At 39.5% G+C, this 130814-nt stretch overlaps 1 protein-coding gene across 1 annotated transcript; it reads left to right on the forward strand.

The window, feature by feature from the left end:
* The first annotated feature begins 23402 nt into the window (after positions 1–23402).
* Positions 23403–102067, forward strand: Cds (CDP-diacylglycerol synthase). Its single transcript, XM_071671346.1, has 9 exons — positions 23403–23593; positions 56021–56160; positions 69071–69167; positions 79432–79611; positions 88697–89056; positions 91788–91940; positions 93347–93478; positions 97931–98065; positions 100319–102067. Exons 1-9 carry the CDS (start codon positions 23528–23530, stop codon positions 100403–100405), a joined length of 1350 nt encoding a protein of 449 aa, XP_071527447.1. The 5' UTR covers positions 23403–23527; the 3' UTR covers positions 100406–102067.
* Positions 102068–130814: the final 28747 nt, after the last annotated feature.

Consider the following 130814-nt stretch of genomic DNA (forward strand, 5'->3'; position numbering starts at 1 on the left):
TAACAGGATTCTTTAGACACCATCTAATATGACACAGGAAATAACCAGCATCTTCCTTTGAAGACACATCAAGTGAAGCTTCCGTTGTTACCCTGCGAGTGTTCAGTACATGAGAGTGAAACCTATCCAATGATGAACCCTAGCTGGTGGCCATGTTTGGTACGACGATATCACCTAGGGATGGAAGAAACGAGATAGTAAAATGTGCATTCACAATAATGATTCTATTTCATTATGATCTGCAGTGTATAATGATAAGGAAAATAATCTATGTTTGAAGCCTGATTAAAGACAAGCGAGTAATATCAAGAAAGGTTGTTCGCCTCCAGGATAAACAGACTTCCCCACCTCAGCGCTCGGATTTAACCCCGAGGTGAGAGCCTAGATTAAACACCCGGGTTGTTTGGTTGCTTAGCTGGGTTTTTAGCTCCATCAGCTGCCAGAATCATTAAGGCCTTCAGGTTTTAAGTAACATCCACTAACCCTAAAAGCATGAATTCATGAATCTCCACGTGTTCAAAATATTTCTCAGACCCTACACTTTCATAGCTGCATATATATATATATATATATATATATATATATATATATATATATATATATATATATATATATATATATATATATATATATATATATTTTATACCTGTTCACCGTTCCCCGCGCCAACGAGGGGCGTAAGGTACTTACGACATCGATTTCTAGCTGTCATGCATAATGCACCCTTGTCCACAGTCAGGCCCCACACACCTTTCTGTGGTTTCCCCCGTCTGCTTTCTATTCCCTAGTTCAATCCATTGATTGCATGTCGCCCCCTGTATACAACATCGCTCTGATTCATTCTCTCTTGTGTATCCTGCATATTGAAACATCGAGCACTCAAGATATCTTTCACTTCCTCCTCCCACCTCCACTTTGATCCCCTCCACTTATGATACATATATCATCTGTGTCAACCACTCCTCACTCCTCTCTGTATGTCCAAACCATTTCATCACTTATAGCACTAGTCCCACAGGTTGGTTGGTTTATTATTTGGTCGTTAACGCTATGGACTGCCTGGGGGTCATTAAAACTGTCAACGTTGTTATAACGGTACGCCGTCCTTTCGGTGTTCAAGGTGATTCTAAGACTGCATACGCTGTCTTTATCGTTAGTTTGAGGTAAGATTATTTGTCCCAAGGGACAAACTGGAAGTTATAAAAAAAGAGATAAACAAAATGAAACATTATAATGAGAAAACACATGGTAAATAAAAACAAAAGGAATGTCCAACTAACAAAGACGACCTTAATTTAAAATAAGTCTATTTTTGTGTGTGTAAATGTCCCTTGACGCCTGTGAGTTCCCCTTTAACTACATCGCTGTTAACTTCTCTCGGTAATTGGATTCGTTCCACGCCACCCATCCCTCCCCAGTCTTTCAATGAGGTTAAACTTTCTACTTTTGGTCATTACGCTCTTATGATGACTGTGAAAATTATATAAGATAAGTTACTAAAGTGGAGAAATACTTTCAAACTGTCTGACTAATCATATAATAATATTGAGCACCGTCATCACAAATCTGAGACATTGTTTACGGATTGTTTTGAATAACAAAAAAATCCTCTCTCTCTCTCTCTCTCTCTCTCTCTCTCTCTCTCTCTCTCTCTCTCTCTCTCTCTCTCTCTAGATTATTATACTTAGTTGGTGTCTCCCGCGTCAGCGAGGTAGCGCAAGGAAACAGACGAGAGAATAGCCCAACCCACCCACATACACATGTATATACATAAACGCCCACGCATGCACATATACACATCTATACATTTCAACGTATACATACATATACGTACACAGATATTCATACATGCTGCCTTCATCCATTCTCCTCGCCACCCCGCCACACATGAAATGGCACGCCCTCCCCCCGCGAGCGCACGAGTTAGCGCTACGAAGACAAAGGCCACGTTCGTTCACACTCAGTCTCTAGCAGCCATGTGTAATGCACCGAAACCACAGATCCCTTTCTACATCCAGGCAACACAAAACTTTCCATGATTTACTGCAGACGCTTCACATTCCCTGGTTCAATCCATTGACAGCATGTCGACCACGGTATACCACATCGTTCCAATTCACTCTATTCCTTGCACGCCTTTCACCCTCCTGTATGTTCAGGCCCCGACAGCTCAAGATCTTTTTCACTCCATCCTTCCACCTCTCCTCGTGCCTCCACCTCTGACACATATATCCTCTGTCAATCTTTACCCGTTCATTCTCTCCATGTTATCAAACCATTTCTATACACCCTCCTCTGCTCTTTCAACCACACTCTTTTTATTACCACACATCTCTCTTACCCTTTCATTACCTACTCGATCAAACCGCCTCACACCACATGTTGTCCTCAAACATTTCATTTCCAACACATCCACGCCTCGCAACCATAGAGCATTGTTGGAACCACTATTCCTTCAAACAAACCCATTTTTGCTCTCCGTGATAACGTTCTCGCCTTCCACACATTCTTCATCGCTCCCAGAACTTTCACCCCCTCCCCCACCCTGTAACTCACTTCCGCTTCCATGGTTCCATCAGTTGCTAAATCCACTCCCAGATATCTAAAACACTTCACTTCCTCCAGTTTTTCTCCATTAAAACTTACCTCCCAATTTGCTTGTCCCTCAACCCTACTGAACCTAATAACCTTACTCTTATTCACATTTACTCTCAGCTTTCTTCTTTCACACACTTTACCAAACTCAGTCACCAACTTTTGCAGTTTCTCACCCGAATCATCCACCAGCGCTGTATCATCAGCGAATAACAACTGACTCACTTCCAAGACCCTCTCATCTACAGCACACTGCATACTTTGCCCCCTCTCCAAAACTCTTGCATTCACTTCCCTAACAACCCCATCCATAAACAAATCAAACAATCATGGAGACATCACGCACCCCTGCCGCAAACCGACATTCACTGGGAACCAATCACTTCCTCTCTTCCTGCTCGCACACACGCCTTACATCTTTAATGAAAACTTTTCACTGCTTCTAGCAACTTACCTCCCACACCATATATTCAAAGTACCTTCCACAGAGCATTGTCAACTCTATCATATGCCTTCTCCAGATCCATAAATGCTACATACAAATCCATTTGTTTTTCTAAGTATTTCTCACATTCTTCAAAGCAAACACCTGATCCACACATCCTCTACCACTTCTGAAACGACATTGCTCTTCCCCAGTCTGATGCTCTGTACATATATCTATATCTATATATATATATATATATATATATATATATATATATATATATATATATATATATATATGTGTGTGTGTGTGTGTGTGTGTGTGTGTGTGTGGTCTGTAGTTTATCAGTTTAACTGGAAGAAAATCTGTCTTTAGCAAATGTATTTATCTGATAGGTGTAATGGGTTCTGACTGAACGAATATTTTGTAATAAACATTAGTAAAATCTAATATCTTTTCAAACCTAACTGCTGTTCCTACCTCAATGAGGTAGCGTTCAGACAAATGAACAACTGCTTCATTAGCTCACATCCAGTCTCTGGCTGTCTTGAATTACTGAAACCAAAGCCTAAACCCCAATGTTTGCATGTTTACCTTGCCCACTTTATGTGCCTTGCTTCAGCCCATGGCTGCAAGTCGCCCCATGTATTGAAAGGTCCAGTACATCCTATCCAATGCACGCCTCTCACCCCCCTGAATGTTCAGGACCGCCCTGATACCCTTACGTGCAAACTGAAGATGTCGTATATAGAAAACTCGAGCAAGGTATTTGATGACATATTGATGAGCAATTCGGTCGTGCGGCTAGCCTTGTGCCCCATCGCTCCTCCCACTCGTCCGTTAGAGTTTATTCCCGGGAGCAGCAGCATTACTCATTTGCTGTGTCAGACCAGAGCTGTTGACAGTAACAGGTAAGACAATGGGGTTGTGTGCACTGCGGAGTCGCTGATCTATTACAAATTTAAACCAGGTGTGTTTATGTCGTCCGCTGTAAACTTTTGTTTCATTAAACCTCGGCGTCTTTGTGATACAAAGTTTGTATGGCGACTTTCCTCTTGTTTCCTGTTGTAATGTTTATTATGTCTTTCTGTTGTCTTTGGGATTTACATTTTATCATTATATAAGTTACTTTGTCACTAATATATGTTCTGTCATTATAAAAACTTAGGTTAGTCATCAGTATGCGTACTTTTCTATAACAACTTACTGAACTTATGTTTCGTTGTGACAACTACGACTTACTTGTGACTGAGATTTAAGATTTACGAAATCTGATCTTTTTTATTCATACAGTAATTAGATATTTCTCGAAACTTTTTTTTCCCTATTATCATAGAAGACTTGTTTCTCAAATGTCATTTTCAGAATAGAATTGATCTTCATTGGATGTGTGTGTGTGTGTGTGTGTGTGTGTGTGTGTGTGTGTAAGAGAAGGGAGTTTTACACACGTAGAACCCCATCCCTCGAACAGTTTCTATCATAGTTCGTAGAATTAGATATGGTGCGTGTGTGTGTGTGTGTATGATTTCCTATTTGTTTTCTCCTGTTTGTACTATACGAGGATGGGTTTTACACTCGTGTGTGTGTGTGTGTGTGTGATTCAAAGGAAAATGTCACAGAAAGCAAGAGAAAGAAGAGGCCATTGAGCAGAAGAAATAAAGTTGAGAATTATAACGGAGGGAAAGGAAAGAAAAAAATTAATGGAGATAAAAGAAATAGTAGGTGAATGAAAGGACTGAAGATACATAGAGTTACGGGAGTGGGACGTAAAACAAATGAGAGACGAAAGAGCACATGATGGTTAACTGGAGAAATTAAATACAAACCGAATATGGCGAAATTTTCTTATGAGAATCAATAGGAAACAGAATCGACCTCCATGCTAAAATAGCAAAATATGACACACTTGTTAATCTTTCCCATGTGTAAGATAACACTGTAATCTTTCTCATGTGTAAGATAACATCGTCAGTCTTTCCCATTTGTAAAATAACAAGATGAATCCCGCATTGCTTCACAGCTCAGTTGGCGGGCAGCCTCGCATTGATCCGCTCTTGGAGGTGTGTGAAGGGCAACTTTAGAAGCTTTGCTATGCAATGCTGTCTGTGGAAATACATCAGATTCACCATCCTCCCAGGGAAAGGAGAGACTATGAAAGCAAACAATGGTGACGAGACGATTTTATGCACACCAGAGGTGTGACTGACTCCTTCCTCCACATCATGACGTCACGGCGTAGAAAGATCGTTTGTTATTTATAAGTCCTTAAAGATGAGGTATATACGTCGCCAACACCAGCACCAATGATGTTTGCCGCCTGAGATTACAGAGCAATATTTTTCATACCTTTGTTACACCTAAGAGGAAATAAAATGAAAATACAAAACCCGCCGAGGTGAATCAGGTGATTTTACTGACGTCAAAGACAATAGAAAATCATGTTTGGTTGAGAGATGGTAGATACACCAGTCTAAACCAACGAGTGAATCATATATATATATATATATATATATATATATATATATATATATATATATATATATATATATGCAGAACCTTCACAGTGAATAGATATTGGCACAATCACCACTGGAAAGGAAATATTTATTCTTTCCAGTGGTGATTGTGCATATATATATATATATATATATATATATATATATATATATATATATATATATATATATATATATATATGTGTGTGTGTGTGTGTGTGTGTGTGTGTGTGTGTGGCCACCAAGTAACATAAGAAATTGAAACCGGTACTTTCATATGAACTTAGCATTCATCATTTCACTGCTTTGATTTTCCCCCCTTGATTTCCAAGGGCGGAGGTAAAATCGATACTTCATTAACGCAACAAAATGGTCGACCACGGACCAACAGGAGGTGCCAGTTAGTTTTATAAACACGGTAAAGGTGTGAGACATACGCCTGCTGACATGGGGTCCCTTTTTTTTTCGAAACGTGATTATAAGTTAAGTCTGCCTCTGTGAAAATGGATGTCCTGTTTAGATCTCGAAACTTCTCTTTTGAACAGTTGCTCCTTGTATACAAGGGATTAATTCATCCTTGTATGGAGTACTGGTTCTAGCTCTGCATCCTTACTTGACTGAGTCGAAAGCGATCTGCCTTATGAACCGTCCCAAGCTAACTTCCAAACTTGACCCCTTTGCCCTACGCAGCAATGTTGGTTCACTTTCCCTCTTCTATAGGTATTACTTTGGTATTTGCTCCCGAGAGCTGACTGCTTGTGTTCCCTCATCACTAGCTAGACCACTCGATACTCGTTAAGCTGCTGCGTCATATGATTATTGCGTGGCCATCAGCAACTCAAGGGTAGGCCGTTTTGAGACTTCCTTCTTTCCCTATACGTCGAAGCTCTGGAACTCTCTACCCTCTCATGTCGTACCCAATAACTATGACCTGGCACATTTCAAGACAGGTTTTTCACTTTTTCAAAAATTCGAAAATACTTTCCCTTGTCTTTTCTTTTTTTTTTTTCCGTTTCATAATTCTCTACATTTCAATTAAGGCCCGGCCTTGATGTTGACTTTTATCCGTGACTGGAACCTTCAGCATAAAGAAAAAAATGTAATCAGTTCATTTTTAGGTCGAAAAAGAGTCTACTTTTCTTTTTGTTTATTTGCGTGTGTTGATGGGAATAACGGTTTTCAACGGTGGAAGGTTATTAAAGACAAATTGTAATGTCAGTCAAGCATTAAAGTATGCAAATTTGATCTGAAACGTATTGTTGGTTTGATATTTCCATCCTTTTACGGGAGACGCGCAGAGAATTACGGGTATTTTTCATTATTCTTATATACAGTATAATAAATTTCATTTCATTGGCTCTACTTATAAACACATTCCTGGTTAATTAGTCTATATTTCTTTTTTTATGTATCATAGTGCAGTAGTCAGCATTGCGACCTATCAAGGCGATGGGGTTGGGTTCGACTACAGCCAACCCGGGTGTTCATCGTTTCCCTTAGCCATGCAACCCTAGGACCCCCTTTTATGGGGCTTCCGCTGCTTCGCGGCTGTGTTCCTCTCAGGCTTCTCTGGGGTGGGAAGGTCCTCGACGAGATTATTATTCTTTACCGGCTACTGGCGATGTCCAATCCTTGTTGAAGGTGACTTGTCATTTGCAGTGTAGTTGCCTCTTGCAGACCGTGCTCATATGTCTCTCTCTCTCTCTCTCTCTCTCTCTCTCTCTCTCTCTCTCTCTCTCTCTCTCTCTCTCTCTCTTTCTCTCTACCTACCTACCTACCTACCTATCTTTTTTTTTTTTTTTTTTTTTATACTTTGTCGCTGTCTCCCGCGTTATATCTATCTATCTCTAAGATGCAGAGTTGTGCGATAAGTTAAGTCTGAAAATATACGACTAAAACGACCGTAGGGTCGATGTGCATTAAACCCGACTGGATTTTCAAGAGCCGTGTCGGCATTTACAGATGTTGATATCAAGCCACGGGGGCGGAGCCACCTGTAGCCTATGTCCGTTGTTGACATTTAGCGTCAGGTACATGATTGATGAAACATTGATTATCTCTAAGTCTAGCGTGCAGGTGTCCCTTTGTGGAATGTTAGTATGATTACTGCACACAGGTGGCATTACTGGAGCATAGTGATGATGTGTGCAGCTGTCTGATCTGATGATGATCACCAATATCTGAACGTGTTTGATATTAAGCCAGGCGCCCATTTTCTTGTTGTGACGTAAGGAGTTTTACAGACAGGGAAGGTTGAGTGAAAGGTCAGTGGAGAAACGTCTAAGAAGAGACATTATGAAGGGGATATGACAGGATTATATGAATGTCTGTGCCACAGTGGAAAATATTTCTGTCTCAGAGAAAAGCTGGACTGTATCCTGACAGTAACCACGTGAGTGAACATCTGATCTCTCAACTGGTCTGCATGTTTATGACCATATAAATATCTTCCGGGTGCATACATCAAGAGGAGGGTTTTACTATTGTAGATCACGTTCATGAGTGATGTAAACTCATACATTTGCAGCCAAATATTTATCCGTCGGGCTACTGTTAATGTAATAACATCTGGGTATCACCTCTTATACAATATATTTCATTTAATGATCCATCGAGGAGCTAGTTTAATTGTTGGTGGTGGGTGGCTCCCGGGGACCATCGCGTCACTGGCTGGTGCTTGCTGGGAAACCGCCATTGTCAACAGCTCCTCTATCTCGGGGAACCTCCACTTTTGTCACCAGCTTCTGTATCCCGCGGAACCATCATTATTCTCAACAGCACCTGCATGCCAGGGAACCGCTATTGTTGCCATCAGTTCTTACAACCCGAGGAAGCGAGTGTTGTCACCAGCTCCTACATCCTGGGGAACCGCCACTGTTGTCGTCAGCTCGTGCACGTCTCCTGCGTGTCACGGCCATGAGCATGACGTAGTTATTGACGAGACGGTCTCACCCAGGCAAGGGCGCCAGGCCGGGAGGTTCATATTAATTGCAAACGATAACGTCTGTCTGTCTAGAGGGAGATGGAAGGGAGACGGGTTTGTCTCCTCTCCCAATAGGAGGTTCTCCACCAGGGAGCAGCGTTACTATTATTACCAATGTAATCATTAATTTTTTCTTAAGTACACGACTGATATTCGGTTGGAAATCCGATAGATTTATTCCTGGTCAACTTTTCTTTGATGGTACAAAGAATATCTTTATTCTAATTTGATTTCCCAAACCAACTTGTATTTGTCTTTTGGGTAAAATGTTTGGTTGGTAGACTTCCACCTCCGTTATTAAAGAGTTGGTGGACGAGGAGTAGAGAGCGTCCGAATAAGGTGAGAGTGAGGCAGATGTGAGGGAAGAGCTGGTTGCCTGTCACCAAGAGGATGTGACGAGGTTAAAAGAGTAATAGAGCGAGAGGGGGAGACTCCCTGCGTGCCTCAGGTGGTGCTGGACTACAGCTGCTGTTGCCAACGTGGTCTTCCTCTTGGTCTTCGCACACCCTTCTAAACCTGGTGGTTGTGGTTAACAGCGTTACAACTGTCATGCAAAATGTACAACGTAGTTGTTTACGTCATTTGCTCATTCATGTGTGCATAACGTAATTGATACTTCAATGAAAAACGTTTATTTTCTTTCCCTTCACACTGGCCGCACACGCAGCCCACTATGGCCATCGACCACCACCCTCAGAGTTGCACACTATCTTCATGATTTCTCGCTCGTAATTTCCTTTCATCGTCTTCCACACTTCACCTCCTTCGTCTCAGTGCATTCCTTTCGAGATCTGGTTATATGTAGGTCATGTGATTAGGATGTACCCAGTTTCTGCTCAGTTCTGTGGTTTGGTTTTCATAGCTGTGTTCTGGATATTGTATAGCTAAGCCGTGTTGAGTATTCAAGTACAAGGACTGTTATATAAGAGGGCTGTGTTCTGAATGTTGTATAGTCTAGCGTTGGCGGGTATTTCAGTATGGGGTATGAGTGTAGCTTAATTTGCCAGCATAGCTTCCAGAAGCTCTTGATTTTTGAGAGATTTTCCACGCCCGTGTGCGCTCTGTCTTTTAAGTGTGTCCATCTCCTTCCTGACTATTCAAAACCTTTCCTTCATTTGAATACCCGGTGTTTTAATCGGCTGTATTTATTGGTAAGATTGTGCATATGGCGATGGAAATAATATTAATCATTCACATTTCATGATATTTTACATTTCATTTTCAGATCGTTTGATAACTGTTCCACGGGCTGTTCCTCCGAGCTTTGATTGGGGGTTTTCCTTCGGTATTGCACGTTCTTGGTGATGCCTGCGTACATAACGTAAGTGGGTCTAGCGTGACGTTCAAGAAGGTCGACTGTGTAGATGGTATACAGCGTAGGAGGACAGATACACTCCTTCAGGAGTTCTACACTGTTTGAATTTATTTGGTCTCCTGTGATATTTTCACCTGTTTTCACTATTCTGTCTTCTGTTAAGTTACATACGTAAATGGATGTGGGAGATGTAGTTGCATTTTAGCCCCAGTACTGTATTTTCTTGAAAGCTTTATCTACGTTACGTAGTTTCTAGATGGTTCGATACGTGTACCTCACGGTTCTTGATACGATCCTCATATATAGCCGCTGTTGCTATGGTTCCGTTCTGGTCCCGCTGGAAGTATATGTTATTAGTGTCGAGATAATTTCTAAGTTTGACATAGTTTGAAAATCTCCCCGGAAATGTACCTCTTGCGTGTTTCAAGCAAGGAGACTGTCTGTATTGGACTATAATTTTCAACTGTTTTACCTGATTTGGGGATTATTTGTTAATAGCCGATTTAAAGGAATCTACGAATATTTGATTACGCTGTTTACTCACCTGCGTTGATTATAGTAATGGTCATTAATGTATGATGATATCAGTACCAAATATTGCAGTCAACTATTATATATCAACTCTGCAAGACTGTTTGCTCGAGTGTCCTTTCCTTAAACCGCAAGCAAATCTATTACTAGAACTGCCAGTTGGCAGAATAATGATCATGCTGGTTTTACTAGCAGTAAAGTGTGGAAACAATTTCAACATCAAATTTCTTTTGGAAAGGTCATGGTTTGTTGCATCATGTTTGGCTATAAATTGCTTGAAATGTTTGTTTCTTCCATTACTACAAAACTTTTTCTCGGAACATGGAAAAACAGAAATATATCCTTGGAACTGTACTATATTTCATCCCGTAATCAGCTGCAGCACTTTAAATAAACAGTGACAATAAAGATGACTAACGATGCGGCAAGAGATATGAGGCGAAAGCTGTCTTGCAACTCGCACGCTCTAACTCCCATTGTTATTGTCAATACTGAGATACCGAGCCTTTATCCAGAGGGCTCCACTCTCTCTCTCTCTCTCTCTCTCTCTCTCTCTCTCTCTCTCTCTCTCTCTCTGAAACGTACTCCATTTTCAACAAACAAGGGCCAGACAGAGGTCTTCCAATCATCAAGACGCTAGCTGTCCCGTACCATATTTAGCCACATCTAAGGGGGTAATATGACTAGGCAACCGTTCACTGCCGTCTGAATGTGATTGTATAAGTCTCGCCTTTCAGTAATAATGGAAAAATGAAAAACAGACGGACGTGTTTACGAAAACAGAGTTCTGGTGTTGTTATTACATGTATAAAAATAGTTCCCTTGGAGCTGGCTCGTTCGAACCCAGGGTGTTGCTCAGCTGATGGCAGATTTAAACTCCTCGTAGTACATTAAAGATCAGACTATAGCAATAACAATATATCTCTTGTGTAACGATATATCTTATAAATATAGCCCTTCAGAGCAGCTCTAGTACGAATTCTGCCACTGCCAATGTAAACTTTTAAAGTGCCCGAACAAGATCGAACGTTCTAGAAACGTAAACATTGGTATTGCCATTTAATGATGATAAACTTAAGATAGTAATGCTTAAGTTGGCGTAAAAGTAAAAATAAAAAGCTGTTAGAATTATCCATGAGCATGATATGATTCACATATTACAGGTTTCATATTTCAAGGACAAATCTATTTACACGATAGATATCCGTTATGGTTATATATGTTTGTACTTCAATTTCAATATCAGTATATATCATTCTTCATTAGAAAATAGTCCTTTATATAAACAATAATCAAAATTATCATTTATGCAAAATGCATAGAAAGCAGCGACCACAGCAAGTTGGCAGGCAACGTGCCATGCCAATGTATTGTAAGCTGGGTCCGTAAACGCTGACCCCGGCGAGGTACGCTCTCGTCAGACGGTGTGTTAGTACTGAATTCTGAATTTAGCCTGTGCCTTAAGTGGACTCTTGCAAGGAATATCGAAATGCGTCACGGACTACGTGTGATTTACGACTCAATGTGTTCCCTATTTTACTGTGTCGCCTGCTTACCTCGGTCGACACAAATTCGAGAAAGCTTTGTCGGGAGTCGCATTTTAAACCTGCAGCATAACTTTGCTCATAACTTAAAAAGCTAAAATTAATACTAAATTTTATATAATGTTTCCCAGCATATACGAATTAAGTGGCGAGACCTATAAACTCTAGTTTAGGTGTTGACAAAGTTTTGCTCCATGTTTCATTGTTTATCCATAAACTTTACATTCGTTCTTGAAATTTTCAGTTATGACCGTACAACTTACAAACATTATATATATATATATATATATATATATATATATATATATATATATATATATATATATATTTTTTTTTTTTTTTATTATTTTTTATTATACTTTGTCGCTGTCTCCCGCGTTTGCGAGGTAGCGCAAGGAAACAGACGAAAGAAATGGCCCAACCCCCCCCCCATACACATGTATATACATACATCCACACACGCAAATATACATACCTACACAGCTTTCCATGGTTTACCCCAGACGCTTCACATGCCTTGATTGGTTCTCAGTGAATGTAGGTTTGCGGCAGGGGTGTGTGATGTCTCCATGGTTGTTTAATTTGTTTATGGATGGGTTTGTTAGGGAGGTGAATGCAAGAGTTTTGGAAAGAGGGGCAAGTATGAAGTCTGTTGTGGATGAGAGAGCTCGGGAAGTGAGTCAGTTGTTGTTCGCTGATGATACAGCGCTGGTGGCTGATTCATGTGAGAAACTGCAGAAGCTGGTGACTGAGTTTGGTAAAGTGTGTGAAACAAGAAAATTAAGAGTAAATGTGAATAAGAGCAAGGTTATTAGGTACAGTAGGGTTGAGGGTCAAGTCAATTAGGAGGTAAGTTTGAATGGAGAAAAACTGGAGGAAGTAAAGTGTTTTAGATATCTGGGAGTGGATCTGGCAGCGGATGGAACCATGGAAGCGGAAGTGGATCATAGGGTGGGGAAGGGGGCGAAAATCCTGGGAGCCTTGAAGAATGTGTGGAAGTCGAGAACATTATCTCGGAAAGCAAAAATGGGTATGTTTGAAGGAATAGTGGTTCCAACAATTTTGTATGGTTGCGAGGCGTGGGCTATGGATAGAGTTGTGCGCAGGAGGGTGAATGTGCTGGAAATGAGATGTTTGAGGACAATGTGTGGTGTGAGGTGGTTTGATCGAGTAAGTAACGTAAGGGTAAGAGAGATGTGTGGAAATAAAAAGAGCGTGGTTGAGAGAGCAGAAGAGGGTGTTTTGAAATGGTTTGGGCACATGGAGAGAATGAGTGAGGAAAGATTGACTAAGAGGATATATGTGTCGGAGGTGGAGGGAACGAGGAGAAGTGGGAGACCAAATTGGAGGTGGAAAGATGGAGTGAAAAATATTTTGTGTGATCGGGGCCTGAACATGCAGGAGGGTGAAAGGAGGGCAAGGAATAGAGTGAATTGGATCGATGTGGTATACCGGGGTTGACGTGCTGTCAGTGGATTGAATCAGGGCATGTGAAGCGTCTGGGGTAAACCATGGAAAGCTGTGTAGGTATGTATATTTGCGTGTGTGGACGTGTGTATGTACATGTGTATGGGGGGGGGGGGTTGGGCCATTTCTTTCGTCTGTTTCCTTGCGCTACCTCGCAAACGCGGGAGACAGCGACAAAGTAAAAAAAAAAAAAAAAAAAAAAAAAATATGTATAATGTTTGGGGATAGGGGATTAAGAATACTTCCCACGTATTCCCTGCGTGTCTTAGAAGGCGACTAAAAGGGGAGGGAGCGGGAGGCTGGAAATCCTCCCCTCTCGTTTTTTTTTTTAATTTTCCAAAAGAAGGAACAGGGGGGTCAGGTGAGGATATTCCACAAAGGCCTAGTCCTCTGTTCTTAACGCTACCTCGCTAATGCGGGAAATGGCGAATAGTTTAAAAAAAAAAGATATATATATATATATATATATATATATATATATATATATATATATATATATATATATATATATATTCCTAAGAGTCCACGGGGAAAATAATGAAACACGATAAGTTCCCAAGTGCACTTTCGTGTAATAATCACATCATCAGGGGAGAGACACGATTGTCCAAGACCTAGCTACGTCTCTTCGTTGTATATCAACTGACTGTTATATTTATCTCTTGTGTCTCCCCTGATGATGTAATTATTACACGAAAGTGCACTTGGGAACTTATCGTGTTTCATTTTCTCCGTGGACTCTTATGAATATATATATATATATATATATATATATATATATATATATATATATATATATATATATATAGATAGATAGATAGATAGATAGATAGATAGATAGATCAGATAGATAGATAGATAGATATTTCCTACTTTCATTTCACTTCCAGTAACCACGGTGCTCCGCATTCTAAACTGTTCCATGGGAAACACCGTGGGCCTCCAAGTTCTTAAACTCTGTGTTTTATTTCTAACTTTACATTTACAAACACTAAACCTACCATTTCGTTTGGCGAGCATTAGTAACCGTGGATAGTAACGCGGTCCTATCCCCCCCCCCCCCCCGAGCCTAGCTATCTTCATTTCTGCCGTTATCACCGGTGCTCAGTAGGAGAGGAATTCTACTACAGACTGGAAAACATCAGGTATCATCCCATTCGAAAACTGAAGGAAAATGAATATGATACCTTACAATTAAGACACCAACAGGTATCTGAGTCATGACTTTGCTGAAGGCTTGGCATAGCGTTAGGTTGAGTATCATGGACATTGTTCCCCCGTCTTATGAAAAGTATTATGGTGAAGCCCAAACCAAAGATAGAATTGGCCTCAGTCTGACGGAAGTTAAGTGAAGAATTTGGGGCCTCGTCCAAACTACCTAGCTTGAGTTTCTTTTTGTTTACAAATAAAACGCCCCCACGAGTACATTCCCCCAGAATAGATAAAAAAAAAAAAGAAGCCAGGAACGTAAGCACAGTATCTTGGTTGATATAGATTTCGTAAAGGAATTATTACCTTTGATTGATCAAGATGAATAGGTTTACATTCTTTGATAACTTGACACCAAGAGGTATAAAGCCTATCTTTATCCGCCACGGGTTATAACGATGGGCGTCGCTTAAGAAACTCTTGTAAGTAATAGGGAACATTAAAAACAAAATTGCCCTATTTGTGAAGCGTAAGGAGCTAATGAAACATTGCTCATATACATACATAAGGAAGAACGACGGCTTTCGTGCAAATCACGCGCCTTTATCTCGATGTCTTGGCTACTTCCCAACATCAAGAGGATACCCCCATATTTTTTCATCAATCCTTATCCCTGAGACAAGCGGGTCGACTCAACACCAGGCCTTCTCACGATTCATCTGGTTGCGCGTACACCTTACCCTCGTAACGTTACCTCAAGTATTCTCACAGCTCTGTTAGACTTGATCGGAGGAGGAACCATGTGTTGGTGGGGCGCAGAGTTTCGTGTTACAGGGGTGCCTGTTTGCTGTTTAGATTACCCTGTACTTTTCTGGGTATTATTCTGCAATAGAGGAGTGCTGTCTCATGGCTTCAAGGGCATCTGTCCACGTTAAGAATCAGAGCATAAGAATTTTTTTTATTGATTTTCAGTCATATGATAGTGAGTCATTTTTTGTTTTCGACATTTTTTGTCATAAAAGCTCATTGCCTTTATTTCGAAAAGTTTTAGCCTAAATGACCGGTGGAAAGTGATTAATCTTTTGACATACGGACTGCAAATTCACATTTCATTGTGCACGTTTTTCTACTTCCTTGTTGTTGCCGAATCAAAAAAAAAAAAAACGCATTACAAACACGCATAGGATAAGAGCAGAACTTAGAAAAATAAAGACAAGATTCGTGGAGCGGTATCCAATAAATATCCTCTCAGCTCTTACTGAGTCAGCGTGGAATATTTCTACTCTCGGAGCAACTTGCCGTGTAGCTAATTGAGCTGTTCTATTCACCTCTATGTAGATTTTTTTATAATTATTATTCACAAGCACGCTTGGTAGGTATGAGTGTCGAGGGAGGATATTTCATAAAATGCGTTTATCGTGGCTTCTTGAGAAGCCACTGTCACATACACGAAGTAGCAACCTTTAGGTCTGATGACCTGGCCATTTTGTTAAACCATAAGGGGGAAAAAAGCCGTGCCTTCAGATCCACCATATCGTGTTCAAGGACCGTAAATTCGTGCTTAAGAAGCTTACACTGGGCTTAGCAAAACCCCGAGTGGGTATAACCTCACTTTATATTGACTTTCGACTCATACTTGCCAAGGCAGCTGAAGCCAAGTGGTTTAAGAGTTCAGGTCTTTGCAAAGTGCACCTTATAGAAATTTAGAGAACACAGCAGACTAATCTCAAGAAAATTATCGACTACAGTCTTTCTTCCCCTTTAAAGTACTATACATGACTTTTTTTTGCTCGTCTACTTTGCGCTCCTACTAGGTTCGAGTGAGTAATGCGCCGATGTGTGACGTGCTCACTAAATAACAATAATAATAATGATAATAATGATAATAATATGAAATTCTAACGCGGAACAACCATAAATATTCAGCAATCAAACGCACTAAACAAACAGTTACCGAGTCCTTGAGGAGAGGTGCTGGCTGGCGCTTGCTCGCATCACCCACACCAGCAGTTGCCACACGGAGGTACATGACTATGGTATTCGTAGCTCCTCCTGCCTCTCCTTGCACTTTAGTGACACATGGATTCCGCCTTGCTACACTGTTACCGTTGATGAATAGTTTCGAAATCCTAATTCTCTCAGATACATAGCTCTCTCAAACATCAGATATGTGACATTATTCACGAAATCAGTGAACTGTTTTGTTCGAACATTAATGAACAATACTCATAGAAACACACTAGCTACTAGAGGTTTCCAATTTCATATCAATCCTTTGAAAAGAGGATTGACTAATCAAGATATCGCCTACAGCACTAAATCTTCTAAACAATTGTCATCGACGTCATCTTTAGACCATCAATCATTTTTTGCCCCGTTAGGTGCAGCTCTCGGCATAACTAAGCGAACTACAGTTAAGCTCAGGTGTTATTCGAATTGTTTAGAGGATTTCTATCATAAAAAAATCTGGTTGTATCATGAATGATACCGTCCCTAGCTACATAGTACCTGTTTCCCAATTTCTGTCAGTCTTAACAAAAGACATTCTCGAAGTGCTACTGTCAGGGCACCTAAAACACACGATTTGCAGGCGTTTACCGCTGCAGTTTCCAGCGAAATATCAAACACACATGAATTTTCAGTTTGTGTTGTTATGGTGTTACATTTTCGAAATAAGTCTGCTTGGTGATCGATTGTATGGGCCTCTGAAAATGAAGATTATGTCAGACACTAAAGCATTATAGCAACGCATTCCCTGCTTCCCTACAAAGCCCTTCTTGCTCACAGTCATAGTTCACGTACGGCTCTCCATATGGCAGGAACACTTAATGTTTGCAGCTAAAGGTCACCACCCAAGATGACGTGAATGAACTTACTGCCCTGAGCAACCTTGGAGCGAAGATGCTCCCAGTGTTGCTCCACAGCCCTTCTTGCCCGCACTTATAATTCACATCCCAAATGGCGTGAATGACCCCGGTGCCTTGCGCAACCTCGGGGTATTGTAGCGGGCCTTACAAGCCGCGCACCGTATCATGTCGCCGTTCAATTGGGCTACGGACATCAGGGCGTACACCTCAGCTTGAAAACGTCTCGAGCCATCTTGTGGCCTCAGCAACGCAACCTTGCTGCAGGAGCACTAAAGGGCCCCGACAACGCCTATTCCTGCCTGCAGCACAACCGAGGGACCTCGGAAACGCATTCTCCCTCCAGCAGGGCGAATCCTCCGGCCTACCTCCAGCGTTACCACAGGACTTCGGTAACGCCTCCTCCTACTCCAACAGCATTACGGAACATCTGCCTCACTCCTGTCTCCCCTCCTGCACCAGCTATATTTCTGTCCCGGCAGCTACACGCCAGCAAATATCAATGGAGTACTGCCATGTTACCCGTGTTTCATCACCCCTTTCTTAGTTCTCATATTCCAAAAGAAATTAGACAAACACCCACACCACCAGATTTCTATAGATGCCACATTTTGTCGATATATATATATATATATATATATATATATATATATATATATATATATATATATATATATATATATATATATATACACTTGATCATATGAGTGCATAATTTGCCCTATGATCTCATGACTTGCATTCGTCTTTCTGCATGTGTTTGAGTTATAACGAAAGAATTCTATGAGATTTGGGTCAGTTTAAACATTTGTGTCCCACCAACGGCGTGAATGTAAAAAAAAAAAAAATACGAAAAAAGGGGAAAATCGACAACTTTAACAATTGGCTTTATATATTTCCTTCTATATTCCTTTGTTATTTTGACATTTACATATTGTTATATCATCTGTAACTTATACTGCACCATCTTCACTGGTTCATTTCCTGACAAAAGTCTTTTGGACATCTTTTTTTAAATAGAAAACTGCAATTACTCTTAATTGTGGGAACCCTACTCTTCTACGTACGAATTGAATTTTTTGCTGTAAGCGTACATGAAAATTAAATTTCTCAGTGTGATAGCTCTACCCTTTAAGCATTAGTTACAGTGATAACTTTAGTTACACTGAATATTGCTTGAGCAGTTTCGGGAGCTTCTGGGCGTTCTGTTCAACAACCTGGAGCACAATATGGTAGTGTTCTCTCCCGGCTGATGAAAGATATTCTGAACCGAGTTTGACCCCACGCTCAGCATAATCATTGATGACATTTCGTGCTTTCAGGTTAATTGCAGATGTCTGGTACGCAGTAGACAATCGCCAGTCTTCAACATCCATATAAGCAATTTCGGGTAGAGCTGAAGAGCATGAAACGTGAACCAGTAGTCGCAACCTACCAAGTCAGGAAGTGTTGTTGAGAGAGTGACTGTCGATGGAAATTTAGTCTTCCAAAATCCCATTTCATAGAGAGACTACAGATGGAATTCTAGGCTTCCATAATCCCATTTTCTTAGAGTGACTATAGATGGAAATTTAAGCTACCAAAATTCCATACCATAACGTACTCGTGGTTTGGATAATTCAGTCTGGTTTTATTGCTAGGAGACTATTGGCAAGTGTACAACGTTCCACTGCCGGCTCCTTGTTGCTGTAAAGTGCAAGAGGCACCATCTCAGCAGTCAGATACCAGAGATGCCGTTGAATTGCACGTATTGCACGCTTGGAGGTTAACGGGTTTACACTCTTACTTACTCCAGCAGACGTTGGACCAACTTAAAAACTCGTGTCATGGAGCATCACGGAAGCCCTGCAGGTCATCCAGCAAGAACTATAGATTAGGGCGGCAATGAATGACAGAGTCCCTTTCGTTTGACACTTGCTTCCTTGTGGAGATTATGCCAGGTAGTAGCTACTAAATTTCTCTCAAGCATACAGTAACTTTGACATCATTCTGGCCTTGTGCAGTACACCTGGTCGTTTGAAGGTAATTTGTTGATGTGCCACTTCGCAATCGAGAAACACTGTACGTAGTTCAATACGCTTTCGATAATTATAAGTTTGAAATGAGAGCTCTAGACAGGCAGGTTGTAAAACAGTGGCTTTACAGTCTTCTAAAAGATTCAGTGCCGCTTCACTCAACACAGTTGCATCACACCGCGAAAGTGACTCATCCTATACATGTGACAGTCATTCAAAGTTCTTGCGAAAATAGGAGAAGAGAGTAATGTCCGGTGACTTGGAATTTTCAACCTGTAGGTCATCAAACAAATCTTTGCCGACATGATGACGACACGCCGTCCACAGAAGTGCCCGGTTTAGACGTTGTTGGAATGATACACATGCAGTGATATGTTCCGTGTTTGATGCTGTAGTATATCATATGGCATGCTGACAATAGCATTCACACACTTCCAGGACTTCAACAGCTCAAACGTCGGTTCACCCATAATATCATCAGAATTCTAATTTGTGTTGTTCTAATACATACATTGGAACACCAAGGAGCTTCATGTCGTGCACATTTGCGACAACAGCTGGAAGACATTCCTTATGACGACATAAGTTTCGTTCTCCAGTGTAGAGTGGCAAGCTCATGTGCAGTACATTTTTTGTCCAAGTGGCGCCTTGCTCTATCTACCGTGCAGCATGATTTTGAAATTTGTCATTAATAATCTTTTAATTATATATATATATATATATATATATATATATATATATATATATATATATATATATATATATATATATATGCTAATTATTGATGGGGTTTTAAGGAAGGTAAACGCAAGAGTCTTGAAGGGAGGGGCAGTATGTCGTCTGTTGGGGATGAGAAGGCCTGGGAAGTGAATCAGTTGTTCGGCCGATGTTACAGCATTGGTGGCTGATTCGAGTGAGAAACTGCACAAGTTGGTAAATTACTTTGAAAGTGTGAAAAGAGGAAGTTGGGAGTACATGTTAATAAAAGCAAGGTTATTAGGTTCAGCAGGGTTGATGGACAAGTTAGTTGGGATGTGAGTTTTAATGGAGAAGAAGAGAAAGTGAAATATTTTAGATATCTATGAGTGGACTTGGCGACGAATGGCCAAGGAAGCGAAAGTGAGTCATAGGGTGGGGGAGGAGGTGAAGGTTCTGGGAGCGATGAAGAAAGTGTGGAAAGAGAGAACGGTATCTCGGAAAGCAAAAATAGGTGTTTGAAGGGATAGTAGTCTCAACAATATTGTATGACTGCGAGGCATGGGCTATAGACAGGGTTGTGCGGAGGAAGGTGGATGTGATGGAAATTAAATGTTTAAGGACAATATATGGCGTGAGGTGGTTTGATCGAGTAAGTAATGAAAGAGTTAGAGAGACGTGTGGATATGAAAAGAGTGTAACTGAGAGAGCAGAAGAGAGTGTGTTGAAATGGCTTGGACATATGGAGAAAATGAGTGAAATAAGGTCGACAAAGAAAATACATGTGTCAGAAGTGGATTTTTTCCCTCAGTTTATTACGATTAAAGAGCGACAGATCCAGTATATGAAAACTTGTCTATAATACGAGTCACTCGTGACTCGCAGGACGCGCCTTCTCGGACATAAATCTGTACACCGTAAACTTACTACTCCCAAAGTCTAAGTCTAAGCGATTGTCCCTTAGCAAGTACTCACAAACGTCTATTACGGGATCTCTTTGTGACAACAGGTCTGTAACAGTGGGACAATCGAGGCAGTAATGTTGAAGATTGTTGGCACTGAGTGTGTGGCACAGTTTTACAGGAGGAGTATTGAGGCACATCTGCCTCAGCCACTTACCACATTGGTCTGAATCCTGAGACGGGCAGACACCAAGTTTTGTCTGCGAAGTGGAGGGACCAAGGAGAACCGAGAGACCAAATTGGAGATGGAAGGATGGAGTGAAAAAGATTTTTTAGCGATCGGGACCTGAACATGCATGAGGGTGAAAGGCGTGCACGAAATAGAGTGAATTGAAACAATGTGGTATACTAAGCTCAACGTGCTGTCAGTGGACTGAACCAGGGTGCGTGAAATGTGCGGGGAAACCCATGGAAAGGTCTGTAGGGCCTAGATGTGGATAAGGAACTGTGGTTTTGGTGACAGCTAGAGAATAAGTGTGAGCGGAAGTGGCCGTTCTTCGTTTGTTTCCTGGCGCTACTTCGTTGACGCAGGGTGCAACGATCGGTTGGTAGGGGAAGAGAAGAGAATGTATATGTTATGTTATTTTTCTTCTCTTTTATGCTAAGCTATACGTATATGTTTATATATCTGTATGTAAGTAGATGTGACTTTCTTCGTCTGTTTTCTGGCGCTGCCTTGCTAACGCGGGAAACAAGTCCTGTACCACATGATTTACTTACATGTTACTAAAAACCTGTAACAAATGCACATATTTAGCACATAAACAATTGAAAAAAATAAAATATGTAGATCATCCGGCCAACTGGGCATATTCAGAAGTATGAGAGTACATACTTTTCATGTTCATACCGGATCCTTTGTAAATAACCTTCCTCAAGCCGATTGCAACACCAATACTTGGAACAGAACAGTTAGCATACCCGGGTAATTTTTGCATTTGGACGCATCGCAGTAGCAATGCACTTGCAAAACAGCTCAGAGAATGCGGTAATATCTGCCCACCATGCGGTGTTTAGAATGATTTATACTATTGACTCACTGAGTTCCGTTTTCAAGAGTGTTTTTTGGATTCTCGCTGCTTTTACTGGATTCTGCTATGATCTGATCTCAACCACCCCGCTTAAAGATCAGTATGATATCATTTATGATTTGCGCGGGAAACAATGATATTGAAGTATATGTATGACACCCAAAAATGGACAATTAAAGCATGATATGTATGACACCCAAAAATGGACTTCTACCTAAGAGGGGCACATTGACGGACTTGGAACGCGCAAATTATCTTAAAGATTATCTAATCATATCTCACTCAAACCTACTATGATATAAACGTAGGTTATTTAGGCTCTACTAAGTAGAAAAACAAATTCAGAGTAATGATCACTCCAATCCAATTCTTAGAAAAACAATTAGAAAACTACCACTCTGCAGGTAACAAAAGCAAAATATAACTAAATCTATGTAGTTAAAAAATAGCACGTCTGATGAGAGAGTACTCTGATTTAAGTTTAGTATGGCCACTATCTTGAGATGAATTCCAAGTTTTGATATAATATGGATGTCAAGAAAGGCACAGAAGGATGAATAAATGAATGAAATGAAGACCAAAAACACAACTAAGATCAAGATGTTTCGATATATATATATATATATATATATATATATGGGAACTACAAATCCCGCACAACAATTACAGATAGATAAGATGTGAAAAGTTCAAAGATCAAGGCGAAAGATTTTATATTACCTCATTCGTCAGGCTTTATTGATAAGATTACTTATAGATATATCACAGAATGTGAACTTTGCTATTGTATTTATTCCTTCACAATTAGAAACATTAATAATGCTCTACATTTTGGGTGATAATCTTTGTTAGTGCATCGCTTAGTTTTAATGATGACACATGTGTTAGAAATCAAGCTGGTTTGTGAATAATGTAGTCATAATCCACCTAATACTGGTTAAAGGAATGGTAAATGTCTTGTGCAGTGTCACACAAATATTCCTTTACAAGTGTGTATTACTTGAATCTGAAAATATGCCGACGTAAATTCTGTTTTACATGAGTTACAGTTAACTTTATTACTTCCGTTTTCTTTTGGTCAGGTTTCTCCACATCGGGAATTGATGTTGCCGAAAATTTAGCTTCTGGAAATAATAAAAAATCTTGATAGAGTATTTTTTCTTCAAATACATATTATTTTGATATATCATATGCATTTAGATACTTAATAAACTATATAAAGATGCAAAATACCTTAGTTATTCCGAAATATCTTAGATTATTTCGAGTGCAGCATAACTCCTGAATATGTAATAGGTACTGAGGTGTGAGCAGTGCGCAGGTTTCATGATCAGTAGTAGAGGTGTCTGAACCGTTGGAGGAGGTCAGTACGGTGACACGCTGGTGCCACTTGTCACGGAGAGATAAAGAAGAGGCTTTTCCATTGGCCATTTCATCGCTTCCTGACTGAAAAATGAGTGCCGAGGGAGATAGTGAAGTGAGAAAGCGCTTGACAGAAGCGGAAGAAAAACCTGAGCAGGTATTTGATTGAAGTGCCATCAATTTCAACCGCTTTCTTGTCAAAAGAGTGTCATAAGCAGTGGCTGGGTCACCTGCTCAGACGAACATTTGTTAATTGGTTTATGATTACCGTGCTATTGGCATATGGATATTTATAGAGTATTTTGATGTATGTTAAGTCCTGAATCCTTAAATTCTATTTAAAGATGCATGTCAAGCAATGATGCAATAGGGAGGGATTAGTGAACTAGGAAGGCAAGAAATACATAGACGGCGGGAAAGAAGAACGAGAAGGTATGGCACTTGAACACCAGGGGAAACTTGAACCTGTTAATGAATGCTGGTAAAGAGAGAGAGAGAGGTATTTGTTTATTTAGAAGGTTGTGGAATAGTGACGTCAGGTGGAACAAGAGATGTGGATTGTGAATTATTAAGATGTAATGGATGACAGATATGTTCTTCAGCATTGCTCAGAAAAGTTGAGAATTTTTACATACTCTAGATTATTTTATTGATATGTTGATCATGATGAAATACATCAATTTTCATATTGGTAAATTTATTTGTAGTGATGGATTTTAGTGTGAGTAGAAGTACACAATCGCTCCTGAGAAAGATTTGCTAAGCTTATTATGGTGGATGCTGATGGATCCTACTTTGTGGCTTTTCTAGATATTGAGTTGACACCTCTCAAAAATAAGACTTTAACGAAACAAGGTGTTAATGAAAATAATGACTTTAGTGAAACAGGTGTTAATGAATGCCATTGCTGTGATGTATATAATGTTATTTGTTTTAATGACTGACATTGGTGTAATCATCTCTCTGTTCAAGTTTGCCGATGACATGTAGGTGGTTAGAATAGCCTCGGTATTTGTTGTCTGCTTACAAGAAGACCTGACAACAATGTTTGACTTGTCCATTGAGTGGCAAATGTTATTCAACCCAGACAGGAGTGTTGTGCTACATGTGTAAGACAATAACTTTCAGTATGATTATAACCTTAGAGTCTCAAAAGAGGCAGTGTCTGAGGAAAAAGATCTCTGTGTGATCATCCAACGGTCCTTAAAAGTGATAGTGTGCAACTGCTGCCGAGAGAGGTAACCAAGTCTTGGGTATGGTCAAAAAGGCCTTTGTTTACCAATGGAAAGATGTCATGCTAGAGTTAATCCCTTGGTGAGACATCATTTAAACTATTGTGTACTGTCTGGGAGGCCTTACTGACAGAAAGATGTTGATCTACTTGAGAGGGTGCAAGGGAGATGGAGTAGTATGATACCTGAACTCAAGAACCATGGATTTTGATAAGAGTCTCAATATGACTACAGTAGAGACTAGATTTCTGTGAGCTGACCTTTTAGAATTGTTTAAAACTCCAAAGGGTCTCTTAAAATTTGACTTAGAAATATTCTTCACTTTGAAGGAAACTATGACGAGGACATCCATACAAATTTTTTCTGATATCAAGCATGTTTGGATGTTAGGAAGTATTTTTTTTTTTTTTTTTTGACATATTGACCATTGGAATACCTTTCCCATGCAGGCGTAATAGCTGATAGCATAGATGCCTTAAAAGATCACAACAAGCACTAAAGACATAAGGAGGGGTTTGCAGGAGCCAAAGAACATCTGGCTCCCTGTTTCATTGTCCTTGACTCAAAATGTCCTGCAGGCTTGGAGAACTCTATGTAAATCAAGTACTCTGTGTAAAAGCATTTGGATTGAACTAAATGAAAGTACTATGCATTCAAAACTTTATACAAAGCCTCCATTTGTTTGAAAACTATCGTTTATGACTCCCAGATGTGTTGAGACATGCTTGACAGAATCATTTTCCATACAGGAGAACTCTACCTTCGTATTCCAGTACAAGGAGCAGATGCAGTAACATCATCCATTTGGATGGTTAAAGGGGGTTATGAAAATCTCAATATAGGAATCTGTCTGAAGATGGTGTAAAAGTAGCTATAAGTGGGTTGAAAATGACAAAAGCCACTGAAGTAGATGGCACAGCAAAAGAAATATTGAATATTGGTAACATAGCAAAATTGATCAGGAGCCAAAATAATAATTTTGTACAGAGGTAAAGGGGTAGTTATGTTTTACAGCACCGCCTTCATTACTTAGGAATATCATTCACTTCATTTTACAATATTACCATAATGTATTTAGAGTAAAATGAGATGGGGTTTTACGGTTCAGTATTAAAAAAGGTGGGGTGGGGGGGGGGCAATAGTAGGGAGGGCTATGAATCTAATTTTCAATGTTGTTGAAATAAGTCCTTGTATTTGCTCTCTCCACCTGAGCTCAAAAAGTTCAGATGTTTTTTCATGTGACCACAGGCAGTTTGGTGCATTTCGAGCATTCAGATGCATGAAATGGCCAGTAAGATGCAAACACTAACCACGTTCATATATTTTTTTCCAAATAACTGAAAATAAGACAAATTCAGCTGCTAGGGAAAGGTAGGTGAGCTTTTTCAAAACTTCATTTCATTATTAAAAGAATTTCACTTATTTTACATTGATTAACCATACATTTTTCTTAATCAACATATCCCTTGCTTCTCTCACCTGAGTTAATGTAGAACAAGAAATACATCAAACTATACTCTCCCACTCTAATTTTGCTGTTATTTCATCACAGCATTATTACTAAATGAAATCAATTTAAGTCGTAAGTGAATGAGGTGTTCCCTGAAACTGTAACATTACTGGAAAAGGTGGCAAGAATGAGTGTAAAATCTTGGGTGAAATCAGCCTATTTAGGATACCTGGAAAATTGTATTTGAAAGTTTTAACATAGCTCTGTAACCAAAGAGCAGGGGAATCTTAGAAAAGCTAGAGGATTTGTAGTTTTCACCTTGAAGAAGGGAACAGAAATGTATAAAGCAAAATTGAAATTTTAGCTGTGCGTTGCCATCAGTTTAGGATATTTAGTGCTTCAGTTCTGCAATGCTAGTGTGATGTTTAGGTAATACTGCACAAGCATGAATTTGAGCATCATATTATATTGAATGATATTGAATAAGGCAATGGTATTTATTGAGTATCAGATAAGACAATAGTGTGTATGGGAAACCTTTGTAGTAGTCAGAATTTATCTTAACCCATTCACTTTAGTTATTAGAATTATGGGATCATTGATGTGGGATTTCATATGGAAGCATCATTGTAAATCCACTCTAATTAAGGAAAGTCGATGTGGGTTCTTATATAGACCATGCCTAACAAATCTCGTCTTTTTTTGGAAGAGTTGACAAACTTTACATGTATCTGGACTTCTCCAAAGCCTCTAGTGCAGTACCATATGCATTTCTGATCAAGAAAGTAAAGGCTCTTGGTATAGGTTACGGTGTCACAGTTTGGATACTGCTGAAATTGAAAAATAGGAAGTAGAGAGTGGAGACAAAAGGAAAGAAGTCTGAGTTGTTGAAGGTAAAAAGTTGTGTGCCTTATGGTTACATCTTAGGACTAATTCTGTGTATGTGTATAATGTGATGATACTGCAGAGGGTATTGTGGCACAAATACTTAAATTTGCAGATGACACCAAATTTTTTTGTTATAAATACCCTGCAATAGGACTTAAAGGAGCTGTCCCCAATGGTCACAAGATTGGTTGACGTTCTTTTACAAGGACAAAAGGAAATGTCTTCACATAGGACATGGGAATAATAGAAATACATATGTACTAGGGGGGGAGTGAAAATTTCCATACCTGACGGAAAAATACCTTGGGTTATGATCTGTGGATCTTTAAGTCCCGATGATAACATTGCTAACACAGCATTATAAAAAACTCAGATAGTGGGCGGTTTTAACGGGCATTTGAGTATAGGAATAAGCCTAATCTAATTTTTCTATAAGTTCCATGTTTGTCCACTTTTGTAGTACTGTGTATAGATGTAGTGTCCCTCCATTCACATAGATATGAATGATATAGAAATTGTGAAGAGGCTGGTAAGAATGAAAAGGGAACCCACTGAAAGTGGTTACCAAGAAAGATTGAAAAAGACCAATCTTGTGGAATTAATGATGGCTTAGATATGATGTTGTTGAAGTACAGTATACAAGATTGACACGTACAAGGATTAGAAAGGCTTGACTTGAATGGCATTTTTAAGCTCTATACTGTGAAGACAAAAAAGCACAGATGCAAGATTTACAACAAAAATCAAGATTGGACGTCTGAAAATGTTGTATCTCCAGGAGAATAGTCGAGGAATGGTTTCACCTGCCTGTAAAGTCGGTTTCTGTAAAAACAGTGAAAGATATTAACAGCATAACTAACTTGAAAAATCAGAAATGGGGGGGATAGGCATGAAATGAGCCAGTCAGGCTTAATGGCCTAGGTATCCTGCACCAACCTTCCCACTAGCTCAAGGGGCAGTGCTGGTAAGTAAACTTGTATGCAACATTTTCACATATTCTAAAAAGAATACTTATTTAAGTATGTTACAGTATCAGAATTAACGAGAGCATAATTTTGTATTGTGGGAAATGGGAGGTATTTAGCAAATCAGTGATGTCATGTGTAAGAGATGCAAGTGATGTGTAAAAGGTGGGAGGTGCACAGATTAGAAAGGGGTACTGAGTGGTGAGATGAAGAAATAAACTTGCTAGTAAAAGATAAGAGAAGTGTATGTAGTACCTACAGAGAAGGAGTGTGAGACTTAGGCGATAGATAGGGTTGTGTGAAGGAGAGTGGATGTGCTGAAAATGAACAAGGACTGGGAGACCAAATTGGAGATGAAAGGATAGAGTGAAAAAGATTTTGAGTGATCGGGGCTTGAACATGCAAGGGGGTGAAAGGTATGCATAGAATAGAGTGAAGAGGAATGATGTGGTATACAGGGTTCAATGTGCTGTCACTGAACTGAACTAGGGCATGTGAAATGTCTTGAGTAAACCATGGAAAGGTCTGTAGGGCCAGAGTGTGGATAGGGAGCTTCTTGTTCCCTCCACCTCTGATACATATATCCTCTTTGTAAACCTTTCCTAACTCATGGCTTCCATATGTCCAAATTATTTCAACACACCCTCTTCTGCTCTCTCAACCACACTCTTTTTGTTACCACATTGGCTTTGTATGGTATTGCAGTGGAATTTATTAAGAAAAGGGATGACTGTGTTGTTGATTGGTTGGTAAGGATATTCAGTACATATATGGACTATGGTGAAGTGCCTGAAGATTGGCATAATGCATGCATAGTGCTATTGTACTAAGGCAAAGGGGATAAAGGTGGGCGTTCAAACTACAGAGGCTTAAGTTTGTTGAGTATTCCTGGGAATTATGTGGAATTGAAAGGGTGAAGACTTGTATAGAGCATTGGATTAGAGAAGAGCAGTGTGGTTTCAGAAGTGTTAGAGGATGTGTGGATCAGGTGTTTGCTTTGAAGAATATATTGGTCAAGACTTTGTAGTATCTTGTTAGTGTCTTTTCTGGGTATGTCACTGTTTCCTAGAACTTGCCCCTTCCATCTCATTGGTGTTGGGGCTATAATGTCTTCCAATGCAAAAATACTTGAACTTGTTATTCATTTTCTCATGTACTTTACATCATCCTCAGCTAATCATCCCTTTGAATCCCATAGCCTGATAAACATATTTTACAGACTCCTGATGAATTTAGGGAAAAGTTTTCATTTTCTTTAACTGACTCCTGTTGAATTTAGGGAAAAGTTTTCAAATTTCTCCTGCCTTCTGTGGTATATTCTTTTAAGAATTTCTTTGTACTTCCTTTCATATCTTGATATACTCATTCTTTGCCTACTGATGCCTTACAAATGCTGGCTGGCTTGAGAGCTGTCCATATCATTGTCACTGCTCATCTTGAAGCTACTATGCTCCCTGACATATTTTATTAAACCATTCTCTCCTCTTTCTTACCACTCCCTCTTTATTGCAGGCTAGAGGTATGTTCCTAATTCACAGTAAATTTCACAAAGCTTTTCCCACAAAATCCTGGCTTCTGAATTCCATTTTCCAGTCTGTATTACAGATTGTACACCTCCCGTCCGGTGTTCTGTGGTCTGGCAACTCCCATGGTTTGGCATGTTTTGAATCTTCTGCAATTATTTTGTGGATCTGCCACCTGAGTGGTGTGTTAGCAACACTAAGGTGCCAAAATCTGTTCACACTGCATTTGAACTGATTGATTTCTTATATTCGGTTTTATGCTGAAATTAAAAACCAGAAAAGTTTAAAGTTTTGAAAAACTGAAAGATGCCAGGAGTGCAGAATTAGACAGTGCAGCTGTAAAGTGGTTTATGCTCCAATGTAATGAAGGTGTAAGCATTTCTGGGGAGATGTTTATTGCAGGCCAAAGTTTTTCATAGAGTACTAAAGCTAAACTATGATTGTGAATATTTGCAAGGATGGTTACACAAGTTTAAGTGGAGACATGGAATTTCAGTATATAGTGTGTGCGGTGAAAAGCGTTGTGTTGACATGGAAGCTTGTTGTGTAAGGTTGTATTAAAAGAATCAGTATAAACCCCAATTCTTTATTAAACAACCAACAGTAACATGGACAGGGTGAGAGAGAGTGTATGAGCCAGCTGCCTAGCTGGGACGGATGTAGTGTGTGCTGGCTACCTTGATGATAACAATAAAACAACAATAGTAACAAGTCAGCCAAAGCCAACTACCAAACTGTGGTCATTTGTTACATTAACTACTTGTCACAAAGCTGCGACAAAGTTTGTGGATGAATTTGCATAGTTAGTGGCAGTGGAAAACAAATCTGCCCTGTATTGGCATCATATGCCATGAAAAACCCTTACCCAAGATATTGGGGAGTCTCCATCTGGGGTACTTCTGATGTAATCTGATGTAACAATAAAAATCTTGTTTAAAAGATTTGATGGTTGTATTATTTTCTGTTTTCAGCTTTGTTTTACCTTTGATAACACAGCAATATGTATGTGGAATGAGCTGCAAGACTAGGGGTTAGGGATATGTTCACATAGGGGGTTCCCATAGGGGTCATTTCCTGTTTTTTGGCATTTTCTGTGGTCCTGCAATAGCCAGGTCCCAAGGTTGCTGGATTAAAGAGGTTCAACCTGCACCATAGAAATCATTAAGCTTTGTGTAGTTTCCATTATTATATCTCCTCCTTATGTCTTGTTTTTCTTTTGGTCTTTAAATGTCCCCTTTTATCATATAGTCAAACGAGCATTATTTGATCACTTTTTTGCATTTGTTGTATCATACATAATTCTCATTATCCATGATATATTGTATGTGTGAAGATGAGATCTAGCAGTGATAGTGCATTATTCCTTCTTGTCTTCGTGTGTTTATTGAAATGTTAGAATAGGAAACTCGCGTGTGCATTCTAGAATATTGTGTCCCCATGACTCCCTATGACCAACAGAAGCCAAATTTCTCCAGATTACCTCTTTATAATATATATCCCTCATTATCAGTATTTTACCATCACTGAGAAGTGAGTGTTTTACAGATTCATGAACCATCCTGATTGTTCCTTTATTGGTATCATTGGCCCAACCCACCCACATACACATGTATATACATACACGTCCACACATGCAAATATACATACCTATACATCTCAATGTACACATATATATACACACACAGACATATACATATATACACATGTACATAATTCATACTGTCTGCCTTTATTTATTCCCATCGCCACCTCGCCACACATGGAATAACAACCCCCACCCCCCTCATGTGTGTGAGGTAGCGCTAGGAAAAAACAACAAAGGCCCCATTCGTTCACGCTCAGTCTGTATCTGTCATGTAATAATGCACCGAAACCACAGCTCCCTTTCCACATCCAGGCCCCACAGAACTTTCCATGGTTTACCCCAGACGCTTCACATGCCCTGGTTCAATCCATTGACAGCACGTCGACCCCGGTATACCACAGCATTCCAATTCACTCTATTCCTTGCACGTCTTTCACCCTCCTGCATGTTCAGGCCCCGATCACTCAAAATCTTTTTCACTCCATCTTTCCACCTCCAATTTGGTCTCCCACTTCTCCTCGTTCCCTCCACATCTGACACATATATCCTCTTTGTCAATCTTTCCTCACTCATTCTCTCCATGTGACCAAACCATTTTAAAACACCCTCTTTTGCTCTCTCAACCACACTTTTTATTAGCACGCATCTCTCTTACCCTTACATTACTTACTCAATCAAACCTCCTCACACCAATATTGTCCTCAGACATCTCATTTCCAGCACATCCACCCTCCTCCACACAACTCTATCCATAGCCCACACCTCGCAACCATATAACATTGTTGGAACCACTATTCCTTCAAACATACCCATTTTTGCTTTCCGAGATAATGTTCTCGACTTCCACACATTCTTCAAAGCTCCCAGAACTTTCGCCCCCTCCCCCACCCTATGGTTCACTTCCGCTTCCATGGTTCCATCCGCTGCCAAATCCACTCCCAGATATCTAAAACACTTCACATCCTCCAGTTTTTCTCCATTCAAACTTACCTCCCAATTGACTTGTCCCTCAACCCTACTGTACCTAATAACCTTGCTCTTATTCACATTTACTCTCAGCTTTCTTCTTTCACACACTTTACCTATTCCCACATATATATATATATATGTGGGAATATATATATATATGTACTGTGTACAGAATGGAAAAAGGTGAGAACAATGGAAGTAAGGGGAGTGGGGGAGGAATGGGATGTATTTAGGGAATCAGTGATGGATTGCGCAAAAGATGCTTGTGGCATGAGAAGAGTGGGAGGTGGGCTGTTTAGAAAGGGTAGTGAGTGGTGGGATGAAGAAGTAAGAGTATTAGTGAAAGAGAAGAGAGAGGCATTTGGACGATTTTTGCAGGGAAAAAAAAATGCAATTGAGTGGGAGAAGTATAAAAGAAAGAGACAGGAGGTCAAGAGAAAGGTGCAAGAGGTGAAAAAAAAGGGCAAATGAGAGTTGGGGTGAGAGACTATCAGTAAATTTTAGGGAGAATAAAAAGATGTTCTGGAAGGAGGTAAATAGGGTGCGTAAGACAAGGGAGCAAATGGGAACTTCAGTGAAGGGCGCAAATGGGGAGGTGATAACAAGTAGCGGTGATGTGAGAAGGAGATGGAATGAGTATTTTGAAGGTTTGTTGAATGTGTCTGATGACAGAGTGGCAGATATAGGGTGTTTTGGTCGAGGTGGTGTGCAAAGTGAGAGGGTTAGGGAAAATGATTTGGTAAACAGAGAAGAGGTAGTAAAAGCTTTGCGGAAGATGAAAGCCGGCAAGGCAGCAGGTTTGGATGGTATTGCAGTGGAATTTATTAAAAAAGGGGGTGACTGTATTGTTGACTGGTTGGTAAGGTTATTTAATGTATGTATGACTCATGGTGAGGTGCCTGAGGATTGGCGGAATGCGTGCATAGTGCCATTGTACAAAGGCAAAGGGGATAAGAGTGAGTGCTCAAATTACAGAGGTATAAGTTTGTTGAGTATTCCTGGTAAATTATATGGGAGGGTATTGATCGAGAGGGTGAAGGCATGTACAGAGCATCAGATTGGGGAAGAGCAGTGCGGTTTCAGAAGTGGTAGAGGATGTGTGGATCAGGTGTTTGCTTTGAAGAATGTATGTGAGAAATACTTAGAAAAGCAAATGGATTTGTATGTAGCATTTATGGATCTGGAGAAGGCATATGATAGAGTTGATAGAGATGCTCTGTGGAAGGTATTAAGAATATATGGTGTGGGAGGCAAGTTGTTAGAAGCAGTGAAAAGTTTTTATCGAGGATGTAAGGCATGTGTACGTGTAGGAAGAGAGGAAAGTGATTGGTTCTCAGTGAATGTAGGTTTGCGGCAGGGGTGTGTGATGTCTCCATGGTTGTTTAATTTGTTTATGGATGGGGTTGTAAGGGAGGTAAATGCAAGAGTCCTGGAAAGAGGGGCAAGTATGAAGTCTGTTGGGGATGAGAGAGCTTGGGAAGTGAGTCAGTTGTTGTTCGCTGATGATACAGCGCTGGTGGCTGATTCATGTGAGAAACTGCAGAAGCTGGTGACTGAGTTTGGTAAAGTGTGTGGAAGAAGAAAGTTGAGAGTAAATGTGAATAAGAGCAAGGTTATTAGGTACAGTAGGGGTGAGGGTCAAGTCAATTGGGAGGTGAGTTTGAATGGAGAAAAACTGGAGGAAGTGAAGTGTTTTAGATATCTGGGAGTGGATCTGTCAGCGGATGGAACCATGGAAGCGGAAGTGGATCATAGGGTGGGGGAGGGGGCGAAAATTTTGGGAGCCTTGAAAAATGTGTGGAAGTCGAGAACATTATCTCGGAAAGCGAAAATGGGTATGTTTGAGGGAATAGTGGTTCCAACAATGTTGTATGGTTGCGAGGCATGGGCTATGGATAGAGATGTGCGCAGGAGGATGGATGTGCTGGAAATGAGATGTTTGAGGACAATGTGTGGTGTGAGGTGGTTTGATCGAGTAAGTAACGTAAGGGTAAGAGAGATGTGTGGAAATAAAAAGAGCGTGGTTGAGAGAGCAGAAGAGGGTGTTTTGAAATGGTTTGGGCACATGGAGAGAATGAGTGAGGAAAGATTGACCAAGAGGATATATGTGTCGGAGGTGGAGGGGAACGAGGAGAAGAGGGAGACCAAATTGGAGGTGGAAAGATGGAGTGAAAAAGATTTTGTGTGATCGGGGCCTGAACATGCAGGAGGGTGAAAGGAGGGCAAGGAATAGAGTGAATTGGAGTCATGTGGTATACAGGGGTTGACGTGCTGTCAGTGGATTGAATCAAGGCATGTGAAGCGTCTGGGGTAAACCATGGAAAGCTGTGTAGGTATGTATATTTGCGTGGGTGGCCGGGTGTATGTCCATGTGTATGTGGGGGGGGGGTTGGGCCATTTCTTTCGTCTGTTTCCTTGCGCTACCTCGCAAACGCGGGAGACAGCGACAAAGTATAAAAAAAAAAAAAATATATATATATATATATATATATATATATATATATATATTTTTTTTTTTTTTTTTTTTTTTTTATATACTTTGTCGCTGTCTCCCGCGTTTGCGAGGTAGCGCAAGGAAACAGACGAAAGAAATGGCCCAACCCCCCCCCCCCCATACACACGTATATACATACGTCCACACACGCAAATATACATACCTACACAGCTTTCCATGGTTTACCCCAGACGCTTCACATGCCTTGATTCAATCCACTGACAGCACGTCAACCCCGGTACACCACATCGCTCCAATTCACTCTATTCTTTGCCCTCCTTTCACCTTCCTGCATGTTCAGGCCCCGATCACACAAAATCTTTTTCACTCCATCTTTCCACCTCCAATTTGGTCTCCCTCTTCTCCTCGTTCCCTCCACCTCCGACACATATATCCTCTTGGTCAGTCTTTCCTCACTCATTCTCTCCATGTGACCAAACCATTTCAAAACACCCTCTTCTGCTCTCTCAACCACGCTCTTTTTATTTCCACACATCTCTCTTACCCTTACGTTACTTACTCGATCACACCACCTCACACCACACATTGTCCTCAAACATCTCATTTCCAGCACATCCATCCTCCTGCGCACAACTCTATCCATAGTCCACGCCTCGCAACCATACAACATTGTTGGAACCACTATTCCTTCAAACATACCCATTTTTGCTTTCCGAGATAATGTTCTCAACTTCCACACATTCTTCAAGGCTCCCAGAATTTTCGCCCCCTCCCCCACCCTATGATCCACTTCCGCTTCCATGGTTCCATCCACTGCCAGATCCACTCCCAGATATCTAAAACACTTCACTTCCTCCAGTTTTTCTCCATTCAAACTCACCTCCCAATTGAATTGACCCTCAACCCTACTGTACCTAATAACCTTGCTCTTATTCACATTTACTCTTAACTTTCTTCTTCCACACACTTTACCAAACTCAGTCACCAGCTTCTGCAGTTTCTCACATGAATCAGCCACCAGCGCTGTATCATCAGCGAACAACAACTGACTCACTTCCCAAGCTCTCTCATCCCCAACAGACTTCATACTTGCCCCTCTTTCCAAAACTCTTGCATTCACCTCCCTAACAACCCCATCCATAAACAAATTAAACAACCATGGAGACATCACACACCCCTGCCGCAAACCTACATTCACTGAGAACCAATCACTTTCCTCTCTTCCTACACGTACACATGCCTTACATCCTCGATAAAAACTTTTCACTGCTTCTAACAACTTGCCTCCCACACCATATATTCTTAATACCTTCCACAGAGCATCTCTATCAACTCTATCATATGCCTTCTCCAGATCCATAAATGCTACATACAAATCCATTTGCTTTTCTAAGTATTTCTCACATACATTCTTCAAAGCAAACACCTGATCCACACATCCTCTACCACTTCTGAAATAGGAATAGTGGTTCTAACAATGTTATATGGTTGTGAGGCATGGGCTGTAGATAGGGTTGTGCAGAGGAGGGTGGATGTGTTGGAAATGAAATGTTTGAGGACAGTATGTGGTGTGAGGTGGTTTGATTGAGTAAGTAATGAAAGGGTAAGAGAAATGTGTGGAAATAAAGAGTGTGGTTGAGAGAGCAGAAGAGGGTGTGTTGAAATGATATGGTCACATGGAGAGAATGAGTGAGGAAAGATTGACAAAGAGAATATATGAGTCAGAGGTGGAGGACACAAGAAGCGGGTGGACCAAATTGGAGGTGGAAGGAGGAAGTGAAAAAGATTTTGAGTGATTGGGGCCTGAAGATACGGGAGGGTGAAAGGCAAGTAAGGATTAGAGTGAATTGTAATGATGTGGTATACTGGGGTCTACGCTGTCAGTGGATTGAACCAGGGCATGTGAAGTGTCTGGGGTAAACCATGGAAGGCTTTGTGGGGCCTGGATGTGGAAAGGGTTCTGTGGTTTCGATGCATTAGACATGACAGCTAGAGACTGAATGTGAACGAGTGTGGCCTTTTTTTTTTTTTTTTTTTTTCCCCCTTGTGCTATATCACTGGAAGGGATGCTATTTCATGTGTGGTGGTATGGTGATGGGAATGGATGAAGGCAGCAAGTATGAATATGTACATGTGTATTTATGTATATGTCTGTGTATGTATATGTATGTATACATGCTATATTCCTGTGCACTTGTACCTTTTTCCTTCCATCTTCCATACCCATTCCTATAGCGACTGCTGCCTCTCCCTTTCCCACATTCATGAGTTCTTCAGAATACTCTTTTATTTCCTCCTTTTGATTCAGCATCTTCCCTTCCTTCCTTGTCTCATTTACATTTCTACTCTTACATCCACCCCTTTCCTTTTTCATGTCTTCTAGTAGAGTTTTTTATTTTCCTTAAACTTTTCACTCAACTCTCTTCTAAAATATTCATCTGCTCTCTATTTGCTTTCCTCTATCTGCCTCTTAGCATTTCACTTAACCATCTTATATTCTTCTTCCTCCTTTGGTGAACCTCTATGGGTACATATCTTTAGAGCAGTCTTCCCATTATGAAAAATTGTCAGATTGGGCTATCCTCCACTATTTTTTGAAAAGGCTGTCTCTTATGAAGAGGGCTTATACTTCACTTTCTCTGCCTTCTCTTTCCATCCTTATTTTCTTGTACTCCTCTGGGCAGAACAGGTAAGATCCTAAATCCATAACTCCATGAATATTAGGGGCACTTTTCCTTATGAGATCCTTGATTTCCAGCTCTTTACCATTAATTCACTCAACTTTCTGTATTCCTCTTTTTGTATGACCTAAATTAATCTTCATGCTTTGTGTCTGTTGATCAGCTGCTGGTATTGCCCCTTCAACATTTCTTTGCCTACTATTGTCAAGAGACTCTGTTTTTGTTTTAGTCTTTTCCTCTAATTGAACAGCTGTCAAAATTGCTCCTTTTGCACCTCCCTACACACTACTGTCAATAGAATTTGTATTTGTTTTAGCCCTTCCCCCTATGTAAACAGCCTCTAGGATATTGAGAAAAGACTCATGAGACTTTATATGCTTTTAATGAATCTACCTTCTTTTCTATGGTTTATGTACTTCATGAATGTGTGTGTGAATTTAATATTATTATGAACCTAAGTGGATCATAAATACTAAATGCAGAATATAAGTGTCTAAACTTAAAAATCTTATTATCATTGCATATTGACTATGCCATTGTTATTTCACCTAGACATGACAAATTACATTTCATTTGCCAAGCATTTGAAAAGAATACAGGACTTTTATTTATGATGATGACAGCCTCCTAGGCAGGGCTTATATGATTTGTCTTGGATACTTGGCTTAAGAAAGTTATCACTTATGTGTCCTCCTATCACTTATGTGTTCACCTTGCAAATAATGCTGCCAGTCATTTTTTATAGCAGTAAGACTGAACTGACATCTTAGGCTGAGACTGGGGAATGCAGCACACTAAGACTCACCTTTGGAAGCTGAACTTCAGCCAAAATAGATTTTATATCTTTCAATCAGCATGGTTATAGCAATTTGCTCTTTTGTCATTTGTAAAGAAAGCATTGTTGAGGCATATTTAACTTTCTTAAAACGTTTTTTGCCCATTGATGATAAAACATATTTTCTTAGCTACATACACAACCAAAGAAAGCAATATGAATCCTGTTAAACCTTTTTGCTTTATCCCAGTTTCTTGTATTTTTGACTTTCTATAGCCATTTTCTTTTTCCTCACATACCCTTACTTGCTTGTTGTGTGAGACATCCCTGTAGTACTTAGATTTCATGGTTCCATTTGCCTGAGATATCATGAGAGTCAGTTAGTGCCTGCATTGTAACAAGATAAGAGTAGAGCTTTTCAGTGTATGTTTTGTCACATTCCCTGTGTAATTGATAGAGTTGCTCTTTAACCCTTAAATGCCAGAAGTATATGAAGACTTGCATAGCAGATGCTGGGATCATCATATGATTGTCAGTTTTCTTGGGCGTAATTTGAACCCACAAATATTTCAACATTTATATGGCTGCTCAGTGTCTTTTGGTCACATAGATGCTTACTATAGATTACCACTCTCTGAAAATGATTCTGAAATGCAGACATATATGTGAGTATGTGTAAATATTTGTAAATGGTAACCATAAGAACAGATGGGTGTCATTTAGTGAATGCAGGGCACATGGTTCTCTCTTTGTGTACCTCCCCAACCCCCCATCTTCTCTTAATACCACTGCCAGGGGAATTACACATTATCTCAAGTGCTGTTTTATTTGCTGTTACACAGTCTTTATGTTTATGCAAGTATCTTTCATAGATAGTGATGAGTTAGCACTGAATTTACACAAGAGAGTCATCCCCCCACTCTTCCTTCATCCTCTCCTCTCTTCCTCAGCCATCCCTCACTAGGGGCTCACTGTATTGAGCCATAGTGTATATCTCGGCCATGTAAGTTATGTTAGTTTCCTTTTTTGTACATAGTCTTTCTTTTACATATACTTCTTTCGTTTTGCAAATGGAAACAGAAAATATGAACTTTTTTTTTTTTCTTTTGTCCAAATTCTGAGCAGCTTTGAAAGTCAGCCGGTGTATAAGGGTTAAATACCAGTCTCCTGATTTGGTAGTAATTTCCATGATTTTTCCTTTGTTTAGACTAAACCCTCAAACACATCCAACTCTCAGTTTTTTTTTTTTTTTTTGACATCTTTAGCAACTTTTCTTTCTCTTAACATCTCAAGTTTTACTCTTCCTCTTTTCATCTTCATCCATACTTTTATTATAGTGTGCATCACGTGGTAGGAAATCATATAACTGATATGGTGCCTCTGATAAGCCCTCACTTAAGCTCAGGGTCGACAGTTGAGTATCTGGGGTTGTGAAGCATCTTAAAGGGATGTTGTTGTTTGCGCTGCTCTCAGACTTAAGGATGCATTCACCCTCTAAATGGTGGTGTATTGATATCAGGGTTTGTTTTCTTGAACGTTGAAAATGAGATTCATGCAAGGTTTTGTAACTTTGGTTAAACTCTTACATATAGTTTTGTTTGTTTTAACTTGATTTTGAGTAGTTCAGGTTTACTATGCTGTTGATAAACTTTTGAATTGAATAATTATAAGTTTTCACAGTAAAGTATGTTGTTCTAAGAACTAATGTACTCTTGATCTGGATCTTCCCTTGTTGTATGATATATTTTCAGAAGAGCAGTCACAAACTGAAATTCATGATAATTGTTATCTCACAATTCATAGCTGCAAGTTGATGTTTGGTATGTATAACTGTAATGCATGTCTCACATGTTGAGATCATTCAGAATATTTTTACTCTACAAAAGTTTGAATTCAGTGATGATTTTGGAGATTCTTTTAGTATGCACTGTATAACATAGCTGCATATATATATCGATGCAGAGGTGTGCATACTGAATGCAGATTTTGTCATATTAAGATATTCAGAACATTACTTTTCTAGATGATTTTTCTCTATGATATAAAGAATACTGATATTGCTGTGGACTTTTTTATGATTGATATACTATACTGTAAATGCTTGAAATTACTTACATCAATATAAATTCACAGTCAATAATTCTGACATATTATACTGTACCAGAGATATTTGTTTTTGAAGTATTTCTGGTATTGTATATCAGTATATGTCACATAATGAGTGTTGCTGGACTCCACCTACATGGTTACACTGCAGGGGTCCTGGGGTTACATATGACAAGGGTCATATAATATATGTTATGTTCACACTGCATTGAGAAGGTGACACATGGCATGTTCCCTCTCATTTCTGTAGCCACAGGAAGACCTGCAAGTGGGGATTTGAGGAGACTGTGTTGGCTCATGTAAGAGGCTTTACAACCATCGTACTTACCTCATTTTTTATTGTTATTTTTATTTTGTATAGTGTGAAAAAATAGCATAAATTTTTCCTCAGGTTTGCCACTGGATGTTAAGGAATTATTTTCAAGTACAGGTTGATAAATAGATAGAAATGCCCATAGATTGTAAAATATACTGTTATCATCAGCAAATTCTGTTTTATTTGTTTACTCTTGATATGAACTCTAGAAAGCAATATATACCTTGAAACAGAGCAGCTGCTTTAATAAGAAAACTGCAGAAGCTGGTGACTGAGTTTGGTAAAGTGTGTGAAAGGAGAAAGCTGAGAGAAAATGTGAATAAGAGCAAGGTTATTAGGTTCAGTAGGGTTGGGGACACGTCATTTGGGAGGGAAGTTTGAATGGAGAATAACTGGAGGAAGTGAAGTGTTTTAGATGTCTGGGAGTGGATTTAGCAGCGGATGGAATCATGGAAGCAGAAGTGAGTCACAGGGTGGGGAGGGGGGTGAAGTTCTGGGAGCGTTAAAGAATGTGTGGAAGCTGAGAACGTTATCTCGGAGAACAAAATGGGTATGTTTGAAGAAATAGTGGTTCTAACAATGTTATATGGTTGTGAGGCATGGGCTGTAGATAGGGTTGTGCAGAGGAGGGTGGATGTGTTGGAAATGAAATGTTTGAGGACAGTATGTGGTGTGAGGTGGTTTGATGAGTAAGTAATGAAAGGGTAAGAGAAATGTGTGGAAATAAAGAGTGTGGTTGAGAGAGCAGAAGAGGGTGTGTTGAAATGATATGGTCACATGGAGAGAATGAGTGAGGAAAGATTGACAAAGAGAATATATGTGTCAGAGGTGGAGGAACAAGAAGCGGGTGGACCAAATTGGAGGTGGAAGGAGGAAGTGAAAAAGATTTTGAGTGATTGGGGCCTGAAGATACGGGAGGGTGAAAGGCAAGTAAGGATTAGAGTGAATTGTAATGATGTGGTATACTGGGGTCTACGCTGTCAGTGGATTGAACCAGGGCATGTGAAGTGTCTGGGGTAAACCATGGAAGGCTTTGTGGGGCCTGGATGTGGAAAGGGTTCTGTGGTTTCGATGCATTAGACATGACAGCTAGAGACTGAATGTGAACGAGTGTGGCCTTTTTTTTTTTTTTTTTTTTTTCCCCCTTGTGCTATATCACTGGAAGGGATGCTATTTCATGTGTGGTGGTATGGTGATGGGAATGGATGAAGGCAGCAAGTATGAATATGTACATGTGTATTTATGTATATGTCTGTGTATGTATATGTATGTATACATGCTATATTCCTGTGCACTTGTACCTTTTTCCTTCCATCTTCCATACCCATTCCTATAGCGACTGCTGCCTCTCCCTTTCCCACATTCATGAGTTCTTCAGAATACTCTTTTATTTCCTCCTTTTGATTCAGCATCTTCCCTTCCTTCCTTGTCTCATTTACATTTCTACTCTTACACCCACCCCTTTCCTTTTTCATGTCTTCTAGTAGAGTTTTTTATTTTCCTTAAACTTTTCACTCAACTCTCTTCTAAAATATTCATCTGCTCTCTATTTGCTTTCCTCTATCTGCCTCTTAGCATTTCACTTAACCATCTTATATTCTTCTTCCTCCTTTGGTGAACCTCTATGGGTACATATCTTTAGAGCAGTCTTCCCATTATGAAAAATTGTCAGATTGGGCTATCCTCCACTATTTTTTGAAAAGGCTGTCTCTTATGAAGAGGGCTTATACTTCACTTTCTCTGCCTTCTCTTTCCATCCTTATTTTCTTGTACTCCTCTTGGCAGAACAGGTAAGATCCTAAATCCATAACTCCATGAATATTAGTGGCACTTTTCCTTATGAGATCCTTGATTTCCAGCTCTTTACCATTAATTCACTCAACTTTCTGTATTCCTCTTTTTGTATGACCTAAATTAATCTTCATGCTTTGTGTCTGTTGATCAGCTGCTGGTATAGCCCCTTCAACATTTCTTTGCCTACTATTGTCAAGAGACTCTGTTTTTGTTTTAGTCTTTTCCTCTAATTAAACAGCTGTCAAAATTGCTCCTTTTGCACCTCCCTACACACTACTGTCAATAGAATTTGTATTTGTTTTAGCCCTTCCCCCTATGTAAACAGCCTCTAGGATATTGAGAAAAGACTCATGAGACTTTATATGCTTTTAATGAATCTACCTTCTTTTCTATGGTTTATGTACTTCATGAATGTGTGTGTGAATTTAATATTATTATGAACCTAAGTGGATCATAAATACTAAATGCAGAATATAAGTGTCTAAACTTAAAAATCTTATTATCATTGCATATTGACTATGCCATTGTTATTTCACCTAGACATGACAAATTACATTTCATTTGCCAAGCATTTGAAAAGAATACAGGACTTTTATTTATGATGATGACAGCCTCCTAGGCAGGGCTTATATGATTTGTCTTGGATACTTGGCTTAAGAAAGTTATCACTTATGTGTCCTCCTATCACTTATGTGTTCACCTTGCAAATAATGCTGCCAGTCATTTTTTATAGCAGTAAGACTGAACTGACATCTTAGGCTGAGACTGGGTAATGCAGCACACTAAGACTCACCTTTGGAAGCTGAACTTCAGCCAAAATAGATTTTATATCTTTCAATCAGCATTGTTATAGCAATTTGCTCTTTTGTCATTTGTAAAGAAAGCATTGTTGAGGCATATTTAACTTTCTTAAAACGTTTTTTACCCATTGATGATAAAACATATTTTCTTAGCTACATACACAACCAAAGAAAGCAATATGAATCCTGTTAAACCTTTTTGCTTTATCCCAGTTTCTTGTATTTTTGACTTTCTATAGCCATTTTCTTTTTCCTCACATACCCTTACTTGCTTGTTGTGTGAGACATCCCTGTAGTACTTAGATTTCATGGTTCCATTTGCCTGAGATATCATGAGAGTCAGTTAGTGCCTGCATTGTAACAAGATAAGAGTAGAGCTTTTCAGTGTATGTTTTGTCACATTCCCTGTGTAATTGATAGAGTTGCTCTTTAACCCTTAAATGCCAGAAGTATATGAAGACTTGCATAGCAGATGCTGGGATCATCATATGATTGTCAGTTTTCTTGGGCGTAATTTGAACCCACAAATATTTCAACATTTATATGGCTGCTTAGTGTCTTTTGGTCACATAGATGCTTACTATAGATTACCACTCTCTGAAAATGATTCTGAAATGCAGACATATATGTGAGTATGTGTAAATATTTGTAAATGGTAACCATAAGAACAGATGGGTGTCATTTAGTGAATGCAGGGCACATGGTTCTCTCTTTGTGTACCTCCCCAACCCCCCATCTTCTCTTAATACCACTGCCAGGGGAATTACACATTATCTCAAGTGCTGTTTTATTTGCTGTTACACAGTCTTTATGTTTATGCAAGTATCTTTCATAGATAGTGATGAGTTAGCACTGAATTTACACAAGAGAGTCATCCCCCCACTCTTCCTTCATCCTCTCCTCTCTTCCTCAGCCATCCCTCACTAGGGGCTCACTGTATTGAGCCGTAGTGTATATCTCGGCCATGTAAGTTATGTTAGTTTCCTTTTTTGTACATAGTCTTTCTTTTACATATACTTCTTTCGTTTTGCAAATGGAAACAGAAAATATGAACTTTTTTTTTTTCTTTTGTCCAAATTCTGAGCAGCTTTGAAAGTCAGCCGGTGTATAAGGGTTAAATACCAGTCTCCTGATTTGGTAGTAATTTCCATGATTTTTCCTTTGTTTAGACTAAACCCTCAAACACATCCAACTCTCAGTTGTTTTTTTTTTTTTTTTTTTTGACATCTTTAGCAACTTTTCTTTCTCTTAACATCTCAAGTTTTACTCTTCCTCTTTTCATCTTCATCCATACTTTTATTATAGTGTGCATCACGTGGTAGGAAATCATATAACTGATATGGTGCCTCTGATAAGCCCTCACTTAAGCTCAGGGTCGACAGTTGAGTATCTGGGGTTGTGAAGCATCTTAAAGGGATGTTGTTGTTTGCTCTGCTCTCAGACTTAAGGATGCATTCACCCTCTAAATGGTGGTGTATTGATATCAGGGTTTGTTTTCTTGAACGTTGAAAATGAGATTCATGCAAGGTTTTGTAACTGTGGTTAAACTCTTACATATAGTTTTGTTTGTTTTAACTTGATTTTGAGTAGTTCAGGTTTACTATGCTGTTGATAAACTTTTGAATTGAATAATTATAAGTTTTCACAGTAAAGTATGTTGTTCTAAGAACTAATGTACTCTTGATCTGGATCTTCCCTTGTTGTATGATATATTTTCAGAAGAGCAGTCACAAACTGAAATTCATGATAATTGTTATCTCACAATTCATAGCTGCAAGTTGATGTTTGGTATGTATAACTGTAATGCATGTCTCACATGTTGAGATCATTCAGAATATTTTTACTCTACAAAAGTTTGAATTCAGTGATGATTTTGGAGATTCTTTTAGTATGCACTGTATAACATAGCTGCATATATATATCGATGCAGAGGTGTGCATACTGAATGCAGATTTTGTCATATTAAGATATTCAGAACATTACTTTTCTAGATGATTTTTCTCTATGATATAAAGAATACTGATATTGCTGTGGACTTTTTATGATTGATATACTATACTGTAAATGCTTGAAATTACTTACATCAATATAAATTCACAGTCAATAATTCTGACATATTATACTGTACCAGAGATATTTGTTTTTGAAGTATTTCTGGCATTGTATATCAGTATATGTCACATAATGAGTGTTGCTGGACTCCACCTACATGGTTACACTGCAGGGGCCCTGGAAAAGGGGTCCTGGGGTTACATATGACAAGGGTCATATAATATATGTTATGTTCACACTGCATTGAGAAGGTGACACATGGCATGTTCCCTCTCATTTCTGTAGCCACAGGAAGACCTGCAAGTGGGGATTTGAGGAGACTGTGTTGGCTCATGTAAGAGGCTTTACAACCATCGTACTTACCTCATTTTTTATTGTTATTTTTATTTTGTATAGTGTGAAAAAATAGCATAAATTTTTCCTCAGGTTTGCCACTGGATGTTAAGGAATTATTTTCAAGTACAGGTTGATAAATAGATAGAAATGCCCATAGATTGTAAAATATACTGTTATCATCAGCAAATTCTGTTTTATTTGTTTACTCTTGATATGAACTCTAGAAAGCAATATATACCTTGAAACAGAGCAGCTGCTTTAATAAGAAAACTGCAGAAGCTGGTGACTGAGTTTGGTAAAGTGTGTGAAAGGAGAAAGCTGAGAGAAAATGTGAATAAGAGCAAGGTTATTAGGTTCAGTAGGGTTGGGGGACACGTCATTTGGGAGGGAAGTTTGAATGGAGAATAACTGGAGGAAGTGAAGTGTTTTAGATGTCTGGGAGTGGATTTAGCAGCGGATGGAATCATGGAAGCAGAAGTGAGTCACAGGGTGGGGGAGGGGGGTGAAGTTCTGGGAGCGTTAAAGAATGTGTGGAAGGCGAGAACGTTATCTCGGAGAACAAAAATGGGTATGTTTGAAGAAATAGTGGTTCCAACAATGTTATATGGTTGCAAGGTATTGGCTATAGATAGGATTGTGCGGAGGAGGGTGGATGTGTTGGAAATGAGATGTTTGAGGACAATATGTGGTGTGAGGAGGTTTGATGGAGTAAGTAATGAAAGGGTAAGAGAGATGTGTGGTAATATAAAGAGTGTAGTTGAGAGAGCAGAGGAGGGTGTATTGAAATGGTTTGGTCACATGGAGAGAATGAGTGAGGAAAGATTGACAAAGAGGATACATTTGTCAGACGTGGAGGGAACGAGAAGTGGGAGACCAAATTGGAAGTGGAAGGATGGAGTGAAAAAGATTTTGAGAGATTAGGGCCTGAACACACAGGAAGGTGAAGGGCATGCAAGGAATAGAGTGAATTGGAACAATGTGGTATATCAGGGTCAACATGCTGTCAGTGGATTGAACCAGGGCATGTAAACCATGGAAAATTTTGTGGGGCCTGGATGTGGAAAGGGAGCTGTGGTTTCGGTGCATTATGCATGACAGCTAGAGACTGAGTGTGAAGGAATGTGGCCTTTGTTGTCTTTTCCTAGTGGTACCTCGTGCGCATGTGGGGGGAGTGGGGTGCCATTTCATGTGTGTCGGGGTGGCAACAGGAAGGCAGCAAGTATGAATATGTACATATGTATATATGTATATGTCTGTGTATGTATATGTATGTATATGTTGACTGGTTGGTAAGGTTATTTAATGTATGTATGACTCATGGTGAGGTGCCTGAGGATTGGCGGAATGCGTGCATAGTGCCATTGTACAAAGGCAAAGGGGATAAGAGTGAGTGCTCAAATTACAGAGGTATAAGTTTGTTGAGTATTCCTGGTAAATTATATGGGAGGGTATTGATTGAGAGGGTGAAGGCATGTACAGAGCATCAGATTGGGGAAGAGCAGTGTGGTTTCAGAAGTGGTAGAGGATGTGTAGATCAGGTGTTTGCTTTGAAGAATGTATGTGAGAAATACTTAGAAAAGCAAATGGATTTGTATGTAGCATTTATGGATCTAGAGAAGGCATATGATAGAGTTGATAGAGATGCTCTGTGGAAGGTATTAAGAATATATGGTGTGGGAGGAAAGTTGTTAGAAGCAGTGAAAAGTTTTTATCGAGGATGTAAGGCATGTGTACGTGTAGGAAGAGAGGAAAGTGATTGGTTCTCAGTGAATGTAGGTTTGCGGCAGGGGTCTGTTGGGGATGAGAGAGCTTGGGAAGTGAGTCAGTTGTTGTTCGCTGATGATACAGCGCTGGTGGCTGATTCATGTGAGAAACTGCAGAAGCTGGTGACTGAGTTTGGTAAAGTGTGTGGAAGAAGAAAGTTAAGAGTAAATGTGAATAAGAGCAAGGTTATTAGGTACAGTAGGGTTGAGGGTCAAGTCAATTGGGAGGTGAGTTTGAATGGAGAAAAACTGGAGGAAGTGAAGTGTTTTAGATATCTGGGAGTGGGTCTGGCAGCGGGTGGAACCATGGAAGCGGAAGTGGATCATAGGGTGGGGGAGGGGGCGAAAATTCTGGGGGCCTTGAAGAATGTGTGGAAGTCGAGAACATTATCTCGGAAATCAAAAATGGGTATGTTTGAAGGAATAGTGGTTCCAACAATGTTGTATGGTTGCGAGGCGTGGGCTATGGATAGAGTTGTGCGCAGGAGGATGGATGTGCTGGAAATGAGATGTTTGAGGACAATGTGTGGTGTGAGGTGGTTTGATCGAGTGAGTAACGTAAGGGTAAGAGAGATGTGTGGAAATAAAAAGAGCGTGGTTGAGAGAGCAGAAGAGGGTGTTTTGAAGTGGTTTGGGCACATGGAGAGAATGAGTGAGGAAAGATTGACCAAGAGGATATATGTGTTGGAGGTGGAGGGAACGAGGAGAAGAGGGAGACCAAATTGGAGGTGGAAAGATGGAGTGAAAAAGATTTTGTGTGATTGGGGCCTGAACATGCAGGAGGGTGAAAGGAGGGCAAGGAATAGAGTGAATTGGAGCGATGTGGTATACCGGGGTTGACGTGCTGTCAGTGGATTGAATCAAGGCATGTGAAGCGTCTGGGGTAAACCATGGAAAGCTGTGTAGGTATGTATATTTGCGTGTGTGGACGTATGTATATACATGTGTATGGGGGTGGGTTGGGCCATTTCTTTCGTCTGTTTCCTTGCGCTACCTCGCAAATGCGGGAGACAGCGACAAAGTATAATAAAATAAATAAAATAAAAATATGTTGAAATGTATTGGTATGCATATGTGCATGTGTGGGCGTGTATGTATATACATATGTATGTCAGTGGGTTGGGCCATTCTTTTGTCTGTTTCCTTGAGCTTCCTTGCTAATGTGGGAGACAGCGACTAAGCATAATGAATATAGATAAATATATTAGTTATGCTTTTTTTTTGTCCTTACAAAAATATTCTTTTTTGTTCTTGATCCCTGCTTGTTCTTGATCCCTGAATGTATAATGCAAATTGAATTAGCAATTTGTAATTATACAGTTGAGGTTCTTGGGATGGTATCTGACATCCTTGATCCCAGTCACCACAGTGTCACCTCCACCAGCTTGCATGTTCATTAGAATACACTACCAAAAAATGCACGTCTCATAAGGATTAAAGATATATTCAGGAATATACTGTTCATCCCAAACATAGATAATCTAACCCTGGTATGTTTTTCACTATAGCTAGGGCCTCTATGATTAGAATTCTTGAATCACAGTACCCTGCCTAAGGGAAAAAAATACTTCCCACGCATTACTCACGTGTCATAAAAAGCGACTGAAGGGAACGGGAGAGGGGGACTAGAAACCCTCCCCTCCTTGTATTTTAACTTTCTAATAGGGGAAACAGAAGAAGGAGTCACGCGGGGAGTGCCCATCCTCCTCGAAGGCTCAGATTGGGGTGTCTAAATTTGTGTGGATGTAACCAAGATGAGAAAAAAGGAGAGATAGGTAGTATGTTTGAGGAAAGGAACCTGGATGTTTTGGCTCTGAGTGAAACGAACCTCAAGGGTAAAGGGGAAGAATGGTTTGGGAATGTCTTGGGAGTAAAGTCAGGGGTTAGTGAGAAGACAAGAGCAAGGGAAGGCGTAGCTCCTGAAACAGGAGTTGTGGGAATATGTGATAGAGTGTAAGAAATTAAACTCTAGATTGATATGGGTATAACTGAAATTGGATGGAGAGAGATGGGTGATTATTGATGCATATGCACCTGGGCATGAGAAGAAAGATCATGAGAGGCAAGTGTTTTGGGAGCAGCTGAGTGAGTGTGTTAGTAGTCTTGATGCACGAGACCGGGTTATAGTGATGGGTGATTTGAATGCAAAAGTGAGTAATGTGGCAGTTGAGGGAATAATTGGTGTACATGAGGTTTTCAGTGTTGTAAATGGAAATGGTGAAGAGCTTGTAGATTTATGTGCTGACAAAGGACTGGTGATTGGGAATACCTGGTTTAAAAAGCGAGATATACATAAGTATACATATGTAAGTAGGAGAGATGGCCAGAGAGCATTATTGGATTGCATGGTAATTGATAGGCGCACGAAAGAGAGACTTTTGGAGGTTAATGTGCTGAGAGGTGCAACTGGAGAGATGTCTGATCATTATCGTGTGGAGGCAAAGGTGAAGCTTTGTAGAGGTTTTCAGAGAATAAGAGAGAATGTTGGGGTGAAGAGAGTGGTGAGAGTAAGTGAGCTTGGGAAGGAGACTTGTGTGAGGAAGTACCAGGAGAGACTGAGTACAGAATGGAAAAATGTGAGAACAAAGGAGGTAAGGGGAGTGGGGGAGGAATGGGATGTATTTAGGGAAGCAGTGATGGCTTGCGCAAAAGATGCTTGTGGCATGAGAAGCATGGGAGGTGGGCAGATTAGAAAGGGTAGTGAGTGGTGGGATGAAGAAGTAAGATTATTAGTGAAAGAGAAGAGAGAGGCATTTTGACAATTTTTGTAGGGAAATAATGCAAATGAGTGGGAGATGTATAAAAGAGAGAGGCAGGAGGTAAAGAGAAAGGTGCAAGAGGTGAAAAAGAGGGCAAATGAGAGGTGGGGTGAGAGAGTATCATTAGATTATAGGGAGAAGTTTTGGAAAGGAGGTAAATAAAGTGCATAAGACATGGGAACAAATGGGAACATCAGTGAAGGGGGCTGATGGGGAGGTGATAGCAAGTAGTGGTGATGTAGGGAGATGGAGTGAGTATTTTGAAGGTTTGTTGAATGTGTTTGATGATAGAGTGGCAGATATAGGGTGTTTTGGTCAAGTGGTGTGCAAAGTGAGAGGGTTAGGGAGAATGATTTGTAAACAGAGAAGAGGTAGTAAAAGCTTTGCCAAAGATGAAAGCCGGCAAGGCAGCAGATTTGGATGGTATTGCAGTGGAATTTATGAAAAAAGGGGGTGACTGTATTGTTGACTGGTTGGTAAGGTTATTTGATTTATGTATGACTCATGGTGAGGTACCTGAGGATTGGCGGAATGCTTGCATAGTGCCATTGTACAAAGGCAAAGGGGATAAAAGTGAGTGCTCAAATTACAGAGGTATAAGTTTGTTGAGTATTCCAGGTAAATTATATGGGAGGTTATTGATTGAGAGGGTGAAGGCATGTACAGAGCATCAGATTGGGGAAGAGCAGTGTAGTTTCAGAAGTGGTAGAGGATGTGTGGATCAGGTGTTTGCTTTGAAGAATGTATGTGAGAAATACTTAGAAAAGCAAATGGATTTGTATGTAGCATTTATGGATCTGGAGAAGGCATATGATAAGAGTTGATAGAGATGCTTTGTGGAAGGTATTTAGAATATATGGTGTGGGAGGCAAGTTGTTAGAAGCAGTGAAAAGTTTTTATCGAGGATGTAAGGCATGTGTACATGTAGGAAGAGAGGAAAGTGATTGGTTCTCTGTGAATGTAGGTTTGTGGATGGGGTTGTTAGGGAGTTTTGGAAAGAGGGGCAAGTATGCAGTCTGTTGTGGATGAGAGAGCTTGGGAAGTGAGTCAATTGTTGTTCGCTGATGATACAGCGCTGATGGCTGATTCGGATGAGAAACTGCAGAAGTTGGTGACTGTGTTTGGTAAAGTGTGTGAAAGAAGAAAGCTGAAAGTAAATGTGAATAAGAGCAAGGGTATTAGATACAATGGGTTGAGGGACAAGTCAGTTGGGAGGTAAGTTTGAATGGAGAAAAACTGGAGGAAGTGAAGTGTTTTAGATATCTGGGAGTGGATTTGGCAGCGGATGGAACCATGGAAGCTGAAGTGAATCATAGGGTGGGGGAGGGGGCTAAAGTTCTGGGAGTGTTGAAAAATGTGTGGAAGTTGATAAGGTTGTCTTGGAAAGCAAGAATGGGTATGTTTGAAGGAATAGTGGTTCCGACAATGTTACATGGTTGCGAGGCGTGGGCTATAGATAGAGTTGTGCGGAGGAGGGTGGATGTGCTGGAAATGAGATGTTTGAGGACAATATGTGGTGTGAGGTGGTTTGATCGAGTAAGTAATGAAAGGGTAAGAGAGATGTGTGGTAATAAAAAGAGTGTGGTTGAGAGAGCAGAAGAGGGTATTTTGAAGTGGTTTGGTCACATGGAGAGAATGAGTGAGGAAAGATTGACAAAGAGGATTTATGTCAGAGGTGGAGGGAATGAGGAGAAGTGGGAGACCAAATTGGAGGTGGAAAGATAGAGTGAAAAAGATTTTGAGTGATTGGGGCCTGAACATGCAGGAGGGTGAAAGGCGTGCAAGGAATAGAGTGAATTGGAACGATGTGGTATACCGGGGCCGACGTGCTGTCAATGGATTGAACCAGGGCATGTAAAGCATCTAGGGTAAACCATGGAAGGTTTTGTGTTGCCTGGATTTGGAAAGGGAGCTGTGGTTTCGGTGCATTATACATGACAGCTAGAGACTGAGTATGAACGAATGTGGCCTTTGTTGTCTTTTCCTAGCGCTACCTCACGCACATGCGGGGGGAGGGGGCTGTCATTTCATATGTTGCGGGATGGTGACGGGAATGAACAATGGCAGACATTAGGAATTATGTACATGTGTATGTATGTATGTATATGTCTGTGTGTGTATATGTATGTATACATTGAGATGTATAGGTATGTATATTTGCGTGTGTGGACATATATGTATATACATGTGTGTATGGGTGGGTTGGGCCATTTTTTTGCGTGTTTCATTGCGCTACCTTGCTAACGCGGGAGACAGCAACTAAGTATGATAAATGAATATAATAATCATCCCTGTGGATAGGGGAGAAAGAATACTTCCCACGTATTCCCTGCGTGTTTTAGAAGGCGACTAAAAGGGGAGGGAGCTGGGGGCTGGAAATCCTCCCCTCTCATTTTTAATTTTCCAAAAGAAGGAACAGAGAAGGGCGCCAAATGAGGATATTTTCTCAAAGGCTTAGTCCTCTGTTCTTAATGCTACTTTGCTAATGTAGGAAATGGCAAATAGTATAAAAAAAATATATGTATACATATCAGCTGCTTCCTTAACCACAGACAGTTTCTAACTTTTTTGGAAATGTTTGTTTTAGGACTCAGGTGTCATGGTTTGACCTAAATTTGTGCAGCCGTCCTGATGAAATTTTTGGGTCTTTTCCATTGAATTGGGGCTAGAAATGGGTACACTTTTACAGTAGCACTGCCTAATCCATTGAAGTCAGGCGTGTTGTAGTTGCCTGATTTTCCCTAATGCATTATCTGTGGTCTAGCAGTGCCTTTCATCTTAGTACTTTCAGCATAGGCCTTAGACATCTTTTCTTGGTGCTTTATACCATAGATTGCTGAAGCATGAACAACAGAATGGTGACACTGGTTATATGTTGATGCACCCATTTTTAACTTCTATGAAATTGCCACTTTCCACTAAATTGTATGCTTCATTTATCACTGAATCATGGATTTCATTTTAAGGGCAAAATACACTATATGATGACTATAACAGACATGATAACCATGTGTTCAATACAGCATGCTGTGGACTGTGACATCCTAATGCTTGGATAGTGCCCACACAATGGAACAAATGCTTCAAGACACCCAGTCAACATTACTCTGAGCACTAAGTGGACTTGAAAGCAAACTGAATGAATTATAACATGTACACTTGGTATTCTTAGACTCCACCTGCAAGAGATAATATTCCTAGTGAAAAGTCACCTTTGCCAAAGCTGAAAGAAATACAGTATCTCATCTTAAAGAAGCTTACCTTACCTTGCTCCTATGTAGAGTGTAACCGTGAAGCTGGAGGACCCTCATGAAAGGGGATCTGAAGTTACATTACTGTTTAGCTGATTAATTTTTGGAGTTTTTTTTTTTTTTTTATAAATGGAACAGTACTAAAGCTCTCCCTCCCTAGCCATCTGCTGTCCTCAACACAAATGAAAAGCCCATGTTTCCCTCTTACTTCAGCAACCTGTACTCACATTTCCTTCATCCTCAACAAACAAAGCATTAACAAAACACATTCATACTGTAATGAATCAACAAACACTAAAGACCTTTTCCCTCTACTCAGTCCTGAACTCCATTCCCTCATACATATTCTCATCTGAAACCACACTCCCTAGATATGTGTGAGTTACACTTCCTTTCAACATTACAAGTATTAATTCAACAAATCATGGAACCTTATGTACAGTATGTAGTACATGTTGAAGACATTGAATACCTACTCAGCTGCTGTGCTTTCATCACCCCTAGTCCAACATATGTCATCATGCTTCTTGTGGTCCTGGCCAGTGGATATGGCTGGCTTCCTGAGCACTGCATGAGTGCTTGAGTTCACTGATCCTTGTAAAGCTGTCAGTCACCACCACATACCTTGCCAGCTATGCTACAGAGACTTATTCCTCTTTGACAATTACACTCAACTTTAATCCCCATAACTTTTTACACTAAGGCAGTTTCTCATTTTTTAACCTTCAAATACCTGCCCACTTTTCCTTGCATCCATACACACTCCAGATCCACCCCACATCACTTCCACTAACACTCATCACTTTCTTGCACGCACCTCCGTCTTTACCCCCCTACTTTACCATTCTGTAGGAGCTTTATTGCATCTCTTAATCATTTATAAGGTCTTCTCCCATATATCTACAAGGTATCTCTCTCTCTCTCTCTCTCTCTCTCTCTCTCTCTCTCTCTCTCTCTCTCTCTCTCTCTCTCTCTCTCTCTCTCTCTCTCATCGCCATCAGTTCTCTAAATTAGTCTCTCATTCTCATACAGACTTTACCATTTGTTGCTGATATTCTCCCAGATTTGTTTAATGTACTTTCACTCAATACACATTCCTCTCTTCTGCTCTTACTCATTAACTTCCTTAATAGCTTGTTATTCTTTCTTAAATGCTGTTTCATTTTTCTTTCAAGATCTATGCATCCCTTTTATTGATCTTTACCATCCAATTAACCCTTCTTTTGAGGCCTTTATACAGTATTCTGTTTGACCCTCATCCATCACTATTTTCTGGCAAATTAAGCTTTTCCTTTTATACTCCCTTTTTATCCTCCACAAACTTAATTAAATCATTCCACCATGCTATACAGGTAGTGCACGGTGAGAAAGAAGAAAGTTAAGAGTGAATGTGAATATGAGCAAGGTAATTAGGTACAGTAGGGTTGAGGGTCAAGTCAATTGGGAGGTAAGTTTGAATGGAGAAAAACTGGAGGAAGTAAAGTGTTTTAGATATCTGGGAGTGGATCTGGCAGCGGATGGAACCATGGAAGCGGAAGTGAATCATAGTGTGGGGGAGAGGGCGAAAATTCTGGGAGCCTTGAGGAATGTGTGGAAGTCGAGAACATTATCTCGGAAAGCAAAAATGGGTATGTTTGAAGGAATAGTGGTTCCAACAATGTTGTATGGTTGCGAGGCATGGGCTATGGATAGAGTTGTGCGCAGGAGGGTGGATGTGCTGGAAATGAGATGTTTGAGGACAATATGTGGTGTGAGGTGGTTTGATCGAGTAAGTAATGTAAGGGTAAGAGAGATGTGTGGAAATAAAAAGAGTGTGGTTGAGAGAGCAGAAGAGGGCATTTTGAAATGGTTTGGTCACATGAAGAGAATTAGTGAGGAAAGATTGACCAAGAGGATATGTGTGTCAGAGGTGGAGGGAACGAGAAGTGGGAGACCAAATTGGAGGTGGATAGATGGAGTGAAAAAGATTTTGAGTGATTGGGGCCTGAACATGCAGGAGGGTAATAGGCGTGCAAGGAATAGGGTGAATTGGAACGATGTGGTATACCGGGGTCGACGTGCTGTCAATGGATTGAAGCAGGGCATGTGAAGTGTCTGGGGTAAACCATGGAAAGTGTGTGTTGCCTGGATGTGGAAAGGGAGCTGTGGTTTTGGTGCATTATTACATGACAGCTAGAGACTGAGTATGAATGAATGGGGCCTTTGTTGTCTTTTCCTAGCGCTACCTCGCGCACATGAGGGGGGAGGGGGATGGTATTCCATGTGTGGCGGGGTGGCGATGGGAATAAATAAAGGCAGACAGTATGAATTATGTACATGTGTATATATGTATATGTCTGTGTGTGTATATATATGTGTACATTGAGATGTATGGGTATGTATATTTGCGTGTGTGGACGTGTATGTATATATATGTGTATGTGGGTGGGTTGGGCCATTTCTTTCGTCTGTTTCCTTGCGCTGCCTCGCAAACGCGGGAGACAGCGACAAAGCAAAATGATAATTATAAAAATATATATAAAGAGTGCCACACGAAAATATGCAAGAGCCAAGCAAGGTAAAAAGGAATCTTTAATGTCTTGCTTAATTAAAGAGAAAACAGAAAGGATGAATAGTTGTGCAATGTGCTGGGCATCATATTATAACATTGTTTTGAAATTGATGGTATAAGCAGGGAATGCTAAGTGTTAACCTTCAGTCAAAACAAAATCTTGTCATAGGTGCTTGTATGTATGGAGGTACACTCCCTTTTTCCTGTTTCTTGGAAGAAATATGGTTTTAGTTTGGTACAGTCTTTATTAACTTGATTTTTCAATGTATTTTGATATGGATTTGATTTTTCATTGATGAAAGAAACTAGAGATAAGCCGTTGTCAATCCGCAGGTTGCACCAGGCTCTGAAGTGGATTCAGATGATGACCGCCTCCCAGAGCAGACGTTAGAGCATAGGACAAAGGAGATCCCTCAAGGAACAGATCAAGAGCCTAGCTGTCTTCATACTGTTCTTTCCCCACTGACTCCTAGGTCGAGTATATCTTTTCGTATTGTATTCATCTTGAATTATGTAGTAGCTACTTACTAAGAGCAGGCAACAGTTTCTTCAATAAGTGTCTTAACATTGCTTTAGTGTCTTGGCTAGATTAGATGATTAATCAAAATAGTTTGGAAAAATTGCTACTCCACCTTCCTTTGATAAAAGAGGATTTATTTTGTGTGAATGAAATAGATGAAAATGTTAATTTTCTTTTTGTGTGTGTATGTGTGGGGGGTATTTGCTTGTTCCTGTTCCTCTGAATTACAGAAAGACTAAGTGAACCCTAAGAGTATGTTATATTTAGGGTGATTAGTGTCTTAATGTAGAGATGGTGGTTATGCATTTTCATAAAAAGTTAATTTCATCCTTCATGTGAATTAAACCTATGAAATACACTGCAGTAATTCACTGAAATGAAACATTGATATTAGCCAAGAGCATAGCAAGTAGAGCATTCGTTGAGATGAATTCTTACAGTTACGTTTGGAGGTTGGGTATCAGGGTATTAACAAGAACAACAGTTGATGAAATTGTATGGGAAATATATACTGGAGGGAGAGAAATGGTGGAAGATTGCATAGCATAGTGTATGCACTGAGATATGTAAGGACAGAGATAGGTGGAGACTTTTGCCATGGCTTGATGGGAGTTCCTGGAGTGAATGGACATCAGAGATATTGATGAATAGATAGACAGTATTACTAAAAGAGGAGGGATTATATAAGAGAGAATTCTGAAATGATATGGGTATATGTTAAGAATGGATGTGAACTACACGTAAATTTAAGTAAGGTTATACAGAGTAGAGGCAGGTAAAGATGCGAGAGAAATTTAGGTTATGATCCACATTTTGCCTTGATTGCTTCATATGCAGTAGTTCAGCCCATTCATAGCAGTAAAGTGAACTAGGCTCCACCTCATTACCTTATACATACTCTTAGCTATCTCGCTTCACACTTTTCCATACTGTTTCACCAGCTTCTGGAGTTTCTTTTTAGAGTGTGCTACCAGACTGTGTCATCTGTAAAAAGCAATTGGGTCATCTCCCATGCCTTAATCTCCAGGATACAGCTGACCAACACCTTTGCGTTTACCTCCTTCAACAGCCCATCAGTGCAAAAATTTTGCAACCAGTGACATCACATCCTTGACACAGATCCACTTTCATTAGGAAACATGCACCCTCTCTTCTTACACATCCCTTCTTGGCCCAATAAGCCCTCTTCACAGCATTGAAATGACTCCCCATTTACTTCATGTATTCAAAACACGTTTCATAAAACCTCTCTGTCAACCCTGTTACACACTTTCTCCAAATCCATGAATGCTGCATACTCTTCTCTCTCTTTCTCTACTTATTTCTCACGCAGACTAATCAAAGCCAATACCTCTGATTTTTATGAAGCCACTTTGCTCTTCCCAAATGAGATTTTCTGTGAATGCGACCATTCTCTTAGTTTCCACTCTATCATACACCTTACCCGATATATTTAGTACAGACTTACATTATTGGGGTTACATTCCTGGAAAAAACCCTGTTTGGCAAAACTGCAGTTGGTGAGGTCATTCTTACATACTGGTATATACGGAATGTGATACCAACTAATACCTTGAGTCTTAGAAAGCCTGTGGAATATAGTGATATGTGCTTTACAATATTTTCTTTTTTATGGTCGAATGCCATCCAGTACATCTTTGATTTTCATCAGTTGATGGGTCACTTTTCAGAAAGAGGTCATGAGGCATTTTATTACTCATTGCTGATACTGGAAGTGCAAACAGTAACTTTAATGAAACATTTTTTTAGTTGCAACTTTTTTAAGTTGTGATTGCAGTAAGGTAGCTTGTGAAAATATTCACTTTCTTCAGGCTTGGTCCTTGCAGATTCAGTTTTATCCAGTGATTTATCTCTTAGAACCTTCAGTACGTGTTCCTGAGGAAATATGCTAATGGAAAATTTAATAGGGTACCATGAAATAGGATATATGACTTTAGTGAAAAGGTTGAAAACCACTGGGCGAGAGTCCCAGTAAAGATAGAACAACACAGCCAGAGTGCTGGGAGTGATGTTTGAGTGATATGATTATCACATTTGCACACTGTTGTGTGCATCTTCATGCCAAGACTGTGAAAGATTCCACCAGGCTTAGCTATTATTCCCTAGACACTGTAGTATTTGCCTGACAAGAGGATAATAATAGCACAGAAACTCAACACTATTCTGTGGTTGGTAAAATGCTGTTCATTATTTTGAGTATGGTTACTTAAAACTACTTATATATTTATTCATTCATTTATTTATTATACTTTGTCGCTGTCTCCCACGTTAGCGAGGTAGTGCAATGAAACAGATGAAAGAATGGCCCAACCCACCCACATACACTTGTATATACATACACATATACATACCTATACATTTCAACGTATACATATATATACATATACAGACATATACATATATACACATGTACATAATTCATACTTGGTGCTTTTATTCATTTCCGTCGCCCCCTTGCCACACATGAAATGACAACCCCCTCCCCCCGCATGCACGCGATGTAGTGCTAGGAAAAGACAACAAAGGCCACATTTGTTCACACTCAGTCTCTAGCTGTCATGTGTCTCCCACGTTAGCGAGGTAGTGCAATGAAACAGATGAAAGAATGGCCCAACCCACCCACATACACTTGTATATATTTTTTTTTTTTTTTTTTTTTTTTTTTTTTTGCCGCTGTCTCCCGCGTTTGCGAGGTAGCGCAAGGAAACAGACGAAAGAAATGGCCCAACCCACCCCCATACACATGTATATACATACGTCCACACACGCAAATATACATACCTACACAGCTTTCCATGGTTTATATATATATATATTAGGTACATTAGGGTTGAGGGTCAAGTCAGTTGGGAGGTGAGTTTGAATGGAGAAAAACTGGAGGAAGTGAAGTGTTTTAGATATCTGGGAGTGGATCTGGCAGCGGATGGAACCATGGAAGCGGAAGTGGATCATAGGGTGGGGGAGGGGGCGAAAATTCTGGGGGCCTTGAAGAATGTGTGGAAGTCGAGAACATTATCTCGGAAAGCAAAAATGGGTATGTTTGAAGGAATAGTGGTTCCAACAATGTTGTATGGTTGCGAGGCGTGGGCTATGGATAGAGTTGTGCGCAGGAGGATGGATGTGCTGGAAATGAGATGTTTGAGGACAATGTGTGGTGTGAGGTGGTTTGATCGAGTGAGTAACGTAAGGGTAAGAGAGATGTGTGGAAATAAAAAGAGCGTGGTTGAGAGAGCAGAAGAGGGTGTTTTGAAGTGGTTTGGGCACATGGAGAGGATGAGTGAGGAAAGATTGACCAAGAGGATATATGTGTCGGAGGTGGAGGGAACAAGGAGAAGAGGGAGACCAAATTGGAGGTGGAAAGATGGAGTGAAAAAGATTTTGTGTGATCGGGGCCTGAACATGCAGGAGGGTGAAAGGAGGTCAAGGAATAGAGTGAATTGGAGCGATGTGGTATACCGGGGTTGACGTGCTGTCAGTGGATTGAATCAGGGCATGTGAAGCGTCTGGGGTAAACCATGGAAAGCTGTGTAGGTATGTATATTTGCGTGTGTGGACGTATGTATATACATGTGTATGGGGGGGGGTTGGGCCATTTCTTTCGTCTGTTTCCTTGCGCTACCTCGCAAACGCGGGAGACAGCGACAAAGTAAAAAAAAAATATATCTATATATATATATATATATATACATATATATATATATATATATATATATATATATATATATATATATATATATATATATATATAAATATACACACATATATACATATATATATATATATATGTATATATATATATATATATATATATATATATATATATATATATATATATATACACATACATATATATATATATATATATATAGGGAACAGACTAATAGTTGAGACTTAGAACAATATAACTCCTATAAATTTTTTGAAAGTGAATCCAAAAAGAAATTTTACAGGCTAGGCAAAAGCCTGACCCTTGAATTGGAAGGTTTATGATCCTTGTAACTTGTGCCGCTGTAAAAGGAAGCTATGCAATGGCTCCCGCAGGGAAGGGAAAGCACTGGGAGACAATTGGTGGGGGGCGGGAGGGTTGATGTATGGCTGGGATAGCATGCAGGAGTGAACCACTGAAAATGCACAGACGAATGGCAGCCTTGTAGAGCTATTGCTAAATGACAAAAAGTGAATGATGAAGGTATTAGTTTCTTTTTTCCAGTTTTAGTTATATGAGATTTTGTGAATAAAGAATTATTTTAAGAAATGTTTGGTATGGTAGAGATGCATGGAGAGAAACAACATCTAAGGTATATTATATATATATATATATATATATATATATATATAGGAGAGATGGCCAGAGAGCGTTATTGGATTACGTGTTAATTGACAGGCGTGCGAAAGAGAGACTTTTGGATGTTAATGTGCTGAGAGGTGCAACTGGAGGGATGTCTGATCATTATCTTGTGGAGGCTAAGGTGAAGATTAGTATGGGTTTTCAGAAAAGAGGAGTGAATGTTGGGGTGAAGAAGGTGGTGAGAGTAAGTGAGCTTGGGAAGGAGACCTGTGTGGGGAAGTACCAGGAGAGACTGTGTACAGAATGGAAAAAGGTGAGAACAATGGAAGTAAGGGGAGTGGGGGAGGAATGGGATGTATTTAGGGAATCAGTGATGGATTGCGCAAAAGATGCTTGTGGCATGAGAAGAGTGGGAGGTGGGCTGTTTAGAAAGGGTAGTGAGTGGTGGGATGAAGAAGTAAGAGTATTAGTGAAAGAGAAGAGAGAGGCATTTGGACGATTTTTGCAGGGAAAAAATGCAATTGAGTGGGAGAAGTATAAAAGAAAGAGACAGGAGGTCAAGAGAAAGGTGCAAGAGGTGAAAAAAAGGGCAAATGAGAGTTGGGGTGAGAGACTATCAGTAAATTTTAGGGAGAATAAAAAGATGTTCTGGAAGGAGGTAAATAGGGTGCGTAAGACAAGGGAGCAAATGGGAACTTCAGTGAAGGGCGTAAATGGGGAGGTGATAACAAGTAGCGGTGATGTGAGAAGGAGATGGAATGAGTATTTTGAAGGTTTGTTGAATGTGTCTGATGACAGAGTGGCAGATATAGGGTGTTTTGGTCGAGGTGGTGTGCAAAGTGAGAGGGTTAGGGAAAATGATTTGGTAAACAGAGAAGAGGTAGTAAAAGCTTTGCGGAAGATGAAAGCCGGCAAGGCAGCAGGTTTGGATGGTATCGCAGTGGAATTTATTAAGAAAGGGGGTGACTGTATTGTTGACTGGTTGGTAAGGTTATTTAATGTATGTATGACTCATGGTGAGGTGCCTGAGGATTGGCGGAATGCGTGCATAGTGCCATTGTACAAAGGCAAAGGGGATAAGAGTGAGTGCTCAAATTACAGAGGTATAAGTTTGTTGAGTATTCCTGGTAAATTATATGGGAGGGTATTGATTGAGAGGGTGAAGGCATGTACAGAGCATCAGATTGGGGAAGAGCAGTGCGGTTTCAGAAGTGGTAGAGGATGTGTGGATCAGGTGTTTGCTTTGAAGAATGTATGTGAGAAATACTTAGAAAAGCAAATGGATTTGTATGTAGCATTTATGGATCTGGAGAAGGCATATGATAGAGTTGATAGAGATGCTCTGTGGAAGGTATTAAGAATATATGGTGTGGGAGGCAAGTTGTTAGAAGCAGTGAAAAGTTTTTATCGAGGATGTAAGGCATGTGTACGTGTAGGAAGAGAGGAAAGTGATTGGTTCTCAGTGAATGTAGGTTTGCGCCAGGGGTGTGTGATGTCTCCATGGTTGTTTAATTTGTTTATGGATGGGGTTGTAAGGGAGGTAAATGCAAGAGTCCTGGAAAGAGGGGCAAGTATGAAGTCTGTTGGGGATGAGAGAGCTTGGGAAGTGAGTCAGTTGTTGTTCGCTGATGATACAGCGCTGGTGGCTGATTCATGTGAGAAACTGCAGAAGCTGGTGACTGAGTTTGGTAAAGTGTGTGGAAGAAGAAAGTTGAGAGTAAATGTGAATAAGAGCAAGGTTATTAGGTACAGTAGGGGTGAGGGTCAAGTCAATTGGGAGGTGAGTTTGAATGGAGAAAAACTGGAGGAAGTGAAGTGTTTTAGATATCTGGGAGTGGATCTGTCAGCGGATGGAACCATGGAAGCGGAAGTGGATCATAGGGTGGGGGAGGGGGCGAAAATTTTGGGAGCCTTGAAAAATGTGTGGAAGTCGAGAACATTATCTCGGAAAGCAAAAATGGGTATGTTTGAGGGAATAGTGGTTCCAACAATGTTGTATGGTTGCGAGGCGTGGGCTATGGATAGAGATGTGCGCAGGAGGATGGATGTGCTGGAAATGAGATGTTTGAGGACAATGTGTGGTGTGAGGTGGTTTGATCGAGTAAGTAACGTAAGGGTAAGAGAGATGTGTGGAAATAAAAAGAGCGTGGTTGAGAGAGCAGAAGAGGGTGTTTTGAAATGGTTTGGGCACATGGAGAGAATGAGTGAGGAGAGATTGACCAAGAGGATATATGTGTCGGAGGTGGAGGGAACGAGGAGAAGAGGGAGACCAAATTGGAGGTGGAAAGATGGAGTGAAAAAGATTTTGTGTGATCGGGGCCTGAACATGCAGGAGGGTGAAAGGAGGGCAAGAAATAGAGTGAATTGGAGTCATGTGGTATACAGGGGTTGACGTGCTGTCAGTGGATTGAAGCAAGGCATGTGAAGCGTCTGGGGTAAACCATGGAAAGCTGTGTAGGTATGTATATTTGCGTGTGTGGACGTGTGTATGTACATGTGTATGGGGGGGGGGGCCATTTCTTTCGTCTGTTTCCTTGCGCTACCTCGCAAACGCGGGAGACAGCGACAAAGTATAAAAAAAAAAAAAAAAAAAAAAAAAATATATATATATATATATATATTATCCCTGGGGATAGGGGAGAAAGAATACTTCCCACGTATTCCCTGCGTGTCGTAGAAGGCGACTAAAAGGGGAGGGAGCGGGGGGCTGGAAATCCTCCCCTCTCATTATTTTTTTTTAATTTTCCAAAAGAAGGAATAGAGAAGGGGGCCAGGTGAGGATATTCCCTTAAAGGCCCAGTTCTCTGTTCTTAACGCTACCTCGCTAACGCGGGAAATGGCGAATAGTTTGAAAGAAAGAAAAGATATGTATATATATATATATATATATATATATATATATATATATATATATATATATATATATATATTATTATTATTATATTTTATTATACTTTGTCGCTGTCTCCCGCGTTTGCGAGGTAGCACAAGGAAACAGACGAAAGAAATGGCCCAACCCCCCCCCCATACACATGTATATACATACGTCCACACACGCAAATATACATACCTACACAGCTTTCCATGGTATACCCCAGACGCTTCACATGCCTTGATTCAATCCACTGACAGCACGTCAACCCCGGTATACCACATCGCTCCAATTCACTCTATTCCTTGCCCTCCTTTCACCCTCCTGCATGTTCAGGCCCCGATCACACAAAATCTTTTTCACTCCATCTTTCCACCTCCAATTTAGTCTCCCTCTTCTCCTCATTCCCTCCACCTCCGACACATATATCCTCTTGGTCAATCTTTCCTCACTCATTCTCTCCATGTGCCCAAACCACTTCAAAACACCCTCTTCTGCTCTCTCAACCACACTTGTATATACATACACATATACATGCCTATACATTTCAACGTATACATATATATACATATACAGACATATACATATATACACATGTACATAATTCATACTTGGTGCTTTTATTCATTTCCGTCGCCACCTTGCCACACATGAAATGACAACCCCCTCCCCCCGCATGCACGCGATGTAGTGCTAGGAAAAGACAACAAAGGCCACATTTGTTCACACTCAGTCTCTAGCTGTCATGTATAATGCGCCGAAACCACAGCTCACTTTCCACATCCAGGCACCACAAAATTTTCCATGGTTTACCCCAGACACTTCACATGCCCTGGTTCAATCCATTGACAGCACATCGACCTCGATATACCACATCGTTCCAATTCTCTCTATTCCTTGCACGCCTTTCACCCTCCTGCATCTTCAGGCCCCAATCGCTCAAAATCTTTTTCACTTTATACTCCCACCTCCAATTTGGTCTCCCAGTTCTCATTCCCTCCACCTCTGACACATATATCCTCTTTGTCAATCTTTCCTCTCTCATTCTTTCCATGTGACCAAACCATTTCAGTACACCCTCTTCTGCTCTCTCAACCACACTTTTTATTATCGCACATCTCTCTTACCCTTTCATTACTTAATCAAACCACCTCACACCACATATTGTCCTCAAACATCTCATTTCCAACATATCCACCCTCCTCCACACAACCTTATCTATAGCCCACGCCTCGCAACCATATAACATTGTTGGAACCACTATTCCTTCAAACATACCCATTTTTGCTTTCCGAGATAATGTTCTCGCCTTCCACATATTTTTCAACGCTCCCATAACTTTCTTCCCCTCCCCCACCCTGTGACTCACCTCTGCTTCTATGGTTCCATCTGTTGCCACATTCACTCCCAGATATCTAAAACACTTCACTTCCTCCAGTTTTTATCCATTCAAACTTACTTCTCAATTGACCCGTCCTTCAGCCCTACTGTACCTAATAACATTGCTTTTATTCATATTTACTCTCAGCTTTTTCTTTCACACACTTCACCAAACTCATTCACCTGCTTCTACAGAATCAGCCACCAGTGTTGTATCATCAGCGAACAACTGAATCACTTTCCAAGCCCTCTCATCCACAACAGACTGCATACTTACCCCTCTCTCCAAAACTCTTGCATTGACCTCCCTAACAACCCCATCTATAAACAAATTAAGCAGCCATGGAGACATCACACACCCCTGCCGCAAACCGACATTAACTGAGAACCAGTCACTTTTCTCTCTTCCTACTCGTACACATGCCGTACATCCTTGATAAAAACTTTTTACTGCATCCAGCAACTTTCATCCCACACCATATACTGTTAATACCTTCCACAGAGCATCTCTATCAACTCTATCATATGCCTTTTCCAGATCCATAAGTGCTACATACAAATCCATTTGTTTTTCTAAGTATTTCTCGCATACATTCTTCAAAGCAAACACCTGATCCACACATCCTCTACCACTTCTGAAACCACACTGCTCTTCCCCAATCTGATGTTCAATACATGCCTTCACCCTCTCAGTCAATTCCCTCCCATATGATTTCCGAGGAATACTCAACAAACTTATACCTCTGTAATTTGAACACTTACCTTTATCCCCTTTGCCTTTGTACAGTGGCACTATGCATGCATTCTGCCAATCTTCAGGCTCTTCACCATGATCCATACATACGTTGAATATCCTCACCAACCAGTCAACAACCCAGTCACCCCCATTTTTAATAAATTTCATTGTAATACCATCCAAACCTGCCGGATTTCATCATCCACAAAGCTTTCACTACCTCTTCTCTGTTTACAAATCATTCTCCCTGATCCCTCTCACTTTGCACACCACCTAGACCAAAACATCCTTTATCTGCCACTCTTATCAAACACATTCAGCAAACCCTCAAAATGCTCACTCCATCTCCTCACATCACCACTACTTGTTAGTACCTCCCCATTATCCCCCTTCACCAATGTTCCCATTTGTTCTCTTGTCTTACACACTTTATTTACCTCCTTCCAAAACATCTTTTTATCCTTCCTAAAATTTGATGATACTCTCTCACCCCAACTCTCATTTGCCCTCTTTTTCACCTCCTGCACCTTTCTCTTGACCTCCTTCCTCTTTGTTTTATACATCTCCCAGTCATTTGCACTATTTCCTTGCAAAAATTGTGCAAATGCCTCTCTCTTCTCTTTCACTAATAGTCTTACTTCTTCATCCCACCACTCACTACCCTTTCTAATCTGCACACCTCCCACTCTTCTCATGCCACAAGCATCTTTTGCTCAAGCCATCACTGCTTTTCTAAATACATCCCATTCCTCCCCCACTCCCCTTACATCCTTTGCTCTCACCTTTTTCCATTCTGCACTCAGTCTCTCCTGGTACTTCCTCACACAAGTCTCCTTCCCAATCTCACATACTCTCACCACTCTCTTCACCCCAACATTTTCTCTTCTATTTTGAAAACCTCGACAAATCTTCACCTTTGCCTCCACAAGATAATGACCAGACATCTCTCCAGTTGCACCTCTCAGCACATTAACATCCAAAAGTCTCTCTTTCATGTGCCTATCAATTAATACATAATCCAGTAACGCTTTCTGGCCATCTCTCCTACTTACATACGTATACTTATGTATATCTCTTTTTAAACCAGGTATTCCTAATCACCACTCCTTTTTCAGAACACAAATCTGCAAGCTCTTCACCATTTCCATTTACAACACTGAACACCCCATGTACACCAATTATTCCCTCAACTGCCACATTACTCACCTTTGCATTCAAATCACCCATCACTATAACCCATTCTGGTGCATCAAAACTGCTAACACACTCACTCAGCTGCTTCCAAAACACTTGCCTCTCATGATCTTTCTTCTCATCCCCAGGTGCATAGGCACTGATAATCACCCATCTCTCTCCATCCACTTATAGGTTTACCCATATCAATCTAGAGTTTACTTTCTTACACTCTGTCACATACTTCCATAACTCCTGTTTCAGGAGTAGTGCTACTCCTTCCTTTGCTCTTGTCCTCTCACCAACCCCTGACTTTACAACCCAAACATTCCCAAACCACTCTTCCCCTTTACCCTTGCGCTTCGTTTCACTCAGAGCCAAGAGATCCATGTTCCTTTCCTCAAACATACTACCTATCTCTCCTTTTTTTCTCACCTTGACATCCACACACATTTAGACACCCCAATCTGAGCCATCGAGGATGATGAGCACTCCCCACGTGACTCCTTCTTTTTCCCCTTTTAGAAAGTTGAAATACAAGGAGGGGAAGGTTTCTAGCCTCCCCGCTCCTGTCCCCTTTAGTCACCCTCTTCAACATGTGGGGAATTCATGGAAAGTATTCTTTCTCCCCTATTTCAACTGTGGTTGAAAATACTTTGGTAGACAGGGAACCACTATATTACGTGCTTGTTAACTCAAAAACTAGGGAAATATAAGATTTATCGTCAGGCATCATATCACTGAAAAGAAAGCCAGCATGGGCATAAAATATTTTGAAAGCTAGACCTTTTCATAAGTGTAAGACGAAGTTGAGGTTGGACAGAAGTTTGTGTATGGGATTTTGTGCAGCAAAATTAACTTATGTACCAGTAGGAAGAAGTTCTGCAAAAGCCACAGTAGCATTTAACAGGAAAAGATGGCTAGATAAACAATTATATGGGTTGCTACCATTCATTTTTTCTGTAACGTGGCCTTATCAGTTTGGTGTATCATCTATATGAAATGATAACTATTTGAAATACTTAGAAAATACTTAGAAAAGCAAATGGATTTGTATGTAGCATTTATGGATCTGGAGAAGGTTCATGATAGAGTTGATAGAGATGCTCTGTGGAAGGTATTAAGAATATATGGTGTGGGAGGAAAGTTGTTAGAAGCAGTGAAAAGTTTTTATCGAGGATGTAAGGCATGTGTACGTGTAGGAAGAGAGGAAAGTGATTGGTTCTCAGTGAATGTAGGTTTGCGGTAGGGGTGTGGGATGTCTCCATGGTTGTTTAATTTGTTTATGGATGGGGTTGTTAGGGAGGTAAATGCAAGAGTCCTGGAAAGAGGGGCAAGTATGAAGTCTGTTGGGGATGAGAGAGCTTGGGAAGTGAGTCAGTTGTTGTTCGCTGATGATACAGCGCTGGTGGCTGATTCATGTGAGAAACTGCAGAAGCTGGTGACTGAGTTTGGTAAAGTGTGTGAAAAAAGAAAGTTAAGAGTAAATGTGAATAAGAGCAAGGTTATTAGGTACAGTAGGGTTGAGGGTCTAGTCAATTGGGAGGTAAGTTGAATGGAGCAAAACTGGAGGAAGTAAAGTGTTTTAGATATCTGGGAGTGGATCTGGCAGCGGATGGAACCATGGAAGCGGAAGTGGATCATAGGGTGGGGGAGGGGGCGAAAATCCTGGGAGCCTCGAAGAATGTGTGGAAGTCGAGAACATTATCTCGGAAAGCAAAAATGGGTATGTTTGAAGGAATAGTGGTTCCAACAATGTTGTATGGTTGCGAGGCGTGGGCTATGGATAGAGTTGTGCGGAGGAGGATGGATGTGCTGGAAATGAGATGTTTGAGGACAATGTGTGGTGTGAGGTGGTTTGATCGAGTAAGTAACGTAAGGGTAAGAGAGATGTGTGGAAATAAAAAGAGTGTGGTTGAGAGAGCAGAAGAGGGTGTTTTGAAATGGTTTGGGCACATGGAGAGAATGAGTGAGGAAAGATTGACCAAGAGGATATATGTGTCGGAGGTGGAAGGAACGAGGAGAAGTGGGAGACCAAATTGGAGGTGGAAAGATGGAGTGAAAAAGATTTTGTGTGGTCGGGGCCTGAACATGCAGGAGGGTGAAAGGAGGGCAAGGAATAGAGTGAATTGGATCGATGTGGTATACCGGGGTTGACGTGCTATCAGTGGATTGAATCAGGGCATGTGAAGCGTCTGGGGTAAACCATGGAAAGCTGTGTAGGTATGTATATTTGCGTGTGTGGACGTATGTATATACATGTGTATGGGGGTGGGTTGGGCCATTTCTTTCGTCTGTTTCCTTGCGCTACCTCGCAAACGCGGGAAACAGCGACAAAGCAAAAAAAAAAAAACTTTGATGACTAATCCATGTTTTTTATGCATTATTAACAGATGGAGAAACTGGGTGATCCGAGGCATCTTCACTTGGCTCATGATTGGTCTCTTCTGTTTGATCATCTATGTTGGCCCACTGGCTCTCATGTTCACGGTAAGCACTTATGGGAATAATAGATATCCAATCTATTTTCCATTCCCCTGGTCAGTAGCTGTTGATTTTGTGAATGTGGATGCACATGAGATGAGATTGAGAGGAGGTAATTTTTATGTATGATGGATCTTGCTAGAACAGAATAGAAGTAACCTTAATCCTTTTTTTTTTCTAAGCCAAATCAAAGTTTTACCAAACGTTAAGTCATTCGGCAACTTGAGGGTGGGTTATTTTGTGGACTGTATCTTTACCTGCTCCTCAGAGTTTTAGAACTGTACACTTTCATGGCTTTTCCAATAATTATGACCTGGCTCTTTTTAAAGACAGGTTTCTGATTTCTTTCAAACTTATAGATACTTTTATTTATCTCTTTTACCATTTTTGTTAACCTCTTTCTATTTCACTTAAGGCCTGGCTTTGACAAGGACTTTTGTCTGTGACTGGAACCTCCAGCATGAAAAGAGAGTGAGAGATGGGTAATGATATCCCTGAGATGGGGAGAATTGTTCTGTGTGATTGAGTTTTTGCTCTGGGGCTTATGATTACATTGTCAGACAAGATGAGACAAGCATAATGCTAAGAGGAAGAATCAGTGTACTTAGAATAATTGTACAGAGAGGAAGGTGTGTTCAGAAAGAATGCATAGTGGATTAATTATCCTATGCTATGCATGGATGTGGGATCATTGTTGTCATAGATACAAGTACCAAGAAATGAGAGTAGAGTTGATGATTCGCTTTTGCTGTTGGAATTATAGAGTCAATAGAATAAGGAAAGAAGATATTGATATGTGATGTGAGTAAGTCTTTAAAATGTTGCATGAATGAAAGCCCATTTAGATGATATGAGTATCATTCAATCATCAAATTTATGATGTGCAGATTTTTTATTTCATTTCTGACATGGAAATAGGTTTAAGCTAGTGGATTGATTTGACTGCAAAAGATAGGTTTGAGTTAGTGGATTGATTTGACTACAAAAAATAGGTGGATTGATTTGACTACAAGTTATCCTCCTCCAGGACCCCTTTTATGGGTATTCTGCAGCTTCAAGGCTGTGCTCCAATCAGGAGCTGTGAAATAGTGGACTCTTTTGAAGTGAAAAGTTCCATCATAAGACTACTCATTTTGGCCATATACAGGAATACAACTGAAGATGACTTCATTTGCTGTGTAACCACATGCAGGTGAAGTCTGGTAACTCTAGTAATTGAATTCATCATCAAGAATTTGGCTGTTCTGTGACAAACCATGTCATTTATTACCATACTGGAACAACCTGAAGTTTTACCATCAAGCTCATAGGCTGTATTTTATTAATGTTAATTTCCTGAATTTGACTTTACATTGTTCATAGTCTAAAACATGACCTTTTTACCAATATGCGCTGATGTGTCATCTTGTTTTATCATGTACATTTACCTCTTCAGATCAGCTGAGCAACTAGATGTTCAGATGACTTTGTCAATCCATTCATTGCATGCATAAAGTTGGTAAATGAAACTTGCTTGTGCCTAGAAGGAAATATAAATAACTTATGTTATTATTGTATATTTTATTATACTTAGTCGCTGTCTTCCGCATTAGCGACGTAGCACAAGGAAACAGACAAAAGAATGGCCCAACCCACCCACATACACATGTATATACATAACGCTCAGACATGCACATATACATACCAATACATTTCAGTGTATGCATACATATACATACACAGACATATACATATATACACATGTACATATTCATACGAGCTGCCTTCATCCATTCCCGTCGCCATCCCGCCACACAAGAAAAATGGCACCCCCTCCCCCTGCATGCGCGCAAGGTACTGCTAGGAAAAGACAACAAAGGCCACATTCGTTCACACTCAGTCTCTATCTGTCATGTCAGATGCACCAAAACCACAGCTCCCTTTCCACACCCAGGCCCCACAAAACTTTCCATGGTTTACCCCAGATGCTTCACATGCCTTGGTTTAATCCATTGACAGCATGTTGACCCCTGTATACCACATCATTCCAGTTCACTCTATTCCTGTATGTTCAGGCACCGATTGCTCAAAATCTTTTTCACTCCATCCTTTCACCTCTAATTTGGTCTCCCACTTCTCATTCCCTCCATCTTTCACACATGTATCCCCTTTGTCGATCTTTCCTCACTCATTCTCTCCATGTGACCAAACCATTTCAATACACCCTCTTCTTTCTCAACCACACTCTCTCTTACCTGTTCGTTACTTACTTGATTGAACCGCCTCAAACATCTCATTTCCAACACATCCACCCTCCTCCACACAACCCTATCTGTAGCCCATGCCTCACACCTGTATAACATTGTTGGAACTGCTATTTCTTTAAACATACCCATTTTTGCTCTCTGAGATAATGTTCTCACCTTCCACACATTCTTCAATGCTCCCAGAACCTTCGCTCCCTCCCCCATCCTGTGACTCACTTCCACTTCCATGATTCCATCTGCTGCTAAATCCACTCCCACTTCACTACCTCCAATTTTTCTCCATTCATACTTACCTCCCAATTAACTTGCCCCTCAACCCTACTGAACCTAATAACCTTGCTCATATTCACATTTACTCTCAGCTTTCTTCTTTCACACACTTTACCAAAGTCAGTCAACAACTTCCGCAGTTTCTCACCCAAATCAGCCTCTAGCGCTGTATCATCAGTGAATAACAACTGACTCACTTCTCAAGCCCTCTCATCCACAACAGACTGCTACTTGCCCCTCTCTCCAAAAGTCTTGCATTTACGTTCTGAACAACCCCATCCATAAACAAATTAAACAACCATGGAGACATCATGTACCCCTGCTGCAAACTGACATTCACTGGGAACCAATCACTTTCCTCTCTTCCTACTCGTATGCATGCCTTACATCCTTGGTAAAGACTTTTCACTGCTTCTAGCAACCTGCCTCCCACACCATATACTCTTAATACCTTCCACAAGGAATCTCTATCAACTCTATCATATGCCTTCACCAGATCCATAAATGCCACATACAAATCCATCTGTTTTTCTAAGTATTTCTCACGTATATTCTCCAAAGCGTGGGCTATAGATAGAGTAGTGCGGAGGAGGGTGGATGTGTTGGAAATGAGATGTTTGAGGACAATATGTGGTGTGAGGTGGTTTGATCGAGTAAGTAATGAAAGGGTAAGAGAGATATGTGGTAATAAAAAGAGTGTGGTTGAGAGAGCAGAAGAGGTTGTTTTGAAATGGGTTGGTCACATGGAGAGAATGAGTGAGGAAAGATTAACAAAGAGGATATATGTGTCAGAGGTGGAGGGAACGAGAAGTGGGAGACCAAATTGGAGGAGAAAAGATGGAGTGAAAAAGATTTTGAGCGATCGGGGTCTAAACATGCAGGAGGGTGAAAGGCGTGCAAGGAATAGAGTGAATTGGAACAGTGTGGTAAACCAGGGGTGATGTGTTGTCAGTGGATTGAACCAGGGCATGTGAAGCGTCTGGGGTAAACCATGGAAATTTTTGTGTTTCCTGGATGTGGAAAGGGAGCTGTGGTTTCAGTGCATTATACATGACAGCTAGAGACAGTGTGAACAAATGTAGCCTTTGTTGTCTTTTCCTAGTGCTACCTCACGCACATGTGGTGGGAGGGGGTTGTCATTTCATGTTTGGTGGGGTGGCGATAGGAATGAATAAAGGCAGCAAGTATGAATTATGTACATGAGTATATATGTATATGTCTGTGTATGTACATTGTATTGCCATTGTACAAAGGCAAAGGGGTTAAGAGTGAGTGCTCAAATTACAGAGGTATAAGTTTGTTGAGTATTCCTGGTAAATTATATGGGAGGGTATTGATTGAGAGGGTGAAGGCATGTACAGAGCATCAGATTGGGGAAGAGCAGTGTGGTTTCAGAAGTGGTAGAGGATGTGTGGATCAGGTGTTTGCTTTGAAGAATGTATGTGAGAAATACTTAGAAAAGCAAATGGATTTGTATGTAGCATTTATGGATCTGGAGAAGGCATATGATAGAGTTGATAGAGATGCTCTGTGGAAGGTATTAAGAATATATGGTGTGGGAGGCAAGTTGTTAGAAGCAGTGAAAAGTTTTTATCGAGGATGTAAGGCATGTGTATGTGTAGGAAGTGAGGAAAGTGATTGGTTCTCAGTGAATGTAGGTTTGCGGCAGGGGTGTGTGATGTCTCCATGGTTGTTTAATTTGTTTATGGATGGGGTTGTTAGGGAGGTGAATGCAAGAATTTTGGAAAGAGGGGCAAGTATGAAGTTTGTTGTGGATGAGAGAGCTTGGGAAGTGAGTCAGTTGTTGTTCGCTGATGATACAGCGCTGGTGGCTGATTCATGTGAGAAACTGCAGAAGCTGGTGACTGAGTTTGGTAAAGTGTGTGAAAAAAGAAAGTTAAGAGTAAATGTGAATAAGAGCAAGGTTATTAGGTACAGTAGGGTTGAGGGTCAAGTCAATTGGGAGGTAAGTTTGAATGGAGATAAACTGGAGGAAGTAAGGTGTTTTAGATATCTGGGAGTGGATCTGGCAGCGGATGGAACCATGGAAGCGGAAGTGAATCATAGGGTGGGGGAGGGGGCGAAAATCCTGGGAGCCTTGAAGAATGTGTGGAAGTCGAGAACATTATCTCGGAAAGCAAAAATGGGTATGTTTGAAGGAATAGTGGTTCCAACAATGTTATATGGTTGCGAGGCATGGGCTATGGATAGAGTTGTGCGCAGGAGGGTGGATGTACTGGAAATGAGATGTTTGAGGACAATGTGTGGTGTGAGGTGGTTTGATCGAGTAAGTAATGTAAGGGTAAGAGAGATGTGTGGAAATAAAAAGAGCATGGTTGAGAGAGCAGAAGAGGGTGTTTTGAAATGGTTTGGTCACATGGAGAGAATGAGTGAGGAAAGATTGACCAAGAGGATATTTGTGTCGGAGGTGGAGGGAACGAGGAGAAGTGGGAGACCAAATTGGAGGTGGAAAGATGGAGTGAAAAAGATTTTGTGTGATTGGGGCCTGAACATGCAGGAGGGTGAAAAGAGGGCAAGGAATAGAGTGAATTGGATCGATGTGGTATACCGGGGTTGACGTGCTGTCAGTGGATTGAATCAGGGCATGTGAAGCGTCTGGGGTAAACCATGGAAAGTTGTGTGGGGCCTGGATGTGGAAAGGGAGCTGTGGTTTCGGGCATTATTGCATGACAGCTAGAGACTGAGTGTGAACGAATGGGGCCTTTGTTGTCTTTTCCTAGTGCTACCTCGCACACATGAGGGGGGAGGGGGATGGTATTCCATGTGTGGCGAGGTGGCGATGGGAATGAATAAAGGCAGACAGTGTGAATTGCGTGCATGGGTATATATGTATGTGTCTGTGTGTGTATATATATGTGTACATTGAGATGTATAGGTTTGTATATTTGCGTGTGTGGACGTGTATGTATATACATTGTGTATGGGGGTGGGTTGGGCCATTTCTTTCGTCTGTTTCCTTGCGCTACCTCGCAAACGCGGGAGACAGCGACAAAGCTAAATAATATAAAAAAAATGTACATGTATGTATACGTTTGTGTATAGGTATGTATATGGAGTATAACATATACTTAATGTTTTCTTGAAGTTAGGGAAAGAGTAAAAGATATGGAAAAGGTAAAACTGCTACCTGTTTTGATGCACAGTCATTATCTTTTATATATGCATGCACTCTAGAAAATGATTAGAATAAAATTTTACAGTTTACCATTGTATGGATGGTTGTAACCCTGCAGATTATTGTAAGAAAGTTGAGCAAGTGAATATTGGGTATTTAATTATATAGGGACTTCAGTCATGCTTGTATGGTTTACAGTGCGGTTACTGTATTCACACTTGTATGTCTTCAGTTGGAATCGGGTGTACTTTATAGGTATGTAGAGGTGCCTTTTGTCACAAGATACCATGCTTTCCTCTGGAGCAAAATCTTAGAATGTCAGTTAACCATATGACAATGTGATAGTGTTGTTTTACCGTGTTGTACCCCTAAAAAGATCTAAGTGATTCTTGCTCCATGGCTCTAGCTATTTCCCATCCTTTATAATGGAGATATACATTATGTTTGAAATGTTATCATCCAAACACCAGTTGGTAATTGGTCATGCCCTCTCTCCAGTGCAGTAATTGTTGCTGAAACATACTGTCAGTGTATAGGTTTGGGTGTCAAAACTTCTTGTGAAATGTAAATTGCTGTTGGAATGGATAATGCATGTTACCTCCTTTTTCCTCTTATCTATGATAACATTGGACTGTTGATGGTAAATTCAGATGAAGCGAGGGAACATGACATGTACTTTTTTGCTTAAAAATTGTCTGACCATTTATAGATTATTTGAAGTATGAGTTTCAATAGAGAATATGGAGGAAGTAGAGTATTTTAGATGTCTTAGTGTGGATATGACAGCAAATAGAATCATGCGAGCAGAAGTGCGCCAAAGGGAGGTTGAGGTGATGAATATCCTGGGCACATTTGGGGATGTGTGGAAAGAAGTTCCGGGGCACATTGAGGAATGTGTGAGAAGAAAATCCAGGGTGTACTGAGGAATTTGTGGAGAAATAGGTCACTCTAAGGCTGAAAGTGGGTATGTTTAATAGTATAGTAGTCCCATCAGTGTTGTATTGATGTAAAGCATTGGCCTTAGAAATGTAAAGAGGAGGGTGGATGTGTTGTAAACAAAATGTGGTGTTAGAAGGGTTAATCAAGTATGGTTTGTTAAGATAAGAGGAAGGTGTAGTAATTTGAGGTGTATATATGAAAGAGCTAAAGAGGAAGGTGTGGTAATAAGAGGAGTATGTATGAGAGAGCAGAGGGTGTGCTGAAATGGTTTAGACATAAGAAAATGACTAGAGATTATATAAGTCAGAGATGGAGGGAACAAGAAAAAGGGGGGGGGGAACCATAGAGGAGGTGGAAGGATGGAGTAAAAGATGTTTTGAGTGTTCAGGGCCTGAACATGCAGGATGGTGTAAGATGAGCAAGGAACAGAATGAATTGGAGCAATGTAATGTACAAGGGACAACCTGATGTTAGTGGGCTCAAACAAGACAAATGAAGCAGCTAGGGGAAAGCATTGAAAGGTCTGTGGATAGGAGGCTCTAATTTTGGCACGTTATGCAAGATAGCTAGAACATGTATGGGAGTGAATGAGGCCATTTCTTCATCTGTTCTTGGTGCTGCCTCAATAATGAGGGGAAATGGCGAACATGTATGAAGAGAATGTGTTTACAGTTGATGGAGAGTTGTAGAATTGTGGTCTGGTAACAACCTTTTCATCGAATTCAGCATTTTTCCGATTCATGATTTGTAAGTAAGGAGACTTAGAAAGCTTATCGAAATTGCAGACATGTCTCTATCCTAAAAGAGGAGACTTGGTCACATGCTCCTGCCACCATGTCACATTGATATAAGTTGCTGGTGTACTTCACTTTCTATGATCAGTATTTTTTTTTAAAGTTGGCAAGCATTTAGATAGGGATGACTGTTTTTGGAAGTCTTATTATGTTGCGTATTGGAAGATGGTGTTTGGGATGCACTAACATTTTGTTGATTTTGCTATCAGGCACCTGTTGTCTGTGTCCAGAGATCACTTTCTCTACTCAAACAATTTCTTCATGAATGGGTTATACAGTCTGGGTAGCTTTCTCTCTCCCGTTCATTTCTAAGGCTTTTTCAGACTATGATTGTGGTGTATTGGTCAGTGTGAACATGTTATATATTATGAAAACCAGGTATTTATATGCTGTTGCTATAATCTGTATTATTAAAAGGTGGCCATGTCTGTCTCTCTGCACATATGCTGACGAAGTTGCTTGGTGAACAACCAACTCCCATCCACTTTTAGACATACGTAAGAAGGTTTGGATGGTATTGCAGTGGAATTTATTAAAAAAGGGGGTGACTGTATTGTTGACTGGTTGGTAAGGTTATTTAATGTATGTATGACTCATGGTGAGGTGCCTGAGGATTGGCGGAATGCTTGCATAGTGCCATTGTACAAAGGCAAAAGGGATAAGAGTGAGTGCTCAAATTACAGAGGTATAAGTTTGTTGAGTATTCCTGGTAAATTATATGGGAGGGTATTGATTGAGAGGGTGAAGGCATGTACAGAGCATCAGATTGGGGAAGAGCAGTGTGGTTTCAGAAGTGGTAGAGGATGTGTGGATCAGGTGTTTGCTTTGAAGAATGTATGTGAGAAATACTTAGAAAAGCAAATGGATTTGTATGTAGCATTTATGGATCTGGAGAAGGCATATGATAGAGTTGATAGAGATGCTCTGTGGAAGGTATTAAGAATATATGGTGTGGGAGGCAAGTTGTTAGAAGCAGTGAAAAGTTTTTATCGAGGATGTAAGGCATGTGTACGTGTGGGAAGAGAGGAAAGTGATTGGTTCTCAGTGAATGTAGGTTTGCGGCAGGGGTGTGTGATGTCTCCATGGTTGTTTAATTTGTTTATGGATGGGGTTGTTAGGGAGGTAAATGCAGGAGTTTTGGAAAGAGGGGCAAGTATGAAGTCTGTTGGGGATGAGAGAGCTTGGGAAGTGAGTCAGTTGTTGTTCGCTGATGATACAGCGCTGGTGGCGGATTCATGTGAGAAACTGCAGAAGCTGGTGACGGAGTTTGGTAAAGTGTGTGGAAGAAGAAAGTTAAGAGTAAATGTCAATAAGAGCAAGGTTATTAGGTACAGTAGGGTTGAGGGTCAAGTCAATTGGGAGGTGAGTTTGAATGGTGAGAGGCTGGAGGAAGTGAAGTGTTTTAGATATCTGGGAGTGGATCTGTCAGCGGATGGAACCATGGAAGCGGAAGTGGATCATAGGGTGGGGGAGGGGGCGAAAATTTTGGGAGCCTTGAAAAATGTGTGGAAGTCGAGAACATTATCCCGGAAAGCAAAAATGGGTATGTTTGAAGGAATAGTAGTTCCAACAATGTTGTATGGTTGCGAGGCGTGGGCTATGGATAGAGTTGTGCGCAGGAGGATGGATGTGCTGGAAATGAGATGTTTGAGGACAATGTGTGGTGTTGGGTGGTTTGATCGAGTAAGTAACGTAAGGGTAAGAGAGATGTGTGGAAATAAAAAGAGCGTGGTTGAGAGAGCAGAAGAGGGTGTTTTGAAATGGTTTGGGCACATGGAGAGGATGAGTGAGGAAAGATTGACCAAGAGGATATATGTGTCGGAGGTGGAGGGTACGAGGAGAAGAGGGAGACCAAATTGGAGGTGGAAAGATGGAGTGAAAAGGATTTTGTGTGATCGGGGCCTGAACATGCAGGAGGGTGAAAGGAGGGCAAGGAATAGAGTGAATTGGAGCGATGTGGTATACAGGGGTTGACGTGCTGTCAGTGGATTGAATCAAGGCATGTGAAGCGTCTGGGGTAAACCATGGAAAGCTGTGTAGGTATGTATATTTGCGTGTGTGGACGTGTGTATGTACATGTGTATGGGGGGGGTTGGGCCATTTCTTTCGTCTGTTTCCTTGCGCTACCTCGCAAACGCGGGAGACAGCGACAAAGTATAAAAAAAAAAAAAAAAAAAAAAAAAAAAAAAAAAGAAGTTCTCAGATGCGCAGCTTACCCTTACACAGAGGTGCCAGTAATTCATCCATTTTCTTAGCATTACTGAAATTCTTGGGTGTTAAAATGAATTTTCAGAAAAATATTTTGTTGTGTGCAAGAAGTCTGTATCAGCAACATGGAAGGTATGAGGAGCAAAGATGGCAGGAGTGAGTGATTGGAACCTCTGTTTGATGCCATTCACTATTCAGGTGTGTTGGCCATGTAGGGAGAGAGTGTTGGTGGTGAGGGAGGGAGAGAGTAGTGGTTGTAAGGTTTTGGTGGTGAAGAAGGAAGCACATGGTGGCAGTGAGTGAGAGTGTAGCAGCCAGGATGGGAGGGTGTTGTGGCCTCAGTGTGGGTGCAAGGTAGTCTCTGCAGGATCGAGTGAATGAGGGCCTCAAGGGTGCAAGTCTGCTTGTTATTTTTTATTTTCAGCCATCTATTCTTTCACTGTTTATGTTTTTTGGTGCTCACTTATGTTTTCAGAGTTTTAACTACACCTAAAGGTGACTTGTATCACATTTTGCTGTTTTGATTATTTTAGAGGGTGTAGGTGTGCTTTTTAATTTCTTCATATCTTTTAGAAAATTAATACATTTACAATAAGGTGTTACTCTTTTTCATGAAAGTGGTATTGATTGAAACTTTGTTAAAGATGGTATTTGCTGACACTTTCCATGTTTCACAGACATTACTGGTCCAGGTGTGGTGCTTCAAGGAGATCATAAACATCGGCTACTCTGTTTACCGTATGCATGGTCTGCCATGGTTCAGGTCTCTGTCCTGGTGGTTTTTGATCACAAGCAACTATTTCTTTTATGGAGAGTCGCTAGTGGCTGACTACTTCAGTGTTATTTTCTCTAAAAGTGTAAGTAATCTTTTCTGAAACTAGAGGGAGGGTTTATTAAGGAAAATGTTTAGTTTCATTTTTCATTTATGGGGAATGTACTCTTAAGTATTTCAGAATCATAAGACAAAATATCATGTTCATGTTACAGATTTGTGACCTTTTTTTGAAGTTAAAAGATAAATCTTATCCTTCATTGATAAAGATGAACTTTCTACTCTTCCAATCAGTTTGCAATAACCTTTATTTATTGAATGATTGAACAGACTATATGCTAAAGTTGCCAGTTGTCATTTGGTGTGTTCCTTTTTCATTCATAGTTGAGCATATCTACTAATGGCATGTGAGGTTTGATATTTTATGCATGGATGCTGGATTTTTCTCCCTTAGGATGTTCTGAATGAAAAGTTTTGGTAATTTTAATACTTTTTCATGTTACATGTTAAAACAAATGTGGAGCTTACTTTCCTTGATGGTTAAAGGACAGTCAGTTTTCCAGTTTATTTTTGTATCAGAAGGACTTGTATTCAGATAAATGGTAAAGCTGTCAGTAAACATCAGTTAGAAAGATTATGTATAAGTGATTTTTTTCGTACTTTATCGCTATTTCCCATGTGAACGAGGTACTGCCAGGAACAGATGTAAAACGCTGCATATGCTCACATCCCCTCTGTAGCTGTCATGTGTAATGGACCAAAACCACAGCTTCCTATCTACATCCAGGTCACATAGGTCTTTCCATGGTTCAACCCATGGTTTATATGCCCTGGTTCTGGCTATTGATGTCATGTCAACCCCTGTACACCTTGCACCCTCCTGCATGTTCATGCCCTGATCACTCCAAATCTTTTCCACTCCATTCTTCTATCTCCAATTTGGTCTTCCTGTTCTTGTCCTTCCAATTCTGGTACATACACCCTCTTTATCAACCATTCCCCTCAGTCTTTCTTAATTTACAAACCATTTCAGCACAACCTTTTTAGCTCTCTCAACTACTCTCCTTTCACTCTTTTTATTACCACAGCTCTCTCTTACCCTATCTTGCTTAATCATACCACCTCAATCGTCCTCAAACATTTCATTTCCAGCACATCCTCCCTTCTCTGCACAGCCTTATCTATAGCTCATGCCTTGCATCAATATGATATTGATGGGACTGCTATACCTTCAAACATGGCCAATTTTGCCTTCCAAGATAACGTTCTCTTTCCACACATTCTTCAGCGCTCCCAGAACCTTTGCCCTCTCACCCACCTTGTGACATACTTCGGCTTCCTTGGTTCCACTTGCTGCCATGTCCTCTCCCAAGTATCTAAAACACTTCACTTCCTCCAGTTTTCTCCATTCAATTTCATACCCCAACTGACCTGGCCTTCAACTCATAAAACTAATAACCTTGCTTTTATTCATATTTACACTCAACTTCCTTCTTTCACACTGTCCTCCAAACTCAGTCACCAATTCTCACTTGAATCTGCCACCAGTGCTGTATCATCTGCAAACAACAGCTGACCCTTTTCCCACAGACTGCATACTTGTCCCTCACCAAGACTCTCACATTTACCTTCCTCACCACCCCATCCATAAACAAATTAAACAACCACGATGGCATCATGCACCCCTGTCGCAGACCACTCTTCACTTGGAACCATTCTACCTCCTCTCTTACTACTCATACACATGCCTCACACCCTCGGTGAAAACTTCTCAATGCTTCTTGCAGCTTTTCTCCCACATTACATATTCTTAAGACCTTCCACAAGTCATCTCTATCAACCCCATCATATGCTTTCTCTAGATCCATAAATGCCTCAGAAATCCATGTTTCTCCAAGTATTTTTAACTTGCATTCTGTAAAGCAAACACCTGATCCACACATCCTCTGCCTCTTCTGTAAACATGCTGCTTCCCCACAGTCTGATGCTCTGTACTTGCCTTCACCCTGTCAATCAGTTCTTTCCCATACAACTTACCAGGTACAATCAACATACCTTTATCTCTGTAGTTTGAACACTCACTTTTATCCCCTTTGCCTTTATAGAGTGGCACTATACATACATTCTCCCTTTATTAATGTGTGGAGTAAGGATATATACTCTCTTCCTGTTTTTGGATCTTTAATTCCTTTTTATAAAGATTTCAGGAATGAATATTATTACAGCTGTTCATGTAAAAAAGATATAAAAGTGATAGACAAATTGATTTTGTTTTAATTCGTTAGATAGACAAATATCTAGACAGTGCTTATCCTCCTTGAAGGCTCAAGCTGGGGTGTCTAGATGTTTGTGGATGTAACCAAGATGAGAAGAAAGGAGAGGTAGGTAGTTTGTTTGAGAAAAGGTACTTGGATGTTCTGGTTGTGAGTGAAACAGAGCACTAGGGTAGAGGTGAAGATTGGTTTGGGAATGCCCTAGGTGGTAAAGTTAGGGGTTGGTGTGAGGGCAAGAGCTACAGAAGGGTTAGCATTACTTATCAAGCTGGGGTTGTGGGAATGAATGAAAGATTGTAGGGAAGTGAGCTCTAGACTGATGTCAGTAGAAATGAAGTGAAGTGCAAGAGATAGGTGAGTTTTAGTGCTTGTACACCTGGCTGTGAGATGGACAATGATAAGCAAGTGTTTTGGAAGCAGTTGAGTGAATGTTTCAACAGTTTTGATGCTAGAGGTCGAGTATTAGTGATGGATGATTTGAATGCGAGAGTAAGTTATGTGGCAGCTGAGGGTACAATTATGGAAAATGGATTATTCAGCGAGTTGAGCAGGACTATTAAACAGCTTGTGGAGTTGCATGCCGAAAAAGGTCTAGTGATTAGGAATATCAAGTTTAAAAAGAGGGACAAACATAAGTATATGTGGGTGAGTAGGAAAAATGATCAGAGGGTATGATTAGATTACATACTGATTGAAAGACATGCAAAAGAGAGACTCTTTGAATGTGAATTTATTGAGAGGGCCACTTGATGGGATGTATAAGGAAGCAAGTGTGAAGTTCTGTAGAATTTTTCAGAAAAGAGGAAACGCCACGAGGGAGAAGGTGGTGAAAGTAAGTGAGCTCAGAAAAGAAGCATTTTTGAAGAAATACATGGAGAGATTAGGTGTAGAATTTCAAAAGATAAGGGAAGTGGGTGAGGAATGGTAGATATTTAGGGAAGCATTCCCAGCATGTTATGCAGAAGGTGGGCAGATGATAGAGGGTAGTGAGCGGTGGGATGACAGAATAAAGTTACTTGTCAAAGAGAAATGAGAGGTATATGGGTGGTATTTACAAGGAGAGAGTGCAAATGATTGGTAGATGGTCAAGAAAGCAAATGGTTGGGAGATGCACACGGCAAAACAGTTGGAGGTCAAGAGGAAGGTGCTGAGGTTGAAAGAAAGAGCAGCAAGTGTTGGGGTGAGTGAGGGTCGGTAAACTTCAGGGAGAATAAGATATTTTGGAAGGAGGTTAATAATGTGAGAAAAACAAGAGAAGAAATGGGAACTCAATGAAAGGGTCAAATGGGGAAGTGGTAACAGGTAGTGATGAGGTAAGGAGAGGGAGTGAGTATTTTGAGGGACAGTTGATGAATGTTTGATGATAGGGCAATAGATGTAGGGTGTTTGGACCAGGAAAAGTATGCAAGCTGAGAAACTTGGAAAGTGGTTTGGTGACTAGAGAGGAGGTGTTGGAAGCCTTGCAGGTGATGAAATGTAGCAGGCAGCTGGAGTGAACGGTATTACGATTTAATTTCTTCAGAAAGGGAGTGGCTGTGTTGTTGATTGGTTTGTAAGGATTTTCAGTGCATTTGTGGATCTTGTTGAGGTGCCTAAGTATTGGCACCATTGTGTAAAGAAAAGGGGGACAGAGGTGAGTGTTCAGTACAAATGTATAAGTTTGTTAAGTGTACGGTGGAGTGGTGATAGCGAGGGTGAATACATGTTCAAAGGACCAGACTGGGAAGAAGCAGTGTGGTTTATGAGTGGCGGATTATGTGTGTATCAGGTGTTTGATTTCAAAAACGTGTGAGAAATTCTTAAACATAAGTGTATGGTAGCATGGATCTTGATATAAAGCATATGATAGGGTCTTAAGGATATGGCTTGGAAGGAAAGCTGCTAGAAGCAGTGAGAAGTTTCTGTCAAGAGTGTGAGGCATGTGTTTGGGTTAGAAGAGAGGAGATAGAATTTTTCCAAGTTGATCTCCTGCAGGGGTTTGTGATGTAACTATGGTCGTTTGATTTGTTTATGGTTTAGGTGGTGAGGGAAGTAAAAAACACGTGTCTTGGAGAGAGGGTTGAGAATACAGTTTGCACAGGATGAGGGGTTATAAGAAGTGTCAGTTGTTTGCTGATGAAACAGCACTGGTGGCAGATTTGAGAGAGAGACTGTAAGAGTTGGTGATTGAGTTTGGAAGTGTGTGTGAAAGGAGAAAATTGAAAGTAAATGTGAATAAAAACATTTTTTTTTATTTAGCAGGTCAGAGGGTTAGGTTATCTTGAATGAGTTAGAACAGAGAAAATCTGAAAGAAGTGAAATGTTTCAAGATAATTGGGAGCGGGCATGGCAGCAAATGGAACCATAGAAGTAGAATTGAGTCATAGGGTAGGTGAGGAGGCAAAGGTTTTGGAAACATTCATGAATGTTTGGAAAGAAAAGTTCTTATCTGGGAGGGCAAAAATAGATATGTTAGAAGGTACAGTAGCCACGATGATGATGTAGGGATGCTAGACATGGTGTATAGACAAGGATGTGCAGAAGAGGGTTGATGTGTTGGATATGAAATGTTTTACGACAATTTATGGTGAGAGGTGGTTTGGTCAGGTAAGTAGTAAAAGGGTAAGAGAAAGAGGTGTGTTAATAAGAAGTGTTTAGTTGACAGAGCAAAAGAGTGTGTGCTGAAATGATTTGGACATATGGAGACAATGAGTAAGGAGAGGTTGACAGAGAGGATATATGTGTCATTAGTGAAGGGAAAAAGAATGGTAAGTCCAAACTGGAGATTGAAGGATGGAGTAAAAATTTTCTGAGTGGTCGGGTCGGGACTTGAACATGGAGGAGGATGAAAGGAGTTCTGTCAGTAGACTGAATCAGGCCTTGTGAAACACAAGGGAGAAACCATGGAAAGGTTTGTCAGACCTGGTTGTGGATAGAGGGTTACGGTTTTGGTACGCTGCACATCACAGCTATAGGATGGATATGAGCTAATGCATCCTTTCTTCATCTGTTCTTGGCATTACCTCGCTAATACAGGAAACACCAGACAAGTAAAAATTTTCAAACATTATTGTTAAAAGAACAGCTTAAGCTATGTCTTCATGAAAATTGAAGTCTCACAGGGTTATTTTAATCTTTATAAGTATGAACTTACATGTGCCATTTTACTTTTCATAACATGATTTATCTCTCAGAGGATACAGATTGATAGATAGATTGATATCAAAAGTTTGAGTACATGAGAGTGTATCTACATTATTCTTCTTTTTATATATAACATGTAATATCTCCCTTTATAACAAAGTGATATCTTAGCCAGGCTGCCAAATAAATTACTGTTTTTGGAAGGGATCTTCCTTTTACCCGGTATGTTTCACTTTCTCACAGCACCACTTTTGTTTCTTTTACATATTTATAGACTTTGATATCTATTAAAGGCTGCTTTTACCCTATTATTAATGTTACTCTTTTCTCTTGTGTCTTTCTCTAAATTTCCCTATGTACTTTTTTCTCCATTTGTATGTTTTATTTGAAAGCACTTGTTCTGTTCACATAAGCCTTTAGTTTTAAATAATTATCAACTATTTCACATTAAGGATCTTGAAATATGTTGCGTCTGTGTTCGTAATTTTGTAGATTGGTTGTGTCAATAACAGATAATATAGTGTACATTACTGTGGCAGTTGAGGGTATATTTAGGAGGCATGGAGTATTGAGTATTATGGGTGGAAATGGTGAACAGGCTGTGGAGTAATGTGCTAAAAGAGGACTGGTGATTGGGAATACCTGGTTTAAAAAAGGGACATGCACAAGCATACATATGTGAGTAGAGATGGTCAGCAGGCATTATTGGTTTACGTATTAATTGATAGGCGAATGAGGGCAAATGAGAGTTGGGGTGAGAGAGTATCATAAACTCTAGGGAAAATAAAAACGTTTTGGAAAGAGGTAAATAATGTAAAAATGACAAGATCAAATGGGAACATCACTGAAGGGGGCAAAAGGGAAATTTATAGTATATAGTGATCAAATGAGGAGATGGAGTGAATATTATGAAGGATTGTTAAGTGTGTTTGATGATAGAATGGAATATGTAAGGTTTTCATTGGGGTGGTATGCAAAGTGAGAGAGAGTCATAGAGAGTGGTTTGTTGGAATGGATGTATAGTGCCATTGTATTAAGGCAAGGGGTATAAAGGTGAGTGTTCAAACTACAGGGGTATAAGTTTGTTGAGTATACCTGGTAAGTTGTATGGGGGGTATTGATTGAGAGGGTGAAGGCATGTACAGAGCATCAGATTGGGTAGGAGCATTGTGGTTTTTGAAGTGGTAGAGGATGTATGGATCATGTGTTTGCTATAAAGAATGTGTTAGAAAAACAGATATGTATGTGGTATTTGTGGATCTGGAGAAGGCATATGTTAGGGTTGATAGAAAAGTTTTGTGGAAGTGATAGAAAAGTTTTGTGGAAGTATTAAGAATATATGGTGTGGGATGTAGGCTGCCAAAAGCAGTGAAAAGTTTTTATCAAGGGTGTAAAGCGTGTGCATGAGTAGGAACAAAGAAGAGTGAATGGTTCCAAGTAAAGGTTAGTCACTGGCAGGTATGTGTGATGACACCATGGTTGTTTAATTTGTTTATGGATGGGGTGGTAAAGGAGGTGAATGCAAGAGTTGGAGAGAGGGGCAAGTATGCAGTTTGTTGGGGATAAGAGGGCCTAGGAAGTGAGTCAGTTGTTGTTTGCTGATGAAACAGCACTGGCGTATCACCTCTGTACACAAGTGTTCATGTGTAATGCACCGAAACCACAGCTCCCTATCCACATCTAGCCATACAGACCTTTCCATGGTTTACTTCGCACATTTCACATTCCCTGGTTCAGTCCATTGAAGGCACATCGACCCCAGTATACCACATTGTTCTAATTCATTCTATTCTGTGCATGCCTGTCTTCCTCTTGCATGATTATGCCCCTATCACTGAAAATCTTTTTTGCTCCATCCTTCCATCTCCAATTTGGTCTCCCAGTTCTCCTTGTTTCCTCCACTTCTGACACACATATCCTCTTTGTCAACCTTTCCTCACTCATTCTCTCTATATGTCCAAACCATTTTAACACTTTTCTGCTCTCACAACCACACTTTTTTTTATTACCACACATCTCTCTTACTCTCATTACTTATTCAGTCAAACCATCTCACACCACATACTGTCCTTAAACATTTCATTTACAACACATCCACCATCCTCCACACAACCCTATTTATAGCCCATACCTCGCAACTATATGATATTGGAACTACTGTTCCTTCAAATATATCCATTTTTGCCCTTGTAGATAATGTTCTGTCTTCCCACACATTCTTCTTCACTCCCAGAACCTTCGCCCACTCCCCCACCACTTCTGCTTCCATGGCTTCATGCACTGCCAAGTACACACCCAGGTATCTAAAACACTTGACTTCTTCCAGTTTTTCTCCATGTAAACTTCCATACCAACTAACCTGATCCTCAACCCTGCTGAACCTAATAATCTTGCTTTTATTTACATTCACAGTCAGCTCTCTCTTTTTACATGCTCTTTGAAGTTTCTCTCTCAAATCAGCAACCAGTGCTGTATCATCATCAAACAGCAACTGACTCACTTCCCATGCCCTCTCATCCCCATACTCACCGCTCTCTCCAAAACTCATGCATTTACCTCCCTCACCACCCAATTCTTAAAGAGATGAAACAATCATAGTGATATCACACACCTCTGTTGCAGACCGACCTTCATTGTGAACCATTCTCTCTCCTCTCTTCCTACTTGTACACATGCTGTACACCCTTGATTAAAAAGTCCTCACTGCTTCTAGCAGCTGACCTGCCTCACCATATATTCTTGATACCTTCCACAAAGCATCTCTATCTGCCTTATCATATGCCCTTTCCAGATCCATAAATGCCATATACAAATCCATCTGTTTTACTAAGTATTTCTCATGAACATCCTTCAAAGCAAACACCTGTGATCCACACATCCTCTACCTTTTCTGAAACCACACTGTTCCTCCCCAATCTGATGCTCTGTACATGCCTTCACCCTTTCAATCAATACCCTCCCATACAACTTACCAGGTATTCTCAGTAAACTTATACATCTGTAGTTTGAACACTCACCTTTATTCTCTTTGCCTTTATATAATAGCACTATACATGCATTCCACCAATCCTCATGCTCTTCACCATGATCCATGCATACACTGAATATCCTTACCAACCAGTCAGCAACGCAGTCACCCCCTTTCTTAATAAATTCAAGTGCCTTACCATCCATTCCCACCACCTTGCCACATTTCATCTTCCATAAGGCTTTCAACACCTCTCTCTTCACCAAAATGTGCTCTCTATGACTGTCTCACTTCACATACCACCGTGACCAAACACCCAACATCTGCCACTCTGTCATCGAACATATATAACAATCCCTCAAAATACCCATTTCATCACCTCCACACTTTATCACTACCAGTTATTACTTCCCCTTTTTCCCCCTTCACCAATGTTCCCGTTTGCTCTCTTATCTTTTGCACATTGTTTACCTCCTTCCAAAACATCTTTTTATTTTTCCTAAAGTTTAATGATACTTTCTCACCTTAAGTCTTATTTGCCCTCTTTATCAATCCCTTCACCTTTCTCTTGACCTCCTGCTGCATTCTCTAATATATATCCCATTCATTTGCATGCTTTCATTGTAAGTACTGCCCAAACTCCTATCTTTTCTCTTTCATCAGCAACTTTACTTTTTCATCCCACCACTCACTACCCTTTCAAATTTATCTCTCACTCTATCATGGTTCAGAAACAAGTCTCCTAAGACTCTTAATCCTGTATGATGAAATACAGGAAGTTTTACAATTCAGTTTTTTCCAAACAGGACATCATGAGGTGGTTGATTGCCTACCACCGTTTTACATCATTTACTATGTACATCATTGGATTTGTGTGGTTCGTACTTTCCCTCAAGAAGAAGTACTATATGCGACAGTTCTCTCTGTTTGCATGGACACATGTTGCTTTGCTTATTGTAGTCACCCAGAGCTACCTTATCATCATCAACATCTTCCATGGCATGATATGGTTCATCGTACCCGTCTCCATGATTGTCATCAATGATGTCATGGCATATATGTTTGGATTCTTCTTTGGTAAAACCCCATTGATTCAGCTTAGTCCAAAGAAGACCTGGGAAGGCTTCATCGGGGGTGGCATTTCTACTCTTATCCTTGGGATGCTGGTAAGTACTTGGACTTATCCCCTGTAATTGTCATAACATTATTACATATTAGCTTAGATATTTCAGTTTTATAGTCAGGGATGCACAATCATGATTTTAAGATAAAATTATGAACACAGATCAGATGAAAGTGTTTGTAGTTGTAGCCCATTAAAAGATGTGTTTGTAAAGTCATAGTGATCCTCTTCCTTCTTCTTAAAAGTAAATGTTCACCATGATTTGTGAGCCAGTGCATTCTTCTTCTGGTTGAAGTATTTCTGGGTTAGTATTTAAAGTAAGTCAGTCAGCTAACTGTAAACACATTTCCTTAACATATTTTTGAAAAATCAAGCATAGAATTATGATCTTAAAGCAACAGTCAGTTATATTACAGCTGTTTTCCATGGGAGTTTGATCTTTTCATGCTGCTTCTAATTTATGAGACATAATGGTACAAAAAGTTACAAATATGGTGATTGGTAAAGTATACAGAGAATTAGAAAATATAAGATTGAGGACCTTTTTGGCAAAAGAAGATGTGCCAGTTTATGAAAGGTATTGGAGGTCACAGGGTCATATCAGTCTGGATGAAGAAATGCCAAAAATTTTTGAATAGTATAGGTAACTGACAGTAAAGTTTAGCAAGGATGATATTAGGAAACTGAACTTCCAGATGTGGATAGCATCATGCATTGAAAAAAAAAATTGGCAAAAAGAGATAGACTGCTGAAGAAATGGATTGATGCAATGAGAAAGTTGAAGAGAGTTAGGGAATATTTCAGATGAAGATGTTTGTGGAAGCATTTTGTACATAGAGGTGTATGGTTGGAGACATTGGTTTTACTTTGATTTGCTTTGTCAAAAGTGAAAAGGTAAGAAGTGCTTTCATAAATGCTTTGTTATAACACACTAGCTTTTCAGCTGGCCTTGAACCTAATTTCATAGCTTTGATCATTTTGGGCTTTAAAGCTGTGATCATCTTGGGTACTTATAATGGAAAGACATAATCCTTGTGGGTAGTAGAGGTAGGCAGCCACCTACTAGGGAAGTATATTATTGGTACTACCCACCAAGGTAATGGAGGGATTAGTTATGGCTGTGTAATGAGTCAGCACATCGGTGGTTTATGTTGTATTCCTCTGGCCCAAGTAGCTGTATTTTCTTTCTGCCTCACTCACATGTGGACTGCTGGCATTCTGTCCACAAATGTAAAGTCTCTCCTTGTCACACATAACACTTAACTCACACAACCCATTCATCATAGCTAAATTTTCCAGTGGTGAGTGCTATGCTCTAGTCCTGCCCTTTGGCAAAATGGTAGGAGCATTAGATAGAAGTAAGAGGTAGGAACATTTGACAGGAACATTAGGTAGAAATATTAGATAGGAAGATTAGATGAGACCTCTAGGTAAAAGAAGTTTTTAGGAACATTAGGTATGACACTCTGGAAACACTATGCTAGAGTTGCCCTCTGCCAGTGGCCTCTTAAGGGTGAGCATTAATGGCTAAGAAATGGTGCCGGAGTTCAACAGCTGTAAAGAGGCTTTTTCCTTGGCCACCCCTTTGAGGAAATTCCCTTATGGAATAGGCATCAGAGATAGTCCACTCGACCTTCAATATATGAACCCCATCCCCTGCAAGGCCCTTTTTTTCGTAGACCCTTCCCCCAAGTATGATTCTCCTCCCCTGACCTTTCACCAGCACAACCCTCATATCTCAAGACTCTTCCCCCTGAATGGCAAGACCACCCACCCAACACCCCAGCTCACCGCTTCCAGCATGGCCCTCCCCTCCCTCGGCCTCCTTACCCTGCATAGCCCTCATCTCCTTAGACCTCAACCCCTGAGCATGGCACTCAGCTCCTCAGAGCCCAGTCCCTTGCACAGCCTTCAGTTCCTCAGACCTCAAATCCTGAGCATAGACCTTTTCTCTCCAGACCCCAACCCATCCTGTTGCTGTTGCCATTGTGGCATATATGGTTTCTGACTGTGGTAGAAATGTTCCAGACATAGTCCACATTTGCACTTATTCCATTACATTTTGACTAAAAAGTATTTTATGTGGAAGTGCTACACTAGAATAGTGTTTGGATTGTGCTCTGTAGTCATACCCATCATTTCTGTAAAATTTTAATCCCATCCTTGTTGCCTTTTCAGACTTACTTATTTTGGTCACAAAGATATATAGGTGACCACACCATTGTTTCATTATAGTAAGATTGGTTAGTAGTTGAGGATATGTGTTTATGTGATTTTAGAAGTTATATGTAGCTGATCCACTCCATGGAATGATGGTAGATAGATTGAGATGGGATTGGCAAGATGCCTAGAGATATGCTTCACATATTCAGAAACTAAATCAGGATGAAGAGTTCTTCTGTAGTGTCTCTAGCTTTGCTGTTTGTTCTGCAGTACATGAAGATAACATGATCATTAGCTAAACTGGTAGGGGGAAGAATTTGCTTGTGATATCTTGCCAAGACTTTAGATAAAGGCAAACATTATAGAGATATATAGTGAAGCAGAAATATTAGCTGTTGCTCCAGTGAACCCTTCAGGGCATTGCAATGAACTTGAGTATGTGTATTGAAAAGGTGTCCTACACACAGATTTGATTTGGCTTCGAATCATGTTGAAAGCTCACTGATTAACTGAAAATGGTATGACCATAGTCACTAAGGTTATTGAAGGTATTCTTTTAGATAAGTAACTATGTTGTCAGAACACATGAATAGTTGTATTCTTTTCCACAGCTGTCTTATGCAATGTGCCAGTATCCATTCTTTGTGTGCCCTGTGGAGTACAGTGAGGCTGAAGACAGTTTTAAATATTCATGTGATCCTTCACCCATATTCAGACCTCAGGAATACAGCTTGCCAGAAACATTGGCCAACATATCTGCTTTGGTAAGTAAAGGAATTTTTTACAAGTGATCAAAAGAAATAATCTTTTGATCCTAATTTGATTTTATCTTATCACAGTTTGTCTTAGGTAAGATTCGATTCAGAGGAAAGTAGTCACTCATAACAAATCTAGATTTTCAAGGTAGAGGAGGTTTTGGTTTAGATAAGAGATGGGTTTTGGACTATGTTCTGCTCTTAGATGACAAGTAAGTTAAAAAGAATTAATGTCTTTTGAACCAAGCTTGAGAGGAGGACTTCTTCTGTGAATTGAAAGTTATCTGATGGGAAGGGAAAAAATGACACTTGTCAAAGGTTTCTTTTCAATTTAGATCATAATAACCACTGGTGTCATTCATTGCATAGTCTTATAGAATTACTTGTTTCTTATTTTTTTTTTATAAATGTCTGCCAGAATTACTTAAGTCATACTTATTATTGCAGGTGATACTAAACTCATGAGAATAGTACTTAGGGTTCACTTTGACAGAATTTTCAAAAGAGTTGGAAACTGGCTTCTGCTGTTGTTAGTTACATGGTAAATTTAATTGTTTAAGAAGATGAAACAGAGTGAAACTAGTTCATGTTGTGACTTACGTCTCATAGGAGACAATTTGCTGGAGTCTGCATATGAAAGGATGTACAGGTTGATGCTAATACCCATATTATCACCAAAACATACCATTAGGAGAATTTTAAAGTTTTTATATTCTAGACATTGCCATAATGACCATTGAGTTCATAGATAAAGTGTTAAAAAAGATATTTGTAGTTTTCCTATACCTCCCTGAGGTATGGAAAAAAGAATTCTACCCTTATATTCTCTGCATGTTGTAGAAAGCATCTAAGAGCGGTAAGAGCAGGGGGCTGAAAAGCCCTCCACCACTTCTCATGTTTTTAATTTTCAAAAGAAGGAACAGGAGGAGGAACCAAACAAGGAGTGGTCATCCCCCTCAGAGTCTCAAACTGGGGTTTCAAAATGCATGTGGATGTAACAAAAAAGGAGAGATGAGTAGTCTGTCTGTGGGAAGGAACCTGAAAATTCTAGCTGAGTGAAACAAAGTTCAAGGATTAGGTGAAGAATGGTTTGGGAATGTCTTAGGAGTAGAGTCGGGTTTGTGCTAGGGCAAGAGCTACCAAAGAATGGTTTGGGAATGTCTTGTGAGTAGAGTAGAGTTTGTGCCAGAGCAAGAGCTATCAAATGGTTGGCAATACTGATCACACAAGAGTTGTGTGATAGGACTCCAGGAGTGAAATATTCTCCTCTTGCATATTGTTCAAGTATGTACCTTAGGACTGGTGGAGTTCATGTAAAGTACCTATGCAGAAAGTTAATAGGGACAAGACTGAATTGTCCCTCCTCCTTAGGTTTCATGAAAGAGATTATAGTATGTTTTTCTTTTTTTTTTCAGTTGGGTTGGAAGAAGACTGTTACAATATACCCATATGTGCTCCATTCAATTGCATTATCCCTCTTCAGTAGTGTCATTGGGCCTTTTGGAGGTTTCTTTGCGAGTGGTTTCAAGCGAGCATTTAAGATTAAGGTAAGGAAATGTTATCACAGTCATGAATTAGGTATGAAACAGTTTCTTGTAAAATTCATTTTAACATTTTGATTGCATGATTAGATTTCAGGGGGTTGTCTCTAAATATGGAAGAAAAGGAAAATCCTTGTATATTTCTCTTTTTTGTAACTCGACTATATTGTGAGCTTTACAGATATGATATTAGAAATCACATAAAAGCATGAATTTTGCAGTTTTAGAAGAAAGTGTCAAATTTTACCAAGGATCAGTTTCCATTATTCTTATGTAAGTCCAGTATGTATAAAGAAGTTTGCCAAAAATCTGTGGAAAATGTATACTGTATACTGTATCTTTTGATATTGATGAAGAACGGAAAGATATTACAAACCGTATTGAGAGGGTGAAGCCATGTACAGAGCATCAGATTGGGGAAGAGCAGTGTGGTTTCAGAAGTGGTAGAGGATGTGTGGATCAGGTGTTTGCTTTGAAGAATGTATATGAGAAATACTTAGAAAAGCAAATGGATTTGTATGTAGCGTTTATGGAAGTTTTGGAAAGAGGGGCAAGGATGAAGTCTGTTGGGGATGAGAGAGCTTGGGAAGTGAGTCAGTTGTTGTTCGCTGATGATACAGCACTGGTGGCTGATTCATGTGAGAAACTGCAGAAGCTGGTGACTGAGTTTGGTAAAGTGTGTGAAAGAAGAAAGTTAAGAGTAAATGTGAATAAGAGCAAGGTTATTAGGTACAGTAGGGTTGAGGGTCAAGTCAATTGGGAGGTAAGATTGAATGGAGAAAAACTGGAGGAAGTAAGGTGTTATAGATATCTGGGAGTGGATTTGGCAGCGGATGGAACCATGGAAGCGGAAGTGAATCATAGGGTGGGGGAGGGGGCGAAAATCCTGGGAGCCTTGAAGAATGTGTGGAAGTCGAGAACATTATCTCGGAAAGCAAAAATGGGTATGTTTGAAGGAATAGTGATTCCAACAATGTTGTATGGTTGCGAGGCGTGGGCTATAGATAGAGTTGTGCGGAGGAGGGTGGATGTGCTGGAAATGAGATGTTTGAGGACAATATTTGGTGTGAGCTGGTTTGATCGAGTAAGAAATGTAAGGGTAAGAGAGATGTGTGGAAATAAAAAGAGTGTGGTTGAGAGCAGAAGAGGGTGTTTTGAAATGGTTTGGGCACATGGAGAGAATGAGTGAGGAAAGATTGACCAAGAGGATATATGTGTCGGAGGTGGAGGGAATGGGGAGAAGTGGGAGACCAAATTGGAGGTGGAAAGATGGAGTGAAAAAGATTTTGAGTGATCGGGGCCTGAACATGCAGGAGGGTGAAAGGTGGGCAAGGAATAGAGGGAATTGGATCGATGTGGTATACCGGGGTCGACGTACTGTCAATGGATTGAATCAGGGCATGTGAAGCGTCTAGGGTAAACCATAGAAAGTTCTGTGGGGCCTGGATGTGGAAAGGGAGCTGTGGTTTCGGGCATTATTGCATGACAGCTAGAGACTGAGTGTGAAAGAATGGGGCCTTTGTTGTCTTTTCCTAGCACTACCTAGCACATATGTGGGGGGAGGGGGATGTTATTCCATGTGTAGCGAGGTGGCGATGGGAATGAATAAAGGCAGACAGTGTGAATTGTGTGCATGTGTATATATGTATGTGTCTGTGTGTGTATATATATGTGTACATTGAGATGTATGGGTATGTATATTTGTGTGTGTGGACGTGTATGTATATACATGTGTATGGTGGTGGGTTGGGCCATTTCTTTCTTCTGTTTCCTTGCGCTACCTCGCAAACGCGGGAGACAGCGACAAAGCAAAATAAATAAAAATAAATATTTATGGATCTGGAGAAGGCATATGATAGAGTTGATAGAGATGCTCTTTGGAAGGTATTAAGAATATATGGTGTGGGAGGCAAGTTGATAGAAGCAGTGAAAAGTTTTTATCAAGGATGTAAGACATGTGTACGTGTAGGAAGAGAGGAAAGTGATTGGTTCTCAGTGAATGTAGGTTTGCGGCAGGGGTGTGTGATGTCTCCATGGTTGTTTAATTTGTATATGGATAGGGTTGTTAGGGAGGTGAATGCAAGGGTTTTGGAAAGAGGGGCAAGTATGCAGTCTGTTGTGGATGAGAGAGCTTGGGAAGTGAGTCAGTTGTTGTTTGCTGATGATACAGCGCTGGTGGCTGATTCATGTGAGAAACTGCAGAAGCTGGTGACTGAGTTTGGTAAAGTGTGTGAAAGAAGAAAGTTGAGAGTAAATGTGAATAAGAGCAAGGTTATTAGGTAAAGTAGGGTTGAGGGTCAAGTCAGTTGGGAGGTAAGTTTATATGGAGAAAAACTGGAGGAAGTGAAGTGTTTTAGATATCTGGGAGTGGATTTGGCAGCGGATGGAACCATGGAAGCGGAAGTTAATCATAGGGTGGGGGAGGGGGCGAAAATTCTGGGAGCATTGAAGAATGTGTGGAAATTGAGAATATTATCTCGGAAATCAAAAATGGGTATGTTTGAAGGAATAGTGGTTCCAACAATGTTGTATGGTTGCAAGGCGTGGGCTATGGATAGAGTTGTTCGGAGAAGGGTGGATGTGCTGGAAATGAGATGTTTTAGGACAATATGTGGTGTGAGGTGGTTTGATCGAGTAAGGAATAATAGGGTAAGAGAGATGTGTGGTAATAAAAAGAGTGTGGTTGAGAGAGCAGAAGATGTTTTGAAATGGTTTGGTCACATGGAGAGAATGAATGAGGAAAGATTGACCAAGAGGATATATGTGTCAGAGGTGGAGGGAACAAGGAGAAGTGAGAGACCAAATTGGAGGTGGAAAGATGGAGTGAAAAAGATTTTGAGTGATCGGGGCCTGAACTTGCATGAGGGTGAAAGGCGTGCAAGGAATAGAGTGAATTGGAACGATGTGGTATACCGGGGTCGACGTGCTGTCAATGGATTGAACCAGGGCATGTGAAGCATCTGGGGTAAACCATGGAAAGTTCTGTGGGGCCTGGATGTGGAAAGGGAGCTGTGGTTTCGGTGCATTATTACATGACAGCTAGAGACTGAGTGTGAACGAATGGGGCCTTTGTTGTCTTCCTAGCGCTACCTTGCGCACTTGAGGGGGGAGGGGGTTGTTATTTTATGTGTGGCAGGGTGGCAATGGGAATGAATAAAGGCAGACAGTATGAACTATGTACATGTGTATATATGTATATGTCTGTGTGTGTATATATGTATACGTTGAGATGTATAGGTATGTATATTTGTGTGTGTGGATGTGTATGTATATACATGTGTATGTGGGTGGGTTGGGCCATTCTTTCGTCTGTTTCCTTGTGCTACCTCACTAACGCGGAAGACAGCGACAAAGCAAAATGAATAAATATAAATAAATACTAAGTATCATTTTCCATTATGCTTACCTGAAGTTGATATGAATGATGAAATATCAAGCTTAAAGTAATCTACAAATCAGTATATGAGATATTCGTATAGAATTTTTCACCAAATATGTGAAGAAGAAATACCCAAATGATTTCTGTTCATTGATGTAAAATGAAAAAAGTTAAAGAATTGTAAAGACAGTACTGTTATGGTACAGTTTCCTGCTGTTCTTGGTATGCTAGAAGTTATTTTTTGAATTACAACCATATTTTGAACTTTACTGTTCATTTATTAGCAATAAACTCTTTGTTGTTATTACACTCTTCAGATATTTAATTTTTCATCTTATTTAAGATTGACCTTATTTTGTGCAACCAGTTGTCTTTATCTAGGTTCAAGTGTATGGAAAAACAGATGTGAGTGCTCAAAAAAATCTGTTGTCAGGTCCTGGACTAGACTTACTCCAATTTCTGTGCCTACAAATAATGCATACATTAAGTAGCTTTCCTTAATTGAGAGATTAATAATGACGTATTAAACTTTAAGCAGCATCTTACAGTGTTATAGATAAATTTGCTTACAAGGCTCTAAAATAGGCTGAGATTTAAAAGAATACACTTTTTTTTTTTTTAGGTGAGAGTGGGCACATAAGCTTACCACATGTTTCCAGTTCTTTAGGGTGTTCTCAAATCTTATGGTAAAGGTATATTTTATAAAAGGCACGTGGTGGACCCAAATGTTACAGACAAGGACAACACAATATATTCAAATGTATTTAGACGTTGAAGTAAATGGGCTAAATGATTGCTTTAGTTGAATAATCATGAGAAGTCATTAAGAAGTGGAATTGATTATTATATGTACACTCTTCACTGAATGGGAATATACTCAAAACTGTTGAGGCTTTGTAGTTGGTAAAGTAGATGACTTAATATGCTTATGATTGCATTACCTTAGAAGAAAGGTTAAGATCTTCTAAAGGAGTTAATTACCCTGTATTCATTCTCTTATACATCAAAGTATGATATTTAATGGTATTCAGTACAGGGGATACCATAGTGTTTCTTTTATTTTGATTCACATATTACAGGACTTTGGTGATGTTATCCCAGGCCATGGTGGAATGATGGATCGCTTTGATTGCCAGTATTTAATGGCTACATTTGTGAATGTGTACATCATGACTTTCATCTCAGAAACATCTCCCCAGAAACTACTGCAAAAGGTTTGAAATTGCAGTGCATGTTAGAAATAATCAAACTAGTGTCATCATTGTGTATGTTTATATATGTACTTATGCTTATTTTATGTTTGAATATGCACTTGTGTATTTTTTGCAATTAATTATTTGCACAGTTAGGAGGGATTGGAGCTGCATTTCTAGACTTTTCTCTATTATCCTGAAACTTTTAGGTCACTTTTTCTTCTTTTTAGCTGAGATGGCCTGGGCATCTGAGGCTGTAATCAAGGCCATCCCTTTAATGCGTTAGCGATTTAGCGCTGGAAACAAACAAAAGAATGGCCCAATCCACCCACATACACATGTATATACATAAACTCCCACACACACACATATACATACCTATACATTTCAATGTATACATACATATACATACACAGACATGTACATATATATGCATGTACACATCCATACTTGCTGCTTCATCCATTCTCGTCACCACACCACCACACATGAAGATGGCACCCCCTCCCCCTGTGCACTCATGAGGTAGCACTAGGAAAAGACAACAAAGGCCACATTCGTTCACACTCAGTCTCTAGCTGTCATGTGTAATGCACCGAAACCACAGCTCCCATTCCACATCCAGGCCCCACAAAACTTTCCATGGTTTACTTCAGATGCTTCACATGCCCTGGTTCAATCCATTGACAGCACGTTGATCCCGGTCTACCACATTGTTCCAATTCACTCTAATCCTTGCATGCCTTTCACCCTCCTGTATGTTCAGGCCCCTATTGCTCAAAATCTTTTTCACTCCATCCTTCCACTTCCAGTTTAGTTGCCCACTTCTCCTCGCTCCCTCCACCTCTGACACATATATCCTCTTTGTCAATCTTTCCTCACTCATTCTCTCCATGTGACCAAACCATTTCAGTACACCCTCTTCTGCTCTCTCAACCACACTCTTTTTGTTACAACACATTTCTCTTAACCTTTCATTATTTACTTGATCAAACCATCTCACACCACATATTGTCCTCAAACATTTCGTTTCCAACACATCCACCCTTCTCCGCACAACCCTATCTATACCCCATGCCTCACAACCATATAACATTGTTGGAATCACTATTCCTTCAAACATACCCATTTTTGCTCTCCAAGTATAATATACTTCCACGCATTCTTCAACGCTCCCAGAACCTTCCTCATCCATGGTTCCATCCGCTGTCAAATCCACTTCCATAAACAAATTCAACAACCATGGGGACATCACACACCCTTACCGCAGACCAACCTTCACTGGGAACCAGTCACTCTCCTCTCTTCCTACTCGTACACATGCCTTGCATCCTTGGTGAAAACTTTTCACTGCTTCTAGCAACTTACCACCCTTACCACGTACTCTTAAGACCTTCCACAAAGCATCTCTGTCAACTCTCTCATATGCCTTCTCCAGATCCATAAATGCTTCATACAAATCCATCTGTTTTTCTAAGTATTTCTGAAACGCATTCTTCAAAGCAAACACCTGATCCACACATCCTCTACCACTTCTGAAACCACACTGCTCTCCCCCAGTCTGATGTTCTGTACATGCCTTCACCCTCTCAATCAATACCCTCCCATACACTTTCCCTAGATGTCTCAACAACTCACCTTTATCCCCTTTGCCTTTGCACAATGGGACAATGCATGCATTCTGCCAATCTTCAGGCACTTCACCATGATCCATACATACACTGAATATCTTTACCAACCAATCTGAGTTTTTTGTTTATGTAAATGAATTTCTAAAAGAGAATATTTTATTCTGTATTAAGAGTGCTGAATAGCCTTAGAAACTCCCGTGCTTGGCTTATAAGCCTAAATTCTGTAATCCAGTCCAAGTACTTTAATAGTATAACAGTGGTTGATGAATGGAGTAGAATGACTGAGAGCATGGTTAATGCAGACACCATATATAGATGTAATATGTGTGATAGTAAATAATTTTTAAGAGAAGAGGTTCCATGAGTGTAACACTCCCTCTCCACGTACAGTACAAATAGGTAATTACATTGTCTATGGAACTGGATCACTGTTTATGCCTTTACATTACTACCTTTGCACAGGTATTAACAACAGCTTTATTTAAGTAGGTTTAAACACTTTAAACATTATATGTATAGACCTTGACTGACTCATATAGAAGCCTATGCTGAAAAGGTAATATTTCTATCATTGCTCTGTTGTTTAACTGTTGCTAGTAATAAAGAATGTAATAAATTGATTTCTTGTTTGGAATTTTTGCAGGTGTACATGCTGAAGCCAGAACAGCAGTTACAGTTGTATAATATACTTCAGGACTCTCTTATTGCACGTGGCATCTTACAGCCGTGAGTTGTCATAAACAGATGAAAATCATTGGTGTAAATGTAAGTACTGTACTGTGTGTTGCTTGCTCCTTGTCATGACCAAAGTAACAAGACTTTTATTTCATATTGATGTATACCCTGTGAACTATGAAAGTAATTTGTAAGCATCAGTACTCTATCAGGAAGAACATGCTGACAATGAATTTTATGTTGGAAAATTTTCCAGTTAGTGATGTGTTCAGAGTGTCTTGCAATTGTAATTGAGGATATCCAACTATATATAGTAATTATCAAGTGTACTTTAACCGAATAATTATTGCTGTGGTCTGTATCTTCTTAATTTTTTTTCAGTTGAATTTACATACACATTAAAGTTTTGGTTTGATTCACAAATGTAGTAAATTTCTGGATTTTGCATTCACTGTGTTAGTTACTGGTAATTTGTGACATATTGGCAAAGAAATTTAAAGCATCACTTGTTACATTTAGCTGAAGATGATGTTTATGAGTTATCTCATGTAAATTTATATAGCACAGAGAATGTATCTTTTGTTTGGTTTGTAATAAAATTTGCATGAAAGATTAACTAAAATGTCACAGTAATAACTTATTTACAACACTACCAAAACTCTATAGGTAAAGTACACAGTTGTGAAAACAGATTCATTTCATGCAAATGTGACTGCAAAACTAAATTTGGCGATTGCAGTGGCTTCAGTATTAAATAGGACTTTACGGTTATTTTGTGAATTATGTATTTTTGTATAGGGCTTAAAATGGAAAGCAAGCAGCATCATAGTGTAATCCAATCGAATAACTTTATTTTTTAATCCAATTACCAGCTTTCCCACAACAGAGGAAGGTAATGATGTGTCTTAACCATCAGCAATCCCGTATTAGGATAAGATAGTACTGAATCCTTATTACCAGCTCTCCCATGATAGGATAATGCAGTGTTGGATGAAATAGTGTTGATACCTTGCTGTGAGCTAAACCTTGCAAGAGAAAGGTAGCACTGCCAGCTGTCCCCACAGTTGGTTAAAGTTGAGTTGTTGCTACCTTCTGTTCTATGACAGAATGGAGTATAGCAGAATCCTTACTACCAAGTATCCCAAGATAGTATAAGTGAAAAATCCTTATTGTCAGTTGTACCATGGTTGGTTAGTACTGTATAGTCTTAACTATCTGCTGCTCTGTTGTAGGATAAGGTTGTATAGTCATTACTACCATCTTTTCCATGGCACTCTTGGTGACACTAGATGACTATCTGTATGATGATTAAGCTTATAGTGGATGAGTGAATGGCAAGATATTGTTAACATTACTACAATGTCTTGTATTTTGTATAAACATGGATTTAAGTGTATGCATATCAGATTTGTTGTAAAAGATATAAGATACTGTATGTAAATATATATGTATATACAAATATATATATATGTTAGATACCAGCTATTTGACAATTTTGTTTTGCTTGATTTTCAGATCTGTGAACAAAAGCCATATATTTTTTGTGCAATTATTTGTAAATTTATTTTATGCTGTTACTCCATTTTGTGTTTAATCAAGCAAACTTATACAGTATACCCATTAACTGTAGATTATTCATTCCATCGTGTGGTAATTTGAATTTCTCATTCAGTACTGTTATGTAAGAAAAGAGTTGATATTTAAAAAAAAAAAAGTAGATTCATAATGGTCAGTAGAATGTTAAGGTATTTTAATCATATTCCAGTTAACTGTACCTTTAGTGATTTTTCTTCATGCAAGTATCTCGTCTGTTCTTCGCAATACTTAGGACTTCCATGTGAATTAACTGGAGGTGTGTGGTTTAATCCTTTTCATGTTAGTGTTGTTCCCATGTCTTACCAAAAGATTTGATTTTTCAAATAACACTCCAGACAAATGTGTTTTGTCTCCTGATAAGAGGGTTGTATCATTTGTAGCTGAGAAATGCTACAAATAGAGAGGTGGTTTATGATAAATGTTTTTCTGATTATAGGTCAGACAACTGAGTTCATGTTACTTAATTAAGGAACTTCACTTGGAAGTCATTTTTGACATTTTATGTGAGTGGTTACATTAACCTTAAGCATACTGTGAACATTCCAAGTGCTTTTGATGAAATTTGTGCTGTATTGTTAAATTCGTGAAAGAATTACATAATTCCTAATGTATAGGTAAAGTTGGCATCAAATTAAAAATGAATAAACAGTAAGAGCACTGTCATGCATGCAAAATTCTGTGAACATTTAGTTTGATAATTTTGCTTTCTATGAAAATTGCTTTTACACTACCATGACTCTTTGTCATAGCTAATATAAGCATCATGTTGGAGGAACCAAAGGGGTTGATACCCACAATATCAGTCATTGTAAGGTCAGGTGATATGCTGTTTAAGTCATTTGTTGCTGTACTGGTAATGATAATAGAAAGACTGGTAATATCCATAGTTCAGTAAAATTACATTCTTCAATTAGAGCATGATGTTGCATGTAGAATTTTCTTCAAACTATCTGACCACTCTGCATTCCCATTCATTCAAGTGTCATATTCCCAACATCCATCTACACAACACTTGTTGACAAGTTTTACTTGTTGAACTGGCTATCCTGTTGAGTATAGATTTTTTTGGTGTTTGCACAAAGAAATGTTGATATGAAAAAAGGGTAACAAGAATGAATGAGGAGAGGTTGCTAAAGAGGATTTATGTGTCAGTATTGGAGGGAAAAAGGAGAAGGGAGACACCAATTGGAGATGGAAGTATGGAGTGAAAGACATTTTGAGTGATCAAGGACTGAACTTCCTGGAGGTGGAGGCTGAAAGGCATTCATGGTATAGACCAAACTGGGGCAATTTGGTATGCAGGGAGCAATGTGCTATAGTTCCAGAACATAACACATAATAGCTAGAGAACGGATGCAAGCGAATGTGTCGTTTCTTCATTTTTTTCTTGGCACTGTCTTACTAATGAGGGAAATAGCAAACAGGTATGAAAAAACTTCATTGTGCATAAGGAAGTTAGAAGGCAGGAAAGGATAAAGGCTGAAAGAAAGAGGAACAAGATGAGAAAATGGGATCCATTTTAAAGATACTGTAGTCTGAGAATGTGTGCCATGCCATGTGAATTATTGTAGTTACCCCAGTATCCCTTTCTGAAGGGTTCTTGTGTTACCCAGGACCTCTTTTCCGGGGGCTTATGAAGCCCAAGGTTGCATTGCACAAAGTAGCAGGAATAGAATGGACTGCTTTGAAGCAAGAAGGTCTTTGATGAGATTGTACTCTGTTTTATCATCTGATAATGATACTACCCCACAATTGGTACCTATTCACTTACAGTGTAAGCTCAGGTAAGTGGCATCTGGTAACACCCACCAAATGAATTAACAGTATGGATGTAGCCATAGAAATGAATCATCAATAGGAAAAGCACTGATCCTTCAGTTATGAAGAGTAGAGGCCAGGTGATTAACTGCTGCCTTTGCAGATTTAGATACAAAATCCTGGTATCTCACACAATCATCTGTGAAAAAAAATATGCCACATGTAAGTATAAGTTCCTGTTAGGTATGATATGACTTTGAATATGTGGACCGAGGGATTTATTTGGTTTCAAAGTTAAAGCAAGAATCATACATTTAATGATTGTTCATAATGGTAATTCATAAGGAATGTGTATATTGTGAGAACAGCATGAGTAGAGTACAGAAAAAAGATTCAGAGTCATTTAGTAATATGCTGTGAAATATTTTACTAGGAAACCTGTTTCCCTTAGTCATCTGAGGAAGCAGTACAGTTAGGAAAGTTCAGGAATTGCCTATTCCAATGTTTTTAGTCCTTTGCATGCTCTCTCAGTACCACTGAGTGAGATACCACGTTCAACACTTCTTAACCCATTAAAGGCAGACGGAATTTTTTTATGTACGTCCATGTAGGGCAGCATATTTCAAGAGTAATAAAGTATCAAGGAATAAGCCAATACATATATAGAGTGAATTGGAACGATGTGGTATACCGGGGTCGATGTGCTGTCAATGGATTGAACCAGGACATGTGAAGCGACTGGGGTAAATCATGGAAAGTTCTGTGGGGCCTGGATGTGGAAAGGGAGCTGTGGTTTCAGTGCATTATACATGACAGCTAGAGACTGAGTGTGAATGAATGTGGCCTTTGTTGTCTTTTCCTAGTGTTACCTCACGCACATGCGGGGCAGGGGTTGTTTTTTCATGTGTGGTGGGGTGGCAACGGGAATGAATAAGGGCAGACAGTATGAATTATGTACATGTGTATATATGTATATGTCTGTGTGTGTATATATATGGATATGTTGAGATGCACAGGTATGTATATGTGCGTGTGTGGACGTGTATGTGGGTGGGTTGGGCCATTCTTTCATCTGTTTCCTTGCACTACCTCACTAATGCGGGAGACAGCGACAAAGAATGATAAATAAATGAATATATGAATAGATAAACTTAGATGAAAAGTAAAGTTAAGAGATGTTACTTAGGGATACTGCATCATAGTTGGCTGTGGGAGGAGGGGAGGAGTAGCGCAGGAGGACTCAGGGTGGGCAGCATATCAGGCATGCCTGGGACAAGGCTGGTGTCACTTATGTATTTATTTACAACTGTTATGTACATCTATTTACATGTCAAAAGTGCCACATCACCCAATTTCACCGTGCAGTTATGATGCCAAAAAGCCCAACATTATGTAAGGTTGCCTGCCTATTACTATACAAATGTTAGATAGTAGCTAATATTGGCGCTGACCACGGATGGATGAGCGAGGTTAGCTATTTATAGGAATGGTAAACAACAGAGTTTGTGATAGTAGATGACAGTGATGCCACATCGCCAAAATTCAAAAAACAATTATGAAGCAAAAGAGCCCATTGTTATGCAAGGTTGCCCAGCTTCTACCATAAACATTAGGAAATGTTGCCTTCCTCTAATGGGTTAAGAGAGAACTATTTTCCATTTTTTTTTTACTTCTGTTATTTATATGCTTTTGGTATCTTTTCATACTTTCTTGTTTTTCTTAACTTTTAAGTATATTACTGATACAATGCCCATTTTAATCACCAATTTTTTTTTGGTGTATAACACATTTTAACTTTGTGCAAGGAAAGAGTATTTACTTGAGATAAGTTCCAAAGAAATATGGAGAATTCATGAAGAAGCATTTTAGATATTGCAAACATTGTTGTCTTCAACAATTGAAGGAATGGAGAGGATTATCAACCTGAATATTTGGGGAAAATTCAACATTCACCACCTTTTTAAATGGATGTATAGATGTCTTAAGAAACATGCTGTCCATTCATGTTAGGCTTCGACTTCCAAGTACCATTTCTTCACTTGTATTTAAGCTTTAATTCATTGTGATAGTAAACTTTTGTATAGTTGTCTTCTCTTTACATTTGCTAGCGTAAGCATGAAATATCCATTGGCATTTTCAGAAACAAAGGACAAGAATGTGGTCCCAGACTAACTTGAGTATTCTTAGAATACTCCTACTTCTTGCTTTACATATGTGCAGACTGTTTCTGGTGCCCAAGACCAGGAATGTAGATCAGTCATATTTTTGGGAATGTAGGCATCATTTGAAATGTTTGAAAACAGAATTTAACATTATGCTACTACAAATGCAAATGTTTTGCTTGATAATCCTTAGGTACTTGTAGTTATTTTGTTCTTGCCTGCATTTCCGAGTTAAGGATACTTGAGTGGTTCTACTATGTAAATGCTGCCTTGTGACAGCCCTGATAAGACCAACCCTCTCGATGTTTATGATATAAAGATTTGTTCACAGATAGCATGAAATTCTATACAGAGCTTTCCTGTTATGTATATTGCTTTTATTTTTCATGTGCAGGCAACATACTGATTTATCATATGAAAGTCTCAACTGGAATTTTTTACTAACATACATTCCTTTTATGTACTTTTCACCGGAGGAATGCTTACAGTATTATGCTGGTATTATATTTGGCACAAGTGCCTGGGGAAAGCCACAGAAAGTTCTGTACGGCTTCACTATGAATTGGATGGCTTTGGTTTTGATGTATTGTACTTGACAGCTAGAAAGCACGTGCGAGCGAATGAGGCCGTTGTTTTAATCTTGGCACTACCTTGCTATGAAGGAAATAGTAGAGAAGCATGAAAAAATGATCCATTTTTAGTTACAGAATTTGTTCATCTTTATTTTCATGAATGCATTAGTAGCTTTTATTGGTGAATTTCTAAGGGACAGGAAAGATCAACCATCATCACGGGAATCTTTGTTGAGCCTCAGGAAAGGTTCCTAGTTAACTGCTTTATTACCGTTCTTCTCCATACTTAAGTATTTTTTTTTCTTTTTTCCTTTTATAATTGCAAGACCCTTGCATTAACCTTCCTCACCACCCCATCCATAGAAAAATTAAACAGCTCTTGTGATATAACATGCCCCTGCCACATACCAACCTTCACCTAAAAGTACTCACTTTCCTATCTTCCAACTTGCATACATGCCTTACACTCTTTATAAGAACTTCTCTGCTTCTGGTAGCTTTACTCTTGCACCACATGTTTTTAAGACCTTCCCAAGGCCTTTTATTGAACCTGACATTTGCTTCCTCCAGATCCATAAATGATGCACACAATTTCTTGTTTGTTTCTCTTAAGTATTTCTTGCATACACTTGTTAATGCAAACATCTGATCCACACTTCCTCTTCTATCTATCTATATTTCTGAAGCCTGTTCCCATTGGAACTCCCTCAAAGGGTAGCCATGGCAATAGTCTCTCCATAACTAAAGAACTCCAGTGCCTCTTTCTAGTCTTTAGTGCATCACCTTTAACAGGCCACTGGAAGAGGGCAAGTCTAGTGCAGTGTTTGCAGAGGCTTCTACCTAATGTTCCTAATGACTACTTCTAATGCTCCTACCCACTACTACTGCCTAATGTTTCTACCTAATGCTTGTATATAAATGTTCCTACCTACTATTTCTCTCTACTGCTTCTACCATTTTGCCCAAAGGCAGGGCTAGCGCATAATGCTCACTGCAAGAAAATATAGAATTATATAGAATGAGCAGTGAGAGTTAAGTGTTGTCAAGTGTTACATAAGACAAGAGAGATTGTATGTATGTGGGCGTAATCCCTGTAGTCCATATGTTACTGAGGCAGAACCTTGAATATTCTATGTATCATCTTGTGTGCAGTGTCCTGCAGAAACTTGCCAACCATTGATACAGATAATCACATCCTCTACAACTTCTGAAACCACATTGTTACTCCCCAGTGTGATGCGATGTACATGGCTTCCCCATCTCAATCACCAGTTTAATGCAAGCTGATTTTTTTTTCTTTTTTTTCTTTTGTACATAATATGTAGAGTTCATATTCTTTAAACTATCCTCCCTTTTTTGTGCTTAGATAAGTATTATTAAGTGAATGATATTTCTCATACTTTATTTTTTCCCATGTTAATGAGGTTGTCCCAGAAACATGAAAATTGGCCTTGTTTGTTCACATCTACTCTCTACCTGTTATGTATGATGCACTAAAACCAGAGCCCCCATCCACAGCCAAGCACCACAGACCATTCTGCAAATTTCCCCAATTTCACACGCCATGATTGAGACCTTTAGGAGGATGTTATCCCTCTGCATTCCTGTATCACTCCTGGATGTTTACTTCCCAATATTTGGAAGTCACTTATAATCTGTCCTTCCATCTTCTCAGTCTTCCACTTTCCTTTTCCCCTTGCACTTCTGACGTTTACATTCACTTGGTCAGTCTCTCTTCACTCATCCAATCCAAATGCTCACACCTTTTTAGCACACCCTCTTCAGCTCTCTGTCAGGCTTAGTTTATTGCAACACCTCTCTAACATCGTAATTCTTGAGACGATCAACCTTCCTCACACCTCATAGTGTTTTCAAGCAATTCATTTTCAGCTCATCCACTTTCATCTCTTGATTTGCGTTACTTATTTGCTTTACACTCAAGGAGTCCCTTCAGGTAACTGGTCCATTTATCAGGTGGAACAATAGGTCATTAAGTGTTGTGATGTTCTGTGTCAATGTATTTGGTGTCTTTGTTATGGTAGTTGCATCATGGATGTGAAGAGTGAGGATATGTTGAAATGGTATTTATAGTGTTGTAGGGTTGGGTGATGTCCACAGCCTAAACAAGAAAGTCTGACATGTTTGTCAGAGGATGTGGTTTCTGATGGGTGTATGTAAGATGACGTGAAGTTTGATATGGCAATTGTTTAGTGCTTGTCAGATTTTGAAGTGAATCAGGTCATGTAAAGTTGCCAGAGGAAAATATGGAAAGGTCTCTAGGGCCTGGTTGTAGAGAGGGGGCTGTGGGTTCAGTTCATTACACATGACAGCTGGAGATTGGACGAGTGAATGTGTCTTTTTGTATGTTCCTGATGCAACCTCGCTAATGCAGAAAATGGTGAACAAAAATAGCTTCAGATCTCCTGAATGTGACTGTTATCAAGTCACCAATATCCTAATATTCATTAGCAGCTGAAGAAACTTTTGGAATATACATGTTTTAGATCATGAGAACCTTAATCTCATTTACATTCCATGCATTAGATTTTTTTCCTAAGAATTTCCTGTCAAGATTATATTGTTTCTACTGGTGATAGATAGAGGTATCTCGACATGTCTTATTCATGACATATATATTCCATTGAAGTATATTGAACCGTCTTGATATATGAAAACATTTACCGTAAAAAAAAAAAAGGTAAGTCCTGCAATCTAAAACATGCATTGACTTGTTTTCATTCTGACGGCATTTGTCCTGAGTTAAATTTTAACCAAGAAATGAGAATAAGTAACTTGGTAAGTAGTTTTACTAAGGCATAGTAGTAAAGTTTTTGATGGGTGAGCAGGTTTCTTTCTCAACTAGAAAAGGTTCTTTTCAAAAGAGCTGTTATATGTGTATTAGGCTTGCAGCAACATGCAGTATCAAGTTATATACCCTGTATAAACTGAAATACTGCTACAGGGTTCAACCAAAGCATTCTCAGAGGTGCAGTTACATTAATCATTGAGTAATGAGTTGACAGATTATGTTTAATGGTAATGGCCTTTTTCGTTGCCTGTATGGCTTCATATGTATAGGCTCTTTTTTTAAGATATTCAATGGATACTTTGTTATATATGTTCATAAACATGTTTTCTTCATTTCCCTATCATGCTGCTTAAAGCAGGTGTTATCTGGACAGTTACTAACTCTGAAGATTAGATATGTTGATGCAAATGATGCTGTTTTGTTTGTTAATCTAAATGCTTTTGCCCCTAATCTTGATTGTCTCTCATTCCTGTTGTCACTTTTTTTTTTGTAGCCATTTAAATGAAATTTGATCCAGATGTAAGCCAAAAGGCACATGCACATTGGGGAGATAGGAGTTTGTTATGCAAAGGCTCTGGCTGACCTGGAACATTTTTGTTTGGCTCACTCCATTTCAAAAAGACTCAGGCAAGTGTAGGTTGATTCAGGTAAGCATTTTTCAGTATTGAGTTGCTTATGCAAATGAAGATAGGCTTTTAACAAACTGAGAGTCATTGATTATGTCTTCTTTCAAGAGTATACCAAATGATATGAAATGAATTGAATTTTTTCTTATGATGATCCTAATTAATAATCTTTTTTTCTTTTTCAAACTGTTCGCCATTTCCCGCATTAGCGAGGTAGCGTTAAGAACAGAGGACTGGGCCTTTGAGGGAATACCTCACCTGGCCCAATTCTCTGTTCCTTCTTTTGGAAAATTAAAAAAAAAAAAAAACGAGGGGGGAGGATTTCCAGCCCCCCGCTCCCTCCCCTTTTAGTCGCCTTTTACGACACGCAGGGAATACGTGGGAAGTATTCTTTGTCCCCTATCCCCAGGGAAATAATCTAGTAGTAAATAAAAAATTTTTGTTTTGCCTTAATTTTTAAAGGTTCACTGTTCATTGAAAGAACTGTAAGGCATTGCTATTCAAGTGATTATCTGGCAGTAATCATCGGTTTTTAATAATAATAACGAGTTTTACATCTACAGACGGAGTCTCATAAAGAGAAAACTTAATGAGAGGAGAGTTCCAATAATTTTATCCTCTAGTATAGGTTTTACCTTTGGAGTAACCAATTTTGACGATCATAAAGTGTATGTAACTAGCTGATGCTTATTCATAGGGACTCGAACAACTTTTTAGCAACCATCTTTGTAACGTTAGATTAACTAGAAGGACAGATCACCACCATCTTTTTCTTGCTTAAGCTGGTGAAGTACAGACCAGCTGAATGTTGCTCAGTGGCTGTTATTGGGTGTCTTCACCCTTACTTCTGACTTTCAGAGATATTGGGTCTGTATCCTTTTTCTTTATTTATTTTCTGGTGACACAAGCCATTTGTGCATTAACGTGCATATGGAAACACTATGAACTTAAACTGCCACAATATGGCAACAATCTTTTATACTGTTGCATTGATGTGATTTCCCAACCATTGCAGTTTGGTTTTTGTATTTCACTGGTTCTTTGTTTTTTGTATGCTGTTCTGTGTTTCTTTTCAGAGTAATTTGATATTTTATGGTATGCTTGAATTGTGATATATTTCGTAATGGAGTTATTGTATATTCATCTGGGATTTGACGTTCATACACGAGGCATATCCTGAATATTTGTACTTATTGGGACGATGCTGAACTGTGTCATCAGAGTTTAGAACTGAAGCTCAACTGGTTTAGAGATTTACATCCTTTTGGGATGACCTTCCTCTATTTCAGTTCTCTTTGTTGACTTTAACAGTTAGTTATGTAGAAAAAACTCATAACCCTTTGTGATTAATAGAGGAAGCAAGAACAGGACCTGAGGCTTAAGATCCCCTGCCTTAACTTGTGTACTGAGTATACACAAGGGAAACTGAGTCAGAGAATGTATACCCAGGAGTTCCCAGTGGGATATTGATTGCCCTAAGTATGAAGAACCATGGTTATGCTGCTCAAATTTTGTTCTTTGGTGTTGTGGAGGCACTGGTGGACCCTAAAGCCAAAAGTCCCTCTGCCTTAACTAGTATGCCAGTGACACGGAAGGGGAACTAGGGTTAGGGGTCTACTTAGAGGAAGTCCCTGTTAACATGTATGATGTTTCCTTTGTGAAATCAGAGCAGGTCTTTGTTTACAGTATACAGAACCCCTGTTGTTGCTGGTGTACTGCTTGAATTTTGGTTGCCTTTTTTTTTATGGGTGGAGCGGAGCCAGATCCTAAAAATCTAAGATCCAACTTGGCAAGAATATTAAGTAAAGCAATGCTTTCCAGACTAAGCTTAGTGCCACAGATTTTTACTGGGAAAAGTTCAGACCTCTTAACCAGATCACAGAGTTCCAATGTAGGCACATCTTGGTGACTTTCAGAGCAGGCAGTTTCTAGGCAAAGCCACCAACATGTTAAATGGGAAGTTTGAAATATCCATTGTGTAGAGTGTGTGCAGTGCATGTCAGAGTGATATGTGAATGGTAAGCTAGGAGATGATTGGCACATACTAGCATATTTTGCTACATCCCAGGATGAGGAATTTTTGGACTTTCAACCAGCAGTGAAATTTTGCTTTTCAGAATGATACCCTGCAGACTTAGCATAGTGCTACAGACTTTTATCGGTTTAAGTACAAATTGATGTGACCAAGAGTCCCAGTGTTTGGCATAATTCAACTTTCTGATCATAGCAGATTTCCAAGCAGAGTTGCAGTGAGAGACATTTTCCAGGAAACAAGTTTCATTTTAAAGATATGGACACATCTTAACATGGGATCAATTGGTGCTCTCAAATGTGTTTGTTTCTTTTAACAACAGACAGATCTTTAGCTTGTGCTGGAGAGACTGCATCCCTGTTAGTTTGGAGAGTATCATTACATTGCAATGAGATTGTCTGTTAGGAAAATTCAGTTTTGCTTAGTTTTGCATTAGCATTCAAGCTAAAGAGTTGCAGTATGGATAAACAGGCTCTTTTTCATAAAAGAAATGTTTAAAGAGATCTCACAAGACTATGCAAAGTCCTGAAGTGAACCAACAAGGGAAAACTTCAGAAACCCATGATCCACTAACAGTATGGAGAGATGGATTAGATTCTGGATTGGATCACGTAGAAGCAAGAGGATGGGCAGAAGTATTAACTTGCTTGTATATGAACAGGGAAGAACTGTTGGTTCCATTACCGTTTACTGTCTGAAGTATTTGAATCCAGGTGGAGGAATCAAATTTACAACACACTTTTCCAGTGCTAAATGAACATAGTTACTACTTTCTCCTCTTTAAGACATGATATGTTTTTATCATAGTATCCTCAAAGAACCAGTTTTTGATTCAAGTATCACCCTTACATGGAGTTTGCAGCAAATGTGCAGAGGTCTTTTAAGGTCAAGGACTGTGTCATCCAAGATGATAGTGGGACCTGCTGCTTTTGAGTGGATCTTGATATTTGGGTGGGTCTTCAGGTGTACCTCATTGCTGCAAAGACCATCACCCTTCATCTGCCTTATGTGTCTCCAGGTTTCAATCAGGAGGCTGTAATCATTACCATGTCCTTATGTTGGGATGGTATGACATTGTACAACTTCACCTTTTTCTTCTGATAAAGATCGTAGAGATGATTCTGAATCTGAGTAGCTTTCATGATTGTTACCTGAAATGGGTAAGACATCCATGGTACAAGGAGACATATAAAGATGTACCTTTTCCTCCCCTGAGATTCCCCTAAGTCTCTTAGAGAGTGGTTACCATTCAGAAGAGATCTAGCATCAAAACTTTTTATGTGATCTTTTTATTTTGATTTTCTTCAAACAACTATGTACAGTAGTAGAAAGTGAAATAAGGGGAATGCATAAATTTAATTTTTGGCATGAAATTTTCTCTTTCAACCGGAGGCAGTAAAAGTCTGGAAATCTTTTCAGAATTTTTGAAGAGAATCAAAAAATCTTTAGTATCAGAATCAATATGTTTAGTTTTCCAACACTGATAATTTGCTAGATATGTCATTTGAATGTGATGCTGACATTTCTTGCCATTTGAAGTAGACTTAAGATTCTCTTTTCAAAGGAAATTTGTAGGTTCTTCATCTGAGCCTAGATAGAAGTTTTCAGAAGCTCTTGATCTTTTACAGGTTCTTGGTTTTATAGGAATACAGTTACAACAACATTTTATGAAAACTGTTCCTGCCAAAAAGCAGGGCTACCGCATAGTGCTCATCGCAGGGAAATCTAGAGCTGCAAAGAATGAGCTGTGTGAGTTAAGTGTTGTCATGTGTTATGAATGACAAGGCAAGATTGTATGTTTGTGGACAGAATGCCAGTAGTCCGTGTGTGGTTGAGGCAGAAAGAAAAGAGAGCTGGCTGGGCCAGAGGAGCGCAACTTGACAACTGCTGTAGTGCTGGCTCGCTGCACAGCCATCAATAACCCTCCCAATACCCAGGCAGGTAGTACTGGTAATGTACCTCCCTGTTTGTTAGCTGCCTTCCAACTATTACCTCTGCATATATCTCTTTTGACCTTATTTCATTTGGGGTATAATGCTTCATACAATGGTCCCGATCAAAGACCAAATTGTCTTTTTTTTTTTTTAATGATCAAAAGGTTTCTAGAGGTGAGAAATGTCGGTTTTGAAGAGCCATACAGATATCTCTTTATTTTCCATCCCTTCCTTGTGCCCCACTATCTTCTTGTAAAAAAAAAACTCATTTTTGTGCTGCCAGCGAGAAGCACCAAGCTTATGCTCTAACAGTTAGTGAGTGATTTTTGTTTATTGGTATGTGTTACCCTTTGCCAGTAACGGCAAAGGTTCTCTGTGAACAAGCACTAGCTAGCCTCATGAATATAATGGTAGATAAAGAAATAGAAATTCTGGTAGATATGCCCTAATTTGAATATAAAAGGGTTTTATCCCCACATTAGGCAAATGCTCTCCCTTAGGCTTTACAGAGCTTTGCCTCTGATGAACACATTTTTCAATATTAGATCATCCAGTTTCTCAGAGATGATATTGTTGCCTACCTCTCATATTATAGAAATTCATAGATGATTATTTAAGGTCATTTGAATAAGGATTTTCTTGATTTTTCTGTAGGTAAATAAATCCAAGTAAAAGATGTAAGCATAAACAAGCTAGTGTTTTACAGGAAGGGGGAGTCAGAACAAGAAGAAATACATTAAGGGTCATTATTTTCTTCATATAAGGAGAGATGGTGTGGAGAATTGTTGTGAATTGTTTTTTGTGTGCTTCTCTGAAAAATGAGTAAAATAGAAGAATAGTACAATAACATATTTAAACCATTTTCAAGGCACTGGACTTACTGCTTTTCTGGTGTTAATTTCACAAATGAGCTCAGAAACTTTACTTTGCACAGATTGAAATAAGGTAGGTTACAATCTAAAGAATTTGTTGACTCATGAAAAATTGCTTACAAATGGAGAATTTATGTTTTTATTGTTTGACATAAGTTAATTACCTGTTAAGGAGATTGCTTGTTATGTGATGGTTGGAGACAATTTACTCCATATGATTGTAGTTTTTATCTTCTTGGCTTTTATGCTTACTCTGAAATATTTGGTTTGAATCATCAAAATTTAGTACCATGTTATTTTAGTTATTTTAGCTTCTTGTGTTCTATTCCTGCATGATGTACTTTAGTATGGTAACAAGTGCCATAGGTAGATAAGTACTGTTTTTGTCAGTATTTAGTAAAATGAACTGTTCTCTTGTTTGACCCTTTCAATCCTATTAATGTATGTGGTACGTGTACATTTAGGACCAGAGTCCTACATATATGAGATGTTTCCCACCCCATCTTGAATTTCCTGGAGTAGCCATGAGCCTTATATTGATATCACAAGCCACCAGCAGTAATAGTTCATCCTCAGGAATTCACTGCTATTTACCTTACAAACATTATGGCAAAAGGACTTACTGAAACATACATCTGGCAGGCACAAGAGTGAAAACACTTCATTTTGCAGTCGCAAACTTGAGCATTCAGTTCTGTGGGAAGAAATAAGATGCAATTCTGAAGGAAAGTAGTGATTTAAAGGAGCATGATGATTTGAGACATTTTAATTGGGCCTTGTGATCACAGGTAAGTAGCAGAAACATGCTCACAAGCTATTGTACATGTAAGGTAACAAAGAGCTTACAGCTGCTAATGATATTTTGTTTTTCTCCTTTGGTGTTTTAAGTCAACTAACATTATGTTGATATTCTTTCAAGGGAATACAAAATAGAGCAAGTTTAGGACTGAAAGAGTTAATAGGAAATAACAAGGTTTTAAACTACTACTATTTATTGAAGATGTTTAAAACATTAGATCTCTTGCTTTATTAGAAGTAATGTTGGTTGCTTCTCATTCCAACGTTTGTACCTATATTCCAATGTTCACTTCTAGTCAGAAATGGCATTTAAGTATCTTAACTTCAGCATTCATTGTTTTGATTAGAAATTTAAGTCATTTTGTCACTTGCATCACATAATGATAAATTGTGCTGTCTCAGGTCATAACTAAGATCTCAGATTTTTATTAAAACATATTTAAAGAGTTTTCTTTACTGTCCCTGATAAAGAATTTTGTATTGCTGCAGTAGGAGCACATACATGCAAGTCTTAATAAATCTTCCATTGAATTTATAGAATCCTAAGCATCTTTCATAGCTATCTTCATTTAACTTCATGTTTCCTCATTATTATGTGATTACGCTTAAATGTAAAACCCAAATTTTGCTAAAGTCACTCACATAAGTGATAATATTGAACTGTAAGTAAAATCACCGGCATTTATGAATTTTACTAAAAACCATGTAATATATTATGAAGTCATACAGTCTTCAAGTAACAAAAGAGATTTTGTAGAAGTTTGCCCTCAACTGGCAAGATTAAGAAAGTAAGGTCCATGACCAGACTTAGGTTAAGTTGATGGTATGCAGTCATAAATTTGACTTAGGGTGGATTATATGACAACTTCTAGAGGCCACCTATTATGAAGAGGGGCCAGATATTAAGTAAAAGTCCTGGCAAGTAGATATAAAGGTTAGAGGCATTATGTTATCTGTTGGGTATTTTTGTCATTGTGATATTTTTAAAGCATGCATTATGAATAGTAAGAATAAGTTGTCCTATATATGTCAAAGTATGGTTTTGGATAAATGTGTTCATATAGTGGTGAAACAAAAAAAAATCACTTTTGGCAGCATTACCCAGGAATAAGTTTGTGCACTTGAAATTGTTTTAGTAATTATAACAAGCCATGACAAAAGGGAGATAACTATTCATTGTAAAAGAAGAATGTTATTTCATCAGGTTGATTATAATAACTAGTGGGTCAGTTCATCATTTTGGATTATCTTTCATATTTGATTATTATGAATAGAATGATTTGTTGAACAATTTTACCTTTAGTGAAAAAAGGAATGTATGCATTATAATTGCTAACACTGTAACAGCTTGAAATAACTTGCTTTCAGAAACTTGGAAGAAATGTACATCATGCAGAACTGAATTTTATAAGAACAAATTTAGACAAAGGTAAATCATAAATCACATAATTTTATGTTATCCAGATAAGTATTACTGTTACTAATACAAGTACCTTCAATTTCAAAGATATTTTTGTTAGTCAGTGCTTGGCCTCAGAAGTTGTCATCTTTATATAGTCACATTGTTAGCTCTTAATGGGGTTGACCATAGTCTCTCTAACTGCAGATCAGTGTGAGTAAACTGGACCACTCACAAGTGTAATGATGTCTTTCATGAAACTTTCTCACTTGAAATAGAATGATTGCCAAACCTTTTTCATTAAGCACCTAGTATCATTCAGACAACACATGCTAGATCATCTTATTTTTGTCAAAAAAGGGGGAGAATCAAATCTAAACCAATGAATCACAGTATCCACCTCACTAAACAAGCTATGATAGGTAGGCCAGTCAGCCATAACCTATGAAGCAATAACGACCTGGTTCATTTTTCAAATCTCATCATCTGTCAGAGCAATTAGAGTTGAAAAAAGTCAAATCTAAACTACTTCAACACAGTATCCATGTAAAGAAATGACCTCTTGTACATTGACCAGTCAATCACAGCCTCTGAAAACATACACATCTTTCTGGTTACCATCCTCCAGCATCATCCACTCAACCTGAAATCACAACCTGAAGCTGGCTAGCTACCAGAATGTGTCCCCTTTAATGAAGGCAAACACACTTGCTTAAGGCTTCCATAGTGTAGTGAAATTAAGATTGCTTGATAGTGTGTCATGAACTTTGAAACATATGTGGGAGTGTGTTGCCATGTTTGACAAATGGAATTCATATCTTTCTTATGAGGTTGAAATAATTGTCATGTAATGCAAGAATGATTCATGTATTATTTTATCTATAAAGGTAAAGTCAGGCAGGCATCAGAAGTGCTAGAAGTATATTCATGAAAACTGAGGTAAAGTGTCGGTGTGTTCAGAGCACATAGGAATACAATGCTAAAACATACGAGAGTTTATTGGCTTCAGACAAGGTTATCTGCCAAATAGTGTTTTGATACTGACTGCATTTCCATTCTAATTAAATCAAGGTAGGATAGAACACTAAAAAGACTCTTTCCCAACCCTCCACTCACCTGGCAAATGCATCCAACATGATAAAGAATGGAGGCAGTATCATGCATTGTTGAAGTGGGGGGAAAAAAAAGGAAAGGAAAAAATGAAAAATTAATACTGTCGATTACTATCAGTGCTAATTTGTGTTGAACAGTTCTCTGAAGGAGAGCCTTCATATAATCTGGAAATGAAAGTGAATGTGATGGTGTATATATGTTTGTCTATATTTTTATCTCATAGAAACCAGAACTGATAGCATATTTGTCCAATTATTGCCCCACTTCTGCTATCTCCAAAGTCTTTGAAACTCTCCTAAACTTGCACTTTGTCAAACTCTTAGAATCCCATACCCATTTTCAGACCACCAGTATGGATATTATAGTGCTAGGTCTACACCGATTGTCTCTCCTCCATGACTTACCTCTGGTCCTCCTCTCTCAACGATTTTGCTGAAACTTTTGTTATAGCCCTCAATATCTCCAAAGCTTTCTAAACCTACTTCCTTTGGTATCTGCTTCTCCCTTTTTTCTAATTCATAGTTTCCTTTCAAATCTTTCCATAGAAGTAGATGTCGAAGGAATGACTTTGCCCTCCAATCCTATCAATTTGCAGCATTCCTTAAGGTTCTATCATATCACTTTATTCTCAATAAATGATCTCTTTTCTACTTCTAACATCTTTCACTCATGCTGATGATTTCACTTTACATACCTCAACTCACTTTTCCTTCTCTCCTTTCTGTGATACTCATTCTCTTTCTCAGACTAATAATATTTCCTATCTCAGTTTGAACTTATGCAGTATCTCAGAGTGGTGAAGCAGTAACCTTGTTAAATTTTATAGTGCTAAAACTTAATTTCTTCCCATATCTTTCTAAGATTCGTTTGTTTCCCTCTGTTCACTTTCAAAACACCACACTTATAACCCTGTAATGATAAACTTTTAGGGCATAAGTATATCCTCCACTTTGTCCTAGAAACCCCACATGATCAGAATTGCAAAGTCTCCTTCCCAAAAGCTGAGAGTTTTGTATAGGTGTCGTAATTATTTTTCTTGTGAGCAGCTACTTCATATCAACAGAGGTTTTGATTACTGCTCACACATCTGGGGTGGCTTATTCTCTACCTCTCTATGGAGTGGAATCAAAAGCCTACCATCTCATTAGTTCTCTTGCATCACCTCTCTTCAACCTTTCCTTTCCATACACTGTAATGTTGGTGCTCTCTCTCTCTCTCTCTTTCTCTCTCTATTGTAAAGGTATTATTTTGGCCACTGTTCTTGTAAGCTGTCTACATGTGTCCCCATCCCTAAGGTTTGGCACACATTTGGCCGCTGATTCTCACAGTTTCTGTGAGAAGACTGACTAATCAAGGATAGGCTATTATGATGCTTCCTCCTTCCCAAAAACAGCTATGCAGTGGAATTTTCTTCCTTTTTCCTTTTTTTTCTCTTCCTTTTTCCTTTCCCTTTTCATAATATCTTTCTTCCCTTAAGAATCTGGTCAAAAAACACATGCAAGACTCTTGATAATTTCTGTCTTTTTCTCTTGCCTTTTCTGTACCTTTTCTGTCACCTGAGTTGGCCTTGATTGGGTCAAGTTTTGCCCATGTCGTAAAGGTCACAATGAAATATAATAGATTTGGAAGTATTGATAGATTTTGCAATAAAAGCATGTGACTATGTTTCAGTGGTAACCAATTTTCTTTGGAAAGGAACTGTTTGTTACAGTAGTGTTGTATCTTTTTCAAATCAGCTTTCAGAATAATTATATTGCGTAATTTACTAAGAATTTTGAAAAGTTTTATCACTTCCCCATTCAATCTGCACTTTAAATCTTAGGAGAGAAGAGAATTCATCCTATTAACACCTCTTCATATGGTAGCTCTCTCAGAGCTGAAATTCGTTTTCTAGCCCTTCTTTGTATTTTATGAATTTTTTATTCATCATTACTGTAGTTCAGAAACTGGGACTTAATAGCATATTCAAGATGTGGTGTTACTAAAGTGTTGAAGTATGTTATGATTGCTTTTGATATTCTTCAGTCAAAGTTGCTGCCAATAAATAATAATCAGTTTGCATTATTGCTTGATGCTAGACACTGTGCAGTGTACTTCACAGTTTTACTGATGAGGACCGAGTTTCTTTACTTTAGACATCATATTTCCAAGCATTTAAAATTCTTGTATAGTATTTTTAAACCCAAAATGCATAACTTTTCATTTATTTTATTAACTATTTATTCAGTTTTTACCATTGTATTAGTTTGTAGTGATCTTTTTGGATTTATTTGCAGTCTACCTTTAGATTTGTATATCCTCTCTTTGTATCATCCATAAATTTTGAGTACTTAGAGGCCCATTCTTAGACTATGTGTGGATGATAAAATGAATGGGGACTGAAATTGATCCTTGTGGCACCCAACTTATATTCAACCAAGTGAAGGCTTCATCACTCAAAACCACAATACCTACATATTTCTTTAGGTGAGCCCTCTTACTAAGCCATATATGGTACATAGTTCATGCCTGCCCTATGATTTGTGTGGCATGACTGAACTCCTCAGATGGTACTTTTGAGTCCTAGTTATATTTAAAAACTACATCAAATTTTGTTATTTTTTCTGAGAAGTAACTTTCATTGACCTATTGTTTAATGATAATTTTTGTTTGAATCTTTTTTCATCATTTTACTTGAAACTAAAATGATTCTCCAAGATCCCAGAGATATGAAGACCAGAGGCGAGTTACACAAGAGAAAGATCACAATGAAAGCAATTTTGGTGATCAGAAAGAAGGCAGTAGAATTTAGTGTACTTAAAGAAAATGAGAGCTTCAAAGATTTTGGAGGTAGTGGAAGTGAGAACAATGGGACAGTGTTTGGAAGGCTTAAGACGTTCTCCTGCCTTTGGAGTAGGCTGCACCAAGGCATTCTTCTAAGAAGTTTGGGTTTTTAAGTAAAATAGGCAAGCAAAGATTGGAGCTAGGTCAGAGATATCAAAGTTATCTGATGTATAGAATTACATTTCCTTTGACTGTGAAACATGTGGGACTGTTTTTAAGGGGGCAAATATATTTACATTCATATCTCTGCTGGATTTTCACCAAACCAGAATTGGAATAAAATTCATTGTCTGAATCATTATCTTAACATGCTTATAAGTATCTGGATCTTCTGAAATGTAGAAAGGTATCATGCAGGAGGATGGCTGTTGTATATCACCTTGTAATCACAAATCAATTATTAATATTTGTCTTGAGAACTTTAGTTACAAAAATACTAAAATTAGGGGATGATTTCTGCAGTCTGCTAAAAGATCCATAGGATGCATACACCTACCCCCACATATCACAGCATATTGTCCTGTCATTTTGTCCAGGATTCATTCAGACAGACAGCCAGCTTCAGGTAATAAGCCCAGTTACCCAGTATGTGTTTAGGGAAAAACCAGGTTGTGTTCGTTTTCAAGGCTGCAGTTAGCTGGCCTGCTTAGGATGCATTTTTTTTGGTAAAAGTAGTTGCTGCCATAGAATGCTTAAGTGTATCTTAAGTTCAAGTTAGTTAAGCAAAATGGGATGATCTAGAATGCATCCTTCAAGCCTTTCTCCAAAGTGGAGAAATTGATCTTCCGTTACTATAATTGCTGTAAATACCTCCTTAAAGAAAAACAAGTTTGATATCCTGTTTTTCAAAATGACTTTTTATTCGTAAATTGGTCATTTACTATAAGAAAATAGTTTCATGACTAACAGCATGCTCTTGTGGGCCAACATTCTCATTTTCATGTTGTAAGAAATATTGTATATCCAGTGTTCTTAAATCCAGTTTTATAGTAATTTATGGAAGTTTTTGACAGGATGATGCCACAGATTATATATTGAGCATTATTAGAGGTTATTGCTGTTATAGTAATCAAATAGTTTACCTATTGTTACCAAAGTAGGAAGAAATTTATAATCTGTAAGGAATATGAAAAGATACCAATTATCATCTTTATTTATTGTGGCATTTTGTTTATCAGTCTTATGGCTGTATTCTTCCACACATATCTTGGTCAATAATGTTTCAGGGTTTCTAGTTGATTGAAATGATAATCATGTTAATGTGCTGTAGAGAAAGTGGCATCATTAGGATTGGTAAAGAATTCCATGGGTATATACCTGATTACATGAGATTAATGAATTTATGATACTTGAGAACAAATGTCTTGCATGCTGCATAAGAACTGAATAAACATGATGACAGTTTAGTAATCAGGCATAGATAAAAGAAACCAAGTTTTCAAACACTGTGTCCAAGGTTGTGTCTTTTTCATAAATTACTATATGAAGCTATATGATATGAACCCTAATTGTTTCTGGAATTGTTGTAATTTATTTTGTAGCAAACTATTGTTAATAGGTGTTGAAGCATTTTAAAGTTTTTTTTCTGTGGATTTCTATTATGGTTAGACATTTATGTGTATAATATAGTTTAGAGTATCAAAGATGGAGAATTAAATTTGTGAACGTAAGACCACAGTTAATATTGTGATATTGAGGAATTTATTGTTATTGATAAGATACCTTATGCCTTATGATTCCAATTTCTGCTCATCAAAATCCAGACTTAATTCATAACTGCCCTAAATTACTCTAATATACCCCTGTGTCAGAAAGTTTAATTGAATTTTTTAATAGATTCACTTTATATATCAACACAGAAATTATCTTTTTCTTTATTTTGGAAATTATTTTTTTTTTTTATTTGATGGTCATGTTTTGTGAAATTATCTGTACTTACTTGACACCAACTTGATTTTTTATTTGATATAGTATTTTGGCAACTAAATGATAAAAGGATTTTGATAGTTTTCCTTAAGTTATAACATCTGTATATGTCAAATGCAAGTTAACATTGCCAACATTAGTTTTAATCTGAGTGTGAGAAGAAGTGTGTGTTTTGTTTCCTTGACCAAATAGTATCCTTTAAAACTATTTATTTTGATGTAAATAATACCTTTCTGAACATTAAAGCGAAAAAGTATGTTCTGAAACTTTTAACTTAGACCTTCAGACCAAGGAACCCTGGAATTATTCTCAGTAAGCTTTCTTTTATGTATTCCCTGACTATATAGATCAATATTTTATGACTAGAGTTTCTGCCTATATGGGGCAAAATTAAGCAAGCTCATAAGTGAAACATCATGACTCTTAGCAATAGAAAAAATATTGGTAAGTGAAGGAAAACAAGAAGCACCCATATGGTATAGACATGCAAGAGAGTAAAAGAATTTGAACCTCAAAGTCGTGAATAACTGAGAATGATAAAAGATTTTTGCATGGTAACACAATGAATGCATTAGAAAAGACATGTTTGGACTAAAAACTCTCTGTGCATGAGAAACAAAGTACAAAATTAAAACCTACAAGAATTCATTGAATATATTTTTCATTCATGTTCACTGTTTCCCATATCTATAAAGTAGCACCAGGAACAGATGGAGAATGGCCTCATTTGCTGACATCCACTTTTTAGTTGCTATGTATAATGCACTCAAACTGAAGTCCTCTATCCACTGCTAATCCCTCACAGACTTCACTCTGGTTTCCCCTAACTCCTTCATGTACTTTAGTTCAACCCATTAACAATGTGTTGTACCTTGCGTAGTATATTACTCCATGCCACATATTACATGCATGCCACACACCCTGCTGCATGCTCTGACCCCAATAATCCAAAGTATCTTTCACTCCACTCCTCCATCTCCAATTTGGTCTTCTTGTTCCCTCCACTTCTGAAATGTATACTCCCTTAGTTAGTCACTCTCACTGATCCTTTACATTTATCCAAACCGTTTCAGTACAACATCTTTAGCTCACTCAACCATAGCCTTTTTAACATTATGGATGTCCCTTACTCAATCGACAATCTTCACACCATGTATTGTCCTTACGCACCCTCCATTTTTTGTACTTTTTTATCTTGCATATGCAAATCACCAACAGGACAGCTGTACCATTAAACATACACATCTTTCCTTTCACAGACAGTGGCCTCTCATTTTCCACTCTTCAGTACACCTAGGACTTTGGCCCTCTCACTCAACCTATGGTTGATTTCGGCTCCCATAGTTACATCTGTCACCATACCCATTCCCAGGTTTCTAAAACACTTGACTTCCTCCAAGTTCAGTCAATTCAAACTCACTCAAACCAACCTGTCTTCCCTGCTATACCTAATTACCATACATTTATTCACATTCATTTTCAGCCCTATTACCATACATTTATTCACATTCACTTTCAGCCTTATTACCATACATTTATTCAGTCACTTTCAGCCCTATTACCATACATTTATTCACATTCACTTTCAGCTTCCTCCTTTCACACACTCCCAAACTCAAGACATTAGCTTCTGCAGTTTGTAACCCAGGTCTTCCACGAGAACAGTGCCATTTGGAAAGAACATATCAATCACCTATTAGGCTGCCCCATTTCCAAGACTCCACTAACTGACCCCTATCCCCAGAACCTATGCATTTACCTCCCTCATCACTCCATCCAATCAGGTTGATTAGCAATGGTGACATCAGTCTCATTTAATTGCACAAATCAGGGTCTAATTGATGTGATCAGACATCATACCCTTGGTATCCCTGTTTTAAATACCCCTTGCACTTAAACATTATCCTTTTAGAATCAATGTTTTCTCTGTCATTCTTATCCCATTACACCTTCAACCATACTACTGTAACTATTCACCAACCTTTCATCTACCAATACTACATGAACAGGCTTTCATCCATATATCTGTATAATGACAATACACCATGCACATTGCTTAGATTTTCACTGATTGTCATTTCTAGAATTTGTTTGTGTTTCATAAGGGTTATTAATTTCCTTATTACAGTTGCAAGCACAGCATTAGCAAAAGTATGTCCTAATCAGACTGTCTTCCATTTAAGTAAAGATAATAGGTATGAGAAAAATAAATGCAGGAAGAATTATCTAATGCTTCTCAAGAGTTTGTAGACCTGTCTCAACATGGAAGAAGTTCCACAGCTTCACTTTCATCAACAAAAAAGGAGGTATCACAATGATCAGTCCTCATGTACTTACACCATAGGTCTCATTTTTTGTATATATATAAGAACAAAACCATCTATCTATACAAGAGAGATGGAACAGATGATTCTCTGAGTAGCCTTGTTTGTTGTGAAGAACCATAATATCGACAGCTCATCTCTACATTATATTATCATCAACTTACACTTTACCATTTCTGTTCTATCGTCTATCTATTCTTTATCTATTGACCATAATCCCCAGATATCTTTATTCCAGTAAGTGTTCCAAGTGTTCCCCATCCAACTCTTACCATTAGTACAATGCTCATAACTCTTCTGAGGGAAGAATCTTCTTAATTTAGTTACATTCCACATCCTGCATACATCACAAAAGATGCATACAACTCTACCCAGCTCCTCTTCTATTTCAGAGTGGGTACATCATCTTCATACTATAACCATGGTAGCTTTCATTGTCTGCCCATGGTCCACTTTTACTCCATAGGTACTCTCTATCATTAATATCTTACATTATACTCCAACCATGAAAAGGTTAAGCACCTATGGCAACATTACATATACCTTGTTGCTCCCTGCCCATACATGTTTTAGATTTCTTGCTTCTGCCATCATCTCACTTTCTCCATCAAAAAGTTAATACAGTTTTCATATAAAAATCAGCTTGAAAAGTATCATTTATACAGAACATTTGATCTCAGAATGTTGAGCAAGAAACAGTGAATGCAGATTCAGAGAAAGTGTTGAGCAGCAGCAAGAAGAATGCAAAAAGGAATTAAACTTCTAATACTGCAGCCAGTTACAGAAGCTTCCCACATGTGTCATGGGATATGTTAATGAAGGTCTACGTTCCAGGGTAAATTTGATTTTCTTATTTTTGATGTAAACCTTAAAATTACCCTTCCAAGCACCTGTGGTGGGAGATGCAAGGATATCTGACACAGGCCCAAGGATTTTATATTTATGTAATATACCTACACAGCTTTCCATGGTTTACCCCAGACGCTTCACATGCCTTGATTCAATCCACTGACAGCACGTCAACCCCTGTATACCACATCGCTCCAATTCACTCTATTCCTTGCCCTCCTTTCACCCTCCTGCATGTTCAGGCCCCGATCACACAAAATCCTTTTCACTCCATCTTTCCACCTCCAATTTGGTCTCCCTCTTCTCCTCGTTCCCTCCACCTCCGACACATATATCCTCTTGGTCAATCTTTCCTCACTCATTCTCTCCATGTGCCCAAACCACTTCAAAACACCCTCTTCTGCTCTCTCAACCACGCTCTTTTTATTTCCACACATCTCTCTTACCCTTACGTTACTTACTCGATCAAACCACCTCACACCACACATTGTCCTCAAACATCTCATTTCCAGCACATCCATCCTCCTACGCACAACTCTATCCATAGCCCACGCCTCGCAACCATACAACATTGTTGGAACTACTATTCCTTCAAACATACCCATTTTTGCTTTCCGGGATAATGTTCTCGACTTCCACACATTTTTCAAGGCTCCCAAAATTTTCGCCCCCTCCCCCACCCTATGATCCACTTCCGCTTCCATGGTTCCATCCGCTGACAGATCCACTCCCAGATATCTAAAACACTTCACTTCCTCCAGCCTCTCACCATTCAAACTCACCTCCCAATTGACTTGACCCTCAACCCTACTGTACCTAATAACCTTGCTCTTATTGACATTTACTCTTAACTTTCTTCTTCCACACACTTTACCAAACTCCGTCACCAGCTTCTGCAGTTTCTCACATGAATCCGCCACCAGCGCTGTATCATCAGCGAACAACAACTGACTCACTTCCCAAGCTCTCTCATCCCCAACAGACTTCATACTTGCCCCTCTTTCCAAAACTCTTGCATTTACCTCCCTAACAACCCCATCCATAAACAAATTAAACAACCATGGAGACATCACACACCCCTGCCGCAAACCTACATTCACTGAGAACCAATCACTTTCCTCTCTTCCTACACGTACACATGCCTTACATCCTCGATAAAAACTTTTCACTGCTTCTAACAACTTTCCTCCCACACCATATATTCTTAATACCTTCCACATTATTCATGAAGCCTTGGATTTGTTCTTGAGTAAAGGATTTTGACTCTCAGGCTCCTGAAGAACGAGAGACTGAAAAGTAAGGTTCCTGAAGAACAAGAGACTGAAAAGATAACCTAAAAAAAGCTTTTAATCCAGTTAACATTCTCCATCAAAACATATTATTCATTGAGATGATTTTTATTTATTCATTTTGCTTTGTTGCTGTCTCCCGCATTAGTGAGGTAGCGCAAGGAAACAGATGAAAGAATGGCCCAACCCACCCACATACACATGTATGTACATACGCGTCACACACGCAAATATACATACCTATACATCTCAACATATACATACATATACACACACAGACATATACATATATACACATGTACATAATTCATACTGTCTGCCTTTATTCATTCCCATCGCCACCCTGCCACACATGAAATAACAACCCCCTCCTCCCTCATGTATGCGAGGTAGCGCAAGGAAGACAACAAAGGCCCCATTTGTTCACACTCAGTCTCTAGCTGTCATGTAATAATGCACCGAAACCACAGCTCCCTTTCCACATCCAGGCCCCACAGAACTTTCCATGGTTTACCCGAGACACTTCACATGCCCTGATTCAATCCACTGACAGCACGTCGACCCCGGTATACCTTATTGTTCCAATTCACTCTATTTCTTGCATGCCTTTCACCCTCCTGCATGTTCAGGCCCCGATCACTCAAAATCTTTTTCACTCCATCTTTCCACCTCCAATTTGGTCTCCCACTTCTTCTCGTTCCCTCCACCTCCGACACATATATCCTCTTGGTCAATCTTTCCTCACTCATTCTCTCCATGCGACCAAACCATTTCAAAACACCCTCTTCTGCTCTCTCAACCACACTCTTTTTATTACCACACATCTCTCTTACCCTTACATTACTTACTCGATCAAACCACCTCACACCACATATTGTCCTCAAACATCTCATTTCCAGCACATCCACCCTCCTGCCCACAATTCTATCCATAGCCCATGCTTCGCAACCATACAACATTGTTGGAACCACTATTCCTTCAAACGTACCCATTTTTGCTTTCCGAGATAATGTTCTCAACTTCCACACATTCTTCAAGGCTCCCAGAATTTTCGCCCCCTCCCCCACCCTATGATTCACTTCCGCTTCCAAGGTTCCATCCACTGCCAAATCCACTCCCAGATATCTAAAACACTTCACTTCCTCCAGTTTTTCTCCATTCAAACTTACCTCCCAATTGACTTGACCCTTAACCCTACTGTACCTAATAACCTTGCTCTTATTCACATTTACTCTCAACTTTCTTCTTTCACACACTTTACCAAACTCAGTCACCAGCTTCTGCGGTTTCTCACATGAATCAGCCACCAGTCCTGTATCATCAGCGAACAACAACTGACTCACTTCCCAAGCTCTCTCATCCACAACAGACTGCATACTTGCCCCTCTTTCCAAAACCCTTGCATTCACCTCCCTAACAACCCCATCCATAAACAAATTAAACAACCATGGAGACATCACACACCCCTGCCGCGACCTACATTCACTGAGAACCAATCACTTTCCTCTCTTCCTACACGTACACATGCCTTACATCCTCGATAAAAACTTTTCACTGCTTCTAACAACTTACCTCCCAAACCATATATTGTTAATACCTTCCACAGAATATCAACTCTATCATATGCCTTCTCCAGATCCATAAATGCTACATACAAATCCATTTGCTTTTCTAAGTATTTCTCACATACATTCCTCAAAGCCAAAACCTGATCCACACATCCTCTACCACTTCTGAAACCACACTGCTCTTCCCAAATCTGATGCTCTGTACATGCCTTCACCCTCTCAATCAATACCCTCCCATATAATTTCCCAGGAATACTCAACAAACTTATACCTCTGTAATTTGAGCACTCACCTTTATCCCCTTTGCCTTTGTACAATGGCACTATGCAAGCATTCCGCCAATCCTCGGCACCTCACCATGAATCATACATACATTAAATAACCTTACCAACCAGTCAACAATACAGTCACCCCTTTTTTAATGAATTCCACTGTAATACCATCCAAACCTGCTGCCTTGCCGGCTTTCATCTTCCGCAAAGCTTTTACTACCTCTTCTCTGTTTACCAAATCATTTTCCCTAACCCTCTCACTTTGCACACCACCTCAACCAAAACACCCTATATCTGCCACTCTATCATCAAACACATTCAACAAACCTTCAAAATACTCATTCCATCTCCTCACATTACCACTACTTGTTATCACCTCCCCATTAGCCCCCTTCACTAAAGTTCCCATTTGTTCCCTTGTCTTACGCACTTAATTTACCTCCTTCCAAAACATTTTTATTCTCCCTAAAATTTAATGATACTCTCTCACCCCAACTCTCATTTGCCCTCTTTTTCACCTCTTGCACCTTTCTCTTGACCCCCTGCCTCTTTCTTTTATACATTTCCCACTCATTTGCATCCCTGTAAGAATCATCCAAATGCCTCTCTCTTCTCTTTCACTAATAATCTTACTTCTTCATCCCACCACTCGCTACCCTTTCTAATCTGTCCACCTCCCATGCTTCTCATGTCACAAGCATCTTTTGCGCAAGCCATTACTGCTTCCCTAAATACATCCCATTCCTCTCCCACTCCCCATACTTCCATTGTTCTCACCTTTTTCCATTCTGTACTCAGTCTCTCCTGGTACTTCCTCACACAAGTCTCCTTCCCAAGCTCACTTACTCTCACCACTCTCTTCACCCCAACATTCTCTCTTATTTTCTGAAAACCCATACAAATCTTCACCTTCGCCTCCACAAGTTAATGATCAAACATCTCTCCAGATGCACCTCTCAGCACATTAACATCCAAAAGTGTCTCTTCGCGTGCCTATCAATTAACACGTAGTCCAATAACGCTTTCTGGCCATTTCTCCTACGTACATACGTATACTTATGTATAGCTCTCTTTTTAACCCAGGTATTCCCAATCACCAGTCCTTTTTCAGCACATAAATCTACAAGCTCTTCACCATTTCCATTTACAATACTGAACACCCCATGTATACCAATTATTCCCTCAACTGCTACATTACTCACCTTTGCATTCAAATCACCCATCACTGTAACCCGGTCTCATGCATCAAAACCACTAACACACACATTCAGCTGCTCCCAAAACACTTGCCTCTCATGATCTTTCTTCTCATGGCCAGGTGCATATGCACCAATAATCACCCATCTCTCTCCATCAACTTTCAGTTTTACCTATATCAATCTAGAGTTTACTTTCTTACACTCTATCACATACTCCCACCACTCCTGTTTCAGGAGTACTGCTACTCCTTCCCTTGCTCTTGTCCTTTCACTAACCCCTGACTTTACTCTCAAGACATTCCCAAACCACTCTTCCCCTTTACCCTTGAGCTTCGTTTCACTCAGAGCCAAAACATCCAGGTTCTTTTCCTCAAACATACTACCAATCTCTCCTTTTTTCTCATCTTGGTTACATCCACACACATTTACACACCCAAGTCTGAGCCTTCGAGGAGGATGAGCACTCCCCGTGTGACTCTTCTGTTTCCCCTTTTAGAAATTTAAAATACATTGAAAGGAATAATGATTTTATTCTCACTTTAA

Source organism: Panulirus ornatus, chromosome 16 (assembly GCF_036320965.1).
Source record: "Panulirus ornatus isolate Po-2019 chromosome 16, ASM3632096v1, whole genome shotgun sequence".
NCBI lineage: Eukaryota > Metazoa > Arthropoda > Malacostraca > Decapoda > Palinuridae > Panulirus > Panulirus ornatus.

Excerpts from the sequence above, each read along its gene's own strand:
- Cds (XM_071671346.1), top strand. The coding sequence starts at position 23,528 with ATGAGTGCCGAGGGAGATAGTGAAGTGAGAAAGCGCTTGACAGAAGCG. Across the intron at positions 56,161-69,070 it reads CTTTCCCCACTGACTCCTAG|ATGGAGAAACTGGGTGATCC; the intron begins GTCGAGTATATC and ends CATTATTAACAG. Across the intron at positions 79,612-88,696 it reads GTGTTATTTTCTCTAAAAGT|GACATCATGAGGTGGTTGAT; the intron begins GTAAGTAATCTT and ends TTTTCCAAACAG.